The 130071-nt window shown below is 40.9% G+C and overlaps 2 protein-coding genes across 3 annotated transcripts; one reads left to right on the forward strand and one right to left on the reverse strand.

Moving 5' to 3' along the window:
• Nucleotides 1-2191: 2191 nt before the first annotated feature.
• kcnj5 (potassium inwardly rectifying channel subfamily J member 5) lies at nucleotides 2192-32417 on the forward strand. Its single transcript, XM_075473853.1, has 4 exons — nucleotides 2192-2353; nucleotides 16613-16692; nucleotides 18801-19674; nucleotides 29460-32417. Exons 2-4 carry the CDS (start codon nucleotides 16630-16632, stop codon nucleotides 29843-29845), a joined length of 1323 nt encoding a protein of 440 aa, XP_075329968.1. The 5' UTR covers nucleotides 2192-2353; nucleotides 16613-16629; the 3' UTR covers nucleotides 29846-32417.
• A 39878-nt stretch (nucleotides 32418-72295) lies between these two features.
• On the reverse strand, nucleotides 72296-118701 carry st3gal4 (ST3 beta-galactoside alpha-2,3-sialyltransferase 4). 2 transcript variants are annotated; one of them, XM_075473856.1, is made up of 11 exons: nucleotides 118372-118691; nucleotides 100795-100866; nucleotides 98200-98281; nucleotides 97166-97246; nucleotides 94678-94775; nucleotides 94377-94440; nucleotides 93940-94035; nucleotides 90631-90820; nucleotides 90013-90150; nucleotides 82673-82825; nucleotides 81619-82570 (listed from the first exon to the last, which is right to left on the reverse strand). In XM_075473856.1, exons 2-11 carry the CDS (start codon nucleotides 100814-100816, stop codon nucleotides 82481-82483), a joined length of 1014 nt encoding a protein of 337 aa, XP_075329971.1. In that variant the 5' UTR covers nucleotides 100817-100866; nucleotides 118372-118691; the 3' UTR covers nucleotides 81619-82480. The 2 variants fall into 2 exon arrangements, with proteins under 2 accessions (XP_075329970.1, XP_075329971.1); XM_075473855.1 differs by lacking the exons at nucleotides 81619-82570; nucleotides 82673-82825 and adding an exon at nucleotides 72296-72962 and having other exon boundaries at nucleotides 118372-118701.
• Between the last annotated feature and the right edge of the window lie 11370 nt (nucleotides 118702-130071).

Here is a 130071-nt window from a genome sequence, read left to right on the forward strand (position 1 = left end):
GACAAAGTATCCACGCAGCTGCGAGCGAGGGACTGCAGGTTTTGTTTTCTTAAGATCACCAACACTTCACCATCATTAAAGTCAATGTGACCCAGAGCTCCCATCCTCGAAGCCAACTCCCAAACTCTTTGTTATTGCAGACTCACTCCTTGATGCTCCATAATATGCTCTCACCGACTCCTCGACTGGCAGAGGCTGACAAAAGAAGAACACCCCAGCAATCTCGCTGCGCTCATGCGTCTCAGTGGGGGTGGGGTGGGGGTGGGGGGGGTGGGGGGGCACATGTGGGAACAATAGGGGGCCTGCAGAGTCATAAATCCCCTCATAAACTCAATCCAGGAAGTACATGAAGAGCCTGCCTAGTTGTAGCTGCTTATGCTGCTCCTCCCCCTCTTATCACAACGGTCATATCTTTATGTCTGTTTCCTTTGACACATTACTCCTACCGTACTTAGTGTTTTCCCTTTTTAATTGCATATTACCAACTAAATACAGTTTAAAATAAGAGTAGTAAATGACCGCACGCTCCATCTTGCTGTGCTAAATTAATTTAGTCGACATTTGATCACTGCCTGGTGAGCAGAGTGAGCATCACCGTGACTGATGGGATTGTCATGTTGCCAAGGGTTGAGGTCAGTTTCAGTTCAGGTTATTAAAGATGTAGCATTTGCTATATGTTAGGAGCTGCAGTTGCAGTTCTGAGAATAATTTAAAGAAACTGACACCGCACTTGACTGCAGCCCAAGAGTGGCAGAAAAAAAACATACAATAGAAGGCTGCATCTCACGGCATTGTGCAGGCAAAATATTTTTGTGCTCGCACAAGAAACAATTTATTTCCACATTTTGATTTGGTCTAAATTTGAATTTGTTTGCATGTTTTAGTTAGAATTGAAGCATGAGATGTGTGTATATACACAGAGTGAGGGCAATGACCACACAGCGAGCACTGAAGGGATTCTGGCTTCTCTCAAGAAAATGTGATCTCTAAAAGCATGATAAATAAATCTTTGCAGAGTTGTATTTTTGCTGCATGTTCCTTTTTCATGCCTGAAATTAACAATAGAGTAATTACTGAAACTAAAAGACCTCTTTTCTCCTCTTGCTGCCCTCCCCGCATCCGTGGCACTGAAAGTGAAACATCTTTTCTTCCGTCTCTGTTATTGGTGGTTCATTGACCCTATGGTCAGCAACCTTATTCTTACTCAGCGCTTAAGGTGTAAATCACGGAGTCACGGACAAAAGAAGTCACGGAATATGTGAAAAAAATCCAATGTTTATCCTGCGTTTAATAATCACAGAATCCACAATCCTTTTTTAAAGATCATTAGGTGGAGCCGTATGGAGACATCTGTACAGGGCTGCCCTTTAAGCTTTCAGGCTGACACTTCCATTCATTTGATTGTCCACTGCCCAAGTTAGCTGTGGCTGAGGGGAAAGAGTGGTTGTCTGCCAATCTGAAGACTATCTTTGGTTTGTGCCACAGCTGCGTGATGAATGCCGGTCTGCTGTGCTGACTCTGTATACACATCTCATGTGTGCAAATGATTCAAAAAGGGTCGAAGAACGACCTAAAATGTTGAAATGGAGGTTCATGAAATGTGGGCATGAAATCAATAAAAAAGTTGGAGAGAACTATGCATTTTGTGTGTGTGAGGTAGTAAAATTTGACTTGGAAGGACTTTTTTCCTGTCGTGGCCACTAATTTTGCTACAAATTTGAAATTCAGGGTCAAAAGGTCTTTTTCCTCACCCTCGTATGTTTCTTTTATACCCTGCTCTTTTCTATTCCCCTCTCTCTGCTTACACTTTACACCTTCGTCATCCCCTCAAGGCTTTTCCTCACTGCAGTTTTAGTGCAATTGATTATACCACCCTAGCTCTTCACCATAGCTCTTTCCAATGTCTGCATTCCCAGCTCTCGCATATACACTCATCCCTCCTTCTCACTGCTTGACTTTTCTGGGTATGTTTCTCTCTATCTGCCTTTGCAGGAGAAAGGTCTTGTATAAAAGTTCAGCACCTAAAAAGAAATCTCTCCATCCTCTGTGAACATTCAAGAGACAAAGCACACTTAAAACCGTCCTCCCGATCTACTCTCACATCCACTCTGCCTCCCTTTCTCTCTCTCTCTCCCTCGCACACATGCACAGAACCCCCCCCCCCCACCACCACCTCTCTCGGTGAAGTAGATAGAGAGCAGTGAAGAGCAGAAGGAGCTGGGTGGCAGGAGGGAGGCAGGAGGGCTGTTGTTGATTGAACAAAGCCAGGGAAGGAGCGTGCAGTCCTGGGGAGAAGAGCAGCTGAGAAATGCCTCAAAGGGAGCCTGGCAGCTACTCCTGCAGAGACCTGAAGGTAAGCGTCACGCACTGCTGATTGGAAAAAAAAAATCTAAGGAAGAGACGGTGAGGGAAAAGAGGACAGGGGAGGTTTTTAAAGCGGCTGATGCATGATCCGACCGTTGCATCACATCCTGGCTGCCCGCGTTACATTTGACTGTGGTTGGCAGTGCGTGCTGCGTTTCATTGCAGAGTCAGGCATCCCATGTGGTGTGGTGTGCTGAATAAAAAGTGTGTATTACCTGGAAGCAGACCAAAAACTATGAGAGCCAGATTTCGAATGAAAAACAGCAAAAGAAGATGTGAGATAATGCAAGAGACTTCAGGAGCAAGGGGGAGAGGGAGAGGGAGAGGGAGACGGAGAGCGCTGATGAGAAAAGTAGCTGTGTTACCCTCCTCCATCAGCTCCAACCTTTATCATCACATCTTGCCTCCTTCATTTTATGTCCCCGCAGAGCTACATAGATCATCACTATGCATCTCCTTGCTCTCATGGCGGGGGCAGGGTAATCAAAAAGGCAATGAATTTCTCTGACGCAAGCGGAGAGGAGCCTGTCAAAGCTCCTGCTGTTTGTGCCTATACTCCGACGCCGTGCTGTAGTTCTCTCAGTGCAATTTAGGAGTTTTTATGAGTGCAGCAGCAGGAGTAGACCTAAAGTCGATGTGGATCCATTCGCTACTGTAAGTCACTTTGTGTGTGTCGGTGTGGAGGATGGGGGTCTCGTGCTGTCCCAACATGACACGGCAGGATTTTGCTCCCACATCTTTTCATATAAGCGGAAGATAAAGCGACGGATGTAGTGGTAGCTGTTGGCTTGGTTTTGTGAGTGTTATGAACTAAACAAAAAGCTTTGAGAGAGAAAACAAAATCATTGACATCGATTCCAATATAAATGGATCTCGAGCATTCGGACTGCCTGCTTTAATGTCTCGTGTGTAGTACTGTTTCTCCTCCACTGTGGCTTTAGTTCACAGCTCTACGCAGGACACACATCTCGAGAGATGTTGCTTTAAAACTTTGATGACAGTGTAGTCGGTTCAGCAGACAAGCGCAGTTTTCAAAAAGCTCATCCCCATCTGCCCCTTTCCCATCAATGAATGTAAATAGTGTCAAGGTAATGTGTGGACTCAAATGATGAGTGCAAGCCATTTCTACTCTCTTCTCATCAAAGTCAAACTCTTTGGAGCTCGAGAAAATAGAAAATCCCAGACTGACTGAATTATTTCTTAATATGACCCTTTCCCACAAAACCTGCCTATTTCCCTTCCTCAAGTGACTTCTTTCACTGTAATCTACCCAGACACTGCTTGCAGCACCATGATTGGCTTTCTAAAGAGTGTTCGGGGGGGTGGTAGTGTGAACTGCTGGGATGTAGTGCTTTTTGATAGATGGCCTTTTGACCCCATTATCTGTGCTATCACTGTAGCTGCAACTCACAGCCTCGTACCCCGGCTCCCTCCTGCTCGCTTATCACCCATGCCCTGATCTTCCTAACAAGTGGGCAAAACGGGGCAAAGGGCAGGCGTGATGTTTGGCAGGATCTGAGCAGACTCTCAAGAGAGAGGACAACGTGCAAAATTAATTGGATCGGTTTGTATAGTTAAAACTATGCACCACTGGAGTGGTGGATGCATGGAAAAACTTCAAGCATATCCACATTTTCTAATACCGCAGCAGCACATTAGTGTCAAGAGCTTAGCCAGGCATGAAAACGAGGTTTTTTTTGCATTAAATGCTTTGGAAATATTTGTGCATGTCAGAGGGCTGCACAAATATACAGTACTTCTGTAGGTCTGAAGATAAAACCAAATGTAAATCAGTAATCTAGGTAGCACAATCATTTGTTCATGTAAATAGTCTCTTACAATTGCAGATTGTACCCTTGATGAATAGTTCTGTCTACGAATTGTAAGTTATAGGCTTGCACTCTATGAGCGATATACAGTCCAATCTTGTGGTGTTTAACAAAACAGGCAGCAGATAAAATTCCTCACAGAGGAATCACTCTGTTTATGCTGTCATAAATCTGTAGCCAATGCAAATTGGTATGTGTGTCTACTGTATTTCAAAGTGTCACCTACGATGTCCACGTACCAGATTTATGGTACAGGCCCTTCACTGCTTCAGCTGCAGCGTCACAATGCATGTATTCTCCCTTCAGCGATGTTACACATAAAGTTGATAGAATGCATGGAGCTGTCCCACCAGCCTTCATGCAGCACAAACAAACCGTCACCATCTGTTTGGTGGAGAAATGACTGATTCAGGGATCACTGCTTTGTTCTTTGTTTGTCCAGTACACCAATCCCAACGCAAGAAGACAGGGAAAGTGCGCACGCACGTCCACACATATTTCAACATTTGTCAGAGTAGTGCACATCCACAATTTCCCACTGCGGATCAGAGGACAAGACATAGAATGCAAATATACTGCTTTTTGGTGAGGCTGGATTCTGTATCTGTAAAATGATTAAATAAGGAGAAATGGCTGTGTTTTTCAGGACACCTTGCTCTTGGCATCTGTCATGCTCATCTGCAACAATGGCTGTCCTGTTTAGATGGTTGGAAGGAATTTCCTCCACAAAACTATCTGTAACGTCTGTATAATCTGCCTCAGATTCCATTTTGTGAATTATGAAAATGCATATACACAGCACAACACATGCCCAGATTCCCGTCTCTTAAGACTATTGACAGTGGCCTGTACTGTTATCTGTCAGCAGCAGGTTATGTGGAATGAAATGGAATTCTAACAGGGTCTCTTGCTCTTGGCCTCGCCAAAAGGGCTGAACCATCTTTTGTTAGGAATTGTTTTAACAATAGGGGATTCCATTTTATTATTCATGAAGACTTCCCATTAAGCATTGCAGACAATGGCAGAGATTCACTGATGTCTCTTCAGGTCAAACCAGATCAACTAAAATCGCTCTGGGGTTACTGTGTTAAAGGAAGTTTTACATTCATACCATGCATGTACCTGAAGATACCTCACCTCATATATGCAGGCAGATTTTTATCATTGTTTAGCTTCTTGTATGATTGTAAAGCAAAAACTACAGGTATGCTCACTTTAATTGGCCGGTATAACAAAAGCTGAATATGATTAGCTCAAATCAATGCAGAAACACAATGGCAGCCAAAGTAACTTGGCTGTACACAAGGATTCATGTTGTGAAAGGAGAATTTCATTGACTTTGATTTGGTTGTGGATTCAGGGCAGATGTACGCTAATCAGCATTAAAGAAAATGTTCCAATTCAGCTTGATTACTGTCCACCCACATCAAGGATTTGTCATTTTGAGCACTTGAACAAAAAGATGTGCTGCTTATTAGTATGTGAACTAAGTAAGACCACAGTGCAAAACATGGCAGTTTTCCCCTATCTGGGCCACAACATTGTTTGACTCCTAATTCTACCTTTCAAAGTCGTAATACAGCTACATTTTCAAATTTCATCACATCACATACCTGCATTTTTACAATTACAAATTGTAACATAAGGGTTTCCTTATATGAAACTGTCACAAATGCGATATAGCAAATGTCCCTGTAACAGGCAATGAAAGGCTATGCAAACTCTAAATTTATTAGCCTTTCTTCTACACAACTATGTTATGTACAGGTGGAGAAATCTATTATGTGTTTTTGTTGTGAGACTTGGCTGCATATTCAGTTAGATAATGCCTTATGTGAATGATTGAACGTAAAACTTCAAAAGGTTTTGAAGCACGATATAAAGTAACTGTCTCAATGTAATCATCTGAGGAAGTGTTGTTGTGATGATTGTTTGGAGTTTGGAGTTTTGTTCTTTACATACGTGTTCGGAAGGTTTTATGTAGGTTGTCCAGATGTCTTTAGTCTAATTTACAGTGTATCGTAATACGAAATGTATTGGGACATGTGCATCTGGGAATGTATGCAAATTAGTGCACATCTAAACAGATGCTTTCTCATTAACCATACAATGTCATAACTTGTGCTGTGGGGAAATTAATTAGGTTTCATGGTTGTATAATTTTGACCTTATTTTCCTGTGGTGTCATATCAGGTTTCCACAACATCCAGGGGGATTTTTATTTTCCTCTCACAAAGTTGTGTAATGTGAGCATGCATAGCCCTCGGGAAACATGTCCCCCTACATTTAGAGTTCATTAACATAGATGGAAAAGCAAAACACTGCAAGATTTATAGGTCCTGCAGAAGGGAAGCTTTTGTTTGTTTAAAATTTCATTCGTATTTTTATGATTATTGATCAGGATTCAGAGATGGCACTGCATTAGGCAGTAGACTGAGGATTTTTAATATGCAAGTGTTGGGCTCATAATCTAATTTTATTCTGAGTTGGTATGTGCTGACTATAGAGAAGGAGGATCCTCAAAGGGACAAGTATGGGGACACAATGAAGCATGTCAGGAATTCCAATTCAACTAACTTGACCTTTGGCTCTTCTACCATTCACCATGCACTGTCTGACTCTGCAGCCCCACCCAGTCAGGCTCATACGTGCTTCCCCTATTCTCTCATTTACCCCATCCAACTCTGAGTAATGATTAACTATGTATTGTTGTGTGACAAAGAAAGTACAACCTCAATCAGATCTAAGGTTTTACATGTCAGGTCATTAAAAGAAATGTTAAAAAAAACACATCACATCAACACATTATACTTTGTCATTATTTTAGTAGGAATGTGTGGTACTGTAACACAATGGCAAGGAGGAAAGACAAGAGCAATGAACATAGAGAAGCTGGTGTTGCTGCCCACCAATCTGCGAAGGGTTAAAAGGCCATTTCCAAACAATTCAGAGTCCATAATTTTGTTCCAGCAAGTTCACCTCAAGGTCAAACTGTGCAATGCTCAGAGAAATTCCAAAAGGCATTCATTAGTAAGAATGTTAAATGTTAAAGGTCATGACAGTAGAATTAGAAAAAGAAAAATTCAAGTCAATTGATTCATTTAAAAAAAAAAATAATAATAATAATAATAATAATAATAATAATAATCAATCCATGGAAGGAAATTATGTTGCTGCTGTATGAATAATTAAAAAATATCCAAATCCAAACTTTTGGAGTGCTGTTTTTGAAGCTTAGTAACAGATGATGTCACACATAGTGTTAGCAACACAGGTGAACCTTCTTTGTAAATAAGTTGGACAACATGGACATGTTTGAAAGGATTGCCAGGAGAAAGCCTCTTGTCTCCAAAACAAGAATATGGCAGCATGGTTTAGGTATGCAAAGTTACATCTAAACATACCTCAAGACTTCTGGAACAATGTCCTTAAGACAGACAAGGCCAAAGTGGAGATGTTTGGTCATAGTGCACAGCCCAACCGTTGGTGAAAACTAAACATGGCAAATCAGCACAAACACTTCATACCAGCTGTCCATCAAAGTGGTGGAAGGCTGATGATTTGGTCTTGATTTGCAGCCACAAGACCTGGACAGTCATCGAGTTGACCATGAACTTCTCTCTATAATTAAGTATTCTCGAGTCAAATTTGAGGCCTTCTGTCTGACAACTAAAGTTTGGTTGAAATTGGGACATTCAAAAGGACAATGATCCCAAACAGAGCAGCAGATCTCCAACAGAAGGCCTGAAAAAGCAAAAGAATCAAGGGGCTGCAAAGGTCCAGTCAAATTCCAGACCTCGACCTGATTGAAATGCTGTCACAGGACCTTTATGGAGCTGTGCATGAACAAATACCTACAAACCTAAATGAACTGAGGCAATATTGTAAGAAAGAGAGGGCCAAAAATCATACAGAAAATGATCACTTCAAGTTACATTTGCCAAAGGTGGTTCTAAAAAACACTGACTCGTGGAGTTTTTTTACACTCTGCTTCTGAATTTTGCCTTTCGATTTTGTTAAATAAATGATTACATGATGTAATATGTCATGTGTTGTTCATCTGAGGCTGTGTTTACCTCAAAACGAGAGAGGGTGTACTTTCTTTTTCACATGACTGGAAATAAAGAAAAATCGGATTAAGTTTGATGCAGAAGGTTTGGATCTACTTTGTATGTCTATGTGCCTTACAAACAGCAAGGTGAAATGGTATTTGGGAGCACATGTCCATCCACTCAAGCTCACACATTTTAAGTCTGCACGTTGTCTCTCACGCTTCAGGTCAGCATAGATGAAGAGGGTGTTATTTGGCTCCTGTAGGTGTTGGGTTCTAATCCCATCCTCTCCCACTTCAGCAGCAATGGGAAATCATAGCTGTCACTTCTTTTTTTTTTTTTTTAATCGCACTCATCATAGGAGGTTGAACTGAATTCCTGTGAGTCGCAACAACAGTTTTAGCTTAAATAACTGCTTTTTGCTAACAATGTGAACAGGTAACAGTGGGAAAGAGACATGCCAATGTGAGTGTGTGTGAGAGAGGGACGTCTCATCAGGCAAATTGTTCCTCCAGTGTAAGTCAAATGACTTGGTGCATCAGTGTCGCTCAAGGTCACTCGTGAGGAGGACACAACGCGATACACTCAGCTCTCTATCGGGCATGATGGGAAAACGGTAGTGATGGAAGTGTCCGTGTGTATATGGATCTGGCTGTGCATGAGAGTTTGATTGTGTGCTGGGCCCAAAGCCAAACTAGCTGAGGACGTTTTTAGTCATTTGACCCACCGACCTCAAAGTGTCATAAGTGGGCAGAGATAGGAATGAAGCCATGCTATTTTATGAGCCAGTCTTCGAATGGGAAATAATCATGGCAGGTCCAGTAATGATGAATCAAGGTGAGGAGAGAATGAGGATAGAGAATCATAGAATCAGAAAGTCCTAATGCTTCCAGGACTGTCGACTGTCTCAGTTAGATAAGCTACAATGACTCTAACAGCATAGGAATCAATCTCATGCAGTGATTCTGAAACACGGTTGCTGTTTCAGTGATCGTAGAAGATTATAGAAACTTCTGGGGATGGAGCTTGTTATTTTTTTTCCCAGCACATTTATCCCCCTCTCTGTCATCTACCTATTTTTCTGTCTCTCTGGTGTCAGGGCCGTTTTTCATAACCGACAGAAAACTGCAAGCCATGACCTCAAAATCCATGGATGAGTGCTCACTAAAGGACAAATTTGTAGGGTAAACTAAGGGATACTGCTGAGGTTGCCGTCTTTTACAGCCATTTGTAAACCCACCAAGCTCAGTGGCAGGGTCACACTCTTACAGAGCAACAGTGAGAACATACGCCCGACTGTCACGTGTGCATTTTCTCGTATTTGAGGCGTGGTTTACGAATGCCTAGAGCCGTTTATTGGGCGCTACGAATGTCTATCAAATGGCGTCTGGTTCTTCCACACTTTGGAAAAAACACTGCTGAGCTTTTATCCTTTAAAAGTTCTCAGCCTTGGGATTTGTCAGCACATCTGTGTAAATGTGATGTCAGGTCGCAGCGTTCTCCACAGACGAGAGAAACTAAATCGATTAGCTCCATGTAATCGGGAAATTTAAAAAGCAAAAAGTCGTTCACTGAATGAAAGAGTTCACAATTACATTGATCAAACAAGAATATCTCTTCCGCTGTTGAATTGTCTATTGGTGTTTAGAATTTTAGTGATTAGGATTTTTTTTTTAAAAGAAAAGAAACTTGGCTGGTTGAATTAAAAGCCAGCTCAGAGCATTTGAGTTATGCAAATGTAGAAAATTAAATCACGAAGCAAGTGCGATTTAATGCAATACAGGCCCCAGGGAGGAATTATAGCAGTTACCACATACAAGAAAGAAAACAGGCACTCTTTGCTTTTCTCTGTTCAGATTACTGTTTACAATGTGCAGTGTCAGCAAATAAGAAAAAATATATGTACTGAAGATATCCCTTGGGAAGCAACTTCTGTGGTTTACTTGTACCCCTTGTCTTTAAGCACAATGAGTGCTCCTGTTATCAGGACACAAACACAATTCAGCCAAAGTATCCTGTCACTCTCCTGGTAACAAGATAAATGCTTGTTACCCTCTTAAAGCGCGAAGATAAAACACCCCAGACGGTATCTGCGTTCGAACACCTCTCATTTGGGCTCGTTGAATCTACTGTGAACAGACGCTGCAATTACAGCCCTGTTGAAAATACACACAGGTCTGGAGTTCACAAATCTCCGGGGAGTCTTGTTTAATTCATGAGAGAGCTGAAAAAATGAGTCAGAAAGCGAGACCTTGCAACGCCCGCAACGTATCTAGCGAGGTTTTTTGAAAGCTTTGTGTGTGTGTGTGTGTGTGTGTGTGTGTGTGTGTGTGTGTGTGTGTGTGTGTGCGTGTGTGTGTGTGTGTGTGTTTGTGTGTCCTGCGCCTCTGCTGTCTGTCCGTCTGTCTCTCTTTGTCCTGCTCAGATGCCCGTCACGTCACTCTGCCCTTTGCTTTGGACCATCAATGTCAACACTACATTCCTGTGTGGATCTCGGTTGTGACGTGCTCCCCTCGCTTCTCCGTGCATTCGCTCTCCTCGCCCGTCAGTGATCAAATAGAATAACATCAAAGAAAGGCGACAAAGAAATGTCAGAAGTTGTCGAGGTCAGAATGCAGTGACAAAAGCAGCCCATGTCCATTTGTTTGGTTTATTACAGGACCCTGTGTAGCCCAGTGTTCTTTTATGAAATTAAAGGCAGCTCATTTTCAAAAAACATCCAGGCGCTTTGTTAGTTAACTGCCCCTTGTGGAGCTCCAAAGGTGTTAGGTTGTTGCTAAAATTAGGGTTTTATCGGCCCCCCCTCTCTTCAAACACACACACAGAAATACTCACACCCCCCGCATTCTTTTTTCATAGCAGTTTTTAAATCCCGACTTATTCAGAGGGTTTTTTCTACTTCTTTTGTCACTTTGGACCTCACATAAAACAAGTTTAAAAATACCCTTTCCGGCATACATGTCAGGTGCAAAGCAACACTCACACTGTAGAGTAGACTGTCAGCATATCATCAAGCTGCTCCAGTGAAGCTAAAAACAACCACAATAAGAAAGTCAGCACTTTTCTTGTTTGGTTTCATTGTAAAGTAAAAGTGTGACAGAGAGTATTTATTACTCTGTTTCCAGCAATCACTGCCTTTGATCTGAGGAAAGAGTAGCGAGAAAGCTGTGTTTTTGTATGTGTGTGACTGTGTCTGTGCATGTGGGCACATGGAGTTGAAATGACTGGCAAGGCTGCCAATGAGGAGCCTGCTCTTTGGGAAAATTAGATCATTAAAAAAGCTGCAGCTGAGCCTGCTTCACCGTACAGACAAATTAGCAAACAGTGGACACTGGGTCATCTCCCATGTGATGTGATACTTTGACATAGCCATCATGCCACATTGAAAATGAGCTAATATCTTGACATTTTTTTGTGACAGCACTTACTGCAGCCAGAAACATTTTGAGATTGGTGACATTTTTTGCACTCATATTTTCACCCCAAATATGGTTAGGATTTGGCAACACAAGCTAACAGCATGTCTCATGATGCATTGAAATAATAAATAAACATTTATGCATGTTTCAAGGAGATATCATATTGCGAGTGCGGGGTGATTTTAGGTGAACAAGTAAAGCCCAATTCGGACGGGACTAGTTCAATGGGGGAAGTATAGTAATGTTGGTTAACCAGACGACACCAGGGAGAAGAAATGACCAATTCGGACGGGACAAGAAATCCCTGTACTATTCATCTAACATGGGAGGAGTTGTTGGTTACGCACATCCATCACATCCTGGATGCCATGCACGTCTTCATTTCACTTCCGTAAACCCCATCTGTAAACAGACATGGCGCCGACCATGCGTGCTTGCAAGCAGCGCTGCATCCAGAACCTCCATGTTTGCAAACAGACACACCTAATTGTTTCTCTCTTTAAAAGGATGTGACGACATATTCCGTACTTATTACCGAAGGTCGCATTCGCACGGGATTAGTATTACCTATGTTAGATACTCCGGACCGTTTCACAGGAGGTAGAATTCTCGGCAAAGTTTACCGACATACTCCGCTATCTTTACTGACATGGAGCGTTCGGACGGGACTAGATTTCCCGGTTATTATTACTTTACCCCAGGTCCCCCCATTAAACTAGTCCCGTCTGAATAGGGCTTAAAGGTGGGGTAGAGGATCTTTTTCTGGAACATTTTTTTACATTTTGCTTGAAATACTCTTCACACCCCCATTAATTAATTAAAAGTTTTGACACAAATATGAAAAGTTTTAGTGGCCTCTAGAACGTACAATCTAGGAAAAACAGTATCCAATCATTGTGAACGGACCGTTCACAATGATTGGATACTGATGCCGTCTATCAAACTGCAATCTGCTCCTCCCTCCCCCTCCTTCCTCCTGTGCGCGCATCCTGCTCCGTGAACGAATTACGTGTCCAGAAGCTTGGCAGGAAGCTAAACTAGAGCCAGCTTGGCTAGCACCTAGCATTATTAAACGTATAGTTAGCATAAACTAAATACTAAATAATAAATACGGCAACGATCGATGCTTGCTGTCAGAACAGCGCTCGTGCACCTTCGTGCTCGTGCGCGTTCATGTACTCTAGAGGCGTGACTTCGGGGGGAAAGTGAAGAAAGGATTTGGGACTTTTTACCTGTGTATTTTCAAAATGCAGCTTCGCTGGACTCAAAATCCAGGATCTCCTACCCTACCTTTAAGACACTGGCAAGTTGCAAATGCCTGTCAGGTTTGTGTGAGGAGGGAGGACACAGATGCGGATTTCAAAAAAGAAAACTGGATTTATTCTCCAAAAAAACAAAGTAACAACACAAAGCGCGGCTAGGCCGAATACAAAAATCTGTGGAAAAAACAAAAAGACTGGGCATGGAATAAATATATACAGGAAGGTAGACAAAAACAAAGATCGGCCTACTGTCATGTCTATTAGTTTTGGTTTAAGTTCCTGTTTGGTATTTAGTAGGGCTGTGACTCGATTAAAATTTTTAATCGCGTTAACTACAGGCTTTGAAATTAATTAATCGAAATTAATCGCATTGTAATCGCAAATACTTTATCCTTTAGAAAATTAACATTTTCAACAATATTTCAACAAACACAGAACATATCCCTATTTGAAATCTGAATGTAGCATGCATGAAAACACAGTATATAGAATCTTGGATGTTAAGCTGCGTTGGGCCCCCGTTAGCTTCCACGCTAGCTGCTACATGTTTAGCGTTGAGGTGATATTTGAGGCTTGATACGCTGCGGCAGTGCTTAATTTGTAAAGTGGGAGGTGCCGGAACGCAGAGGGGGGGTGGATCGGGCGGCTCAGTATGGGTGTTATAGGTAAGGGAACAAAAAAAATACACTGCCTTGTGGGAATTACGATTTCTACGAAGTTACGATTTCAATATAGATTTGCAGACAAATTAAACCATAGACCACCCAATTATCAAACACAGCATGGAAAAATATATTCCTCCGCCATGGATAACTTTTTTTTTCTGTGTAAGCTGGGCGTCCGTCCAGATTTGCCCATCGCGAGTGTCCCTGACAATTCCTGCTTCATCGCCATCACTATTTCTCGCAGATTCCAAGTGCCCATCATCCGTCTCGTCCTCTCCATCTCCTTCCACGTGTGAGTCGCTATCCCCTCTAACGACAGGTGCATTAGCAGCATCAATGGCAGGCTGCATACTACTGCTCTCTCCACCGTGGTCTTCACACTCATGATTTTCGGAAACTATTTTTGATCGTTTTGGACCAGACTGGTCACTGACTTTGAAAAAGTTAAGTAAAGTTTGTTGTCTTTTTGATCGTAGACACGAAGCTAACTGTTATTCAACCAGCGCAAGCGTATGTGTCACACCTCTCGTCTCCCCCCGCTCTTACCCTGAAAATTGAAACACATCAAAAAGGCAAACACAAGATTTTTGAGGAACTTCAATGGGGAATAAAGACTAACTAGACATATAACAACATTGAACACCGCACAAACAGTCGTTTTTTTTTTCATTTTGGCGATTTATTTTTCATAGTGACACGGGAGGTGGCGGATCCAATAAAAAAGGTTCTGGATCCAATTTCAGAGGTGCCGGAACATGTTCCGGCGTGTTCCGGCTCAAATTAAGCCCTGCGCTGCGGTGATACGCGATTTCCTTGTTGCATAATCTGCACACAACCACGCTCTTGTCGACGCTTCCATCCGTCTGTATTTTTAAAAAATAAAAATTATAGTGTGGGATTAAAATGCGTTTTTTTTTTTAACGCGCTAATATGTGTGTAGTTAATTAATCAAAATTAACGCGCTAAAGTCCCAGCCCTAGTATTTAGTTTTTTTGCCATGCTTTCCTTAGTTTCTCTTGCCCTGCCATCAGCTTCACTCACGTCAGCTGCGTTTCTCCCCTCAGCTGCACTCCATCGCCAATCACCCCCCTCAGTTTTTAGTTTCCAGGTTTCCTCATGCACTTCGACAGATCCACTGAAGTCACAGCATTCATGCCAATGACAGGTTTGACCATGTTTTCATAGTCCTAGTCAGGTTTTGTTTTATTCAAGTTTTTTCATCGTTTAGCTTTTGTTTGGATCTTTGAAAAAAATCAAGTTTTGTTTTTGAATATCTGCATCCGGAGCCTCCTTCACACCGCCACCACAACCCAATGTGACATAAACTGTCTATTAATACAGCTAAAGTCCCAATAAAGCTAGTTTAATTCACAATTTCTTCTTATCTGTTGTCAGATGGCAAAACACGAAAGAAATTGTCACTGAAATGTGGGCCAAAACACAATTTTGAGACTGCTGCTGTGCTCTGATATATAATATATGATATATAACCACAGAATCATCTGACAAAAACACCATCCACATAACTTAAAGTCAATGTCCGTGACGGGATTCTGGCTTTACTTAAATGTATGATGATTTCCCAAAAGGAAAGTTAAGCGTGAAAGAATGCTTCCAACTTTTCTCACACAGTCCACAGCCCCCTAATGCAAAAGAAGGACAAGAATGACAACAGAGTGACAGCAGAGAAAAGTGTTCCTGTTGCAGGAGACAGGAGTAGCTCTTTAACTGAGCAGTGTTTGTCTTAAAAGCCACTTTGCCAGTCACTGTTTCATGAAAGGCTGCTTAGGAAGTATTAAGCAGCAAAATCAATTGGGATACACGAGAGTAAACATATTCTGAAACATTCTGATCATTCTTTCACACCAGAGGCTCTGAGGGTAACGTTGGAGCCACTTTGCATATGCCACACATGTTCTGAACATTTTGACTGTAAAACAGCATTGCTTAGACCAATAAAAGTGCCTCGAGATGACATTTGTTGTGATTTGGCGCTATATAGATAAAACTGAACTGAACTGAATTGAATTGAATTAAATGGATAAAATTAATCAAGGCCTGTCTGTGTCTCAGCAGCACATCCTGTGAAATTGTGGTTAAATGTATGACCCAAATACTTCTTAACCTAGATACATGTAAATTTTTAAATGTTTTCATTAGCCCGCTTACTTAAACAGATAAAATCATTCAAAGCACAGTCAAATTTACTGCAATATTTCTACCCAATTTTTCCCACAATTAAAAACCACAAAGCATTAACTTGTTGGTGTATCTCATGTTGAACTTAGAGTAGAGAAGAACCTACACATGCTTACTTCAGGTAGCTATCAAGTTGTATTACGAAACAAAAAAAGAAGTGCTGGTGGTGACTGGTTAGCATGCGAACTTCAGTAGAAATCTCTGCAACACAATGCATCTTTGTTTAAGAGCACGTTTTTAAAACTATGTTTTGATTCTAAAATTCAAGTTTTAATATTATAAACTAACAGTGTTGCCCTCTTAAGTACAAGAGTGCTCTGAAAATTATTTTGTACGCAGGCTATCACACACGGCCAAGGCTAAAAGATTAATACCAGTGGCTTCATTATGAACATGGTAAAATAAGCACTACAAAGTGCAAATGAGAGTGATGTGTCATTAAATTCAAAAGCCATGAAGCCAGTCATCAAGCTGAACCTATATGTTAATATGTATTCAAATGAATGTCAAATTCTCTTTATGGCTTTCTGTGAGTTTTGATCATATCAACTAGCAAATGTTGAAATAATGATAAACTGATCATTATTACTTGTGCAAAAACACAGTCAGTGTACGATTAAAGACTGAGGGGGGAGGTCTTTCACACTGAATATGTCATGTTAGCGCTGAAGTTTAGCACTGCTTTCATTTCTGTAAAACGGAATGATTTAATGTGAATGAGCAAAGAATTGAAGATCATTCTGGTCAGTGAATCCTTTCATTACAAAAATGAATGGTAGAAACTTTATACAAATGGCTGAAATACCTTCTTACGTTCCACAGGTTCGCTTCAGCTGAGGATGGCAGGAGATTCTCGAGTCCTCATGGACCATAACATGGAGATAGGAGTAACACCTGCACAGGTAAACTGAAGAACCATTGTGTTTTTCCTAATCAGTATAGTATTTGTTCAACTACAAGAGATGAGATGAAGGGGGGCAATGTGAGTGGAAGGTGGTGTGAAAGTGGAACCTCTTCGAAAGAGCAAAGAAGAGAAGGATTGGTCAGGACAGATCTCTGAATTCGAAAAAGAAAACTACACTGTCAGCTTTGAAGAATTTTTTACAATGGGGAAGGTAAAACCGCTGTTAGTTGTTCAATAGATGCACTTTATACATTAAATGGGTACTATGCACTGTCAATTAAGCATGGGAGGATGTAATCAAATCTTTCAGTAGATCAGATGAGTGAATAATTCAGTTTACTTGACAATGAAGATGATAAAAAAAGACATTCCACTCTCCCTTTATCAGATACTAGAGTTGTGCTTCTTACCTGTCCCACTTCCTAAGCTGATGAGAACTTATGGTGCCTAGTCACCCTAACCAGAAGGTTCAATGAGAGAAAACTCCTTCCATTTACTACTGCCACATAGTAACACCTAATGAATTTGTTTATGGATCATCACCCTCAGGGACCACATTGACTACAAAAGGTTGGTCAGCACTGATTGAAACAGCTACATCCATAACTCAATGAGACCATCCCAAAGTGTGGAAATGAGTGGCCCTATTTTGGGTTTGGATTGGTTAGACTCAAGAAACGCCCGCATGTGTTAAAAGTAATTGTTCACTTTAGAAAGGTGGTGGATTGCTCTGAATCTATATTTCACCCAGTGTCCCTTAGCATGGTCTGTAATGAGGAGGCCCATGCATTGTTATCAAGCCACTAATTGTGATGGAGGTCAGCAAGCATTGTCTTTCCATTCCTCTTTGTCAAAATGTTCCTTAAACAAGGATCAGCTCAAATCAATAAGTGTAAAATCAATCCCGCACATGCGGACCTGACTGAACCTGGAGGACTATATAAAGGATAGCTGTGAAAGTGCCCCTGACATCTCAATTAAACTACCTTTAATAAACCTGTCTGGCAGATTTTACTTAGCAGCCTCTACAATTGAAGGCACTGCAAGGACATTATAACAAGTTAGATTATGTTCTTTGTCGGCAAAACCATGACAGTGTCCTATTTGTGATAGAGCAGGGGAAGCAGTCAATGTAAGCACAACAGGATGAAACTTTCTTTGTCATAAGGACAAGATGACTGAGAGAAATAGATCACAGATGTCTGATTAGCTGTGGAGATGACTTTTTTTTATTTGCCATCACACAATATATTTCATTGATCAACTGAGGCTGGCAATGCCACCACGTTGCTAAAGTTTCCTTGGACTATTTCAAAAGATGCCTTAAAACTTGATCCTGGAGTATATCTATGTCTGTATGCATTTGCCTGTCCAACTGGCTGCAGCCCCCACTGGATACCTTGCCATATTGTGAAGCATGTATTCTTTTTCATAAATCTACATAAACTCAAACGCGCAGCGCAATAATGATTCATGTATGTTGATTAAAGCCGTATTCAGATAAGTGTAGTGTGTCTCCCCCAAACATTTACCTCTGGTTCAAAGGATAGCATGAGGGTCAATAAGGGAAAGATGGAGGATCTGTTCCTGTTAATGTCCCATAGCGTGCAAAGGGAGGGAGCTCAGGGGACAGGGAGGTAGACAGGACACAGCTGCGGTGCCAGATCGCCTCGCTGGAGCACGGCCAACTTAGACAAAGATCTGGGAGTCCTTGTGTTATTGTTGTGTCCTTACTCTCTGTTTCTTTTTTGCCCCATGGTGTACATGCAGAGACTGGCATCCGCAATGTCAGGGTCAAGCAACACGGAGAAGGGACTTTAGAATTGCTCTTGATGTGATTTGTCCACGTTGAGCAGTCTTCTTGTGCAGAGGCTTAAAGCAAATCACATAAAATAGGTTAGCATCTGCATCCTCCAGTGCAAACACTCTGTAGCTGTGAAGAAAATATTAACTGAAGGAAATCAGTGTGGAAAAACACCCTGAGGGTAAAAAAAACATCAATTGCTGACGTTTGTTACCCTTTCATTTGTCTGTGTATGTGTGCTATATTTCCTTTTTTCCTTCTCTTCCCGATGTTACCACTGTCTTTCTTCATCTTCAACGCAGGTGAAGAAGCTCCCTAAACATCTGAGGGAGCCTCAGATCTCGACCGAGAGAACGCACTTAATTTCTGACCCAGTAAAGAAGCCCCGACAGCGGTATGTGCAGAAGGATGGCAAGTGCAACGTTCATCATGGAAATGTGCAAGAGACTTACCGTTACCTCAGTGACTTGTTCACTACCCTGGTGGACCTACGGTGGCGGTTCAGTTTCTTAATTTTCACACTGGTCTACATAATCAACTGGCTTTTCTTTGGGTTTCTGTGGTGGCTGATTGCACTCATCCGAGGAGATCTGGTGCACTCTGATGAGGAGGGCTGGACCCCCTGTGTGGAGAACCTCAACAGTTTTGTGTCAGCCTTCCTCTTCTCTATTGAAACAGAGACCACCATTGGGTATGGTTATCGTGTAATCACAGAAAAATGCCCCGAAGGCATAATCCTGCTTTTGGTGCAGGCCATCTTGGGTTCCATCGTCAACGCCATGATGGTGGGCTGCATGTTTGTCAAGATCTCACAGCCAAAGAACCGCGCCGAGACCCTCATGTTCTCGCACAATGCCGTCATATCGGTGCGAGATAACAAGATGTGCCTGATGTTTCGGGTGGGGGACCTGAGGAACTCACACATCGTGGAGGCATCCATTCGAGCGAAGCTGATCCGCTCACAGCAGACCAAAGAGGGGGAGTTCATCCCGCTCAACCAGACTGACATCAACATCGGCTTTGACACTGGAGACGACCGGCTGTTTTTGGTGTCACCGCTCATCATCTCTCATGAGATTAATGAGAAGAGCCCCTTCTGGGAAATGTCAATGGCACAAATAGAGAAGGAGGAGTTCGAGATAGTGGTTATCCTCGAGGGCATGGTGGAGGCTACAGGTATGAAGGGAAAACTGGGCTATTAAAGAAGGGGTTGAGCAGTGAAAGGAACCCAGAATAGGAAGAAAGCCTGTATGAATGATGAATAAATTGATGAGAGAGTGGGGAACTGTTGAAGGCAAGAGGGAAGGGATGGAAGGATGGTTTAATGGATGGAAATTTAGAGGAAGGTGGAGGTACCCGTAAGTGCTGAAGATTGAAAATGTTGTAATGGATGGAAAGGGACTAATTGACTCTCTAAGTGAAGCATAAATTATGTCAATGCTGTTCAGTTTAGACGTGAAACCAAATCTAATGAGGATTTGTACTTTAATGATTTCATACAACCAAATTTCAGTCTAAATCTGTAGTCATCATAGATTAAGTATCCCTTCAAATGAGGGAGACAGTTGAATTCTATAACTGCCATTTAGATGTTTCTCTGTACCCACTGCAGCCAATGCCGGTTTGGCAATGGTATTATCCGGGACCCATCCCGGCCCAAACCATCGACCTAGGCTGCTTGGCCCATGGGGAAAATAGTTGTAACTAATTTTTGTCACTTATCTTATTCTTACATTAATATCAATTCAACTGTAGTCTGCATAAATTCACCATTGCAGCGCAGCCGCCTGCTGCATCACAGCAGATTAAATAGGTTCTACCATGTAAGGGAATTCTCTCCTCCCAAATGTTTCAGATGGTTTGGCCCATGGCTCGTCTTTTAAATAACAATGGCGCGACACAGAGCGCGTCAGTGATGGAGGGTAGAAAAAGGCCAGGTGGAACAGAGAGGGCTAAGCTCAAAAAAAGACAGGAGGTGGCAGCCAAATGTGCCAAATTGACAGATATCTTCTCAAGACAAGCTGGTAGGTTACTGAGAGATATGGATAATAGGCCTGGTTGTGAATTTGATCAAATAGGCTATAACGTGGCAAACATTTTTCAATGTCAACTCAACTGTCATGTCATCTGACAGCTTTTGTTGTTAAATATGTAAAATCTCACAATTTATATGATTTAGAAGTGTATTCCTATATTCAAAGAAGAACCGAACACTTTCTTTACATTCCAGTTCTGATGAACAATTGCTTAACGCTTTATCACGCTTTATCTCCTCATCAACTGTAGCCTGCATTCCCACAGGCGCGCACGGCACATGGTTACTAACGCAATATTAAATAGGGGCGATCACATTTGTTGTTTGATATTTGTTATTAAATGCATCTCAAACATGCAATTAAAATAAATATAATTATTTAAAAGGGCTGTATGCAAATATTGTACATTGTACACGCAGGGACAGGGGCAGTATGGCAGGGCAGGGCTAAGCGCGAGCACGTTGGGGTGTTTAGTTGCCTTTTTTAATTACTGGAGTCTGCATACGCGTTCTATCCGCGGGAATCAGCATCATGTTTCATGTTCAAGCCTTCCCCTCCTATTTATTATAATGTGAGCTGAGCCCGCTCACGCCCGTGCAGGGAATAGACTGTTCTATTTTCAAGTTGCAATGAGCACTTATCCGGACACCGCGCGGGCACGACGCTTTGATGTGAAAGGAAGAATCTGTTTTCTTGTTGATTTCTATCCATTTCGGACTGAACACGAATGTTTTTTGTTTGTTTTATCTTTTTTCATGGACTCAAATTCCTCCTCCATATCAGAGTGGCCTGAATTTGAATTAAATTCCCGGACTGAGAAAATGGCCCACCCCGGCCCTGACTGCAGCCCTCATCCCCGCTGTTGCTACTTCAGTGTCACGCCTTTGATAGTGTTTATTTTCAAATGAATGAAGTGTAGCTACCCACGCCGCTAGCTTTTGTTTTGGGTAAAAGCCAAGCTCCAGGCTGGTTACATTTATGAGGCACACGTGGTCAGGTGTTTCTGTAACATTCCACAAAGTTCCTGTCTCCTCATTAAAGGCTAAAAGTGAAGGCTGAAAAAAAACTGTCAACTTTAAGATTCTAGATAGATTTCAGCAGTCTGTTATTTTCATGTGCTCATCAAAATATGTTAAAAACAAAAGAAATCTATCACATAAAAAGCAGTCAATTCCCTAATCAGCATAATGGTATGAAAACAGAAATCTCTACAGCATGATGGCACACAACTATCTGTTCACATGCTGCTCTAATTTGTTATCTGTGAGGTATTGTCTGAATCAAGTTTTCTTTTCAAGCCTGAGCTGCATTGTTTCCCAGCCTTTGTTCATGCACTGACTGATTATAACAAGCAAATAAATACAATGCATTATACATTTCACTAATTTACTTCACTGAATATCAACACTTTACACTAGGAAATGAGCCACTCTGGCTGATTCCGAGCTTATAGTTTCAAACTAAACCTGCCGAATCATCAGAACATTTATGCTCAGTTTAATTTTATTTATTTTTTTTCCTCCTTTATATTTTTACGTTTTTTTTCCCCTTGCAAAGTAGCTTCCTACTCTCACTATTGAGTGTTTAACTTGGGGATTATATCGCCTTTCACTTTACAGACAAAGGGCCACAGCATCATGCTGGGGTTATGTCGTCACCGTCTTTGGCCGCCAGGCAACAAACTAATCTAACCGTACACTAGGCCTCCCCCACTCTCTACAGATATTTGGAATTCAATAAATAGAGCATGAGCTTTGCTGCAAGATAAAAAAAAAAGACGGTAACCGAATAAGAGGTCACTTTTTTTTTTTTCCAAAAACTGTCAGCCACTTTATCATCAGTTTTAGATAACAAATTTCACCTGACACAAGGGTGGTAATAAAAGCCGGCAATGTTGGAAGTTAATCAAAGCCTGCAAATATACTATAAACTGACAATACTATTGCATGTGAAATTTGAAATGTGTTACTGAATAATGACGATGTCATCTTAGTACTTTCAAAGTAATAAATCTGCTGCTGCATTAAATTAACTGTAAAGGGATTGCCAGTGAATTGGTACACACAAAGAGTATTCCTGTCTTAGCAGAAAATATCATTAGCAGGTGCATGAACAACTATGGATAAAGCAAATAAAAGCTTATCAACTAAATCAGGCTAAGGAAGATGAAAAAAGATAATTTAAAGATGGCCACGTCGTGACCAAAATCTAAAAAAATATTTACAAACTCAAAACGTCCACGCTATCACAAGAGAGTGGTGAAATGGCTTCATTCAGTTAGGCTAAAAACATATTTTGTCAGAGTGTTTTTTAAAAACTAAAACAAAGAGAATAGCTTTCCAACCTAATGACAGTGTTAATACGGTTATATAAGTTCTAGATAGTTTTGTATTATCCATGTTGAAAGTGTTGTCTTCTTTTCTGGGCTACAACTTTGCATTCAGTCAGAATCAGCTTTACTGACCAAGAATATGGACACAAAACAGAACTTAGCTGTATTTCTCTCAGTGCATTTATACCAGCATACAGTTGGCCTCCAGCAGGAAAATATAAACAAAGCTTGACGAAGTTAAGTCAGATCAATTTTATGCTTATATATAATATGTATTTACATGAATAGGGCTTTAGTCATTCCTGAACAGTATAAGAACAAGAAAGCAGAATTCTTACAGTCGGTGTACCAAGACTTGAGATTTATATTCAGTCAACCTGTAAATTATTTCTAAAGCCCTATTCGAACGGGACTAGTTTAATGGGAGGACCTGGGGTAAAGTAATAATAACCTGGAAATCTAGTCCCGTCCGAACGCACCATGTCAGTAAAGATAGCGGAGTATGTCGGTAAACTTTGCCGAGAATTCTACCTCCTGTGAAACGGTCCGGAGTATCTACCATAGGTAATACTAATCCCGTGCGAATGCGACCTTCGGTAATAAGTACGGAATATGACGTCACATCCTTTTAAAGAGAGAAACCATTAGGTGTGTCTGTTTGCAAACATGGAGGTTCTGGATGAAGCGCTGCTTGCAAGCACGCATGGTCGGCGCCATGTCTGTTTACAGATGGGGTTTACGGAAGTGAAATGAAGACGTGCATGGCATCCAGGATGTGACAGTTGTGCGTAACCAACAACTCCTCCCATGTTAGATGAATAGTACAGGGATTTCTTGTCCCGTCCGAATTGGTCATTTCTTCTCCCTGGTGTCGTCTGGTTAACCAACATTACTATACTTCCCCCATTGAACTAGTCCCGTCCAAATAGGGCTTAATACTTTTAATTACAAAACCAGTAACAGGGATGTTTGCGTTTGATCGTTATCAGGATGTTGTTTTTAAGAGTTTTTTTTATGAATTATGATTATTATTAATTAATTGAATTCCAATTGGCTTGAATTGGACTTACTATCTAAGTGCCTTGAGATGACATTTGTTGTATTTGGCGCTATATAAATAAAAATGAATTGAATTGAACTGAAGAGTGAGCGAACATTTTGCTCGAAAAAGACGTGATTAAGCTGCAGTTTGTTGTAGTGTTGGCACTCCTTTAAATGTGCCAAGTAGTTATGTATGTTATGGCCCACTTATGTCCATCAGTGTTGCCGACAACAGATTTTGTTTTCATTATTAAATGCTTTCTGAACTGAGGACAGCATGTCAAAGCTCGTGCCCACAGTTAACTTATATAATAAGTTATTTATATATCAATAGGACCTGTTTTTTGCAATTTCTCCGAAACCAAAAAACATCAATTTAATTGTTGTGTAGACAAGTCTCTACATAGTGATTTGTTTTCCCTTTAACTTTGAAGTGTTAGTGCGAGTGTTTTATCTATAGAGAAAAAAAGAACATTAGCTTACTGCATCTTATCTAACTGTACTGGAAGCTGTCTTCTAAAAATCAAAAATTGAAGCAGATGAAGTTGAGGTTTGTGTGAGAAATCATATTTTCAGCCAAATATTTAAAGAAGTTTAGACATATTTGAGCCAGTTTTTCCTGAGTAGGAAGGTTGTGCATAAGCAGGTTGAATTTTAAGGCCATAAAACAAACAAAAAAATCTTACTCAGTGACCTCTTTAAGCTTTGTTGTTTCTGGCAGCTCCATGAATGAATTTGTGTGTGAAGTCCAAGCTTAGTCAGCAAAGGACATATGAGCATGGAACGTAAACCTTGAGGGGAAACTAGAAGTCACAACAAAAGACTAGAAAACTATTACTTAATTAAGAAAATGTGAATGAATGAACCAGACCTGTCTGCGCTCCTTTCATATTTATTTCAATCACTTGATTTTTTTGTGACAAGATTTTCTTTTAACATAAACCACATCGCCAACAAATGAACAGTAATTGTTCATGTATAATGCTTGTCTAAAAATAGAAAAATAAAAATTTCAATTGCAGCCATCCATCAGAAAAGAAAGAAGAAACCATCGGAAGAAATTAGGATACGTATAGACACATGTGGTTGACAGTTGGCCTCTAGCCTCCAACTTTGTCACTGCTTGCCGGAACATGTCAGGTTAGGTACAGCATTTTAATGTCAGTGACAACAAGAGTTTTTATCCGCCGGAGAATTTCTTGTCAGGGTGTGCTGGTGGATGCTGGGTGGTGAGCATGAAATTCTGAGAAAATAGAAACTGGCAGGTGCAGCAATAACAGCAGCATCGGCACATGTCTGCTGCTTTCCAGGGCACTCTGATATTCTGCCGTAGGAGCATGTGTGAAACACTTTTCCATTTTGAGTAAATGGGAAACAACCACTACTAGATTCATTTGCCATACCTGTATTTGACAAGCGAAAGTGCCCGTTGTGAAGAAATTTCGGTTTGCAGATTCAACGTTTTATTTGGTTTACTGCTTTTTAAAAAGCTTTTGTTGTTACTGCTTTGTCAACTGATGTCTAAGACACCATAACAATGAAAAACTGCACTTTGATCAAATAAAAGCACCCATGGTTATTTGGACCGAAAATATCTGGTCTGTCACCTCTTTTATTACAATTCTTGTAGCTTATCAGTCTTGAAGCACCTGCATGCATCATACACAGACAAAGCCTAGAGAGATGTTTCCAGTCAAATGCACAGATATACTGTAAGATAAATACTTACATTTCATAAAAGAGGTGAGATGAAAAAAACAAATCGTTGGTCTGGAGAAAAGAGCTTTCAATACATAATGAAAAAAAATGTGAAAGTGTGTGAATCAGCATGGGGTAATTGTTTATTTTTGGGATGTTTTTTTAATTTATTCAAGCTAATCCTGACCCTCAGCTAATAACCTTTATGTAGAATATGCAGTTTCATAAACAATCATGACTTAAATCGTGCAAAAGTTAAACAATGTTGTGGTGTCAGTGTATTGCATTTGACGTTAAGGAGAATTGGATGTTTGAATTGTGTGGTGAAAAAAATAGTCCACAATCAAAGTGAAGGCAGCATGTTTTATTAACTGTCAAGCTCATAATTGAAACCTAACACTTCAAATAATATGTCCACCCATCTATAATACTGTCTTTGATGATCTAGTCACAGAAGAAAACAAACATTTCACAAGTTAAATGTAGAAACTAGGTCACCCCTATCTCTCAGAGAGAAAGCTGCAGAAAATGTTCACAGTAGGGGTGGAACGGTACAAAAAACTCACGGTTCGGTACGTACCTCGGTACGGACCCTACGGTTCGGTACATTTTCGGTACAGTGCCGAATGAGGCGTAATAGATATCTGAATCCTGCCTCTTCTACAGTAGAATATGGGCGCATAGCAGATGCGATGTAAATTCCAATTGCTTCGGTAATTTTTTTTGCTCTGCATGTATTCGTATCCAGGGGTTGTTGTAATACATTTGGTAGAGGTAATTGGTCGGGTCTTTTCATGGTTCTATAGAACACATCTGACGGAGGTGTGTGGTGGTCGGTAGCTACGCCCCATGTCATGCTATCACGGCTGAAATGTTTCATCATACCACACAGACAGAACCGGCGCGTGTTTAATAAGTTAAACTTGCACGTTGTCTCCTTTGTCTGCGGCGCGCTGCTCTCCCTTCTTCCTTCATGAAACGAAGAAGTAGCGCCTGCGCTTGATCCTGACTCTCTGTGTGCTCTTCCAGCCTCGATGTTAGACGCCCGATGTGACCATGAACACGGTGGCCTCCCCGCTCTCCATATTAGCTTCTTTGTGGTCTTTTTCTTCTCTCGGGTTTTGTTTTGTTCTGTTTAGTTGTTGAATGTGGCGCTAAACGGCTAACGGCTAACACGTCACCGATGCGGATGGCTGCGCGCGGCGCATCAGTCCCGACCTGGTCCCGACTCATGTGCGAATGCAGACTGAAACAGCTCCACTGGGGAAGGACAGTTATCAGAACGAAATTCGAGTAGGACAGTTCTGATAACTGCATTCTTATAACTACTCTGTCCGAAAGCGCATATCTCTACGGACCAATCAGAGCTTGCATGTGGCAGTGTTTAAATGGGTCCTGAAGGAAACTCTTACAAAATAACAGTTCCGCGTTCAGAAAACTTCTGTACCGTGTGTATTCTGCGTGGAAATGCGCGTACCGAACCGTGACCCCCGTACCGTGACGGTTCGGTACGAATACATATACCGTGCCGGCCCTAGTTCACAGAGCTTCATCTCTTTGATATAACAGTAGGGATATTAGCAATATGGAATGCATATCTAAAAAAGCACATGCTTGATGTTAGTGGGGATGTCATGTATTTGAAGGATTTGTAACTCCAGCAGCATCTCTGGAATAATAGATATTTTTAGTTGTTAGTGTTCAAACACCCCATAACACACTTGAAAGACATGCTAGCTCAAATAGTTCTGGCTGTTTCTACTGTCTTTAATTAGCTAAATATCATAGCCCTATTTGAGCTAACGTGAAAGCAAAGAGGAGATGCTAGTATTGGAAAATTCCAGTAAGATACTGTATATCCTTAAGAAGATGGAGAGTTGAAAGCTTAAAGCATGTTCAGATAAGTAAGACTATCTGAACATTTGTGTTATTTACGTTTTGTGTTATTTTGAAACTGCTTCAGGTAAGGTAGTGGCTAGTTGGCTAACGATTGAGGGATTCATCAAGTGTTTCCAGAAGAAAAAAAAACAGTGGTTGTTAAAACCCCAGACAGTTGGTACCTGCTCAGCCAAATATTTAGGAAAATAATTGCTCCCTACTTTTTCATCCTTTACTTGTTCAGTTTTGTTAAATCCTTGTACAACTGTGGGATTGTGATTATAATTAATTCAACCGGAACTTTGCCAAGATGCATCTGTTTATAATAAATACCATACAATTATGTGTATTTGAACAATATAAGGTCTACGTTAGCTACAATGATTGGTAAAAACCATTAGCTCCATGGCTAACTCTCTCAGCTAACTTAACTCTTTGACAGTAGATGTTTTGTTCTTCCAAGAGTGTCATATATAAGAGACTATGTTTCTGTCTTAGTCAGCAAGGTTCACAAACCTAAATTTAGTGAAGTGTCACTCCCAATGTGTGACATACCACCACATATAAGGACCTTTTGGTGTTATAATGTAAAGCACTAAGTAGCACTGACTTTGAAGTGGGTTAAAAAAAAGTGGATTTAAAGAGCTTATTTTAATCCAAACTAGACTTTTGGTTCAGCCTAACCAAGTAGTTTTGATGCTTAAATCTCACCAGAAAGTAAGTGAGTGAAAAAGTAAAAGAATAGAAGAAAAAAATAGTGTCAGACAAGCCTAATGATGAGAACAAAGCTGAAAAATTAATGAAGGAATTGAAGGTGGGTCTGATTATTTCCATTTCCAACCTCTTACCCCTCAAAGCAGACTTTATCACAAATAGGCTAAACATTGTGAGGCAGATTGCAGTGGCTGGTGCATTTCATGAAACCAGTGTTCTTCCTTCACATAGTTTGGTATATTATAGCAAGTTTTCAAAATATAAAAACTCTATGCGGAAATGAGATCCATAATTTATCAAAATCAAAATCAAATCAAATTTATTTGTATAGCACATTTCATGTACAAACAATTCAATGTGCTTTACATCAAATAAAAGCATTACAGCAGAGAGTGGAAGAAGCATTAAAAAAATTAAAAAAATAAAATAAAACATTTTTTAAAATAAAATTTATGTCATACTTTGTCTGCCTGACCAACCCAGCGCTCTGTAGTGCTTCTACAAAATCGTATAGTAGTACCCAAAAAGTATCAGATATTATCAGTTACGTGGTAGCATGTAATTCAGACCATGGAAATGAGAAGTCGTGGGGAATGCAGCTTACTGTTACACATTATTAGTGCCTCGTTTGTCTTTGCAGCTTAAACTGAAGTGTTTCACACATCTGTTACATTTTGCTTTTTTTGGTTCCCGATAAAGCTGTGATTTGAGTGAGATGGAACTTGTCGTACTTTTTTTATTTTAAAGAACAGCTAAAAAAACTGCAGTAGCTCTTGAAGCTGCTCTTTTAGCTGATGCATTCCTCTAGATGAGGCCTTTCGATGTTTCCCATTCCAAGGCAAGCTTAGCCTGACAAATGTTTGTTTATTTTGCAAATGTTGGATATAATATACCAGTCAAATAGTTTATACTAAGGACAAAATAAAATCCCCCAAAAAACTATTGTTTAATTTATTTGGATTGTTGTTGTTTTTTATCTTATCACTTTCACAAATTTAGTGGAACTGTAGGGAACACTGTGCTGGTCATGGCTGTTTCTGTGTTTGGTTGGCATAAAATCATGAATAATTAACTGATGCTGTCTTTCCACTTCTCTCCATCTTTGCGTGTGTGTGTGTGTGTGTGTGTGTGTGTGTGTGTGTTTGCTTATCTGTCCTCTCTGTGTTCTTGTCACTTCTCATACTATGGGCATATGTGCTACATTTTAATGTTGTGTCTATGTGTGTGTGTGAATGCGAACACATATGCCACATCTCTGACAGGGATGACATGTCAGGCACGAAGTTCCTACCTGGACACTGAGGTGCTGTGGGGCTACCGCTTCACGCCAGTTTTATCTCTGGAGAAGGGATTCTATGAGGTAGACTACAACAACTTCCATGATGTCTATGAGACCAACACCCCCACCTGCAGCGCCAAGGAACAAGCTGCTAAGTTTCGGGATGAACCACTTTTGCCTCAGCTGCCACTCCTCAGCCCTGACCCCAAAACTCATATTTTTGATCCCCTGAACCGCCTGTCAAAACAGGATCCACTTAGCCAGGATGAGAAGAGGGATGAGAGGGATTCAGGGGGTGATAGGGGAGAAACCAATGGCTCGGCTGCTGCTTTGGAAGAGCCACCCCTTGCAGATGGACTGCCTGACTGAAGGGCCACATCAGTCTAAAACCCCAGGAAAGACTAGGCTTCTTCTAATCAATGGCCTGCTTGTTCCATTGCGGTTGATGGAGACAAAGGACATCACTCTCCAGCCCCTGCCTCATGCAGACCTCCTCTGTTAGAGTGTCCGTCTATAGTATAGATTTGTTTCATAGACAAGTTAAGTACACATACAGAGACACACATGTACGATATCTATATCTACTCTTAAAGGCTGGTTCAGATTGTCTGCTCAAGTTGGATTACGTAACAACCCGGTCTCACGGGAAAATGTAAAATAGTCCCAAAACAGAAAACTTTATATTGTCCCGATTAGCACGAATCCTTCATTTTTTCATCCCATGCCACCTAATGCAATTTTCAAAGTATGACTTCTGTAGATTGGGATATGGTATTGTCCATTTGAACACAAGCCACAATGTTTTTCTCACTTTAACCATGTAGTTTTTATTGCCTAACCTTAACCAAAAAGAGTTTGATGCTTAACCTTACCCAAGTAAAACTGCATCAAAAAAGCAACTGAGGTGGTGAAAAACCAATGGTCCACCAAGAGTTGAATCTAAGAGTTGCACTCTAAAACAAAACTACTAGATTTTTTTATCAGGTGGTTTGGCCTGTTGGGGGAAAAAAAAAACAGCAAAATCGTTTGTCTTTGAACGAAAAATCAATAAATTCTGATGTGAGACTGGGTTGCACTGTATCTAAACTTGAAGTTGAACTGGTGGCTACAGTATGACAGCACACCATTGATTTATTAAAGATACTTCAATATTCTCATTTTAGGGCGTGTTCGTTCAGCTTCGTCTCCAATAGCGGTTGTTAAACTGGCATGCTCCTTCAGAAGCAGAAAAAAAGTAAATGTCCACTCATGAAATTTGATGGGAGGGGCAGTCAGTGAAACTGAAACTTGATGATTCAAGTTTTTGAGTAAATATAGCATAAAACATCCATACACTCAAAATGAACGTAATCATTTTATCTAGCATCCCATGTTTTTTCGCCGCGGTTATAAATGCCTCCTCTGCCATGGCTAGGTGACACCTTCTCTCATCCCATCAGGAAAAGACTGCCTTCCATTTCCATTTCCACAAGGTAATGGAGTTTTGCAATTATTTATCATTTCTAAATGTAAGAGATTATAGTTTCCTTTCTCTGCAAGTGATATAAACTTAGTAAGGAATTACTTTCACCTGGGAGGAAAGCTATAAGGTTTCCAATTTGCAAGAAAAGACCCAGGGACTTTTTTTTTTTTAATTCTGAGTCTAATGGCAACTATTTTACACCTTTGTTTTCTTTGATCACATCCTCCCTCGTAGTTGCACTGTCTTAAATACACTCATTGTATCCTAAATACACTCATTGTATGTGTCTGATTGTGACACTGGGAGCCTTGAACCCCAAAATAAGCTAGAACCTCATTTTATATGTCTTTTCAGGGTTTTAAATTACCAGTAAAACACGAAGGCAAAAGCTGATAAATGCCGTAGTCTATACGCTTCTTACTTGACTCTTTTGAAACTTCCTGACTGGTTAAAGATTTTTTTTTTTTTTCACCTTCCCACCGCGCCAACTGAAACGTTAAATTCAAGGCTCTTTTTCTGAGAACATGAAGCACAATTCTCCATGAGGAGATTCCACATTGACCTAACCACCCACCAAGCTACTGCTACTAGCTGATGCATGTCAGTCCTAGTTAAAAGTGACATTCAAATGTAGTTTAAATGATAAAATATGTATGCTCAACTTTAGTTTGAAATGTTCATGACTTTTTATAAAACCATATATATAGATATATGAATATTTCAAATGCTTCACAAGTAAAACGAAATACTCTGTGTTTCTATTCAGGTTTGTTTTGCTTTTGTTTTAAATATTTAAAAAGATATTCAACCTTGGTATTTTTCAGTTGTAAAAATACTAAGTGCACTGATAATAAGATCAAGTATACTGTCTTGTCTAATGAGTTAATTGTCTGACCCACAGATCGTTTGCCTTTCTTGTTATCATCTCCTCTGAGAATTACTTTTAGCTTTTGCCTTGTGATTTGAAGGTCACATTTGGTCCAATCTGCACTTTGATCCTGTTCAGCAAATGACTCCTGCGTTTTTATACATTATGGCCATTTGGAGATTGACTCGTCACCGATGTTTTGACATTTCTTTAACAGACGCAACACTTGTATGCATGATTCAAGCCTAATTCCTCCCTTTGTCAAGTAAGTTTAATACTGTAAACAAATACAGGGTATTTTCTAGGCATGCAAGTTTCAAGATTTCTACAATATGTTAACAGAAATTGTACTGATTATCATGTGTTGAGTGAAAATGAGATTCCTGATTCTTAAATCTTCCACTACCAGTGATGTTAAATTATTTTTTACAGATTTATGTCAAATTGATTTCATTTCATTTGTATTGCGACACTTTATTTCAGCACCCAACTATGTATACCATTTCCTTAACAATACATTTGTTGTTAGAGACAGATCATCTTTCATTCCTGGAATGTCATGTTTTCTGTGTGTTCTCATGGGAATAAACATAATATGGCCCAAAGAACAACATGTTCCTTTTATGTAACGTTTTTGCATGCATGAACAACGGTACAAGAGCATGTGAAGGTGTCGTCATTTTGTATTTTTTCTACTACCTTCATTTAGAGTGAGACGCTACACTCCGTCAGTTGTAGCGTGACAAAATGAACAATTTCACATATGTGGAAAACAATATTGGCTGTGCATGATATGAAGAAAATGAAACAAAATATCGTCCTACCATCAGTGCAGAACAATCTTGTTTAGGACTACAGCTTGAGGCAAAAACTGCTCCATGCATGCAAGTGAAAGATAACATCAAGAGGTTTGTTTCTCCCCCTACTAGGTCTAAATTTTAATCAATGAATTGTACAGAAAACAAGCTCTGGTTTCTCAGGGATAAACACGATTGCAACTGCTGTCCTCAGGACAGCAACCCTGATTCTGCTTTGTGTGTGAGGAGATTGCAGTTACATTTACAAATTACAAGCGCACACCAACCCGGAGGCCAGAAAAATGCCATTTTATGCTTCTTGAAACCCCGAACACTGTTAATGTATGTTTTCTTTACATTGGTAATTTACATTTTTTAAACGTTCCACCCACATTACATTTCTCTTTTTCTTTTGAGAAACATGCACGATCAACTAATAACAAAGCACTTTTTAGGAGGCGTGTGAGGTGGTGGACTTAATCTGAAAAATCTGTTTGACTGTAAAAGGAAACCATCACATGAACACATGAACCAAAAAACTTGCATAATAGATTGAAATACGTACATAAAGTTAGGATATACATACCAGGTCAAGGTGAGGCAGATTTAAATTGGTGGGCATTAAATTGAGAAAACTGGAAAGAAAATGGAGTTCCGCTAAAACTGATTAAAGCTTCTTACCCTGGAAGGGTTACCTTATAACATATATAAAAGCCATGCGTGGGTATAGAACCACACACAATTCACAGCTAATAGAGGAAAATAAAACAACTCCAAGTTTCGCTTCAATACTGTTGCAAGGTTGACTAAAAGTCGTAGTGCTGCTGAAAATATATATTCCCATTTTGTCCTGTTAGATCTCAGCATGGCATTTGACACCATCAGCCACAATATCTTATTAAATAGATTTGAAGATAAGATTGAACGATTATGCTTTGGAGTTGTCTTTATCTTGTAGATTCTAGTTTGTACACGTAATAATAAATGGACTGTACTTGGATAGCGCTCTTCTAGTCTAGTTGACCACTCAAAGCATCTTAACACTACACACCACATTCACCCATTCACTCACATGCAACGCCTTAACCAGTGCTTTTATTCTATACATTCATTCACTGATGGATGTGTTGGTAGGCAATGTGGGGTTCAGTGTCTTGCCCAAGGCCCCCCCCGAGCTACAGCCACCCCTTGTGTCCTCTGCACTTACCAGAGTTAGGTAGGCTGCACCACAGAGGCTTAAACCAGAGGAAACTCAACAACTACTGAAGCTACAGGGTTGTCTTGGAAACACCAAGGCCTGGATGACCTTTAATTATCTACTTTTAAATTCAGAAAAAACTGAGATAATTATTTTTGGTCCTAAAGATTGAAATAATATGGTTACTATAGATGGCATTGGTCTCCAATATCACTATCAGTAAGTACTGGAGTCATTTATCCCCAGAATTAGTCTTTTAATTCACATAATAAAACAGATCTCTCGAGCATTCACCCTTCTGGGGAATATAAGCAAAATAGGGAGCATCCTGATTGATCCATGGATTCATCACTTCTCAGTTTTACTATTGCAATACAATTGTAGCTGGGTTGCCAAACAACTCCCTGATAATGCATCAATTGATCAATTGATGACACAGCCACCACAGTACTGACTGGTACTGCCAAGAGAGATACATTGGCTCCCCATTAAACTAAAAATCAAATTCAAATTTCTTTTTATTACCTACAATGCGCATGTGCATAAATATGGCTTTCATGGTCTTACATATGAGTGGTTAAGGAATTATTTATTTGATCGAAAGCAGTTTGTTAGTGTAAAGGGGTGCAATTCCAACGTGGCTGGTTTACCCTGTGGTGTTCCACAGGGTTCTGTCCTAGGACCTTTATTATTTCTTATCTACATTAATGATTTAGCTAATGTTTCAAACCTTCTTTCTCCTATTATGTTTGCAGATGACACCACCTTGATTCTTTCACATTCCAATTTTGACACTCTGATGAAAGAGGCAAATGCTGGCTTATCCGCATGTGCCACTTGGTTCAAATTAAATAAACTATCCTTAAATCTCAAAAAATCAAATTTTATTATTTTTGGAGGGAAAAAAATATACCCTAAAGACTTATGTAAAATCAAAATTGAGTCTTCAGTGATACCTCAAGTTACATCCACCAGATTCTTGGGAATTATTATTAATGAAAACTTAAAATGGAAGGATCAAGTAGACTGGGTTAGCAAAAAAGTAAATAAATCAATTGGGATAATTAGGAGGGTTAGTCATCTTGTCTCAAGAAATTGCCTCCTCACTCTCTATTATAGTTTAATTTACCCATACCTTTCCTACTGTAATTTAGTATGGGCAAGTACTTTTCCTACTACCCTCCATAAATTGCTGGTACTTCAGAAGCGTTTTGTGAGAATTGCAACCTGTTCTGAATGGTATGCTGCATCTACTCCTTTATTTAAAGAACTTAAGATCCTTACTGTTCATGACATTAATGTACTTCAGACCTGTGTTTTTATTTACGAGATAAATAAAAACAAAGGAAAGATTCCTGAGCACTTTATGTGCTATTTTAAATCAAATTCCCAGGTACACACATACCCAACGAGGAAAGCTGAGGATTTCCATCTTCCTCAGTTCAGATCTAGTCTAGCTCAACTTTCCATTAGGTATAGGGGTGTTAAAATATGGAATGAAAGGTCTCATTTAGCTTCAAATTGTTTCACAACAAAACATTTTAAAAGATGCCTTAAGGCAAACTTAATTGCTGGACCTTAAAGTTTTTCTTTTGGATTTCTGTCCTAGAAGGTCTTAGTACCTTACTTTTCAGTATGTTTAATTTCTTAAATGATGTTTTATCTTTTATCTTATATATTTGACTTAATATTCTTTGATACTCTTGTTATGGCTGTTATGTTTTTTGTTTTGTCATGTTTGTCTACATTTATTGTTTGCTGTATATGTTAATTTTTAAGGTGGAGGCTCCACATAAGCCAGCTGGCTTACTGCCTCTTCCTGCACAGAGCTTTTCCGTGTTTAGCATTATATTTTGTCTGACTTTTACAAGTGCCAAATAAATAAATAAAAATTTTAAAAAAATTAAAATAAAAATTAAACCAGAGGAAACTCATCAACTACTGAAGCTACAGGGTTGTCTTGGAAACACCAAGGCCTGGATGACCTTTAATTATCTACTTTTAAATTCAGAAAAAACTGAGATAATTATTTTTGGTCCTAAAGATTGAAATAATATGGTTACTATAGATGGCATTGGTCTCCAATATCACTATCAGTAAGTACTGGAGTCATTTATCCCCAGAATTAGTCTTTTAATTCACATAATAAAACAGATCTCTCGAGCATTCACCCTTCTGGGGAATATAAGCAAAATAGGGAGCATCCTGATTGATCCATGCATTCATCACTTCTCAGTTTTACTATTGCAATACAATTGTAGCTGGGTTGCCAAACAACTCCCTGATAATGCATCAATTGATCAATTGATGACACAGCCACCACAGTACTGACTGGTACTGCCAAGAGAGATACATTGGCTCCCCATTAAACTAAAAATCAAATTCAAATTTATTTTTATTACCTACAAAGATCTTAATGTCCAGGTTCAGTCTCATCTGTAAGAACTTCTTATTCTTTATCATCCAAAAAAAAAATTTGTGTTTTTCAGACTTTCAGAGACTAAAACAGGAAGCCGAGCCTTTAGCCCTCAGGCTCCCCTCTTGAAGATCTAGCTCCTAGTTTGGGTATGAAATGCAAGCTCCTCTTTTTTTTTAAGACAAATCTTAAAACTTGGCAGAGCCTATTGTTTGGACCTGTCCTAGAATAACCTTTTTGCATCTTTCAACTCCACTGTTTTTATTCTTACTCTTTGTTTTGTTTTTGTTTTTTTGACTTTCTACTCTTTTAAATTGTATTACTATTATTGGCAAACTACTTTTGGAAGTTTTTATCATTATTTTCATCTCTTTTGCGCTGTATTGTCAATAACTTTCTGTGATACTTTGTGTTTGAAATGCATTATATAAAGTTGAGTTAAATACCAGTCCGGCCACAGCTAAATAAAGCATGCATCCAACTGTTCAATCCTTACATGTGGAACATACACTAAAATGGCAATGTATGTTCCTGGTGAGCGCGCTTGGAAACACACAAAAGAATATAGAAAACACTTGAAAAACATCCTTTATTTATTGTCAGAAACAGCTCTAAAACTGTAAAGGTAAAAATGAACAATCTCATGGTATATGGCGAAGAGACACTTCTGAAACACACACTCTTGTTCAGGCTTATAAGCATGAACCTGATTACCTGTTCAGTTAAATTATTTATCATGTACTCATTGGCTAAGATTTATCAGGTTTACTTTGATCAATTAATCCCTCTACAAGTGTTGTTGACTTCATTCTTAAGTTTAACAATGTTTAGATTTAAATTTTTTTTTTTAATTTTATGGTTCAGATTGTGACAGCTCAAATAAGTGAGGAAAAGTCATTAAAGTGAGAAAAAATAACCAAATAGTAGTATGAAAATAAACCTTTTGGACCTTGGCAGCTGCCATGCTCTCATAACTTCTTTTTGCTCCTACTCTAAATTAATTTACATGGATGGAGAATTCCTTCCCTCAAGCGCTCTCTCCACCTGCTAGTGTTTCACAACACCTGTGTATCTCCATGAAGCAACAATCACTGTTGTGTAAAGTGCAAAAATCAGTAGGCGCAAGGCAAGAAAAGATAGTAAATCTGCTCCTCCCCTATGTACGTTTTGATGATAATTGCTGACCTGAGCTGCCTATCTTGTGCAGGACAATATGGACAAAATATTCTAACAATCTAAGTGGATTATTTTTAGTAATTTAATTCTTAATCTTGGTTACCTCTACATTAGCTGTGCACCGATCATAATCTCAAATATGATGATTGTAAATATATCAGAGCTTCCAAATTCATGGAGGCTTGTCAAGGGGACGGGGGGGAGAAGATGTTGGCGACTTCTTAAGTGTCAGGAAAGTACAACTGGTAAACAAAGGAGAAACTTTGACAAACACACTACATTTTTGAGTATGACAACCCCTCAAACCCAGCCATATATATATATATATATATATATATATATATATATATATATACATTTCTATACACTCCTGTATATGTGAAGATGTGGGAAGTGTGATCCAAATGCCAACTGAGGCAGAAAAAAAACTCTGAAAAATATAATGATGCTTACACTCTCCTCTATTGTTACCCGAGAGTAAGTTGCTAATTGCCTTTCTTTGAACACAGTTTGTGAAGTGCATGCGGGGTGGTAAATACTAACTGTATTTACCACAGTGTGAGTGAACTGTGTTTCTGAGCAGTTATAGAAGCAACAAATTGATACTTTCAGTTCCCCCCTTGAAGAAATGTATGAATACAAAGTACGGTAAGCCCCCTTAGCTCCCTTTTAATCTTGTGTTTTTCATGATGTTTGTACTAAAATATGTAAGAACACCTAATGCCAACACAACACAGAAAGGACTGTATTCCTTTCCACAGTCGCCTCAGGCACGCACAGGACGGGAGATTGGACTGAAGACAAGTTTTGGTGCAATCTGTTAGTTTCCTTAGTTAGGAAATTGTTTTTGAATTGGCTCTATATGAATGAATTGGATTATTTTATAAATAATTATGATTACAATGAATTGAATTCCAATTGGCTTGAATTGGACTTTACCTTTGAAAGTTTGTGCCCTTCTATTTTTTTTTGTTTAATATTTTTATTGGGAGGTAAGGCACATATGAATAGAAATCAATGTCAGATTTACACTGAGAATTGTATCACCACTGTCAGTTTGAGCAAACATTGATACAGTCAAAATAATGTGCATCTTAAAAAAAAAAAAAAAAGCATACAATCTACCTCCTCTAGGGTTTTTCTTTTTACAACAATTACAGAACAATACACTATTGTGGGGGGCTACTTAACTAACAGTTAAGGACATTTATATATAGCAATTGAATAAACATAATAAGCGTAATATGTACGTGTGTGTAAGCTGCTCAGTATAAATAAAAAGGAGGACAAAAGACAGAAAAGGTAAAGGAGAGGAAAGAGAAGGAGCGAGTGAGTGGGGGTCTATCAATCAGGGGGCAGAGTTTGAAGAGAATGAAAACAAGTTAAAAAAGGATGCCACTTGTTGTAGAATTTGTCAGAGTTGCCTTTCACTGAATATCTGATCTTCTCCAGCTTTAGAAAGGACATAGTATCGTTGAGCCACTGAGAGCTGGAGGGAGCTTTAGTTGACTTCCAGTGAAGGAGGAGATGGCGTCTAGCTATTAATGAAGTGAAGGCTATGATATCTAGCTGCTTGGAAGTAAACCGGTTGTGGTCTTCCTGGAGCCCAAATATAGCGACATGGGGAGAAACCTTTATGTTCGTCAAAAGTATTTTTGACATGGCATGAAAATAGTTCTGCCAGAAGCGAGAAAGTAATGAACAAGAGTAGAACATATGTGTTAGATTGCAGGGTGAAGCTAGACATTTGTCACAGTTGTCGGCGATATTAGGATAAAATTGTGACAGTCGAGTTTTGGAAAGATGAACTCTGAATAGTACCTTGAATTGTATAAGTGTGAGACGGGCGCAAGGTGAGCTTTTGTAGATATTTTGAAGAGCAGCGTCCCACCAGACATCCTCCAAATTCAGACCCAGTTCTTGTTCCCAAGCAGTTTTAACTTTAGTAACTGATGAGCTATCAAAAGACAAGAGTTCGTTATAAATTTTAGAAATGAGTGACTTTTGATGTGGTTTGTGGCTTAAAAGCTCTTCCCACAGTAGGTTCGGTAGAGAGGAGGGAAAGCCTGGAAATAAAACTTTAGCGCAGTGTCTAATCTGAAAGTATCGAAAAAGATGAGAGGATGAGAGATGAAATTCTCCTGAAAGATCTGTAAAACTGCGAAAAATACAATCTTTATATAGGTCTTTAAAACATTTCAGGGCTTTATTGTGCCATGTACAGGGTTTACAGAGTCTGTAAACGTGGGTCGAAATAAGTGATCCTCAAAAAAAAATAAAGGAGCTAAAATAGACGCTGACGTAAACCTGAAATGCTTCCTAAATTGATACCAATTTTTAAGTGTAGAACGGACCACTTGGTTGTTTGTAAAGCCAGAGAGGTTGGTTGGAATGGAGGAAGTAAGTAAAGCCATTAATGAAGATGTAACACATGACTGCGCCTCTAAGTTGCACCATGGCAGATCCATCGATTTAGACCAAAACAAAATTTTGTGGATATGTGCTGCCCAATAATACAATTGGAAATTAGGGAGAGACAGTCCACCTTTGAACTTGCACCACTGAAGTGTGGATTTGCGGATCCTGGGTGCCTTTCCACACCACAGAAAGGCAGGAATTATTTGATCAATTGTTTTGAAAAAATGCTTCATCAGGAAAAGTGGGAGACAATTGAACAAAAATAGGAATTTGGGTAAGATGTTCATCTTAATTGCATTAATTCTGCCGATCAACGAGAGAGGCAAACTTCCCCATCTTTGGAGGTCAGATTTAATTTTTGATATTAAAGGATAAGACCGTTTTTTTTACATTGGGCCCTTGATTTCACATTATAACATGATGTTCTACTCACCCCTGCTTGTTGTTGGTTATTTGGAGCTGTTCCGAAGATATTCGAGAGGCGTCTGGCTGCTCTCTTGAGATATTCGGCCATGAAACGGTTTCCTATGGGCAACGTTATACAGGCACAAACTATGCTGTTTATAATTTATTAATTACTGTACACTAGCACTGATAACGTGGAGGTGCGTCGCTTACTTAAAAAAATCCGGGTTACTGTAATGAACTGTATTGAATTCTGACATCATAGTTGATTGATTCCTAGGTGGTTTTAAGGATTGTGTCATATTATTATTTTGCTCATTTATGTTGATATTTAGCCTTATAGATTTGATTTTTTTCATTGAAAAAACAAGCAAATTCATTGCATTTTTCTGTGGAACAGAGTTCTGAAACTATCTGTTTTGGGGGGGTTGTCAGCTTATTAACCATAGCAAACAGAGCACGAGTGTTGTTGATGTTCTTATTAATCATTTCAGATAAGTGTTGCTGTCTAGCCCGGAGTAACCCGTGGTTAAAATTACAAAGACTTTGTTTGTAGAGGTCATGGTGAATTTGAAGTTTAGTTTTTCGCCATTTACGCTCTGCTTTCCTGCATTCTGTTTTCAAGGCATTTACCATAATAGTGTTCCTCCATGGCGTTCGCTTTCTGCTCAAGATCATCTTATTTTTAACAGGTGCAACAGTATCCATGACATTTGAGAGTTTCAAGTTAAAGTTATCTAAGAGTTCATCAACTGTCTCTGCACTCGCAGTTGATGACATAGCTATAACTTCCATAAACTTAGCACTGGTATTCTCATTTATGTACCTTTTTCTAACAGACACACGGGTTAACTGAATGTTTGGAGTTAACTGTAAGTCAGAGAACACACAGAAATGATAAGAGAGCGCCAAGTCCTTGATATCAACAGAAGAAATGTTAACACCTTTAGAGATAACCAGATCCAGTGTGTGGCCTCGAGTATGTGTGGGTCCATTCACATGTTGAAGGAGGCCAAAAGTGTCAAGTAGAGAGCAGAGTTCTTTGGCATTAGTGTCCATGTTATTGTCCATGTGAATGTTAAAATCCCCAGTTATGATAAAAAAAAGTTATAGTCAGTGCGGATAACTGACAGCAGTTTAGCAAACTCATCAAAGAAAGTTCCTGGGTATCTTGGTGGTCTATAAATGATTAGGAAGATAACTTTTGGATCCCCCTTTACTAAAAAACAGAGATATTCAAAAGAGCTAAAATCACCAAGTAAAATTTCTTTGCACTGAAAGACTGATTTAAAAATGGCGGCAACTCCCCCGCCCTTCTTACCACTTCGACACTTATTGATAAAACTGAAATTTGTTGGTGCTGCCTCATTGAGAATGGTCTGGAAACAGCTACATTCAGTCAGCCATGTTTCACTAAGAAATAAAAAGTCTAGATTATAGGTCATGATCATGTCATTTACTAAGAGGGATTTGTTGGCTAGTGATCTGATATTGAGTAGGGCTAATCTCGTGGAGACAACAGGTGATACTGGTGTGTTTGGGGGTTGACACACCCCGGGGGTCCGGGGGGGCGAAGGCTGGGGGTTTCCCACTAGGGGTTGGGAGAGACTCCGCCAGTTGGACTGCCGGGGCTGGTGAAGACTCCACTTGTTGGGCTGTTGGGGCTGGTGAAGACTCCTTATCTTGGGGTGAGGATGATGACGTTGCAGGTTCTTTCTGGATCTGCTGTCCTCCATGGTCAGTCCTTGCTAGAAATTTGAAAGCAGTGGCATGTCTCTTTTTTAAAAGGTTTCTAGTATGTGAAACCTTTTAACCTTTTTGTTGCATTTAGGTGGTATAACATTGTTTTAACGCTGCAGAAAAGCCAGAATTAAAAAAAAAAAACATGACACCGGCCCTTTAAGAGTATCTATCTTTATGTTACATAAAGGATTGATGAAACCGAATTCTGCCTCTTATAAAGGATATTAAGGATATTTTATAAAACTGTTCATAAAACTACTCAATTGCAGGTCTTCCAGAATTGCTGAAACAAAATGTTACAAACATTCTTGTCTAACTGGCAGCATGTACATCTTGCCTGACGGTAGCCGGCTCTGCTCTAACAGCCTTCAAGCTCTACCAGGATTGGCTCAGCCTATAGGTTTAGTTTGCAAAACTGTTTACCCCACAAATCTGTGATTCAGGTTCTTGTGAAGAGTTTGTAGTACTAACTAATAGTGTGCTTCTATTTTGTCAAATCATTTCTGAAAACTTGCATCTGTATCAAAATAATCAATCAGAAATCAAGTAACAGCCTCCTAACAGTAAGTAGTTGATACAGGTTCTAGAACTTCCCTTCCGCAGGTGGATTTTTGAAACATAAACAGCCAGGCCGACTATAGAAGGTTGAGGAAAGCTATGGAAAATACACTGCAGAAGTTATGGGATAATTATATTTATCCAGAGCAACTATTGAGTGCAAACAGTGAGAAAAATTGAACATGATGTTGCATTTAGTGGCAAGCGTGCAGAGAAAATTCACTGGATCACAGCAATGTGCTGTCAAAGCTATTCTTGTCCAAGCTATTCAATTTGGGAGCTGAATCGTCACTAAGATGACAGTCCCTGATTCAAATCTGAATAATGTACGATGATGAATATAATGCATCCATTGAATGGTACATTGAAATAGATACAGGCAGGTGCATGTGGGTGAGCATGTGAGTGTGTTTGAGAGAAAGAGTGAGAGGGAGAAAAAGAGGGGGATAGACATAATCAGTCATTACACCCTCAAGCTAACAGCACACACGTACACGCAACGAGAACACAAAATGATCAATTTATGCTTTTGCCAGGGAAGACATGCACTTTTTACAGAGGCACAAATGAAACACAGGAAACAGAAATACACATAATTTCTAAAACTAATGAATGAAACGGAGAACCAACAGAGAAACTAGCTATTGTTCTTTCTCTTGCCGTGGCTAGCCAATACACTTCCTTTTCTGCTAAATAATGCATGCTTATGATGAACAAGGAAGCACATAGTTCATTAATTGTGTGATCGGAATAAAAGAAAATCTTAAGAAGGAAGAAAATCATGGCCATAGACAACAAGTAAGAGGGGAGAGTTTGGTTTTTACACTTCAGTGGGTAAATCCAACTTGGATTTCCTTATTTTGCACTGCAGTAGCTGACTCTGCTGAACATCTCCCAGAGAGAGGGGACAAGCAAAGGTGACAAAACCATCAAGCATTTTCAAATTAAGGTGTGCTGCTTTTCTTTCCTTGTGCTACTGCGCAATATTTTATTTCGGTATCCATCCAAAGACAAAGAGCAAAGCTCTTAAACCCCTTAGTCCTCTTTTTAGCAACTGTGTCTCCCTGCTGCAATTATATCTTATTAAGTATTCAAATCTCCTCGTACATGGTGCTGTAATGCCTCCCCTGTCTTTATACCCTTACAGCTCCCACTGCTCAGAGAATGGTTTATGTATGCCATTTATCTATATACTCTTTATGTTTTTCAAGCATCCAGTTTAACCTCAGCTCAGTCACACGTAAGGTGCTTACTGCCTTGAGCCAGTTTTGCACATGCAAAAAACGGTGCCCTGGAAATCATTCTCTGCCGCACAAGTCAAAACAAAAGCAGCGAGCCTCCAGATACCAGCAGTCAAATGTTTTACAAAACCTTATGTAACACTGATGCACAGAGACCAAATGAGCCAATCACAAGCTGTGAGCTGACGTACGGTATTTCAGCCTGCTGTTTGTTTGTGGGGAAAAATGTGTTGTGAGCTGGTCAGTTAAATTGAGTGAAATAGCTGAGCGAGCCAAATCTGAAAGAAACATTTAGAACTCTGTGCAAAAGTCATATATTAGCCACTCATCTGCCCACAGAGCAGAAACATCGAATGCCTTCTGTTAACCACAGCATCCCCACGCATATGCCATAGGCTGCCATGTGTGAACGCTGGAATTTTTTTAGACTGTAGATAAAAGTGTGAAAAGAGAAAACTGCTGGTACAGCAAGGCAAGACTGTTGAGCTTTGTGCTTTATAAAGAATCTCTTTTCCTTAGTTTTTGATTTTAGCAGGCAGACAGAGGCATGGAGAGAGAGACCCTTGCTTTTTCCCTGCCAGGAGACAGAGGTCTGCCCTTTGATGTTTTTGGATGATGGCAGCCTTTGATGAGGATTTCTATGGCTGTAGAGTGGCTGCGACATGAACTGGCAGGGCTTCAGCTGCTGAGACACACTGAGAACATTTTTAGGAACAGTACTTAAGTTCAAGTATTAGTTGGACATTTTTCTAAATACAACTGATGAAGATCATTCTGTAAATGTAGCAAGCAGCCGGCTGATCCAAAGATTCCTGATAAATATTGTATTTTTTTTTTTTTTTTTTTTGGTCTTTGGTATCAGACTTTACACTAATGGCTCTTTCAGTCTAACTGTGCTGTGGAAAGCAAAATAGGGGGGAGTTTTCAAAACTTCTAGCTTGTCATTTTGTTGTTGGCAGTTCTTCAGTCCTGAGTTGTATGCAGTGTACTGTGTATATTACTACCAAGGAAAATAAATCCGTCCTGACAGAAAGAAAGAGAGAAGTTCCCTGAATGTGCCAATGCACAGAAAAGTTGTGGTGACCCTGTGGTGACAAGAAGGATCACCACAACATTGTCTCATGCAGTTCAGGGACTGTATGATACACAATCAGCTCTCATTTCATTTCCCACTTTGCCTGGATGGATGCCTCCTGTCTACTGGCCTCATAAGTATTCATCACAGGTTAAACTTTGAATGCGGTGCATCACAAACACATCATGGTAAGCACTGAGCGTGCACTCCTCTCAACATAGCAGATAACCTTTCTGTGTGGCGCAAACCCATTGAAATGAATGGGTTTCGTAGCACAGTAGTTGCAACGTGAAAGGGACATAAGCAAAGCCCTATTACTATTTATTTGCTACATATTAGTCGCTCTTTTTACTGGCTGGAATTTTGTACTTAGCATAAAGAAATTAGACTGATGTCATCTGCTCAACTAGCTCAAAAAAAAGGAAAGCATGTTCTTTTCACAGTTTGTTCATTTCGCCTTAACAGTCTCATAAGTGAAAAGTTCATTCAAAAAGTACAATAATGACAGGTATATCATTTGCTTCAGTTCACATGAGAAATTTGAGTTGCTGCCATTTGGGCCAATTATGTCACTCGAGGCCAGACTTAAAACTGCACAAGCCAACAGAGCATACAGGGCTGTATTAATTAACAATGACCTTTTAGCATCATTGTCTGCCATAACTTTAAGATTAATACTGCAGTGAAACATGAGCTGAATTCAGAGCCTCTGCATGATGTGGAGAGAAGACTTTGTAATCGACAACCACTTTACAAGCCTACTGACTCATCCTGGTGCACACAGCACACATGGATGTTGTGATATGTGGGATTCTGAAGGTCGATTTCTAGTCTTTTTTTTTCTTTTTTGTTATTTGCTTTTTTCGGGTGGCAGCAATGGACCTCTTGGTAGTGAGAACAGGTGTTGTAAAAGCCTCAAGATTAAAAGTATCCATGTCGCACCTGGTAATGTTTCCTATTTTACACATTTCAAACTTTCTCATAGAACTATAGAGGCTTTCAGACAGTCGAGTTACTAATGAGTCTTCCTTTAAACACTGAATTATTTTCAAATTAAAAAATAAAAAATGTTATTACCTGTCCCTCTCTGAAAGATTTTTTCTACACTTATCTTACATCCACATACTCCAGTGGTAAGCGTAGGGGAAAATAGGGTTGGCACTAATGTGTGCTTCTGAACTCATCCTGGATTTAAGCCCTCTTGAGAAGCATTGAATGTGTAGGAGAAGGACAGAGAACTGCGAGATGCTAGATATCTTGTGTCAATAATAGAGATAAATCAATAGTTCCATGCACTGGCTTATAGCTTTGTCTGGGAACTCTGAATTCAAAAGCACTTTGCTCAAAGAGGATTATAAGCCTACGCAAGACCTCTTCTGCATGCCAGTAATCAGGTATATAACAGCAGAATGTTTGCTGTTTAGGGAAAACCCTTTTTTGTATGGTGCTAATACTAAAAAAGGTAAACAATAAGGACATATTGTACAGTCAATGCCTGAGATTAGTTTGACGATTTATTGATTTAGTAATACCAGAAGTGTCTGAATCAATATGCAAGCCAATGCAGCTGCCTTCTCTTTCGATGAACCATACAAATTTAATTATAGTGAGGTTATTCATTTTCATTACCTCGTGCAGTGAGAGTGGTGTATAATGTTGCACCAAAATAAACTGGATTTATCTGAGGAAACCATCAAATTGAAAGAGAGCTTGTGAAAGTAGTTTTCAGTGCAAATAATAGCCATGACACTCGTGTGTAAAGTAGAGCAGCACTTTACATCATAAAACAGTGCATTCTACCAGTGTGCCTGAAAATGGCAACTGCAGGATAACAAACTGACACATGCAGAGATGAGTTGGTAATCTTTATATTTATCCGCTCATTTCTCTCTCTGTCTTTTTGCTTTCCATCTCTCTTGCTCATTGAATTGGTAACCCTTGTGACTCTTCTCCTTCCTACGCACCAAACAATACTTGAACAGGAAAAAATGATGTCCCGCTCTTACCTGAATGTGGATGACTAAACTGTTTCAGGGGGAATTTTTCAAACCAAGCACCCTCACTAGCTTGGACACAATTGCAAAATAAACACTCAAATGGATTCAAAATGTTTATTCTCCCTAATTTAAGAGAATTTGGATATGCACAAGGTATCTAACAAATAATCCGCTACATAGTCTAAAGATAACCGACAAGCCATCTGAATGCTGTTAGACTGTAACAACCATAGCTGTCTCCCAAGAATTATGTTTACGGTGATTCTGAACTTAATACTAAACCACATACTTTTCCCTGACTCTCACTAGGCATTTCATTTTCCAAACCTAATTAAGTGGCTTTGGTACATATACATAGCCAAAGAAACATTTATGAAAAAGGGAAAAAACAACAGCCACTGGACTTACCGCAGTAAGTGCAATCAAAGGTAAAAGAAGAGAGGAAGAACAGTTTTCTGCAGGAGTCAAATGGGGTTGCCTGAGATGAAAGCTGATTGTATAGAAGCAGATCTCACCCTACCTGCCCTGTAAAAACAATCAGTCTTGGTAAAGCTGACAATTGCACATGACTCAGTAGTCAGTTGTACATGTAGAAAAAAAAAAGACATGTAAAAAAGCTATATGAAGCGTGTAGAAATTGTGCAAAGTTGTGCTTTACTGAAAGCATAACATGGCAGCATACTTTCCTGGTGACTGGATTGAACCAATGATATCTCATTAGTTTGTGAAACTGTCAAAAAAAAGTAATTTGTTGATTTGTGTTCCAGGACAGGATTCTTGGGTATGATTCTTGGGTATGAAAATAATTCCTTTTAAAAACAACGCTTACTATACAAAACTTTGTATACCTGACTTTGTTTCCTGTCCACCCCATTACTTTTTACACTTTATGCAATTGTAACACATCAAAATGATGTTTTCACTCAAAGTTTAATTAGGTTTTGTCACCTGAACTATATGTTTAGGTTTAGCCATTAAAAAACATCCGGTTAGGTTTAGAAAAACACCAAAACCTCCACCTGATGTTGGACGTTTGTCTTTCACCACAGTTCACAATGGGGCGTGTTCTTTTCCGTCTGAAACTGATATTAAGGACAATTGAAATGCATTTGTTTGTGAGGGTCACAAATAATAAAAATAAACCTTAGAAAATGAAAACAAACGCATCATTTGTGCCTCAACAAATTAATAATTTAGTTTTGTGCCACATGACTTGCAAGAATTGTACATCGGTGGTTGAAGTACTATTGCTTCCCTTTGCTTCAGGTTCTTTGGTAAAATAGCAAAAATGTTTATATTTTTTCATGAGCTCCAACATAGTTTGATACTTTCAGTCTATCTTGTAAAATACATTACTCAACAAAATAATGAGATGAGTGAATGTATTGCCAATTGATTCCTTCCCTGTTAAAATGCATACCTGGATATCACTCCCACAACCAAATCACGTATTTTGTTCTTTACTAAATCAATTCCCCCTCTTTTGGCTGTTTGGAGTTGGAGAAATATATCAAATATTTTTGGATCTCAGTAGACTACACTGTGTTGATTTTTTCTGAATTTAAGCATTTTTATCCAGGGCTTTTAGTCTCCTTTGGGTCCTGGCATTAATATGCATCTGTGAACTCCTTTGTACTATAACTCTTCATGCATAAGGCAGCCATCCTTTTGTGAGTCATATAATTATGTCAAGCATAGACCAGATGATATATAGATCAATTTATATGCATTTCCAGAATGACACTCAGAGCACACCTCTGAGGGAAAAGATACCTACATCTTATTTTTTTCAAGCAAATTAAGCCAGTGAGTCTCAAAGATTGTTGAAATCTTAGGCAAGGCAAGGCAATTTTATTTATAGAGCACAATTCATACACAGGGCAATTCAAAGTGCTTCACAGCTACATAAAATCACAAGAAGGCAATAAAATCATTAAAAAGAAATAATTAAATCTTACAGGCTTTATGCATCTTCAACACGTGTGGCTTCCTTGTCACTGCATGTCCTCCCTCCAGCAAGTTTTGCCTGTGACCTTTTAACAGATTCCCCTGGCATCAATGAGGCCTGCAGTCATTTCCAGGGTGCTTTGTGACAAGCAGCATAGTAAATGTTTCCAAAAGGGTCATAAACTCTGTCAACCAGGCAGCTAATGATTATATTACAAATTGCACATGTTGTTGTCATGATGAAGTATTTCAAGGATGAAGAATCAGCAATATTCCTCCGCACCTCCACAAACACATATGGCCGCGTAGTGTGATTTGTTTGTTTGCCCTTCAGCATTGGATTAGAACTATATTTAGACGAATGAAGTATGCTAATGAGCAACTAGCCTCTGGAAGGCATATCTGACAGGCTCCACACTCTGCCAAGTCCGTAATCTTTACCCCAAATCCAAGTGTTCTTTGTTTGCTTCTATTTTCATCTTCTGTCTACGGTGCTGCATTGGTTATCGAGCCGAATAACACAAGCTTTTTTCCGATATGTATGTGGAAGGCTGAGGGGAGTCCTTAAAAATATTTGCTGCTGAACAGCTTCTTAATTTAACAGTTAATGAACCTCCCAGAGAAATAATTCCCCTTGCATAACTGTGCTGCCTCAGATGGAAAGATAAGAAGCCCCACCCCATCAGGATTGTACCGACTGTCCTAGTGAATCATAGTCACACTTGGGTGCCTTTTTCTGCTAATTCCATCATCCACATCATGCTGTTAAGTCATGTCTCTTTCAGGTAATCATCTCATGGAAAGAGAAAGTGAAGCGTGATTATTCACTAACGCTGCAAGTTCTACTACAGCAGAAAGGCTTTTCTTGTATTATCTCGAAATATCTGATTTTTTGGAGCAATTTTCTATCAGAAAGTTGCAACCTGTTCTCTAAGCTAACAGAGAATTGAAAATAAGTAAAGACAAAAACATGCACCGATCCTTGGAACATAACCAATATCAATAAAATTTTAAACTAAAAAGTTGGCTATGAAAAAGAAGCATATCCTTCTCATTATTGATTAATCACTGCTCACATTTTTTTCAAATCAATGGAAGTTTTTTGTTTTTTTTTTCAATAAAGCTTTTAAAGCCTTGGCATCTGGATTAGTCTGAAAAGTTGAACTGTGGAAGAAAAAAAGCATCAAGAATCCAAAATTGATAATGTGACCAGAAGGTGGCACCTTTCCTGAAAAAGCACATCTCTATTTTAGAACTGTATTTCTATAAGATTTTCAGATTCACTCTGGACAGCCGAGTCTTTTCATCCCGAATGCTCTTGAGACCAGAGTATGACACATTTAACGAAGAGGCTGCCATTTGTGAGAGAAATTATAGGAGTTAGCTTAGTTATTAGCAATAATTAATAAGTGTTGAAAAACAATTACTGATTTCAATAACATGAATAATGAAGATACAGACATCCCAAGTCCCCCCCCCCTCACCCCCACCCCCACCCCCCCCCCAATGATAAATTGTATCTGTTTGCATCTATTTTTACCAACTGTCTTTTGTGAAAGTTTGCAAAGTTACAGGTGATAAATGAGGTGGGTGTTGTTGGTTATCCTCATGGCTCTGCATAAAATCAATCTTACTCCTGTAGCCCACTAACCTGTGCGGTGCTGTGCTAGCACTGTGGAATAACACTGATGCACAACATAATGGACAATACTGCACAACCTCAACATAATAGTGATCAGACAACAAAGTCAGATCAGTAAGATGCCTTCAGCTCTGCTACAACAAAGAATCTTTGAAAAGGTCATTTCTGCCCCAAGCAATAACTACCTTCAATGACTTTTTTAAAATGACGAAATTCTTTATGCTGCAGAAAAAAAAATCGACTTTGGAAGAAATAGGTAAGGTGACTTTATTTATACCCGAAGGTAGATTTGTCCTCCGCTTTTAACCCATCCAGGCTGACACCTGCTGACCCACACATGCACATGCACATGCACAGGGTCACACACTCAGAGACAGAAGCCAACCTGGAGTGGTGGGCAGCCATGAAGCGCCGGGGAGCATGGGGGTACGGTGCCTTGCTCAAGGGCACCTCAGCTGTGACAAGGAGGTGGACTGACACCCCTCCAGCTATCAGTTCCACCAATCTTTTTTTTTTTGAGTGGTAAAAGTGGGAATCGAACCGCCAACCTTCCGGTTATCGACTCTAACCACTGACCCACGGCCGCCCCTAAATAAAGGGTTATTCAATTCAATCCAGTTGAATTGATAAAGGATCTGTGTTACTCTTGTAAGTATGGACATTTATAATCCTTAAAAAAATGCAGTATATGATTGTTAACTTTAGTATCAGTTTAATTTTCTAGTTGGTTGTAGCCCCTTAAACACAATAACAATAACAGGACCTGCATTGTTCTGGTTGTGTTTCTTGTTTTAATACAGATGGAAGTTTTTTTTTTGGAAACTGTGCTTTGAGGACATGATTTTTTTCTATACACAGAGATGGGGAAAAAGAGAGGAATCCAGGTGTACTTAGCCTCAGTTTTTCTACAGAAGATGTGGTCTCCTCGGTTAAGCTCAATGTATTATGTAAGAAAAAAATGCCTCCGCAAACTTTTTCACTGATGTGGCTATTAGGTGCTTCATCAGAATTAAGGATTTTGGTGGTTTCAGGGAATGATACCCCTGGTATAGCTATCTAGGTATAAGAATTTCTTTACTTCCCAATATTATTAGTGGTGGTGCAATTTGTAAACCTGGACATAAAATGCGAGGAATAGAATTTATGTAAAAAAAGTCGTTAGAAATCCTCAATGGTCATTTGCTGGTAGCACAGTATATTAAGCTATTTGTAGGCTCATCAAGTAATACGGTCCCAGGTTTCATATTTCTGCATAATGACATCCCTCACAGCCCATGTGTCCACTCTCCACATCACCTAATCAGGCAAAATAATAAAAAATAAAAAAATACCCCATAATAGCAGAGTTTTGATGGCTCTCAGGAGATGAAGAGGGAAGTGTAGTGAATCCCCTAAGTCCACCAATGTGCTGTTTATTCTGGCTGTAAAATCAGCTGTTTGCCTCTCGATACCATAACATGCCGTCATCTTGATTGAAACCCTTTATGTTTGATGAGTGAAGACGTATCATGAATAAAAGAATGTTTTCTCAAACAGGAGTAAATTATACCTTCACCATAAGGCAAGGGAATGGTAATTTTGAGGACATGTTGACCTTAATCGCTGTGCCCATACACATCTCAACACATAATCTGCATTGATTTGAAATAAATAAAATATTTTGATCATATTGTGTCTCATCTTCGGTCCTTATAGACATATGGCATCACTGGCAGCAAGCCTCATCTTTCAAAGTGTGTGTGCGTCTTTGTACCCATTTGTGTATGTATGTGCATGCATTTTTGCAAGGACTCGGTTGTAAAAGGTCTGTAATTAGAATTGGATTGCTCCTTGTATTATGTATATATTCAGCTGTTACACAGGCAGACCTCCAAATAGAAAAGCTTTCCAAAATTAGAATTGAAGAACTGCTTTTCAATACTTATCCATCCGTTGATCCATCAAAGAGAAAAAGGCCTCAATTTTCCCCATGAAGTCTGTCGTACCATAATGTTGGCATTCAAAAATAATGGCAAGGCAACAATGGTGTAACAGGCAGTGTGAAAAACAGAAATGTCCCATGTAACAAATGCATTTTGATGGCTCTGCACACCCCCTCTAGATAGCTGTTATGGTTCAAGGGAGCTGTCAGCCTTCACAGAATAATGAGGAAAATGTCATGTTGATGAGCTCATACGAGATGTTTGTGACAGTGTGTGACACCTCTTTGCAATGCTGTGTCACTGGACTTGAAAAGTAAAACTTGTGAGAAATGAAATATGTTTGCAATGACAGTAGTACAGAAAAATGTTTTTTTTTTACTCATCCAGGTCACAATGTAGGCTCATATTTGTACTGTGCTTGTTGATACTTCTTCCTTACAGCAGCGGCTTTAGTGGAAGTACTGAAAGTTGTGGTGCAAGCATAATTAATCGGTAAGACTTTTAACTTCACTCAGCATGAAATAAATTAAAGAGCCACATATGAATACAAATGGTTAGGACACAAAGCTTGTACTTGTGGATTTGTGAAGTGTTTCTAAGGTGCTCAGAAACTCCACCAGACACTTTCTTGCTTGTACAGACGGGATCATCAAATGAACTGCTCGGCTAGTTGTAGAGGTAATTTGCCCCCCCAGCACAGTCTGCTTTGCTCAGTGTGCAATCTCTAAAAGGTTGAAGATCATGCCCACATATAGTGGGAAAAGCTTCATGGCTCAAGAAAAAAAAACATCCTCATTTTATTAAGTCATGACTCGTACTGAATGCAAAAAAATTGACCGGATCTTAAAACTGTGTCTGATTCATGCGTGGTACATTTGTGCCTGGACGTTTGAGAACCTTATTTAAACATTTATGTATACAAACAAGGTGTAAAACAGTGTCTGCTCTGACCCACTTGTAGTGTAATGACTTCAGTTAAAATTTTCTAATAAGTGTAGATCAGTCTTTCACACGGGCTTGGAGGAATTTCAGCCCTTTTCTGTGTATTAAACAGCTTTGACTCTGAGATATTGTTGGGTGTCCTCACATGAACTGCCCACTTCAGTTCTTTCTGCATTAACTGGATTAGGATATGGGCTTTTATTTGACAATTCCAAAACACAAAGCTGATTCCTCTTCAGACATTCTCCGATAGATCCTTTTTTTTGGTTAGGGTCACTGTCTTGCTTACCTACTTTAAGTTTGGATTGACAGACAGATGATGAAGTATTTTCTTACTCCTTTACATGTACGCTCACTCAAATGTCCTAAAATACTCCAAGCACGCTACTTCTCATCCGTGCACAATATTTTCATCCAACAGCCTACTTTCTTGTCCACGTGATCTTAAGCCAACTGCAACTGAGTAATAATGTTCCCTTTTGCAGCCTTCCAATTCGCATCATTGTTGTTCAGAGTAGCCTTGAGGGTGGGTCCATGAATATTATCATTAGCTGGTGTGACAGAGGCCTTCAGTTGCTTCTAAGTTAAAGGGATAATCCGGAGTAAAATGCACTTTAGGTCAATTTACGGGATGTTGGGAGTACATACGTTGAGTTGACATCAAAATCATTTAATTCTGATGTGTTTTGAGAATTTTGATTTGACCGTTTTCAGCCAAAAGTCGTTAGCCTGGAGGAGAGTGGGGCATATGGTATCGCCGCTACAAAACGCTATTTTTACACCTCTTCTACAGCTCCAAACAACATAACACTTACGTGGTAGTGAGTAGAGGGTCCCTAAATCCAAACAGAAGTGTCCCGAGGTCTTCATGTGGTCGAATAAAGAGAGTCCAGAATGAATTTAAAACCAGCCAGTCTCTTTCCGGAAATGCTCCTGCTGCAGCTGGCATCTTCAGCGTAAAGTCCGTATAGTAGAGAGCCGAGTGTGGAGTAACACGCTCTGGAAATTCACAATTTCGTTGCCGTTTTTTTTTACAAACATAGTCCTGTATTTCTTTCGAAAGTGAAATGAAGTTGTATGCAACAGCAAAGCCTAGCTTACTAACAGTTTGGAATTTTATAAAATGTCACGTGACCTTACGTCTCGCGTGACCTAGCCTCCTGTTTACGGAAGACGTCTTTTGCGTGACTGGAGTGACCATCACAGAAGAAGGAGAGGTGTGTGAGCAGATTGTTGAACAAACAGCGGAGCAAACTTTTGGAGTTATGGTGGGTGTTTGTTCCTATCCTGGCTTTCGAGAAAGAAATACTGGACTATGTTTGTAAAAAAAAACGGCAACGAAATTGTGAATATGTAACACTGGACATTCTACAATGATAATTATCAACTATTAGTCAACAAAAGAACGGAATTTCTGTCTTGTTTGTTTAATTGGGTGAAGAAGAAAAAAATTGGACACTAGAGGCACTACCTTTGAAAGAACATTGAAAACTGTAAGCACTTCACAAACTTTCAAGCTGCATTCTTTTTTGGGATAAATATTTGATATTATTGACATTTTTGTCTTATGAGGTGGTGTGCAGGCACCTCAGACTGCAAAAAAGGCTGCTATATCACAGGGAATCGAGAGTAATTACATTTTTTTTTTTTTAAACAGAGCCAAAACATCAAATATTTGCCCCAAGTGTTCCATTTCGCCGCTGAATGTGTGCATCTGTTTCTTTCCTCCTGCTATGGCACAGTACATAGACGACAATGAGCTCCCGCTGCCTCAGCACCAGATTCCACCTGCGCGACGGACAGCTCATCAAGATGAGTGACACATGCTGCCCCAAAGTCTTTTTCCAGTGCACCTATTGAGCTCGGCATATGGATGCATTCTCTGCCTCCGGAAGTATTGACAGCTGTTTTCTTGCTTTCAACTGAATTCAAAGTCAAATGTGAAAACTGAACATGCTCATACAGAGCAGAGGGTAAGTTCCATACACCTGTCTTCCTGAGAGGAAGCACATGACGCGTGCAAGTAAAAACAAGAAGGGGAGGTGATTCAGAGGGAGCAGTTGCACAAAATGTCAGTCATATTATTTACTGTTTATCTGCAATATGATAAACAAATTGTGAATACCAGTTATGACCTCATGAGGGGACATTAGACTTCCTCTAGAAGGATATTCAGCAGCCTAGTTACAACATCATGTTCACAGGGTTCAACTCTATCACAGGTCTCCTAAGTCTGCTAAGTCTCCATGACATCGTCATTATCTGGGCTGGAATTCCAGCTCATTCATATTTTAAATTCAATAATTCTTTTGACGCCGTCACCCCCCTAACGAAGTCAATTGGCCAAAGAAAAAGACAAGCCGATCTCTTTTTTTCTGTCATGTTAGTCCTTTGATTCCTACACTAATGGATGGATAAACCAGGCATAGCTGACAGGAAGCCTTTGATGTAAGACTAATAGAATGCAATATGCCCTTGTGGCAGGGTTTTTATTAGCCAATGTTTTGATACAGTTAGGTGGGCTGAGGTTAAGGGGACTCCTTTAGCCATGCATCACTGCAGGGAGCATGAAGCCCTGATTTCCCATCTCTGCTTCAGCTCCAATCTCACACACCTCCCATGTATGTTCTTTATTTTCATTCACAGCTCTATTTAAGCATTTCAAATGAATGCATCTTCTACGTCTCTCTCTCTCTCTCTCTGTAGTTTCTACTTTCTCTGACAGCTGCCAATTTACATGCAGTCAGGTGGCTGCTTACATTGAGCCTAAACAGGATAATTGGTCTGAAATTGAGCTAAAACGCAATTTTTTTCACACTGGCAAACTCTGAATGGATACTTTTGTTGCATAAAACTGAAATATAGTGGACGAGTCAGGGAAAAAAAGAACCCAGCTGAAGTCTTCCATAAAGAACTATGGACGTCCTATTTTTAACAGCCTGAAATAACTGCCAATGCTCTCAACTCGGATATCAAGTCGTTAATTATTTACTGCTAAAGTATGAAACATGCCGTCTTAAGATAATTGATTTTGAAAACCTTTCTCCTCCCAAAGCTTCAGTGAACTTGTATGGTTCCTCATCTTCAATATTTAGTCGTACTGAAGCGTAAAATTGAAATCCATGTATTCCCTCTACAGTAATCATTTCTTACAGCCAAGTCAGATCAGGTCTACCTGAGAACTCTCTGGGAGAACACCTTACTCATTCCCTGCTCCTTTGTACACCGTTCATTCTTTTACAACATCACACATTCCGTCAGACAAAGGGAAAGATTCAGATAGCTTACTCCAACATGGTTGCTACTTCAGACAGTGATTTCTTAATGAGCCAGGCTGTGGATCTTGTACTGGGCTACTATTACAAATTGCTCCTTTTATTTTTTGCTGTATCTTCTAACAGCAAAATCTTCAAGGATTGCTTTTACATGACAGCATTGTTATTCTTGAGGAGTTGATTTGTGGTTTGCATGAAACTGTATGCAAGCAATTTACTTTTCACCCCACAGTGTGGTGCCAGGGAATGACAATTTCCACATATTTTATCATTGAGATTTATGCATCTGGATCATTACAATTGACAAGTCTGTAAAAACGAGAGGTGAAAATCTTTCCCTGATAAGAGGGCGGTTGTAATTCAGGAGGAACAATCAAGAGATCGACTGGTTGCCCTTCAACTGGAAGGATGCTAGTTCAATACCCAGTCTCACAAGTTTACATGTTTAAGTATCCTTGTGTGAAATACCAAACCCTACAATGACCTCCAATGTGTTCCTCACCTCCTTGGGGTAAAAGTACCAGTTGAATGAATTTGATGTAATATAATTGAATACTAATCTAGATATGAGGGGTACAATACAAATCAGGGAGCATTTTCTAAACGGAACTAAAAGGGTGAAAATGAAATGGAAAAAAGAAAGATGTCTGTGATAGCTCTATTTGTATCATCGAATTCATCATGGTGTCTCTGCATATGAGTGTTCAGATCTGTCACGCAACCACTGGTGCTGATGCAATGTTAAAGCATTTCCACATGGATCTTTGGACATTGTTTTGACCACACAGGCTGCTTTCATCACTTGATCTGAACGGAACGGTTGTTGGGCTGTTGAAATGATGGGCAGACTCGGCTTACTCATAGTTATCATGCAGACTTACACTCAGTTTTACTGCAACGTTGATGAGGAAATCTTTTTAACTTTGTGGGATTAAATGTTTAGTCGTGCTATTGGTAAGTTTATAGTACATTTTATTCAGTCCACATACCAAAGTACTTACACCTCTGCTGCCAAAACTAGGATGTAGTTAGTATCCGTAAATCTTTATTTGCCTTCTCGGTGATCTTGGTACTGCCTTTACATATCAAACTGCTAAACACAAGAAGCATTTTGTATTACACGTACAAGAATAAAACAAAGAGCACACTAAACTATAGAACTTTAGCACTATTCTTGTACATTTTTTGCCCACTTCAGCAAGATACTGTGCTAAGAGAGCAGTATTATCTCTTTCATTGAACCTGACGATGCGGAATAGAAAGTACCCAAAGGCTGACAACACCAGAAGATTCAAGAGATAATTCTCCTCTAATCTTTTTAAAATCATTATTTAATTGTCATTTAATACCTAGTTATTAAAACATACTAGATATAGATGCACAAATAAATAAATATTTTTTTTGATGAATCTCACAAAAAATTGTGGGATCTTCAGGTGCATGCTTACATAATCATATCTCTCACAATCTGCCAACAATTTTCCAATGTTTACTCAATAATCCTTGGATCCAAAGCATATAATTGGGGACAAATTTGCTTACATTTAGCTGTAGGGTGTATTCTGTCCCCCAATCCCCCACAGGATTTGCACGCCTGGGTTAGATAGCTCGAGGCCAGGCCTAGATTTGCCTTGAGGGTAATACATTTTTAAAAATTCATTCTAAAATGAATCGGTGGCCGGTGAAAGGAGGCCAGGATGGGATTCATAAATATGTTTCCCGTGACTCGTTAAAGTTACATTTCGCTTTTGTGGAGACAAAAACTACCCAGAGCTAAATCATATGAAACCATGAAGAGCTGTCTCAAGAACAGCGAACATTTAACAGCCTTTTCAAAATAACCACAGAAAAATTAAGTTTGAAGTGACTGGCACTGTCAAGTCACTGCTAAAAGAAAGAAATAGTTAACACCCACTGTCTTAACACGCTATTTTAAGCACTGAAGATGCACAAGGTTTAGGACAGTGCTGCAAGAATCCCTGGGGTCTGACCATGCACTACATACTGTAACCTTCTGCATATATACTGTGCATGTGTGTGTGTGTGTGTGTGTGTGTGTGTGTGTGTGTGTGTGTGTGTGTGTGTGTGTGTACATGTATATAACTATGTCCATGCTAATTAATTGGAACTGGAAACAAGGGAGAGTGGATCTCCAGCTGCTACTTCCTGCATCTGTACCCCTGGGTAAACCAATTCTGTTGAGACCAATAAACATGCATGCACGCACACACAGACACACACACACACACACACACAAACGAGTCTCATCCACTCACACAAGGTGTGAAAAGAAAACAGAAGAACAAAAGCTAGAAGAAAATTGAGTTTACATGACTAAATATGAATCAATCATATTTCTTCTTGAAGGAGCTTCGTACTGTATAGAAAAGCACCCCGAAGGGCAAACGTGAGGTTTCCTGTCATCGACGTCAAAGTGTCTAGCAGCCCAGTGTTACAAAGTGAAATTGCCATCCGACTGGATGTAAAAGCATTTCAGCCACAGTTATTGTTACAAATCTTAGAGGCTGAAAATGTTCGAACTTTCGCCTCTGATCCGTTTCATAAAGTATATGCTTTGTAAGCATCGTGCTGAATCTGCCCCCTGTGTTCATATCGAAGCCCACTCATTTTGCATTATTTCTGCAATGGATCAGATCTGTCCACGTGGATAGAGATCTTATTCTGAGTTAATCAAATGATTCATGTCTTATTGAATGAGGCAGCAAACAAAACCTCGACGTGAACAACATAGGTTACATGTAATTTGTTCATTCGATTATATATATTTATATATATATATATATATATATATATATATATATAGTACTTTTAAAATTGCGCTGGTTGACATGAAAACATTTTTTAAATGATAAATCATGAGATTGGGCTGCAATGCAGCTTTAGGCTGTATCTTATGATCTAACAGCACTTTTTGTTTAATGCTGGATATTATCCGGCTCCTGTTTTCTTAAATTGGGGGGCTTTTTTCTCAGTTGCAATGTGTTGACCTATACATATCTATACATATACATGTATACATAGACAAACAATAATGAAAAACAAGTTTTGAGTGTTTTGGAAAAAAATACTAGAAAATACCAGTAATGTATACAGAATTATCTTGACAACAGATTGAAATTCTTATAGTTTTATTATTAAAATTCCCACTCTAGCCAACCTAACAGTAGAAACTGACAATAAACACGGTGTAGAACGGTGTATGGTACTTACACCATGATCACATTGTGGATCTAAACAAGGGTAGAGCTGAAACGATTCACCAAATGAATTGAATAACTCAATTACAACAAAGAATCCTTGATGTAAACCTTCTTCAACAGCACTGTTCAGCTGTCACCGTGTCACATGGAAAATTATTACTCCTACGTGACATGCTTTAGCAAAATTTGGAGGGAACCGGAGGAAATAACAATGAGAAAAATTAGAGAAACGGTAAAAAAAATCAAATTAGTTTCCTACAACGGTGTAGACAGAAAAGAAATATACAGATAAAATTAGGAATATTACAAAATCAATTTAGATGAATGATTCGAACTCACTAAATACCTGCTAAAACAAGATACCGATAATATCTGACACTGTCTGTTTCTCCTGTAAAGCTGTACCACTTAATGTATTTTTCCTCATTTAAGTCATGCCATCTGTGTTTGTCAGCAACAAGGTGAAACTACGCTTAATGCCAATTTCTCTTCACAGCTGCCAATGTAGCTGCTTTTTTTTGCTTTCTTTCAAAGTAACTAGGGTTTAATATGTTGGAAAAGCGGCGACTGAAACCTGGTATTTATAACCATTGAGTGGATCATTTTATAATTATTATTTTTGCTTTTTAATGAGGAAAAGGTATCTCTAAACCAATTAATCCATTAGTTAGTGGAATAATGGATATAATATTAATTTACTTAAATAAGCTTTTGCTGCTCCCGAAATGAAAGACAACAATAACAACAGTTTCTTTGCCACCCAAAGAAGAGGGGGGGGGGGTGATATCGCCATCGCAGCTAAATCCAGGTGACCTGCGAGCATCATGCACCAAAAAGTGTAATAACGATAACATGTTGACACCTGACAATTGATACTAGAGTAATGCAGCAGCATGCACTGCCCAAGCCTTTTCCCACTGAACAGAGCACAGCTACTTCCTTGATGTAAAAGACCTGAAATATAGTGTCAACTCTAACACACGGATAATCACTTTACAAGGAACTGTCACACCGACAAGTTTTCAGCTGACTGGTGACAGCTGAAGTGTACAACTGACAAATTTTCACAAAGACCACAGCTCTAGTAGTGTATTCTGAAGGCGGCAGTTTGAAATTCAAGAAAAAAGTTCTATGCCACCAGGCAGACCAAGATGTTGACGCGTAAGGCAATGAAATGAGATTAAACTGAAGGGGGGAGGGGATTTATGTATTTACTTCCTTGTTCCAGATCTGATATGGCACATCACTTTTTATGAAACTTTAATTCCCCTGGTAATAAAAGAACCATCATTCTTTATATACATGTAAGGTCATACTGTTAGGTCCAATTTTTTCCAAGGTTCCAAGGAATGGAGAAACACTGGGACTCGGCTGGGATCAAACGCGCACTCCTTTTGTTGTAGAAAATAATTTATTGCGTCCAGGATGACAACAAGTGATGAATGAAAGTGCAGTCAAAATAAGTTAACAGTCCAAACTAAACGAAAAGATGATGAACAATGTAACAACATAAAGTATGTACGGTCGAAAATAGTATGACAACCCGGTCTGCATTTCCCATTCACCGAACCAACCCAAAAACCCGGATATAATGACTTTTGACCCAATGACGTCACCCCAATGGTGATCGTCATACTTAAAGCAATCAACCTAATAACAAAACTAAATCATAATCCAGGCATAAGCATTCCACATTTTCCATAACAACTAAATATTTCATACCTCATTTGTCATACATAACCCAAATGTTACCTTAGTAGGCCAAAACATAAAAACCATCAAAATGGCTGTAACACAAACATAGATATTCACTGGCAGACTGATTAAAAACACCTACTGTAATCTTGTGAAGTGTCATAAGAAGAACTGTCTGTTTGCACCAAGCGAACCATATCTTTTCTCCCTATTTCTAAATCTCTGTCAATCGCTCTTCTCTTGTCAGAGGGTGCACACAGGCATCTTGTGCGTGAAACTTTTATATCTCAACATTAAAATCTACTTAAGAAAAGTGATGAGAATAAGCCCACTTTTCCTCACAGTTCCTCTTGTTATACGTTGTAGAGCAGCTTCGAAACATCGCTGGTAAGAAATGTACATCGAATGGACGTCGGTGTAGAAGACAAGGATACACTCGATTACACTTGAAATGTTCACTTCCAAGGTGGGAATGAAGGAAAGTTACTTTTTGTAGAATATAAGTAAAAAAAACTGCTACTCGAAAAAACTAAACGTTAATTAAGACCCAATAAGTTTACTTTGTTTTAAAGGCCAAGACTTAACTGTTTAATAAGGTTAACTGGGGCTGCGTTCACAGTCAAATGGGTAATAGTTCTTTTAGCTACTTTTAGCAGGAAACACCGTAACAGGTGCGGCTATCGCTAGGTGGCTTCATTGATATGAAGGGAGGCAAAAATAGCACCAAGCGATGTGAGGTCTGACTTTTTCTGGAGGGAGGATTTTGTGATGCAAATGTATTACTCTTTTGAGCGCATATTGTTTTGAGAAGCAAGACGCTTTATTTTCAGGACTACCTTCGTCAACGCCAAAACGAGGCTGGAACTCGGCTCACAGGACGCAGCGGGGGGTAAGTCAATGTTCATAAATGATATTGCTATATGGGAAGTCATACAGCTTCATATCAAAAGAGGCAAACTATCCCTTTAAGGGGAGAAGGCTGTTTTCTGCAGAGTTCTTTCATTTTTATTTTTTTTAAATTAACCGCTTGAATAATCAATGCGTTCAACAGGACCAAGATACCGAACACTTGACATACAGTAATCTTGCAAGGACAGAACATTTTATGTTAAGTGTTAATATAAATGTATGATATAATATATGTATTAATAATAATGTATAACCTGGGGAAAAAAATGGTCTTTGTGTGCCATGTCTGTGTTTCTAATTAGCCAAGTGAATCCTCATATTAAAGAGCTGCTTCCTACCTCACGTGTTTCAAAACTGTTTCTGGTTTTCAACAGAAATCCCATAAAACCCAACGTCCACTGACACGTGACTGGAGATATTTACCCTTCCACGTGTAGCATGACCAAGAATTGAACTAACTAAGCTGTTTTGCAGACAAACACAGTGGGATCGAGTGTTGCCTTGCTTCTGGTCATGCCTACACAGGCGCACTGCGCATCACATTACAGAAAAGGTCTTCCACATCTTGTTAGTGAGGGCCACACCGTTACTTTTTGAAGCCACCCAGGTGTAAAGCAGTGGCTCGCTTAAGGTTTTATTCAATTTTGGCGTCTTAAGATAAGGATATGTATAGATTCCTCAGCTTCCTACAGGCTCTTGCGGGTAGCTTCTCACAAAAATAAAAAAGGAGCAATATCTCACCAATATCCTTTTCATAGCAGCAGGCAGCTTTAGCATAAGGCCACGTAATCAAGATCCTGCGTGTTTCTTTGCTTGCTGTAGCACTTCCCACCCCCAAGGCCTCCTCCATGAACAGGATGGAATAAATTCAGGTGTCAGATATGATCTCCTTTTGAATAATCTTTCGGGATGTAAGGCTCTGTTGCTCTCACGTTTTTGAGAAAATGGATTTTTACATCCCCAGACCTCAAGTCTCACTTTTATCGTGTCTGGCTCAGCCCAGTTTCTTCAGCCTCTCCACTGATTCCTGGCTAATAGCAAAATATGTATTATCTGTATTGGCAGCCATTTCCTTCTACATCTCATATGGAGCAAATATAGCATAAATTTGTACAGGCCGCAGTGATCAGTCAAGAGCCAGGTATGGGAATCAAATAAAGTTTTCTTTTACCAAACAGTTTCAGCTTACTTACTGAGTTAAATGTTTTGTTTTGTTTTGCGTGTCTTTCTTGGCAAAGCTGTTGGCCACAAATAGTATTAGTTCATTTCAATGGTTTGAACTATTCAATATTCTTCTACAAAGGATACAATAAAAACAGAAACTAACCAGGCTTTCTTCGACAGACCCATTTTAACTTACTTAATAGTAAAGCCATTTGCAAACACGGTATTTATTATGCAGGAATGTGTGCAGCCAAATATACAGAAAAACATTTTACTCTTTCATGTACCTGGAAAACAAGAACCGTGCAATTTGTGCACTCCGTATGAAGTTATTCTATATCTTTTAACACGTGAAAAAGAAAAAGATAGCAATCACAGAACCTACCACAAACTAAAAAAGGAATTTTGAAGGTTGATGTAGCTGACATTTGCCCATGACTGCTTAATTTGTCCCTAATGTAAAAAACAAAAACAAACAAAAAAAAAGAGCATATAAAAAGTTACAAAAGTTATGTAAAGACTGGGCACAGGCTTGATGCAAAGAAGAAATAAAAAAGGTGAAACACCAACTTATTGACCAAACACACACTGTTGAAATAAAAATAATGATCTCTGGAGACTGGGTTTATATGATATCTGAGGAAAACCTGCAGAGATAATATAAGAAGTGATTTAATCTTTCCATCTGTCTTAGTTCAGTTTATGCTGTTACCAACGTAATTCTTGGACCTTAAATTTGATTAATTTATTTACTTATGGTAAGTATTTACCAGACAACTAAAAAATGTGTTTGAGCCAGTGGAAAGTCTCATCAGCTGAGCAAATTAAATTAAATTGAACCTCCATTTCTTTATAGTTTTTTATAGGAAAATTGTGTCATACTCAGCCATCCGCAAGCTGTTCATGCTGCTTTGTTCAAAGTCTGTCAGCCAATAAACATATGTTCATGACTTGTGGGCAAAAAACCGCTGCATATTTGCAGTCTTTAAGCTAGTGTTTACCGACAGCGGACTTTTCACTGAAGCGTGCATCAAGCGAAATAAAACGTCTCCACTTAACTGCTGTGCAAATGGAACCCTGTTACCATGTTTTTCTTTTTATGCAACGGGATATTTGAAAGAAGACACAAACAGAAAAACTTGTCCAAGAACAGTTTCAGATAAACATTTTTTGACAAAAATGCCAAATAGAATCTTTTCATTTTCCTCACCATGGACAGTGCACAGAAAAAAAAACTCATCAATCCCTTTCTATGTGAAAAGAAACATTTTTTATTTACTCCTGGATTTTGCAGCTTCCAATAATAAACTAACTGCAAGTATGCAATCTGTTTTGCTAGTTTTAGCAAAATTCTGAGATTTGGCCTCTTTAGTGTGTTTTTTAGAGTTACTGTGAAATCCTAATGACACAGAAATGCAAGTCAAATTTAGAAGTGACAAATGCATGGACTAGTGTCACAGCATCATTTGGAGAGAACAGAAAAAAAGGCAGTCCAAGATACTTATTTGTTACGTGGATTAAAGGACAAATGGATCCAGGATTTCTCATAGCAGTGATGGACGTTCTGTGGTTATATTTTTTTAGGTGTTTGGAACTGAATAGAAATATTTCAGTCCAGAGCTTCTGCATGCCTTTATGTCTTTCATCTGGCTTTATAGATGAGTGTAATTCAGTGTTATCTGAATACAAATGGGCCCGTCCAGGGTGTGTACCCTGCCTCTCGCCCTATGGCAGCTGGGAATGGGTCAAGCCCCCCCCCTCAACCCTGAATCCCTGGTTTGGAATTGGTTTAAGTGGGTATAGAAGATGGATGGATTTACCAGGTCAATACTCTGTAATCAGAGGACCATAAAAGAAGGGGTTAGCACATCGTGACATGTTTGATTAAAGCAAGAGATGACAGAGCTGACCCGACTGGTAGGGATTGAAGACGTGACTTTCATAACTGCCTGTGCCTTTTATGGCACAGGCTAAAAAAAGGGGGTTGGCAGAAATCTGCAAGTAGGGCTAGTAGATGAGCTCTACTGCTTCTAATGACAGCATTATCCATCAATGTCACTTAGGGGCTCGAGGAGAGGAAGACTTGGATCTTTCCAAAGTTGGCTGCAGAAACTGGAACTGGATTTGAAACGGGGCCCACGGAACAGTGAGTGTTAGAGGAATGCAGATAATTAAATACACAGATGCAGTGGTTGTTTCTACAGAAGTAGAAATGAAAAAAGGTCGGCAGAAGTCTTGGTTGTTCGCGAATAAAAGATATACAGTAAGTATTGCTAGTACAAATTCACAATTTACCCTTTGAATAAACAAATATATGGAGTTTATTTACAACAAGCATAAAAAGAGTACGCTGGTGACATCTGATATTTGCACTTTTAATCACCAAAACAGCACAAATCCTGTAGTAAATAGAGACTCCCACTGTTGTGGCAGTGTTGACAAGTGGATTCTATAACCGAGCACTTTTACCCCACTCAGAGTATCCGCTTATGAAAATGCTTTAGACTGGCAAAATAATTTTGAGGCGTTATGAAACAATCCACTTCTCCGAGTTTTTACATTGTTTTCTACGGTCATTATTCTAGCCTCTATATCAGATGCAGACAGCGAGCTGGAAATAAAAAAATTGGCCTCTTGATAGTGTGGGTGGACATTACCACACTGAGAGGTGGTTGACAGGTACAGAAGGGTTCAGCTTACGCAAAAAAGACTATTAGAGGCTGTAGAAAAAAAAAGAGACATCCCATATGTATGCACACAAAGTGCACACAAAAAAAATCCATGAAAGTGCTGTTGTGCATTTAAAGACAACAGTTTCGAGTGTAATTTTAATTCCAAATAGTTTGTCTTAAGCTTGCATTATTAGCACATTGGTAAACTTTTATTCATCTGTAAGATTACATGCAGCGCGACAGATCCAATCACCACTCTTCGCCAGCCACTCGTGAATTTACAGTCAACGTGACCTTCTGAGTGAGGGGCCACCGTGTGTCAGCAAATCCTTTTATTGAGGAAATACTCTCAGTATACCATAAAGAAACAAGACACATAATGGACACCCTTGAACCATGCTGCAGTCTCCATGTCATTTACATTGAGATGTGATACACAGCTGGTTATGCAATGGTTGGGGAGTAAATTAAGGAATGAATGGATGGATGGAATGAATGGATGTTCTCTGACAATAAGCCCGAGAATAATGAGATCCTCTATGGTAGCTATGCTGGTCTCAAATCTGATGAGCTGTATCAAACAGTCGAATTGTATTTAACTGTGACCGCAAATAAATCCATCCCTTTTTTTTCTGAGAGGTTGGCTTGGTTTTTTTTTTACGATGCTCAGATTGATGCAGAGCCTACGGTGGAGCAGCCCATTCAGGCAGAAGCACCTGCGTGTCTGAGTTCTGTTTGTAGATAGATTCCTAGTTAGCGACAGATTTTAAACAATGTCCCCTGACAGCGTGCTTAATTAAATTGAAATATACTTAAATCATCCATAAAAGGGGAATTATATTGTGCCACGGTACATCGATAATAGTCTTTCGTCGATATAAACAGTCATTGAGTAGGACTGTTGCTGTGACGTTCTCTGTTACAGCAGAGCTGAAGAAGCCTCTGACTGAACACACTTTGTTGTGGGGAATACGTGGGGTATGGACCAGAAGCTGAGATAGTTCAAGCTGATGTCTTGCTGTCTGTTAATCAAATCCAATCTATCCTTTAGCTTTTTCTGATTTCTGTACCTCTCATTTCTTTAAATTCCACACTTTGTTTTCATATATATAATTTGTATATGTATGTGGAATAAAAAAGGATACTGAAAAGGCCCTAAAAATGGTCTGAATCAGCCAAACATGATGACCTTTTTGTAACAAATTGAGGATGCACCAACAGCAGTTTTCATTCAGTACTGCTGCTTTTTACATGAGGTTGGTGCTCAGCTCTGTTATTTCACCCACCCCTACCTTAAAGCCAGTCTCAGCACAGCTCTCCTCCTGCTGTGTCCCTCCGGCTAGTCTACCATCAGTTTGCTACCCTGTTCGTGGCAGATGTCTCTTGGCGCACATGCACCACTGAACAACATTTATAGGAATAAATCAGGCACCGAGCAAAGATTACTCAGTCACCCATCCTTTCCTCACACTGTAGAGATCAGTGAAGGACAGCAAAAGATAGGAAGACAACCAATGAATAGGTAGGTTAACAGACAATGGCCAAAATACGTTATCATAGTGGGTGGAATAAAACACATGCAAACGCCATAAAAGCTGCAAATAATGTGGGTTTAAGGAATCCACAACACTTAAGATACATTTAGTAGTTAAAAGGTTCACTTAGATAAAACGCAATTGTGTAAAACAATGACAATGAAAAGGTTTTATATGAAATTTTTTTTAAATTGCCAAAAGGTTTATGTAAGTTGTTTGTTTTCTGACTTTATGGACCACAAAACCGTACAATGTAAAATACAAAATGACATGCTCTGTAAGCATCACAGTAAAAATCCTCAAAGGCAGAGTGATAAACAATGGGGCTGAAAAAGCCCAAAAATACATTTCTGTAGTTGAAGACTGGTGTAAAAAAAAAAAAAGAAAAAGAAAAAGATTGCCTCAACAGCCCAGCATAGATGATTTCAGCTCTATGGAAAATCTTAGCCTGACTCAGCATGCCAGATAATCAATGAGACATTGAATCCTTCCAGATGCAGCGATATTTAGATTCAGGCTCTTTCACTCATATATGAATTTGTAGTTGACGAATTTAGATTCTTATAGTTTATCTATAAAGAGCCATTTTTATTCTATAAGAATGTAGCACAAATAGATCTTTAGGGAAACTCTTGCAATAGAAGACAGAAGAATTGTATATTTTATTTTATTTTTTTACTACAAACTGCAGCATCAGCAACATTTAGGTTGATGAGAGGCTTTTGGCCGACAGCTCCAAATGTCAACGAGGAGTCTGAAGACCAAACCGTCCTGCCACAAGCACCGCTTTGTCAAAGTCTCGCTCTGCAGTCACAGTGCATAACTGTGGACAGCAACAAAATCCTATACTATACACCACTACCAATGGCCCGTCTCTTTAGTCATTGGCGCTTTGTTTTTAAAATCTAAAAGCTAAGCTCGATGCCACCATACATGAGCACAGTGCCCCATTTTCAGTTTTGGATTTTGTTCATGCCAGCAGTTTGATTTTTGTAAAGCAGTGGTGTAGTCTACGTTGAACGCAGGTATACGGCGTATACCCACCTCTTTTTTGGGGGGATTTCCGTATACCTACCTAAAATGCTCCGTAGGCTATACCCACTTAAAATTCGTTTTTCAATATTTAGAATAGCACAGCCACGTTTCATCAACTACCACTTCTCATGGAAGCCTTGTTATAATTTAACAATACAACGACAACACTTCAGATTAGCATTCATTCGGAAATTGCAGCAGTCTGCAATCTCCCAGGGATTCACTATCAGTTGTTTGACAATAACGTCCCATAGAAACTCTTCTTCTTTGTATTAGTTGAAAGCGGTGATTCTCTAACGCACAACAGCGCCCCCTATAGGAGTGGAAGGTGGAAAACTAAAATGGATGTGTGTGTATATTTTTATGTATATTACATATATAAACGAATGTAATACACATCTACAATTAATTAATTCTGACAGCCCTTGTGTATATATATAAAACAACCTGTCTCAAGATGTGATGGTGTTCTGCTGCTTTAAAACAATCACTCTGTTAGGCCTCGCTCTATGAGGGATGAGTACAAAGATTAAGTGCCACAGGGAGTCCCATTGCCACTGAGATACACAGCACACAGTCCACACAATCAAAGTGAGTTTATGCTGTCCCTCATGCATGCAAGGGGCAGGTGAGTGCAAAGCTGCGACCTCACAAACATGTTTGTCCCTTAACATGTTAAGACAGCATTATAAATGTGCTGTTACCAGAATGGCAATGACCAAGTCGTAGTGCGTTATTAAAAGCCCTGTGTTATGTCATAGTATTGTAGTACTATGGTACTTAACTTTTCAATGACTATTTACAGCGCGCCACTGGAGGTACGGCGTGCATTAAGGGGCTACTATTGGTCCCGAGGGTCCTGAGTCCCGACCCCTAGTTTGGTACCACGGGCCTATGACTGGCCAACTTTACAGTATACCCACCTCAAAAAGGTAGACTACACCACTGTTGTAAACACTCATATTGTTCCACAAACACGCACACGGACCCCTGTGTTCGTATCCATGCCACTCTGCCACTGTAGTGTGACGCTGCCCACTGCAGAATCCAAATGATGCAGCACATCTGAGGTCCTCTCCAGTGACACAAAATAAAATTAAATACTGGGTCCCGTGATAGAGAGGAACTGTACACAGCGCCGCCCCCAGACATTAAGTCTTCGAGGACAAGCGGACAGATGCACCAACAGACTGATAGACAGAGTGGTGCCAGGATAAAACCCCACCTTCTTTGGCACAACAGAGGAAGAAGAGGAGTCAAGTCGCACTCCATGTGTGGAGCCGGATAACTGTCCTATATGGCAAGCGGACAAACCTGGAGATGAGCACAAGGAGCGAGAACAAATCTATTCATCCAGTCGTACACACAGTGGTTTAGATTGAGTCATCCATCTGAGGTTCACTCAGACAGAGGGGGAACTTCAGTGGTTGAGAGAAAAAAAATTACAAGTGTGACATACAGACCACTGGAACGACGTCCTTTCAATTGATAAGATCAAAGTGGAGATGTGCGAGCACTTGGTTCTTCACCCTATATTTCCCCATATTTTGGCTTAGTTTTTGTTTAAGAATGAATGGCACAGTGAAAATATGTCAATATTTCAAGACCTGATAAGGAGCAGATGATTTTTTTCTCTTATCCTGATGTGTAAAACTTTAGAATTAAAGAGGGTACACCCTCTTTAATTCTGTTATAATTCTTTTTTTTCACATGAGCGTATTTTTTCCAATTGATATTTATTGAAATATCTAACTATTCTGACTATTCTGAAATACTACCGTTTGTTAGTGTACCGGAACCGACCCAAGACAGAGCGTCTAACAGAGCAGACAGCATGCATATATTACATGACCGTGCATCCGTAGTCTGTCATGCTGTGACACTAGCGATGTTCTACCAGGATTGTATTGTATTACAGGTTTGTTTTACCTAACTGGTCACGCCACAGATCTGTGATGCAGGTTTCCGTTAAGAGTTTGTAGTACTAACATATAACTAGCCTCTATTTCGTCAGATCACTGCCTTGTTTTTTTTAAGTTGTGTATTGGGACAAAACATCTGCTGACCCGGCTTCTCATAAAGCAAGAGATTATTCCTCGAAATTCAAGTGCTAATGTTTGTCTTTATGGCGCCAAAATGAAAACATATCTCATAGCGTCTTTCTTTGAATTTCTTTACCCATTTTTATCGTCAGTTGTCATGAATTCACCAGTACTTCTCCAAATGACACCAGCAAAAAAACACTCGCACTATCTACGTGAAGCTTGACATTTGAAACATTTCTTTATCCAACATCTGCCACTTGAGTTTACTTCACTGCATCTTTACGCCAAAGTGTTAGCATTTATTCTAAGAAAGACCAACGTCACCTCGATTAAACCCTGATATCAGATAAAACTGAAAATAAATGGCCGTGTCAGTCTCAACGATTTCACAGCGAAAACAGACCCTGCATAAAATCTTCCTCTGGCTGATGGTGGGGAAACAGTCCTGGCTTGTTTTTAGGCCTTTAAGTCAGCTGAGTTGGCTGACCTTTTGCTCTGTGCAGCACACACGGAACCACTTCGCTGTGTTACGTGTCATGAGTTGGTCCGTTTCTGTTTGTGTCTCGCTTCATTTTTTTTTCACTCAGGTGCTATTTTTGTCACTTGCTCTTTTCACTGACACAATAAAAATGTGCATTACTTTCTTCTGTTTAAAGGCTCTCTGTCAGAGGGAGTGGGGGTGGGGTCACACAGAAAATCCATAATCACATGGAGGCGGTGGGGGAAACGGAGCTTTGGGAAGAAAAAAAGCAGAGTTAGCAAAAGTCAAACTGGAGAAAAGCCTCCTATCTTTTTTTTTCTTGTTAATTCTTCTGCCTCACTCCCCTTATATCCATCTCAGTCTCCAGGTTCCCATGGCAGTGTCGTATTTGCATGAGCACCTGACCCATGGCAACTCTCTGGGCTGTGGGGGTTTTATCGGCAAGCCAAGCCAGATGCCCTCTCACTAGGTAGCCAGCTTCATACTGCATCATCCCACACAAGCTGTCCACTGGGCTCCTCACACAGACACTGCAGAGCCACACTGTGTGTCTTTATTTATTCGATTTGACTTTTTTTTTTTTTTTGACAATGTTGTGGAAAAAGAAATACCTCAGGTGTTTTCATTAGATTGCGGTGTACCTGACATCGTCAGGTCAGTGACTCTGGGGAGAAATCTCACAACAAGCAATGGCTTTTCTGCTTTCTTTGTGGCTTGTGGCACATCCAACATAATGAAAGGGTTCCAGCTCCCAGTCCCTGAGGTGCATCTCTCAACAGCATACAAGTGTTAACCAAATCTGCTTTTCTCTTTAACATTTCTTTGTGCTTCTTTTTGTTCAAACTCCTACGAATCCTGGAAAGAAAACATCACTCTTGGAGGATGGTCATTTCGCTGTTTTTATTTTATAGAAGGTGGGAAACGAAGTTCCAGATATGACACAAAACTGTTTTGCTTCACAACATTCTGGCTTTGCAAAACATACCTAAAAGCAATTAGATACAATTGTGGTTATTAATGGCTTTTTTTTTAAAGTGGAAAAATAAATTTGGAATCACTCAATCACGGGGGAACAAATGATGACCGGCTCTTTGTTGCATCTCCTCTGGCTTTTGTGACAACTTCACAGCTTTTTCATAGAGCAGTTGGTTGATGAGTTGGCAAAATGGAGCCTTTTTTTTTTTTTTTTTTTACAAATTTCAATTCAACCTGGAGAGACTCACACGGAGAGATAGGGAGACAATTGCAAGGTTTATTGTCAATATTTCTTTGGCACTCGGGCCCCGGCGGAGGACATGCAAGCTGAACCGCTGTGAGCTTGCAAAAACTGAGCCGGGGCCGAGCTGGTGAGGGACTGGCTGCAAGGTGTGGAAGGAGCCTGTGAGAAGGGTTGCCCACCCTCCAAAAAAGAAGAGAGCCCGCCTGGGCTGCCTGAGGAGAGAGAACGGGAGAGTGATCCCGCCTGGGCTGCGGTAGACTGAGCCTGCCTGGGCTGCCTGAGGAGAGAAAGAACGAGAGAGTGAGCCCGCCTGGGCCGCGGCAGATTGAGCCCGCCTGGGCTGCCTGCGGATAGAGAGAAAGGGAGAGTGACCCCGCCTGGGCTGCCTGAGGAGAGAGAGAACGTGAGAGTGAGCCCGCCTGGGCTCCCTGCGGAGAGAGATAAAGGGAGAGTGAGGTGGAGGTCAAAGAGATAGTGAACAAAACCAAGTCGTTGGGCATCAGATCTAGTGACGGGTTGAAGATGCCCTGAGATGTGAACTCGCCTACCCTAAGGAGCCCGTAGAAGGCCAAGAGAACGCTTGACAGGAGTGCTTTAAGGTACGAAGAAAAGGGGATGACCTCTGGGTTAAAAGAAGGCTCTTAAGAAAAGTGATGGATTTTCTGCCATTGAGCTGGGGAGGAGAGTGCTTAGCCATGCCCTTCAGGAGGGGCTTAATGGTATGGTTAGAGAACAGACTTGGGGATGAGCCCAGATGATAGAGTTTTGCATGGAAGTTAAAGCCAGCTAGGAGGGATCGAATATAAAGGAGCTTGAAACGTCGCTGGTCAAAGCTATGCAGGAGAGTCTAAATAAACTATTAAATGTAAAACCTGTTTTCTTCCTTTACGAAAGGGGAAAATTCAAGCAAAGGTTAGCAACCCTGCAACCATTGACGTGGATGCAAAACACGAGCCGCTGAAAGACAAAGTAGAGCCAGCAGATCAGCTGCTACACGAAAGCACCCATTTACTTATTCAAGTATTAACAGCTCCAAGTGGCTAAAATCTTTTAAAAACAATATTTCATTGATCCGGGACGAAAGTAGCTTTGTGAGGTGGGCCCAGACATAATGAGAAATGACTGCTGTCACACTGCCTTGGGAGTGGCTGATTGAGAATACGGTGGCGTCGGTTTAAAAACAACTAATAACAAAATCTATCATGCGGCACGATACTCTGCATATGTCCCGCAGATCAGTGTGGCCTTGTGCAAGAGGCAGAAGCGTCACAACATTCGAGCAGCTGCCAGCAGTAAAGATTAAAGCCCTGTCTAACGGGGCAGCAGCAGGGCGTGAGGCAGTGCCAAGGAGCATAGCCGAGCATAGCCGAGCAGAGCACTGCAGAGCAGGGCAGGGCAGGGCACTGCAGAGCACACAGCGCATAACCGGGCACAGCAGAGCAGGGCACGGGAGAACAGAGCAGAGCCGGCTACAGCAGGGCACTGCAGAGCTGGGCACACAGCGCAGAACCGGGCACAGCAGAGCAGAACCGGGCACAGCAGGGCACGGGAGAACAGAGCCGGGCACAGCAGAGCACAGCAGGGCAGGGCACAGCAGAGCATAGCAGGGCTCAGCAGAGCAGAGCACAGGGCTCAGCAGAGCAGAGAACAGCAGGGTACAGCAGGGCAGAGCATAGCATAGCAGGGTACAGCAAAGCACGGCAAAGCACGGGACAGCACAGCAGGGTACAGCAGAGCACAGCAGAGCAGAGCATAGCAGAGCACTTGAGACCAAAGCAGAGCAGAGCACAGCAGAGCGGGATACAGCAGAGCAGGGCAGGTATGTGAGCCCAGTCACTCGCTGTGATGGCTACTGCTGTGGTGATATCCAGCTGTAATATTTTATTACTGTTTAAGGTAATAACAACATATCCTCCAATTGTAAAGTTCTGCCTTCCAGACAGCAAGAGAAAAATACACCTGCATTTCTCACTTAATACATACACGACTGTTTTCACATCAGAGTCAACATCATTGTCAGTTCCATTGTTATCGATATTCCGGTCATCTTTTCTCTTCCTGGTCTGATTTAGTCAATATCATTACAAGTTAATACTCTATCATAGTTGAGCTGCAACACTTATGAAACATGGTGTCACCAACATCTTTACATGCTGATCATGTGTTAACAACGCCTTACCCAACAGTTTGGTCAGTTCTTGGCTGCAACATCATTTTGTTTGACTAAGAAATAAATGGTCCTTGTTAGCAAGACATCATGTTTTGTGATCATTCAAAGAGGCACCACTGAGCTGCTGTGATGGTGGTAACAGAGCTGAACTTTGACTTAAGTGCAAACATCTGTTGATTATACTGCTACGCCCAACGTAGGGCTCGAACCCACGACCCTGAGATGCTCTACCGACTGAGCTAGCCGGGCTGTTACCTGTACGGTGATCAGCTGGGGGAGCGGAGGGGGCCGGCTTAACGGAATGGAGGGACAGAGGGCGCTACTGTGGCCAACAGCCTAGCATGAGATCATGGGGAAGCAAACAGGGAGACCAGGTGAGGCATGTTAAAACAACGGAGACCCCGCATCTTACCTGTGATGAGCCGGGGCGAGCTTCGGCAAGGGAAAACGCACCCTGGAGAAGTTGAGAAGCCTGTTGATTCGGCTGCTCCGAAGAAGTCGGAGGGGGGGCTGTGCGGCTAGCTGGGGCTGCGCGGCGGGCAGGGGGTGTGTGGAGAGAGCTGCGATGCAGGGCTCCAGAGTGCGACTAATTTGGTCGCATATGCGACCTATTTTCTCAATGGTGCGCCTAAAAAAATCTCAGGGTGCACCGGTGCAACCACCCGTTCGAGGAAAAAAAAAAAAGTCTATGCGACTCTGAAAGTCTCCCTGTGGTTCAACAACAGACACACATTAGACCCATATCGTGGTCTAAACCAATCAGAGATAGTGAAGGGCAGGACCCCGCTCTGATTGGCCCGTGTACGTTTGAACACGTGCTTGCTGTAGTCAGACAGAGAGGTGATGAACCACGGCTCGTCAGATAAACAGTGGATGTAGCCGTGGGTAATAAGATGAAAAGAACGATTGACAACTTTTAGGTTAAGTTAAGGCCTGATTCATCCGAAAATAACCACAACTAATGCTCTGACACGGAGGCATCAACCTCCCACGTTATGTCATGCCCTGCTCCGGAGCTAGCATCAGATAATGAGCTAGCATCCGGAGCTAACATCAGATAATGAGCCACATACGATCGACTCAGAGACAGGACCAACTGAAATTAAAAGGGATAAAGTGTATACATTTCTAAGAGAGTGGCTTGACCAGTTTACCTGCCAAAGATGCAGTAAAGCCGATAATATAATGCACTCAGTGCCGTAACCAGTATTGAGGACACACAGGTCATGACCTCGGTATTTTCCCCATTTTTTTTTTTAATTTTTTAATTTATTTTTTTTATTCAGAGAAATGTCAAATTAATATAAGATGAAAATCGTTCTGACTTTGATTGGTGGAAAGATCAGCATGCGTTCTCATTTGTTTTTCTGAAAATAAAGTCCACATAATCCCTTTATCATCACCTTATATTTTAAAACTGAGCGGAAAAACGCAACCCGACTTTTTTTTTTTTTTACGCCACCCGACATTGGAAACATGTTTATCATATTACACAGCTTCGACGCGAAAGTCAGCTATGGAAGCAAGATGAAGAAATCTACTAAACAAACTAAACTCAGCTTTGGAAAGCCAACTGGCCAGGGGAAAAGAAAGGGAGAAGGAGGTGAGTTCATTTCGCCAATCGCCAGTGAGAATGAGTGACTGTTCATAATGTTCATATGCGTTCAAAGCGTGGCTAAGAATAGGAGGATGCTAGATCATTGTCCTCAGCATTTCAAGCAACAGTCACAAAGTCCCTTGGTTAGGATTTAGTTTTCCGGTCGGCACAAACACACTGCCCACAAATCTCTCTCTCAATTCGATTTTCCAAAAAAAAAAGTAGCGACCTGTAATGAAATTATTGGGAATCGTGACACGGCTTGGGCTGTTAAGCTAACTTTTTTTTTTTTAATCAGGGCTTGACAGTTTTGTGCCAACTGTAGCTAGTGGTCATTCAGCCTCACTAGCTACAGTTTTGTTCAGTGCTAAATGGCTTCCTACATGTAAATAAAGCAGACTAATAGAAACTGGGTCAGAAACTTATATTTTTCATTTTACTTAAAACAATTGATGATGCACACGGGGCAAAATAACAGATGAAATACCCCGTGTACTCTCTCATATGACACAATCTTGAGGTTAGTTGTGCTGCTCATGGTGCATTATGAAGCCAAGTTTTACCAGCATTTACTAGTTATCAGGCCCAGCATAATACCTCTGTCTTCTCTGTGTTGAGTGAATGGATTGAATTGAGACTATACATCTAAAAAACAGCCAACATCTTGTGGTCTGTTTGGCACATTCTACGATGTTAATTTAGTGGGTGGATTCAACCAGTTACTTAGGTAAAATGATTGCATTTTTCCAAATGAACCATTTGGATTTTATTGCAAATGGTGTCTAAAATTTTGCACATCGGTTAGACCAATAACCCAACTCATTCATTTGACCTTTTAGTGGGTCATGCACATGCATGGTGATGATGGTGACAATAGTAATAATAATAATAATGTAATATTAATAATAACAATAATATTAATGGTAATTCTGATATTTTAAAACAGATGACACAGGAGAGGATGAGAATGAGGGAGTTGAAGAGAGAGAGTCAGTAGAGGAAGAAAGGGGAAGAACTGAGTCTCACTCACTCACTCACTCAAATACTCTACTTTTGTGATCACATTGTTATAATAAACTTGTTCACCTACATATTCACCTCCTTGATGGACTTGTGATTTACCTCTGTTTATTCACATTTCCAAACTGTATTTTAAAAAGTCACCATATTAGGATGTTTTTTTTGTCAAATAAGATTTATCGCAATATTTGACCTCGGTATTTGAAAAATCCTGGTTACGGCCCTGAATGCACTGCATTTACTGTAAAGTGTGGCAATAGTGCATTTGTGATACATTTCAATTCTAATACATTTCGAATTGAAACGCTGAAAAAGCACAACGCATCTATGAAACACATCAGCGGCAGGCAGCAGCTGAAAGCACCTGATCGTTCAGGAATGCGTCATTGTGTACGGCCGTATCTTGAGGAGAGGAAGACTGATATATATATTTAACCCAACTACAGGAGTTGGCCAGCCGAGGGGGATGTGACTGCAATGGAGGATAGTCCATAAGACATTGAGCCATGAGATGTTCAGTTTGAAGCCCTTAAAACACTTGCTATTTTAATTTAGATTTTCTTTTTATTTAATTTATCTTGAGATGTTTTAAGTTTAAATTTCAGGTCAGTGAAGGACTTTAAGCACCAACAATTTTTCAGTAAGTTTCAGTAAGTAGTTAGTAAGTTCGTAGAATTGTACTTCAAATAAAGAACTTTATTTTGACCACATTGCTAGTTAATAGACATACATGGACAGCGATTGTAAAATAAATAAAGTGAACCTGTAAAACTGCAGTGTTAAATGCAATGCGTTTGAAAATTTGGGTGCACCTAACTTTTGTGCTGGTGCACCTAAGAAAAAAAGTTAGGCGCACCAGTGCAACCAGTGCAAAAAGTTAGTCTGGAGCCCTGCGATGGATTGTTGCAATATATCCATGGAGGAGATGAGAGCTGCCGTGAGCTGCTTGGCGTCCAGGGGAGGCAGAGCTGAAGACCGATCGGGAAGCGAGGGGGGGGCGGGGGCAGAAGGGGCGGAATAATCCGAGCGGCTCGCGGCTGAGGTGGGCCCCGAAGCTGGAGCGGAGGAACCGCAGGGCGGGGACGGCCTCGGCTTCGCTTAGCCGGAGATCGCTTCTTGGACCTACCAGCTGTGGATGGGGAAGGAGTGGATGAATCGCCGGTTTGGAGAAGCTCTGCCAAAGAAGCGAGCTGATCGGAGCCGAGGCCATCGGCTGGGCGGATGCTCTTGGACCGGAGAACAGATGCTGAAGAGCCGGCAGCAGAGAGAGGAGCGAGCCGGGCGCTCCGACGAAAGGGAGCGGGTAAAGCAGGTTTGGAAATGCCAGAATGACGGCTCGGAGGCCTCTGAGCGGCGTCAGAATCCGAGTCAGACATGATAATCCTGTGGGGTTGACCAACAAGCGAGAGCTAATGCATGCAGCTTGCCGATGAACCGGTAAAGCCCCAGGCAGGAGCGCCTTAAATGTGGATCTGGATGGTTGATGAGCGATTGCCAACCCCTGGTGAGTCTGCCATGTTGAATTTGCGGCTAGCCTTCATTTCAAAATGAGATTCCTACTGTTTGCTGGCCATGTGGTTGTGTTGATTTCTTCCCTATAAAAAAGTTTGAACTCTCTTTGCTCTGTTGCATGGTTTTCTAAGTGCACCTGTTTATTTCCTGCACAGGTAACGATGTGCAACCTCCCAACAAGAATGACCGTGGAAGTTTTCTCTATTTCTTAGGTCATCTTTGTATGTTTCACTGGACCAGCACCAAGACCACTGAACATCAATTTCATCCAACCACTGTCAGTCCGTTACTCTTCTTTTCTTTTTTCTTTTTCTTTATAATATGTGTGTTTGGGTTTAAGCCGCCCTGGGTGTAAATCCCATTTCCTTCAGCTGGTTTCTTACAGTTTGGTCACGAAACACTGGCTTCTGGCCTCATAAGGTGACAAGCTGTCGGGTTCCTCTGAGTTCTTGCTGGGATCATGTCACTTCATATCTGACCGTGCTGTGGATGGTCCAGGTTTTACACACAGCCGACTCAACCAGCGTGTTTTGCCACACTTTGGGTTGAATTACCTTCACGAAGGAGTTTTAGAATCCTTTCCATTGTTTCCACAGACGGCTCTGGGACCACGTTTCCTGTGAATCAGCAGGTGCAGCCGCACAATTAAGCCCTGCAAGGCTTTCTTTTCACTGCACTCATGTGTACATTTGCACGTGTGCATATAATATCTGTTGCAGAAATGCAAATCATGGTGCAATTTCTTATTTTTATCTGCTCGATTTGCAAAGAGATGAATTACAATAGATTACAACAACTTGGTATATTCATTTCTTTTGATTTTTGCAGTTGTGTTTCACAGTCAGAATGTTCTGGTATTGAATAATAAAAAAAATAACAAAAATTTGGATTTATTTTCTTTCACAAAAGAAAACAGCTGAACAAACTTCCTCCGAGAGTTAGCGATTCAATCTTTTGGTTGCCAGCGGCTGTATAATGTGAAATCAAAAGTTGTGTTAGCCTGAGCAGAATTCGCCGGGGATTTTCACACATACCGACGAGTAGAGAGCAACTTCTTTAAAGTCAGATATTGTGCGGGCAAAATGAGAACGCTGTGCGCAGAGCAGATGGTGTTGTGAGATGGACGTGCTGCAATAACGATCACACTATCACTGCTTCTGCCGACATGAGACCAGGCTCGCACACTGCACAGCAATTCATTATAGATACTGTCCTTTTCTATGAAATTGCTGCAGTGCATTGTGAAACCTTCCCCCCTGCATTCAGGGTCCCCATATGCTCTCCACGAGAGTTCAAAGCCATACATTTTAAATCAGTCGTATGCCGCTGGACTCTTTAGATCAACATAAGTTACATAAATGTGGTGTTGGACTCGGTACAGCGCAGTGTAATCAGTGACAGCGTCAAGGCTTTCATTCCCACAGGAGCTACCCGGGGTAAAAACATATCAGCCTATGAACTCACTCAGCCGGAAGATGCTTCGGTGGTAGAGCCCTGGCATTTTGGAGCATGGGGGGCTTCGGGTTTCAAAGGTGAGCCTATAGTACGATAGGTTCCCCAGAAAAGTCTGACCTGATTTGCAGCTGTCACATGAGCCAGCCTGCAGATTCGCACAAACCTCGTTCAATTGCGTAACTGTGTGAGGGAAGTTAGAACAGCCCGCTGAGCATGACGTGACAGGGCTCCACCAACTCTTCCCCCCCCCCCCCCCCCCCCCCCCCCATTGTTTTTGGGAAAACAAATGTATATTAACAGTCCAAATAATTTCATCTCATGACCAAACCCATGTGCACGTACTGTGCATGTGTGCAGTGACGCGCATAATAACAAACACAAACCATCCCAGACGGCTCTGGGACCACGTTTCCTGTGAATCAGCAGGGGCAGCAACACATTCAAGCCCTGCAAGGCTTTCTTTTCACTGGACTCATTTGTACATTTGCACGTGTGCATATAATATCTGTTGCAGAAATGCAAAGAGGAGCGGCAGACAAAGAATCCACACGCAATGCACGGGGTGACTCTCAGATCTGAAGTGATCAGCTTTGAATGGGCTGTCCGATTCCGTTGCAGGAAGATCGGTAAACACCTAGAGAAGTGAATAAGGGGGGGTAGATGTAGCCTTTACTGTGCTACAAACAGGAATAACCTCCTTATAAGCACACACATTTAGATTTAGACGACGCAGCATGGGCCGGACAACATTAGTCAGGCAGCGTAGTAAAAACATCCCGAGTGAAGTCATGTGGTGGTTCCAATTCATCGCTCCCTTGTAGTCCGACCTTGAAGAGAATACATATTCCTTTTTTTTTTTTTTCAAAAGATACAACACTGCACTCCAGTGTGACGAGATTTTAGCTCAACAGTAGGCAACCACAATCTCAGAAATGTGCCATCAAAAAGTAAGCAGTCACTATTCATACCATCAACATCTGTCCTGTCGGTTAGTCACTCACTCAGCAATTTCCTGGGCCTCCAGATGTTCATATTTCAAGCGCGCACATAACATTTTTTAAATTTTTTTTTTTTTTTTTTTTTTTTTTTTTTTACCCAGTTATTACCACCCCAGGCACTTAAAGAGGGTCTGCTGCATGACTGCACCATGTGCAGTGCAGCACACTCCAGCACCTGCTGTTTATTGAGCGTGAGCGAGGGTTGTCACTGCCATCTAGTGGTAAGAAGTGATATAAGAAATAAATGTCAAACACAAGAGAAGCTCGGTGCTGTCAATTCCAAAAAGACGAGCCTGTTAAATCACATGAATACATTTAAAAGAACAATAAGTTGGCCGACAGTCAAATGAGCTCCTTTTTTGATCACCTTTTAATTAAAAATGTAATTCATTCTGTACATACAAAAATATCCAGTGGTAACATTTGTATTCGAAGAAATCAGTTACAATTAAATAAATTAAATGACCTCATCTACACCCAGAATCAATGTACCATAATCAAAATGTGGTAAATCTGTGTCAATTTGTAAGCAGCTCACTTTAACTATAAGCATTGAATGTGAATCCCCATTGACTCTACCACACCTTATTTTTGTGGTCAGAAGAAGAAAAAAAAAACACATCTGACTCGGGAAAAATCAATCTTTAACCATGCACAGTGTATAAGAAAATAACAAAAACCCAGGCTTATTAACGTTACTGCCCACAGATACACATGAAATCTATGGACTAATGATCCCCTTCTCTGAGCTGCAGATACCTGCAGTGTTGCCGCAACAAAGCCAGGAACAATCCAAAATCAAGGGAAACCAAAGCGGGTTCTCTCACAAACAGAGAAGTGAGTCATCACCTCAGTGCTCGTGAATTAGCTTTGGAAGTTGTCATTCAAAAACTGCAAGTCATAGAAGTTATTCAAAATGCTGAGCCCCAGTGCTGGTATAAAACCTTTCCAAAGCATTTTAAATCTCTTCTCGCATGTTTCAGCTTAACACTCCTCACTGCTGCCTCTGTGACACTCAAGTCATCACATAAGGATTTAAAGCACGGGCTTAAGAGTCCCGTATCCCAATGCAGAAGGCACATTAACATCTGCTTTGGGTCCGAAGACCCAAACAAAGTACAAATGTAATTTGGTAATCAGTTGTGGTGGTTATCATTCTTCCTTTGCCAGACGGTGGGGGTGATTGGGGGTGTATCATAAGTGCGGGTGCAGGTACAGAATGGCTCCCGAATCCTCCAGTCTCCTTAAGGCTTCAGCTTCGTGTTTGAGGTCATGGTAAGAATTCTGCAACAGAGGAAGGAAGACGCACCAATTTTTTTTTTAGTTTTTTTTTTTAACCGATGCATGTCAAAGGATGCACATTTGAAAGATGCGACTGCTACCCACCCTCATAGATTTCATAGTCTCGTATCCATAATAATGGATGGGCTGCTGCGGGTTCTTTGAATTAGGGTATCCAAATCCGGCGATGTGAACCACGTCACAGTAGTTGAGCGCAACAAAGACAGCCAGGATACCCGTGGTAGGATGCACAGGATTCTGTGACAAAACAGAGGATAATGACGTTCCCTGGCAATAGGACACACTTTCCTGCTTACATGCGGGCTTTAAAACTGCTGGTAGTAACACTGAAAGAGATACCCAGGCATCCTGCATACACCCCCAAAAAAATGGGTTGGTCAGTGAAATAAATTGAAGCGCTAAAATGCGCACATACATATCCTGTGCATTTCTACATGAAAGAGGTAATAAACATGTAAAAAAGCTGAATTTGTTTCTCAGTCTCCTCAAGCAAGCATTAATACCATGATTTGGGTGACCACTAGATGGCAGCAGAAGGAAAAAGAAAAAAGATGCCACACTGCCACTTCATCAGCACGTCTTTCCGTATGCCCAATTCTGTCTCACAGTCTTGCTTCACAAGTAAAACAGTTGGTTTTTTGTTCAACCACTTTTCTTTGTTCCATCAGATTTGAGGTGTTACAGGATAAGCAGCTTACTGCATTAGTCAGCAATAATCTTCGTATCAAGCATAAGCTGGAAAAAAAAAAAAAAAAAAAAAAAAAAAAAGGTAAGACGGAACAACGTGTAATTAGTTGGTTTTTAGCTCAACTGCTGGGTTCCTATTGGATAAACAGCCATATGGGTGGATGCTACCGAGCTTGTTAAAGAGCCAAAAGCTGGTCCACAAAAAACTAGGACGCTGGTTAAAATCATGGATTCTCAAAGTGAGGCTCTAAACAGCACGCGCAACTGCAAATTACAATCACCCTTTTCTTGCTTTTCCGAGATGTTCCTTCTTTTTTCCAAATGGTTTAGAATAGAATCCTTTCCATTCGAGCAAGGGCGTAAGTTTGGATAACTATTCAATATTATATTTAAATGCACTATATAAAGAAAATGTTATATTAGAATATTATCGAAAATATTGGTAGGGACAATTCTGTCTTTTCCCAAACTTTTGTTGTGACTTGTCCCTATGATCCCGATGCAAACTTACACCCTTGCATTGAAAGTACTTAGAAAGCCAGGCTACTCAAAGGCATAAAGGGAAATGAGGGCTGAGGGCTACTGCCGCAGGCTATTTTTATCACCGTATTCAACAACTGTGCCAAACGACTTCCCCCAAACAAGCGTCTGTCAGGCTATGAGTGACAACCTGCAGAAAGCTGCTAGTAGCATGCCAGGTGGCGGTACCTTGTGAAAAAGTCCTCAATCACATGCCCACTCCCTAAACTGGTACTTGGTCAAAATAAAGTTGTTGTTTTTTTAAAGCTGCAGTCTGCAACTCTTTTTCAAGCATAATGCCTGGAACTGTCCGGGGATTCTGAAAGTAGTACATTAAATACCCCAATACAAAAAAAAATGAGTTCTCTAGGTCCCCTATATGTCCCGCTAGGTCCCTCCAAAGCCAGCAGGTTTGTTTACAAAATTGCAGACCGGACCGGTAAAAGGTAACCAATCAGGTTACGAGCTGGGCTCTGCTGCCTGTCAATCACCGATTGTGCACGCGCGATACAAGGTAGGCTCGTCCCCACGCTTATTTATCTAGACTATTGAACTTCATTATGGGCTTGTCTACTTACTGTGTCTTCCATGATCGCAAATGACAGGTGAGTTGATGAATGAGGAGTCGTGTAAGCGCATCTGGCGTGCACGTCTACGTGCACGAGTTCTCATGTGTTTTGATGGGGCGGGACAGGAAGTTGAATAACTTTTTATTTTTCGGTTAAAAAATAAGCATTTCTTGCATTTTGCGACTACGGAGGTCACCGTTTTCAACTTCAAGCGTTCTGATAGATCATGTAAACTCTTAAAATGCCAAAAAGTAGGACTTTACGTATGACAACAACAAATCCTGCAGACTGCAGCTTTAAAGACCCGAGATGGAGGCAATATTTCCCAAGCAGTAGGAAGGGCCAAAGAGAAGATCACCACACTGGCTCAGTAGATAAATCTCACCGAAAGGAAGTTCTTATCTGCGTTGAGTCAACTGCTCAACCACCAATCCGGTATCTGAACACCAAAATGACCCAACTTCCTGCAAGTACCCACAGATAAATGAACCAACAATCTCAACTCTTTCTTTCGGTAGATATTGTGGGAATGTTCTTTGCGTTTTACTATCGAGACTAAATCCCCATCATGTCTTGCTCATTCTCCCCCTTGCTGCTACTTGCAGCATTCCAAAGGTCTTGGTTACTTGACTGAAAGATTACTGTGGCTTTAATCCCAGAGACTGGAGCACTTTGACTCAAGGCTCCCCTGTAGAAAAGCACACTTCATGCCAATGACGGGTAACAACTTCATACTTTTCAAAGTGAGAAATGTTTTACCAGCGTGCCGTATTCTGATGGCACATGTGCTTATCAGCCGTTTAAAGCAGACATTTAAGGCAAAGTTGAGAGAAGATGTTACGTCCACTACTTGTTGAAAGGTTGTTTTCTTGTGGGAGTTGAGTTTATTAAGTGTTCATATGTTTGACTTAAACCTTGTGGGGTCAGCCAGCTTTGTTGGGACCATAATAACTGGACCCTCCATGTTCAGAGGGCAGTTTGAGAATTATAACTAGGTTTCAGGATTAGGCTTAAAAAGGAGGTCAGAAATAGGGTGAGAGCGTTTAACTGTGAATAGTTAGGATTAGGGTTAAAAGATGGGCTATGTATGAAGTCGGTGGTCAGTCAAATGTGCGGCTGAGTTGAGCCACGGTTCCAGGTTCAGCTTGCGCCGTCCTTGTGCCAGCACATGCATAAAGAGCGGAATCGGGTCATTTACAGAAGTTGGTCCCGTTTTTGCAAAAAGATGCTATAAGGTGGAACTTTGATGCACGAGCAGCGCCCCTACGTCCATTTGAGTCTAGTTTATCGTGCACAGGCGGGGACAAATCTGCAACTCCAATAACTCTGTGCCTTTGTCCTGCTTTCCGAGCCTTTTTGTCCAATTCTGGGTGGCCGAGCAGGTTCACATGCATTCTAAAAGTCTGCTTTTGGTTGAATTTTTGTGGTCTCACGTAAGCGTGTCTTGTCTCATGCAGAGGACAAAGAGAGCCCCTTTCTGCTTTATCTCAAATGTTTTGAGATTTGTTGACAATCTTTTGACGGCTTGGTAGGGATTAATGACTGCGTGTGTGAAGAAAAAAAAAAAAAAAAGGACATTCGGGTTCTATGCGAAAAAAAGGGGAATTTGGGGGGGAAATACAATCATTTCTCTTCTTTTTCTCTTCAATTTCTTTGTGTTTTTTTCACCACACAAAAAGCGCAGCTTCCCTCACGTCTTAAGATATACATTACAAGCTCAAATCTGCTGTGTGTTTGTCGCTGTCAGTGGAAGTGCTAGGAGCTCCTCACGCTTGGGCTGGCAGTGTCATACTGAAGCAGTGCATTCAGTGTCGTGTCGTGTTGTATATTTCTTACTGGAACGGTAAAAGTTAAAAATAGAGGCAGAACATTATGTTGCCCAGCTTATGTCTTCGGCTTGTTTACAGAACAACAAGGAACAAATGTGAGATTTAATGAGAGGAGAAATGTTTGTTGTTTTGTCCCAAGTTGGCTCCTTCTGTGCACTGAGACTTCCCAGTGCTGTTTGCCACTTTCCATATGCCTCTGTCAATGATTATCCATGTTCACAGAAGCAAGACGGAGAATCAATTCCACATGAGATGGAGGTAGAAGAAACTTTCTCCATCCTTTTCCACAATAAAGCTCCGTTTCTAATCAATCCTTTCATATCTTTTTGCTCTTCAGCTTGCCACGTTATGACCGAGTTCCCCCTGCAAGAGCTCCCGCAAAGACCTTTCTTTAGTCCCGTGTCTCGCCGTTGCACAAACGTGCGTACCTACGTGTTTTCAGGGGCCTGCTTCCAAAGTTTTCTATCCCTTAAGATTACGGTGATGTTTACCAAAATCAAAGGTTCTCCGGTTGATATTTCAGATATGACAGAAATGATTACTTAAACTGTAATGCCATCTTGTTAATTTCCAGACAGTCACAACCTTTCACCGACTGGCAGATTTACTGCAGACTTACTGCCAGACAAAAATTTTCCCATAAATAATGCTAAGCTAAGCTAACTTGTTTTGGGACAAACATTCTGTAAATAAGCACAAGAGGTTTGAATGCATGCCTACTAAAATGTATCAAATCATTCTCCATGTAGGTTTCTGACCACTAGTGGCTGCTTCGGCACATTTTGCCCGTCCACCCAACAGTAATTTACTGCTTCTAGTTTCACAACAGATGTGAGTATTGTGCAAAGTCCTTCTTCAATCTTCCTTTCAACTCCATCACTGCGGTTAAAGCTCAGTACTTTCCTCCACCCACTCATGCTCACGGCACCGTGAAAACCACCGTGAGATTCACATTTGGGTCCCTAGGGATCCCACACCTGCGGAATTATCACTTTCATTGGAGGGTTATCACTAGGGCTCGGCGAGTTAACTCGTTATTATTGCGTTAACTCGTTAATTATTAACGCCAATAAATATTTTGTCGCGCATTAACACAGGTTTTATTTATTTCAATATATATATATTTTTTTTAATTTAAAATAATTCTTTGGGGGCTTTTGTGCCTTTAATGGATAGGAAAGTTCAGAGAGACAGGAAGCAGGGACTACAGAGGGGGGGAACGACACTCAGCACAGGGCCGTCCGATGCAGGACTCAAACCGGGGCCAGCTGCAGCAAGGACTATGGGGCGCCTGCTCAACCCACTACGCCACAAACCACCCTTGTTTTATTTTTATTTTTTTATTATTGTACAAGTCTGTTGCTCACAGGCTTTTATTTTGTAAAAGTCTGTTGCTGTCTGCTGCTGAACTGGAAAAGAAAGTAATTGGCGGATCCACCAAACATGGAGAAGGGTACGGAACTTTTACTCTGCCATTTTCATTTTAAAGTTCTTCCAGACGGCGGAGTCGACAGAACCAAAATCATCTGTAAACACTGCCAAGTGGAATTGTCTTAGTAGTTCCAGTCTAAAATATCACTTAAAGGCTAGACACACAATTGATACCAGCAAGTCATTCAAGGAAACAGACAGTGTAGCGAGGCTTCTACATAAAAATGACATAAAAATGCTGATGTTAAAAGTGTCTTTGCACAATAAATGTTATGGCACTTTTAGTTATGTTATGACATAACTAAATTGCCATTTAGTTATGCCATAACTGTTATGGCAGCACATTTAGCAGCACATTTAGAATAAAACTAAATGCTAAAAGCTATAGACTACTTTTGAATTAATTTTGGGATTTTGCGTACAAATGCGATTAATCGTGATTAATCAGGGAAATCATGTGATTAATTAGATTAAAAATTGCAATCGTTGCCCAGCCCTAGTTATCACAGGAAATCCTTTCCTGCATCATCAATAGTTTGGAGGTGAGCCTGTGGATCCTTGGTGAGAGGAGGTAAGAGGGGGCTGCAAACTGTCACCGCTGCCTCCAGACCCCAGAGGTGCTCAACACAGACGTAAAACAGGGGCGAGCAGAGCACTGTTAGGAACGCCCTTTTTCACAAATCAGCAAAAAGGAGGCATCCCTTTTCACTCGCTGCTTTTTTTTCTGCTTTGGTAGTTCACACATTTCTTACGAAGGTGACTTGTGCTTACACACGAAAAACCAGCACTGTGGAATCGGGTCGTTCACGTCAGCGTGATCAGTTAGAGCGGCGTGTGAGCTCTCTCTTGCACACATAACTTCAGCTATGGAGGTTCGAGTGAAGAAAATGCACGGTGGAGCGTTTGCGCTTTACGACTGCATGTGTTGCGGGGCTCCTTGTTTTACTGGCAGGGTTATTAGCGGAGGAAGAGTGAGGTATGTGTCAACAGCAGGCCTCCTACCGTTAGGATCCCTGCTTGCACTCGGCAGATGAGAAACGCCCAACGTTCATGGACAGAAAAAAGGAAAGGAGCGCGGGAGGAAAAAAGACGAATGACTAGAAAGAATGTAGATGTTGACAAAAAACCAGTATGATCGAGGAAAAACAGTTCGGTTTCAGATGTTTTGATGCTGCATAACTTCCCTCTCACCCAGACCTTTTCATACAGATGGCGCTGAGCTCCTGTCGGGAGAGCCTGCCGATTGCCTGTAAGGTCACTGCCTTCCCGCTGCTAACTCCTCTCATGCATCAGCCAGTTGTGTTTGTGCCGCAGTCCAAAAGAGTAACACCCCCCTTCGCTCTTAGACAAAAAGGGGACTCCGGAGAGGGGGAACAAGCAGAACCAAAACAAAACTTGGCCCGGGCCAACGTCGGGGACCATCCCCACCAAACACACAACAACAAGCCGCACTTGGCAGATGGGACGCAATGGGCCAATGAAGATTTCCTTCCACGCTAGCAGGATGATATCCAAGTCAAAACCCAGTTTCATAATCTTTCATATAAAAAAAATAAAAATGTCATGCATCATGCTTTGCTGTTGGACAACCGCATCTCTCCCAGAGCAATTCCTGGGTTCTGTTTTCACTTCTGTTTGTTGTGCTTGGATGGTGTTGTTGTGGTCTATTATCGACTTCAATCTTTGCGCTTAGCGAACAGTGAAACAACAAAAAAAAAAGTGGATATTTACCAGAGAAAAACAGCTAAATATCCAGCTTTGCAGAGAGAAGAAGCACGGGGAGGAGACTTTAGTTGAAAAACACAACATCAGCCTGAACATACACAATATTCTGGCCTCTCTTCAACAACTAATTATTTCCCAGCAACTCACAGTGAAACCCAGAAGACACGAGGCTCTTATCTTGTAATGAGACGCCAAAAATGCCGAGCAGAAGCTTATCTTCATCATGTTCTGCAGTAATTGGATCCACAAAATTGCGAATAACCTTCAACCTATCGCCTACTATATTTCAAGAGACGTGCCTCTCCAAATAAACTGTTGTCACAGAGCTCGAGACACATCTGTAGAGGAAGTGTGGCTAATCAGTGGATGCTCTTTCCACCTTTGTTAACATTCTTGTGGGCAGCAGTGAAGGGCATGAGAAGAAAAGTGGGATATGGGAGAGAAAAAAAAAGGAACACACAAAAGAGAGAAGATTCTAGTGGGAAAATTGCTTTTGAGGATGCCAGAAGCACTGAATGGTGCGAGCGCAGGGGCGGCATCCCCACCGCAGTTAGAGGGCAATGGTTTTGAGTCTTGACAATGTCAAAGACTTGACGCCGGCAAAAGCTGTCGTCTCCACACCTGCTGCGTCAAGACTAAGCACAAAGCGAAGGCGATCCCTCACCTGTTTCCCCTTCGGGTGAAGAGGGATCTGGAGCAGTTTCTCTGCAGTCTGGTGCAAAAAGTGTGGGTCCAGCACTCTGATCTTACTGACGTCACCCAACCAGATTTGGGGAGGAGGCTTCCAAAAGCCTTTCCTGACCTTAAATGCACACATAACAGAGGGCGAGATAAAAGCCAGGATGTTATGGATGTGACGGAAACAAAAGGGAGTAAACGATTGCTATTTTTGCTTGGCAGAAGGAGTTCATTTACGCAAACTAAGATGCAGTTGAACCTATGACTTCCTCATGTCTGGAGACCACTAAACCGATGTGCAAATTAGCAGGTAATGACCCTGCGACTATTAGCGGTAGGAGGCCGGAGGTGCCGGGAGCAACAGAGTGAGGGATGTCTGCAATGGAAACTACATTTAAGTGTAAAGAGCCCTGGCATCGCTGAAGTTGAACCCTCTTAGTGTTTGTTGCCGATATGGGATGACTTAAAAGAGCTGGAGAGGAAACTAAACAGAGCGTGTTTATCCTGAGGGAGAGACACAGAAAATGAGACGGAGTGGGTTGTGTGTGTGTGTGTGTGTGTGAGTTTGCGTGTGAGACGGTGCACTCTCACACATATCCTGTACCCTCTTCTCATTATAGAGGATCTCTTTGAGCCAGCGCAGATCTTGCTGTTTGAAAGGCACCAGGACCATGAGTGTGCCCGGCTCGTTGTCCACTCCGGGGTTGTGGGAGGCGGACTCGGGGTAGAAGAACCTCATGGTGGTCTTGTTCCCCACGTCCTCCTCATAGCCTCTTACTGGAGCAGCATTTAGCCTGCGGAGGAAGCACCATTCCATATTCAAGAACACAAACTGTTGCCATGGTGTCATCAAAGCATGCTGTCCTTAGCCTTGATGTGTTCACTACACTTTGCTTCCATTCATTTTTTTTTTTTTTTTCACTGAAGGATTTTTCTTTAAGACCTTTAGCGTGTTATATAAAGAGTCCAAATTATCCTCATTGTCAGGCTTTTCATTTTATTTCAAAGGCTCTATAAGAGTATGTTCACATGTGACAGCAAAGAGTAAAGCAGTTGTCTTTTTTCATTTTTGCTCGTTTCTTTTCTTATTGTGCACAATTCTAGCCTCTATGCAGGTGTAAGGCTGCTAACTTGTGTACCCAAGCTAAATAAATAATTGAATCTAAATCATTTCCGAAATAAATAAATAAAATTTGGTTAAACAACTTTCCTCTTTGGGATTAATAAAGAGTTATACACAATTACTCACTTTACGTACAACAAGGTGAGTAAAGTGAGTAATTGTCAGGTGTTCGTAGATGGCTGAGTGCCTACTGTTTAGCACAGTCAGCTACAGCAGGTTAAAATCTACCTACACCCGAATAATTGCAATTTCTGTCAAATTTGTACAAAATGCATTTTTTGGGGGGGAAAAAGTGTCAGCCCTATAACATACTGACATTAAAAAAAAAGAGGCTATGAGCACTCAAGTGACGGATGTTTCACCATCAAGTCCTTATGTAATTAACTGTAGTTCCTGTTTTACCAACTTAAGAAGTCTAAAAATACCACTGAATATGTCCTTATTCTCCCCTCACATATCAGCTGACTGCAGTTCACAAAAGCCACTGTTTCTTCAGTTTATCTTTGCCCATCACATGACACGGGGAGCTTAGTCAAAGCCAAACTTGTGGAAGATTTTTTGCATCTCGATTGTAGCGGGCTTGCAGGCTACTGCCATTCAGTGTGTGCAAGTACACATATGTCTCTCTACCTCCACATATGCTCGGCTGTCACATGTTATAGAGCTAACAAAAACAAGCCTTAAAGGGATACGCCACCCCCAGGCCAAATTAAGTGTATCCCCGCATTCCCGAGACATAAATAAGTGTGTGGGAGCGTTTTCCTGGCGACCCAGGCATTGTCCGAATCTCACAGCACTGACCACTGCTTGGTTTCGCGTAATACCTCCATGCTAGCGTTGCCAATCGAAATATTTCGCCCAACGTGAATTAATTTACTTGATTTACCTTCTAATTACTGTGTGAGTGGTGTACTTTCACATCGAGTGCAAATGACTGTGTAAATCAAGACGGAAGGCTTGGTTTGCTCATGTCGGTTTGGGAACTAGTTTCCAGTGCGGAAAACACAGCCGACGCACACTCCCCGCTACGTCATTGGGAATCCCCACCCCCACTGTCCCATCTGTGTTCGAAACAGAGGTTGAGCGGAGTAATATTTCGATCGGCGACGCAAGCATGGAGGTTTTACGCGAAACCAAGCAGTGGTCAGTGCTGTGAGATTCGGACAATGCCTGGGTCGCCAGGAAAACGCTCCCACACACTTATTTGTGTCTCGGGAATGCGGGGATACACTTAATTTGGCCTGGGGGTGGCGTATCCCTTTAAAAGAATACTGCAGAATAGTTACCTGGAACTAACGCACAAATTGTTTCAAATTTGCACGTGCATTCAAGGAAAACATTCATTTTTCCGTCTTAACAGATTTTTGAGAGAAGAACTTTGTAAATCCCAGTATAGGCCAGTCCTTCTGCAATCAATGAACACAGTAGCACAAGCTGAGATCTTGTTTGGTAAATTGATCAGTCTGCACTGTGGAAACTTAAATCTCAACAGGCTTTTAAAAAGACTAGCTGGGTTTCTATGATAGAACTACCCTGATGACGTCAAGCTCTCAGGCATGCACTGAATTCTGAACGTCAATAACCTTAGTCTACTTGGCCAGGAAACCATTAGCTTCTAAAAGGAGTAAGGAGAAATGTGAGGGAGGAGGAGGGGGGTGGGGGGTGGTTGGAGGGGGTGACTGGTGTGAGGAGAAAAATGCATTGTGGACGGGCCAAATTCAGGCTGTTTAAAAGAGGCTTATAAAAACTCAGAATGCGTGTGTTCATACCAAAGATGTAAAGTCAGATTTGCAAAATATCTTTGTCCCCGAGTAAACTAAAGGTTTTCTTCTCTCCTTCGAGAGAACTTGATTTGACCCCAAACTTTGCAAACTGCCGAGGATGGCTGTGTCATGATCAGTGTCAATGTCCCACATTTGGATGCCGTCCATTATAAGTCTCCAACAAAGCCAATTTCTGTCCTACTTCCAGTAATCAGGGGGAAGACAAGAAGAAAGCAACAATATCCAGCTGATGCTAACTTTACAGTCTGTACTTACCTGAAACACGACAGTCGTCATGTAGAGGTTATGTGTTTTATTTTTTTGATTCTTTTTCATGTTAATTCCACTGGTATTAGCCTACCCATGTGCAATCCATCAAAAATAGAAAATATAACGAATATCGCAAGCTTTTTGTGAAGTTGTTGACTTCAATGAGTGCAGAAGAGCCTATCGCCATCACTGTAATGCATATTTTAAGAAAATGCCAAAAAAGCCCTGTTGGATGCCCTCCAGAGAAGAGGTACTGGATTAAAAATCCACAAAGGTGGGGTAAAGCTTTATCACGCAAAGGCCAAATATAAACAACATCACAACCCCTGCTGGGCCAAAGCTCATTTAAAATGGGACAAAGTTGAAAACAGTTCTGCGGTTCGAGAAAATCAGACCAAATTCTTTTTGGAAATCATGGAGACCACATCCTCCAAACTGAAGAAGGAAACAGACCGTCTGACGTGTTATCAGTGCGGCTCTCCTCAGTTCCAAGACTTTTAAAGACTGCGACCCTGTCACAGATCTTTTGAGAGGTGTTGATGCCATCGAATTTAAGCTAATATTTCGACAGAAGAGCAATTCCGCAATTTCAACATTTGATATGTTTTCCAAGATCTATAGCGAACATTGGTTTATAGGATATGAAAATCCCTGCATTTTGTTCAAACTCAAAGGTTACGCAGAGTTCAAACATTCTCGGGATTGGGCTTGTGGATATGGCTGCATTTACGTTTCTGTGTGGGGGAGCCTTGCTTACCGAATGACAACGTCGTATTTGTTGATGATGCTTCCCAAAGAGCTGTTTTTAATGACGAAGCCATTGCCTATGACAACACAGGTTCTGCATTCGTGGCTGTAGAGAAAAACACCACATGTACAAATGAGCTATACACACACTGAACAAGTATGAAATAATGATGGTCCTGTGCTTTTCCCGCAGTGTTCAAAATAGGAACAGAATGCTTGTCTGGAGGCATAATCAGCAAGCACACAAGGATTCTCTGCTAATGATCAACTAACGAAGTGGTCAAAAAAGGTCGAATATCTCGGCGCGATCGCTCCACCTCATGACATTCAATCAATAAAATAAAAATAAAGGGAACATGTAAAACAGTCAATTTGAACCCTTGTTGCGACGGTAAAACAACGAGCCTAATGAGTTTCACTTGGCAAGTTTGCTTAGTTCATACTTACTTTTCAAGTTTAGCCGGCATTTGATCATTTGCAGTTACAGCAAGAACTTTGAGTAGCAGCAGCTCTGGAAAAGAAACCAAGAGAAGTGGTCAGGCTGCCGAAAGCCTCAATTCACACAGGCCGTTTCTTTAGGGTGTCGCTTGTATCACACCCTTCAAAAATCACAATATCATCAAGCCAAGTCGTTTTCATCAGATCTAATGTGGAGCGTTCGTGGTCATATTCGTCAGTCAAATAGTAAAATGTGAGACATGCTGAGCGAACCGTGCAAAGGATATCAAACGGTGGAAAGTCAACATACCACTGTCTTTAATTCCATAAGGCAATGTCTGCTTTGACACATGGTCCCGCCAAAAGAAATCCTCCAGTTTCAGAAAAAGCTGCGTCTGTCTGCTAATGCTGCAAGAGAGAAGTGTCCGAACAGGCATTATAACATAAAACAGGGCTGCAGTGTTGAAATTAATTATATCACAGGAGGATATGAGTGAGGTTTCAGGCAGCGAGGCTGAAGAAAACCACTATGAGAAGTTCTGGCCAGAGCGATATAACCACACAATAGACAATAACATCTGTGTAGCCACACAGTACAGCACTCATGAAAACCTGCCTCGTTTGCTAAGCTGCAGACTTAACTGTTAAATGTGCTCTGGTGAGCATTAAAGGGGACATATTATGAGAAAAAAAAAATGTTGTTGAGAGTGCGGATTTCATTTTGGATATTTGAAGTCACTGTCAACTGGAAAAATGATCTCCCTCAGTTGCCTGTTCGGAATAAAAAAAAAAAACTAAATCGCTTGACAAGTGCAACTTGCCTCTTCCGTTTGGCCTCTACTTCGCAGCCCCGACCTAATTTTCTTGCTCGTGTTCAACCTGCTAGAACGATGAAGCCATCTTTGAATGCACTGCTCAGAAAGCATTGCTTAATGGGACCTATAACTTATACCCAACAGTGCCAAACAGTTTCCGGGCGATAAATCATCTATATCTATATTCAGAGAGAGCCTGAGGGTTTTCGCTGGGACTGGAGGAATGGCTTCATCGAGTTTGCGGTTCATTCATTTATTCTATTCCAATACCCGCTTTATCCAACTCGGAGTCACGGGGAGTCTGGAGTCTGCACCAGCTGCCACCGGGCGAAAGGCGGGGTACACCCTAGACAAATTTCCATCTTGCTGCGAAGCGCGACACCACAATGCAGCCCGTGTTTCAGTTTACTGCAGGAAGCTACAGGTACTGCAGCATACTAAAGCACAGCATATGACATAAACTGGAGTCACTTGCGGTCAGTTACAACACAGCCCGCATGACAAGAGTGTCTTCAGCCAACATGTAAACGTATAAAATCTAATTGTTCACCAACAGTCTGCTGAGGGGAGCTCCTCTCTGTTCAGGATCTAACTCTGGTTGCAGCCGATATGACTGCACGGCTCTGTCATAAACTGATTGGCAAACCTTCTTCCTAACTTCGTTCAGCAGCTGCCGTAGTAGGAAGAGGCCCTCGCTATCAAGAGGCACAACCCCAGGAGGAGGGGGGCAGAATGAGCGTTGCTCACTTCCCCGCCCTTCACTCTTCACCTCTAAAGCCGGGTGGTCTGAAGAGCTTTTTGGTTTTTTTCTTAGTAGGGGTGAGAAGACAACTATTGGGCTTAAGCCAAGTGATAGTTTGACCGAATAATGTCTCAAACGATTTAATGAGAAGAAAATCCTGCCAACTTGTTAAAAAAGGCCCAATATGTCTTCTTCAGGCATGTAAACGAGACTCAAAAAGGAAACTCAGCCATTTATATGATGTCATTTAATAGCAATCTCCCTCGTTAAAATCCTACATTGGCATTTTTCTGCTGAGGAGAGGGAAAAGAAAATAAGAACATTCACAGAGCCTGTGGAGTGAAATAAATGTTGCAGGTTGTATTAAGTGAAAGAGTTGCATTTTGTTCCTCGTTGGCTTCAGGCTGCAGCTGTTTATGACCTATTGTCTTTAACTGCGAGTCTCTCGGACATTTATTACCCTCGCGAGCTCCCTACCGCTCTGCAGGAGATCAGATTAAACCTCTTTTGGAGGGGTCTAATTGGAGAAATGTCACAGAGATTGCCTGGAAGGACTCCCTGTGAATGTAATAACTGATGTAAAAACCCAAGAAGAGTGGCCCAGCAACCCATAAGAAACTGTGTTCTTTTACGGGGGTAAACACAGGGATTATGGGCCGAAACATTTTTTTACGGGTTGGCAGTGGAAGGTCTGCTGGGCTGAAGAAATAAACAGTGACTCTGGACAAGGTTGGGACAAACCACAGATGGTGACCATTTCTCTATTTTGTAAGAGAGCAGAGCCCACAGAAAGACAAGTAAATATACAGCTGAATAAACTGATCATAGAGTAAAAGAAAAATAAAAGAGAAGTGGCTGGAGAATGTGAAGCATTGGTTACTTACTCAAACAAGCGATTGTGTACCGCAACAAAATTTCATCAGAAGCATATTCATGAGCTAACACTGGTTTTTCTATTAACTTTTTCCCATAAATCACTCAATCAAGACATTCCACTTGAGTGTCTAAAACTTACAATAACAACTACTCAGATGGAAACTCATCTTTCATAATAAGTTCGGCCCTCTCTGACAAAAAAAAAAAAAGGGGGGGGGGGGTTTCTCTTCGTGGCAGATTGCGAGCTGTTAAGTTTCAAGGGACCTGGCACCTACACTCGAATACTGGCATAGTGTTTTCCTTTAATAAGCCACCCACTCCTTTCCACTATGTAAAAAAGAAAACACAGACGTGCCATTACTCACTTAAAGTTAAGGCTCTCCCACTTCTTCTGGGTTAGCCAGCCACCGCACAGCGACTTGCTACTGTTCACAAACTTGCTGGAGCTGAAACACAGACAGTTACCACAACTTGCATTAAAAACTGCTGCTGGGTCCATAAAGATGCCGTGTGCCAGCAACGGTGTCCAGTCCACTGGAAAAGTGCAAGAGTGGGCAAGTGTGAAGGCTTCAGCCGACCAGCAGCCCGGACCACTCGCCGATCAGAACTTTGCTGGCCTTCGTAAGTTAGGGGCATTGTATGAACTTAAAGGGATAGTTCGCCTCTTTTGACATGAAGCTGTATGACATCCCATATTAGCAATATCATTTATGAACATTGACTTACCCCCCCGCTCCGTCCTGTGAGCCGAGTTCCAGGCGAGTTTTGGCGCTGACGAAGGTAGTCCGGCTAGTTGGCTGGGGCTAAACAAATAAAGCGTCTTGCTTCTCAAAACAATATGCGTTCAAAAGAGTAATACATACAGTAATGCATCACAAAATCGTTTTGCATGAAAAAGTCAGACCTTGCATCGCTTGGCGCTATTTTTGCCTCCCTTGATATCAATGCGTCCAATGTAGGCTGTGCAGACCGAAGAGCAGGCCGAGCAGTCCCCTGCTTCTGAGCAGTAAACACCGTAACAGGTGCGGCTATCGCTAGGTGGCTGGACGCATTGATATGAAGGGAGGCAAAAATAGCGCCAAGCGATGCGAGGTCTGACTTTTTCATGCAAAACGATTTTGTGATGCAAATGTATTACTCTTTTGAACGCATATTGTTTTGAGAAGCAAGACGCTTTATTTGTTTAGCCCCAGCCAACTAGCCGGACTACCTTCGTCAGCACCAAAACTCGCCTGGAACTCGGCTCACAGGACGCAGCGGGGGGTAAGTCAATGTTCATAAATGATATTGCTAATATGGGATGTCATACAGCTTCATGTCAAAAGAGGTGAACTATCCCTTTAATACCAGAGCAAGCGAGAAATAAAATACATGATTGTGTCAGTGTGTGTGGCATTACCTCTGAAGAATGGTGTAGGAACAGTAGTATGTGACAAAGGAGACGAAGAAGATGAGAACTGGGACAAGCCTAAGGCACCATGCTAAAGTGGTTAAAGACAAAAACAGAGGTATATAATAAGAAAAAGAGAGTAAAGTGTGTATTTAATTGAGCAGGTATTTACCTGCCCACTTGAAGACGATGTACAGTTTGTGCGACGATGGCTGATGGAAAAAGAAACCTGAAAGCAGCACTTCTTCCGCTCGAGGCAAATGTACAGTTTCACTAAAAAGAAACCGTCCACCCAAAATGGTTTCAATTTGATGGCAAGGGGTGAAACTATTGAACTATGAAACACAAATCAGATTCAAACATGTTCACCTGTTCACTCACTGTTGAAATCACAGTGAAAGTTTGAAAAAGGAACACGCTGAAATAGGAAAACCTGGAGTTGAGCGTTAGCGATCTCCGTTTAGCGATCTCCGTAATCATAGGTTTTGTAAGCTTGATTCGAATTCCAGCGAAAGCAACCGAGTATGTTGTAAAACCACAGCAGAGTTGTGAAATGGGTTTAGGTTAGTTTAACCTCATCCTGTGGTCAATGTAGTGGCTTCATTAGAAATATCAAAGCATCTCATCTGTTTTCAGTTATCAGTTATCTTTGGTTAGGTTTAGAAACAGGTGCTGAACAACAAAACTACAAAATGATATTTGAAATTGAGTACACGTAACTAGTTTTTATTTAACATATTTAATTTTGCAAGGCAACAAGAGAAATGCATCTTAGACTCTGGTATTACGCAGAGCATAACGTTACGTTTCAGCTACACAAGAACTTGGTTAGGTTCAAGAGCTGCCACTTTGTCTTCGAAGTTCGAACATTCGAGAGAGAGTGGGGAAGCTTAGCAACCTGTTCACATCCTGTATATTACAGTCTCTAAGTGCTTCAGTGTAAACAGATGAATCAGTTAGCACTTCTGGAAATATTGTGGTTCAGTAAGTTTTAAGATTCACTCTTAAAGAAATTGATCTTAATAAGTAAGGTCGATGGGCAAAATCTGATATCTGAGTACGATTGAATATCTCAAAGCAAAATGTGTGTGTTTTTAATGTATTATTTTATGTCCAAGCCTTTCAGTTGATTAAAGTGTTGTGGTTTAACAATTTCCCTTGGTCACAGACTGGATCTCAGGAACAATCTAGGTTAAAAAAAAAATTTGGTTGAAAAACAGTTGGAACAAAAATGATCTTCTGGAGACAGCAGTGTGTGAGTGGCGTGCATTTATTTAGCCAATATCAGAAGTATAGACCAAACATGCAGAAATTGACTTTGCCTTAGGGCTCAATTTTATTTGTAACTTTTCTTGGCCTTACGCAGCATTACAAGTCATTATTAAACTTTAGCCGTGTATCGCAACAAATCAACTTGCATTTTAATAAGGTATCAGCATGAGTGTCCACTCCCACAGGATTATTGGGTGCCAAATGTAAAAATTTATAGCTTGCAAATTTTGAACATTTGTCTCAATTTCCTCACATTTAATATGAAAAACAACCTAAACTAACATTGTAAATGTACTTGTACACATGCAAAAAGCCTAAATGTTAAATCTAATATTATAGTATAATCTCGACAAGCCACTTCATTTTCTGGTGGCAGGTATTGGCAAACAATTTGGTTTCTTTTTTTTTTTTTTTTTTATTGCCATGTTCATAATATATACTTCAAATTTTGGAAATAATTTACAGTGGAATTGTGAGCCACAGCTGAAAAACAACATGATATATTGCATATGCAAACAGGAGCAGCACCGACATTGAGATCATAGTGACAAAGTACACAATGACACTGTGTGAAATTTAGTTCATACAAGTAGAATTTGCTCTAATCAAGATGACATTTTTAAAGTTTGAGCTGTTTTTAGATGGTAAAAACTTGCTTGTCCGTGGCTCTGCTCTGCATAGCTCTTAGCTTAACTTTCCTCATCAGAAACCCTTCTGATATTTCAAACTAATGGCCCGGCCTGTGACTGCAGTCTACTAAAAGGTAGACGCTGACTGCTCATAAATCCCACCAGTCGCTTAAGTAAAACGTACCCTAAAGACTCCTCTGCTCATATTATCTATTCTATCCAGTATCTTCCCTCTGTCTACTTACAGTTGGATTTTATTTTTTCACATTTAGATGTGAAACCATTGAAAACCTCTCCTCAACCTGCTTTACTCGTAGCAAGGCAAAGAGCACAATGCTCACAACAGGCATTTTAAAGTACTGTTTCAGTGTTTGGTAAGTTCAATTTTTCCTGTTTATTTTCAAGGATTAGTTATGATGATCAACAGCACACGCACATTTGTTTATCAGTTCAACTTAAAGTTACAGCTAGTAACATGTTAGCCGAAGAGACTAGAATTACAACAACGCTGACTTCAAAAGCAACTAAAGCCCCCAAATTGCATTTCTATAACATCACCGCAAGATTAGTGAAGATTATTATCAGATATACTGGTGCAATTAATAGGGACATAACCGCCCGGAAAAAGGAATCTAGAGTAGGCTCACAGTAAAGAATAATAATGATAATAAAAAAAAAAACATAAATAAATAAAAGACCTTACTTTTAGTTGCCTTCTGGGACATCTTCACATCTTCCTTTGCCCTCTCATGTCTGCGTAATGCATGAGCTCATCCTGAGAGGGAAAATAATTCATTTAGTGGTACATTCTTTTTTTTTTTTTAAACTGCACGATCTACTTCTGAGAAAAACGTCTGAAAGGGAAACTACAGGAAAGGGAAATTCACCTGCAAATGGGTTCGTTTGAAATGAGACACGAAGAGAGTCAATTTCAGGGCGCAAAATTCACGAGGAAAGAAAAAAAGAGAGAACAAGACAGCGGTTAAGAGAAGTTAAGAGAGAGAGAGAGAGAGAGAGAGAGAGAGAGAGAGAGAGAGAGAGGGGAAGCAGATGAAGGCCGATCAATTTAAGAGGATCATGGTGAACTGATAGACAAACTGGACTCTGACCTGAGGGATAGAGCGCATCAGCTCGTTTCAACCATGCTTTGGAGAGATTAGATTATGGCTTAGATAAGCTCTAAGGGCATTTAATGCAACACACATCTGTCCATTTAACTTTTTTACTTTTTCTATCTCTACAGAGTTTGTCAGATAACAGACTAGCAGAGGCCAGAGTCCCTCAAACAGGGTTCCACTGAGTATGTCTGTCATTGCTTCAGAGCTGATACATCGCCAAAAATCAATAGTAAACTGAAAAGAGTGCACAGCTGAAGTTTCTGTTTTGGGATCTGGGTGAGCGCACCAACTATGCGGGAATAAGAGTAATGTGAGACTGCGGCAAAAAACTTCCTGGACCCTGCTCGCCAAAACATGGAGACGTTGAAGAAGTGTAAACCACACGATCAATTAAACAGAAAAAAAAAAGAAAAAAAACAGTTGTTACACAACCTGGAATATAATGTTACATCGCTACAGTCGGAATCAGAGTGAGGCTTCTGTAGACTGGAGTGAGCGTGTCTGCATCCCAAGCAGGATATGAAGCTGGGATGCATCTCTCTTCAAGGTCATCTTTTTGGAAATGAAAGCACTTAAGAATGTGGACGGGAGCAAACTTCTATTGTGTGTTTGGACTTCTCTTTTGTTTTTTTCTCTCTCTGTTGTGCGGATGCTTTTAGTAGCAAAGGAAGCCTTTTATCCCTCATTTCATTGTTGTGACAAGGCCTTTGGCGTAGTCTCAAACTGACAGAAGTTTTGCATTGACTTTCTCCTTCATGAAAAATGCCAGGACATCCAATAGTTCCAGCCTCCTTAGCTATCTTTGGATTTTGGACTGCAGACCAGAAAACAATCAGTCTAAATGTGACTCAAGGCTTCGGCATGACCACTCATGGTTTTTTTTGGGTTTTTTTCATTTCTTATACAGGCTAAACAATTCCGCTCTTACTTGAAAGATCACACAGAATTATTAAAGAGATTGTGCAACACTGGTGATGCATACAAGAATTTAATGTAATGTAACCTAACGCTAAAGGCTCCGATAAAGATAAAGGAAAAACAAAAATCCACAATCCACAGTGCAAACCTCACAACATACTTAGTAGTCTATCCATGGGTATTTACATTTCCAGCTAGCTTGACAAGTCCAACCTTTTTTCTGCCTAACATCTGAACAGCTACTATCTTCGTTGACACGGTAGAGTTCTCACTGGAAGACGGTGTGGATATTTTTGGTATTTATGTGACAAATTTGTCCATTTTGTTGGTTGCCATTCGGCCTTTTTTGGATGTTTATCTCACATCACAATGCAATGCATTAAAGGTAGTGGAGCGGTCATTAGCTAATCAATGACAAGTGTAAGCTATAGGGGTGGGCGAAAAAAAAAAATCGATTCATGTACATATCGCGATTTCTTTATGGGATGATTTTAAAAATCGATTTTTCTCCCCTGAATCGATTTTTTTTTTTTTTTAAACCCTTGTCCTGTCCAGCATTATGGCAGCAGAATTGTAATCTGAATCCCGTTTATGCTAAACACATTTGCTATGCCAAGGGAAGCTTCATCGATTATATTACATCATATCCGTGTCCAGATAAACTTCATCAATTCATCACATTAAGTTATGTTAAAACTAGCCCACATTTGTGCTGTGTGGACATTTCAATTCATTTTGTAACTGTAAACTTTAAATAATGCCTCTTTTGTCTCAGTTGAAATAAATGTCAGCTGCTGGACTGACTGACACAGACTGGTGTGCATTGTTTATGGGAACGACATTCATTCTAGAAGTGTATGATTCAACTTGTTTGTTTTTTTAAGGAGGAAGAAAATTGCAATTACTGATTATATCGACTCGCAATACTTGGAGAATCGCAATTATTAAGAATCGTGATACAAATCGAATCGGCACCTTAGAATCGTGATACAATCGAATCGTGACCAAAGCATATCGTCCCACCCCTAGTATGCTACCTGGCACACATGGGTGCTCCGAAACACCTATGCTCACAGTGGCATTCAAGTGAGAGGCACCATATGGTGACATTGTTGAGAATAGATATTCGCGTCCCACCCGGCCACATATTTTACACTAAATAGAGTCTCGGTTCATTCTAAAATGGAAGCATTTTAAATGTAAAGCATAATAACCTTTTGTGAAAGTGCTTCAGTGGCTAATTTTGTATGAATGCAGCAGGCTCAGCCTGTCTCATCAAACAAACAACCACACTTTCAGTTTCAAGAGAGCAGAGTGGAAAGACGAAATGTTTTTATAGCCTTATATTTGTGGGTCTTGAGTTCGCAGTCGAAAGGTAGACAACCACGCTCTGAGAGAACCACAAAGGTTGCTTGACGAAGGTTCTTGGGCAAAAATCCCTATGTGCAAATGTCAGTTTAGAGACTTTTTTTTTTTTTTTTTCCATTACACACGCAGATTTAAATCAAATAATTCATGCTCGTGGTGAGGTTGTTAGCACTGTCGCATCACAGCACAATTCCCGGTTCCATTTTCATCTAGGGCCTTTCTGTGTGGAGTTTGTATGTTCTCTCTGGGTACTCCGGCTTTCTCCCACAGTCTATACTTGCAGGTTAACTGGTGAGTCTAAATTGGCAGTAGGGGTGAGTGCATGGCTCTTTGTCTCGTTTGTCTCCATGTTGGCCCTGTGATGGACTGGCGACCTTTCCAGGGTCCAGCCTGCCTCTTGTCCAGTGACAACTGGGTTTGGCTCCAGCCCTCCCACGACCATGATGGGATAAAGCAGGTATAGAAAATGGATGCATTCTGTCTTCATTTACAAAGCTTCAACACTTTTTGGGAAACAGGATTCTAAACTGTAGCTGATAACTGTATAGCTTCAAGAAGTGTATATTTGAAATGTGAGTACCTCCTCTTAGTACAGACTTTTCGTACGACACCTTATGATTAGAACACACCTAAATAGTGAAAACTGATTTTGTTCATAGGAGTATAATTAATCCTCCCAACAGCTTGTCAAAAAAATTTGAATCATATATTTCCCACAGTCTTTTTTAAAGGTTGTTTACTTCATGCAGCAGTTTCAACAATTGGATATACTATGGCTTCTTCCTTGCAGACTCTAAAGGCAATACAAAAGCTAAGAAGCACAATAGCAGACTGAATGTGATGCAGTTTGCAGGGAAAAAGAGTTGGAGGGGAGCCAGAATGGAGATCAGAGTGAGGGGGTACAATGCCGGGAGGCACACAGGATAGCTGGCTGGCACTGGCAGAAGTCCTCAAGATGTTCGGCACCAACTGAGAGAAAGATTTATCTCTGTCTGAGATGCCCCTCACCACAGACATGCTTACAGCCCTGCTGTAAATCTAACCATGGATCACGACATAAATGTAGACAGACCACTTACGGTGCTTTGTCACACACTGTAGTGATTAAAGATGAGTCAGGCAGTTCCCACAAAATAGCCCAGTGGAAGTAATTCCGGCAAACGCATTCAATTGGAAATTTGTTGCCAGAGGCATCGTTGGTTAAAGCCGCATCCTCCCCTGTTCCCAAGAAAGCGGGAGGGTTAGAGAAGGCTACTTCTGCAGCTACGTCACATTAAAAGAAATTGAGAGTTGTCATTAATTCAGCTTATTAACACAAACGACTATTAACTTTGCCATTCTTCAATTTTTTGAGTTCTGTAAAAAAAAGGACAGACGTCAGTGTTTCCCACAGATGTGAAGGCAATGTGTGGTGGTGGTGGGCCGGGGGGGTGGGGGGGGGGGAGGGGGGGGGGTAAAAAATTCTTCAAAAATTCTTCCTTCGTTAATAATTGGTCACACCACAGAACTTTATTGTATTAACCCATAAGAACCCAGACCCATTTCTACTTAAATTAAAATTAAGGAGGTTATAACACAGACTAAATAGACCACATAGAACCCATTTCAGATTTTTTTTCCAGAATACCACCCCCCACTGTCAGAGATCTGTAATGTGACATATATGTCAGTCACATAAGAACCTGGATAATTTCTCCATCAAGGAAAATTATGGGGGACGTAAGGATTTGTGACACCTGTGTCACGGTGGGTAACACAGGTGCGGCTTATCTGCAGATTTTCACATCTTCATTGTAAACAAATTAATAACATAGCTAATTACACTGGTTGGACTGTTCAGCTGTTTCAGACTGATACCTCCGGTTCAGGCTGGTCCTCATCCTCAACACGCACGTCTCTTTTTCAATCGCGGAAAATATTTTTCAATACTCATCTGGATTGAAGCAGCAAACATTCAGTGTAAGAGTGTTAAAAACCTACTTTATTTGATTCACAGCTGCTAGTGTTTAGACCTCGACAAACCCAACTACATTTTTTTTTTTTTTTTTACGGCAAACTTGCGACTAGTTAACTTTATAAAGAAGGCGTAATCGCTTGTTTGCTATGGGTCGGGACAACCCATAGCAAACAACATTGTATTAAAAATATAAAATATTTTTATAGGACTTTTTAATGTGTGATTTCATAAAGGTGCACGTGATACCAACCTTTCGTGAAGTTCGCCTGCAGTCTTCTTTCGGTTGAGCCAGAGCTATAGAGCTAATCTAAGCTAGCAAGCTTCCACGCTTCCAGGGAAGCACGGAGGGGAGGGGTTGTGTGTGTGAGTAGGCTATGCGAGAGAGACGCGAGGGACAGAGACGGAGGTAGAGCAGCAAGGAAATGCAACTTAACGAATACGAGTATTTTTTAAATAGCGTTAAAAAAAATAATAATAACGAAACGCAATATGTGGCGGCCGATGTTTAATCTGTGGCGCACCGCCACGAATTAGTCTATGTGTGGGAAACACTGGACGTTTGATTGATTCACTGAATAAATTCTGAATGGGTAAAGTCCTTTCAAAACAGTCCAGACTGACATAAATTATGAGTCACAATGACCTTTGCCCCTCCGCAATTCCGTCTCACGTACTTGCTGATATCTCTCAACCACAGACACATTCTACAGGAAAAAAATCTTGTGTCCTGCTCACAATAGAAAATCACCTCTATCACACTTAATCCATGTTTTAATCCACTGAAAAGCACTATTTCTGGATGACCACGTGACATTTTGACCACTTTCATAGGAAAAAAAAAAAGCCTTAAAAAGAAATCAAAACCTCTGACCCTTTGTGCTTCTTTAAAACATCTGTGTGTGAAACATACAGATGAGCTCAAATTGTCTAGAATGCACAGTAGAAAAGACGTAGTGATATCGTTCGTGGTTTTTCTGATAGTCATTGTAAGAAGACAATTTCGTTACTGCCACTCGGGTTTTCCTTATAATATCTTGATCCTCATCGTCAACCTCGACATTCTCATATTGTCGACAACCTATCATAGTTTTCCATTTTATCCCGAACATGTCAACTCATCTGTAAACAGAATATGCCAACAGACGTAGCCTTTTTGTTGTTTTTCCCCCCTCTATACAAAAACCTCTCTGACTGATAGTACCATGGATTAAAATGGCTTAGGACACCAGATGAGCCTGTGTAGATCAAAGCCCTGTAAAGGGTTTGTCTGTGAAATATAAAGACAGTTCGTAAAATGAAAACGTAAAATAAATAGATGAGGCATACTTCCAATTATTTGTGTGGGATAGTGGCTTTAGAGCATCAGCCAAGGTCCACGATCCATTTGATTAGGTTATGATTCACTTGCGTTCAACTTTCCTTTCATATTGATCATGCCAGAAGTTGGGAAAAAAACAATCTGGTTTGTGTGCTCTTCTTATGTTTTTTGGGGGGAAAATACTGCTTTTTGTAAATACTAAATTTGTAATTAACACGGCAACAATACCATTTCTTTTGGGATCAGTCAAGTATTCAGTCTTCGTTCTCAATGTCTTGCGTCTTTAAATGACTGTATGACTGCCCATAGCTGCATTCTCATCAGTTATCATTGTTTTGTAAGCAGTCGCATCAGTATCCATACCCCCTTTAGCAATTCACAACTGTCTTACTTTTTTTTTTTTTTTGGCTGTAGAGAGCTTGAAGAGCTCTTTCAACCCACAAAAGAGCTTCAAGAACTTCAACCGCTGGCAAAAAAAACAGGGTTCTCTCCAACCATGTCTGTAACTAGGGATGTCCCGATTCAATCACGTGGTTTCTGACTCGATCGGAATCGGAAGTTTCATCCCGATCAGCGATCGGATATATAGCCGATATTAGGGGTGGAACGGTGCAAAAACTCACGGTTCGGTACGTACCTCGGTACGGACCCTACGGTTCGGTACATTTTCGGTACAGTGCCGAATGAGGCGTAATAGATATCTGAATCCTGCCTCTTCTACAGTGGAATATGGGTGCATAGCAGATGCGATGTAAATTCCAATTGCTTCTGTAATTTTTTTTGCTCTGCATGTATTCGTATCCAGGGGTTGTTGTAATACATTTGGGAGACGTAATTGGTCGGGTCTTTTCATGGTTCTATAGAACACATACGCATCTGACGGAGGTGTGTGGTGGTCGGTAGCTACGCCCCATGTCATGCTATCACGGCTGAAATGTTTCACCATACCACACAGACAGAACCGGCGCGTGTTTAATAAGTTAAAGCTGCAGTCTGCAAGATTTGTTGTTGTCATACGTAAAGTCCTACTTTTTGGCATTTTAAGAGTTTACATGATCTATCAGAACGCTTGAAGTTGAAAACGGTGACCTCCGTAGTCGCAAAATGCAAGAAATGCTTATTTTTTAACCGAAAAATAAAAAGTTATTCAACTTCCTGTCCCGCCCCTTCAAAACACATGAGAACTCGTGCACGTAGACGTGCACGCCAGATGCGCCTACACGACTCCTCATTCATCAACTCACCTGTCATTTGCGATCATGGAAGACACAGTAAGTAGACTAGCCCGTAATGAAGTTCAATAGTCCAGATAAATAAGCGTGGGGACGAGCCTACCTTGTATCGCGCGTGCACAATCGGTGATTGACAGGCAACAGAGCCCAGCTCGTAAACCTGATTGGTTACCTTTTACCGGTCCGGTCTGCAATTTTGTAAACAAACCTGCTGGCTTTGGAGGGACCTAGCGGGACATATAGGGGACCTAGAGAACTCTTTTTTTTTTTGTATTGGGGTATTTAATGTACTACTTTCAGAATCCCCGGACAGTTCCAGGCATTATGCTTGAAAAAGAGTTGCAGACTGCAGCTTTAAAGTGATACTCCGGAGTAGATTCAACCTGGGCTCATTTGAACCGTGATATCCAGCCAAGTAGCCCACCCGCAGTTTTTTCGATATTGGCTGAACATCAGCTGAGTTACTGAGTTATCCCGAATAGCTTCGTACAAGCGTTAATGGATCCTGGTCCGTATCTCCAAAATTACCACAATAAAATCACATGCCATGACACCAAACTTCTACAGTAGTACAAATATGGTCTGTACTCACCAAACGAAGCATTTGGAAGTTTGAAAATAGTCCAGGAGTTTATTATTATCAACACAAGCCTGATAGCTTCTCTGCAGCTAAAGCTGCATCGACGTCACTTCCTTGATCTGGGAGCTTCAAAGTAAGATGAGGGTTGATCTACTACTGTAGACAACAAAGCAAGGCTGCTCAATTTCTCCATTGATAAAATAATTTCACAACTCTACAACATAAAAAATTCATAAAAAAAACATGTAGAATATAGCATATACTTTGTTGTCTATAGTAGTAGATCAACCCTCATCTTACTTTGAAGCTCCCAGCTCCCTGAAGTGACGTCGACGCAGCTTTAGCTGCAGAGAAGCTATCAGGCTTGTGTTGATAATAATAAACTCCTGGACTATTTTCAAACTTCCAAATGCATCGTTTTGTGAGTACAGACCATATTTGTACTACTGTAGAAGTTTGGTGTCATGGCATGTGATTTTAGTGTGGTAATTTTGGAGATACGGACCAGGATCCATTAACCCTTGTACGAAGCTATTCGGGATAACTCAGTAACTCAGCTGATGTTCAGCCAATATCGAAAAAACTGCGGGTGGGCTACTTGGCTGGATATCACGGTTCAAATGACCCCAGGTTGAATCTACTCCGGAGTATCACTTTAAACTTACACTGGTCTCCTTTGTCTGCGGCACGCTGCTCTCCTTTCTTCCTTCATTAAACGAAGAAGTATCGCCAGCGCTTGATCCTGACTCTCTGTGTGCTCTTCCAGCCTCGATATTAGACGCCTGATGCGATTGTCCATGATTAATATCACCATCATGCAGACCATGAACACGGTGGCCTCCCCGCTCTCCATATTAGCTTCTTGGTGGTGTTTTTTCTACTTTTACCGGTTTTGTTTTGTTTTTTAATGTAGCGCTAAACGGCTAACGGCTAACACGTCACTGACGCAGACGGCTGCGCGCGGCGCATCAGTCCCGACTCATGTGCGAATGCAGACTGAAACAGCTCCGCTGGGGAAGGACAGTTATCAGAACGAAATTCGAGTAGGACAGTTCTGATAACTGCGTTCTTATAACTACTCTGTCCGAAAGCGTATATCTCTACGGACCAATCAGAGCTTGCATGTGGCAGTGTTTAAATGGGTCCTGAAGGAAACTCTTGCAAAATAACAGTTCCGCGTTCAGAAAACTTCCGTACCGTGTGTATTCTGCGTGGAAATGCGTGTACCGAACCGTGACCCCCGTACCGTGACGGTTCGGTACGAATATATATACCGTGCCGGCCCTAGCCGATATATAGAAACAAATGCGAAAAAAATAACAGATTAGTATTTATTGTTATGTGGTGGTACAGAGTCAGACTGTCTCAACCATAGACATAATATACGTAGACGCCTCATAGACTGACGCTGCCGATTCGAACTGACGTATCAGCGCGGCTGCCATCTTGGATGGGTCTCGAACGAGGAAGGTGTATATCCCCAACCACAATAATCATAACTCCCCGAATTTTTATGTCTATGGTCTCAACTACACACAGAAACAACACATGCAGCATGACGTGTCTTTGCTGCGTACCGTAAAGCGAAGCAGAACACAGCAGCAGCTTGAAGCTGGGGGCGCGAATGTCTGCGGTGTGGAGGTATTTTAAAGTATATGACAAAAACGTTGCGATTTCAAACTGTGAGATATGCAAACTTGGGATTTCAAGAGGTGGCAAGGACATCGCTAACATCCTTGAAGAGAACAGGAACAGGCTCAAACCTGACAAGGTAGAGATGTTGGTTTTTAATCAAGAAAAACGTAAATTTTCTTCCCTGAAGCCAGAGGAGGAGAGTAAGAATTAGGACTGCAGTTCCGAAAAGCACATTACTGGCCTTACTTTATAACACTGTGGCACTTTTATATGCTTATTTGTTTACATGCCGGCCAGGTATTTCAAGGTTAGCTGCAGCTCGTTTTTATATTAGACAAATTTGTTTATTACTTGATTAATTAAATGATTAAATGAATAAAACTAATAAACACTTCAAACGATAAAGCTAATTAAATTAGTTAAATGATAAAATAAGTGAATAAAATGAAAAATAAAAATCAGGGACATCCTGGATCTGTTTCTTCTGCGTTCTTCATTTTTTTTAATGTACTGTAGAAGTATCGGATCGGGACTCGGTATCGGCAGATACTCAAAATCAAATGACTCGGACTCAGACTCGGGGCCAAAAAAACCTGATTGGGACATCCCTATCTGTAACTTTGTACCTCAGAAAAGCTGCCATCGCTTTCTGCCACAGATCCTCTTCCCTCTCTCGAATTAGAGCAGAAAGTTGAGGTGCCTCGCTAATTCTCGATTGATTTGTCAATTATCAACGAGGCTATGCTTCCCAAGCTCGTAGATGTTTGGTCAGGGCCAAATCAGATTACTCATGTTAGTCCTCATGTTACTTGTATTACCGCAATAATCCATTTTAATAGGCAGGCTTTTTTCACAACTTCAAGAACGATAAATACTCCCGCCAAAAAAATCTTCACAGGTACCCTCCTTTTAGGATACTAGAAAAAGAGTTGGTCAGCAAAAATCCATGCAAAGTATTTGAATGCTTCATCAACGCTAAAGTAAAACGCTAAAAGCCAGGAGACGGGGGGGGATCCTGGGGTTACAAAATCTGATTATGTTAGTGTCTCAGAGTAAACTGCAAATTCTCATTTGATCAATTATGACAGTAAACATTTCCCTTGTGATTACGTGGTCTCAGTCACTAGTTTAAGGTGTTTTTGATACAGCATAAGGATCGTTTTCTACATTCATGGCACGATTTGGGGTAAAACGGATGAAAACGCAAGAGTTGATTGGGCATGTGGCGACCTTTTGATTAACAAGTCACTAACATAGGGGCACACAAAGTGTTTGTCGAGTCTCAGTCAAATCCACTTTGTGCCTATCACATACGGTTTAAACAAAATGACATGAAACTTGGTGACGCATTAAGCAAGTCACAGTTGATTTAAGAGGTGCAGGGTGGCAAATTAGGTCTGAGAGCAAAAAAATGTATGTAGGGTTTCTAAATCTATGCAGGGTAATGAATAATGGGAGGGTTTGTTTGTTATGGCTTATGACTCTTATCTGAACATGTGGGATTCACATCGGGTAGTGGCAGTAAACAACTGGGTAACATCATGGTGATTACCTCAATCTTTTTTTACAGTCTGTAGTCAGGTCTAACACCTGGACATGTTATGATTGAGAGTTGAGGTGGAGGTCATTAAAAAACCCTTCAATTAGATACTATATTCAATCAGTTAAAGATAAGGTATAACATCAGAATTAGATGGTTGAAGAGGTTCGCCGAACTGTTTGAATGTAGCAATGGACAAGAAAATCAAATATTTAGCTAAATTTGGTTGAATTAGCATGGATAAATGGTTCCATTTGTGAACTTAGATCAATAAATGATCGAACTTGTAAGCTGTGTGTGTGCGTGGAACTTTTTTTGACAGGACTGACAGGTGATCATATAATAGTTTCTCTCCCTTCAATGTGTGAGCAAAGCTGCTTGGTCAAATCCAACAAGGATGCCTGAGACAAAATTCTCACACTGTTTCTTAGCAAATAAAAGAAAAAAAACACCATTCCATCCCACAGACTTGAGATCCAACTGAAACTGATCTAAAGCCGACTGTCTTATGTTGCATTGGCTGGTTCTGATGGGAGTAACTCTACATTCATGCATAAACAAGTATGGAGGGCTTTTAGTGAGATTAGCAACGGTGATATCTTGGTTTGGTCAACAATTGCTGGAAGGATGTATTGCTCTGAAAATACCTATGTGTGATTATTCTCATCCACAGTCCGCAACACGCTGTGGTTGTTCGGTTCTTTAAGATTTCCCCACCGAACGGGGCGTTAGGAGAGGACACGTTGTTTTAACTCTTTGCAGATTTATTTAAACTTTTTCAGTTGTCCACAAATAGCAGGTTATAAACCTGTGGAACAGAAAGGTTTATGGTGTAAAAGCAGTACTGATGCCATGTACATAATTTGTCATCAAATTTGAATAATGTAAATATACATATAAGTAATACACACAATATGTCCATGCTCTACACTATTAGAGTTTAGTTTTATAAATAATATAATTAATAAGTGACTAAGCAAAGCACAAGCTTTTAACCACAGCAATGCAACAACTTCACACCTAAATACTGCACATTAAACGCTGCCTTTCCACACACAAGCCACATTACTTAAACTAAGTGTCAATGTAGTTTTTTAAATAGCAACGTCGAGCACATCAAACCAGTACCAACAAAGCAATTAACTACATTACCCAGCCTGTAGTGCGAGCGGGAAAGCAGCCAATCATGAGCAACTACCCATCACCGTGAAACCGGAAGTGGACTTGCGACAGTAAAAGTGCTACAATTCAAACACTGGAATTAGGGGTGGGCGATATGGAAAAAATGTTGTATCACGATTTTTTTGCATAAAATCACGATTTCGATTTTTTTTATCACGATCTTCCATCCAAAAAAAAAAAAAAGACCAATTACAGTAGAGTTAAGTCGACATGCTGAACCACAGAAGAGCTAAGGAGTAAAAGAAAGAATTTGGCAATCAACACATTGTAATTCAACTGTAACCCAATTCAAGATGAAAAATAATGATCTAATTAATGACATCTGACACAGTGAGAGTGAAGCAACCGGAAACGAACCACTGATGACGACTTGACTCCACCTCATGATGCCATTTAGCAACAGATGAGCAACGCTGCATGTTCATTTACTGCAGCCACAGCCACGCACTGCCATCACCAGAGCGCCCTAAAGGAATACTTTTCAACTGTGTAATGTTTGTCACGGTCGCGGTGCATCCCTTTTCTCTTGCACCGTAGTTAGCTTACGAGCTAGCGGTTTCCTCATCCGACCCGAGAGTGCTGCTGCTGGCCGTGAGTTTCTCCCGTGCGCCGCTATGGATGTGCTGTGGATGGTGCCGCTGCTGCTGTTCCCATTCCTGATGTGGACCAGCAGCAGTGGGTTAGGGTAGAAGAAAACCCGAACCAATTCCAAATTACAGCGGTGGATTTCCTCTTCTTCACCAGCTCGTCGGCTTGGCTTTCAGCCATGGCTGTCCATGCGTTTTCCAAGCATTTACAAACACAACATGGAGGCGTGTAAGAAAGTGTCACGACGCACAGTTCGCTATGATTGGTCGGTTAGGTAAGGACGCCCTACGTCTGCCGCATCGGCGGGAACCAGCATTAAAAAAAAAAAATAAAAAATCATTGCGCTGATTGGCAAAGACAATCTAATTTGATAGATCGCCTGCGATTCTCCACTCTTCCTCGCCAGTCACGATTTTATATCATCAAATCGCGCACCCCTAACTGGAATATATTCACGGACACTACAAGCAATGTTTAAAAAAAAACAAAAAAAAAACACAAACAATGCCTGTCAACATGACTAAAGTAAGCCAACAAGCATATGAACCGTGCATACACAGCGGCAGCACCAACACGCAAACTTGACCCGCAGCTCAATGAATGGAACCAGCAACTTACCGGTGGCGTATCTCTCCTAACGAGACGACATCTCAAACTTAGTGATCGCTCCCGTTTATAGCCCGTGCTCATTCAACAGTGGATTCTATCATGCTGCTTTGGGATTTAATTGGTTCATGCTTCAGTATTTCAGGTGAGTGAACCTCCCACTTATTCACCTGCATTTAATTGCTATGACGCACCCGTGATGCAGTGAGCGCAACAGTGGTAGTGCTGTGCGATATATGTCGTAGTGCGATATAAAAATGTCTACAGTACGATATAGCCCTCTATTGTTCATATCGTTGTTTTTTTCTTAAATTAAAATGACACGTTGTATGAACAATGAATGAAGGCTAAATGTAACTGAAGCAACGCTGCCACTTAGCAGAAGCATTTTTTACGTCACCCGCAAAGACTCATTTACTGCAGTGCTAAGGGAGCATGCATGGATACAAACAACAACATGACAGAAGCGGAGAGCTTGGCAGAGAGTGCGATGGAAAACACAATGGAAACAGAACCCAGGGAGGAATTAGCGCCGAAAAGAGGGGACCGGAATTCCATAGTGTGGTTTTGGTTTGGATTTGAAGAGTCAGACATCGACCAGACAACGGTAATTTGCAAAACATGCCGCCAACAAGTCGTTACTAGCGATTCGAGCACGTCTAATCTGTTCTATCACTTAAAGACATGACATGAAGAACAGTACAGAGACAGCGTGAAGATGCTACAAAACTACCTCAAAACCACAAACGAAGAAAAAAAAACACACACCAAACGAGCCTGAACGAATCGTTGACCAAAGGTATCCCCTATGACAAGCAGTCCACACCGAGAGCTCACAGACGCCATTGCCATTCAAAAATTGCCATTCATTTCATATATATGTATATAGAATTTTAAGAAGAAATACTATTGTTGGGATATCATTTTCGGGATGTAAAATTACCGATATCGGGATATAAAATGTTGTCCATATCGCACAGCACTACACTGTGGCACATCTGCACTTCTTGAAGGTATTATCTCTGCTTACATGCTTCCTCTACAAAGAAAAGAGAGCTGCTACATTTCCTGTAAGCTCTAAGAGAAGGCCTCACTTGGTTTTTTTTGTGTTGACCTTGGGTTGGTGTGCAGGTTTTGAGAGGACAATGTGGGAGTTCAAACTTAAGCGCCAAGCAGTAGCCTGACAGCGTTCACATTTTCTCACAGGTTAGTTGAAGACTAAATGGTCTTGTTGGGAGCTCTCGTCTTGTCTAAGAATCCTGCAGAGAATCCGGATCCCTGCTTTTTCCATTTACATTCCAGTCTTACAAACTTTCTGCCCTTTAATGGGGATAAAATGGCCCAATTTGGTAACAATGACTTGTTTTGAAGTGATCTGTGGAAACCTCCCCAATGACTCATATGCACCAGTGGGCTTTTAATACAACGCTTTCGTGCACCAAAGACAGAGAATGATTACATATCCCCAAGATGAACATTTTGAGGACAGATGTGTGTTCATCGTATTTTTCAAGCCACACTAATTGATTCAAGCAGGAATGAGTCACTATTGCAGAGGGCATATCGTGTGTTTCAGCTGATTTTCTACAAGTTGCCATGTGCTGAATATCTCTAAGCCCCAATAAACCCCACATCTGTGAAACAAAGTCTCTCTTTTGTAGATGCCCCTACACTCACTGAACAAAACAATCTGCAAACACTGCACAACTCAAACCCCTTTTTTTTTCTTTTTTTTTCCCCAAGAAAGGTGACACCAGGGATCCGAAATCAATCGCATTCAAGAGCAAACTAATACTAAAAGTGTTGACACGAAGAAGAAAAAAGTCCGACGGAGAAAGTGGAAGTGGTCATGCGATGGTGCCAGCGAGTCGGTAACCCCTTCATTCTCAGTATGACTGTCAGACATCCTCACGCAACTGCAGTTTCCACATAATGTGCTCTGTCAAATTTTCTGTGTCCACTCCCATGACAGCAGATGTCAGGGAGTCCACCTCTTGAACACGGGCGAAACTCCCACGAAAAAAATGTTCAACATACATTTGCGTTAAACTCTGCAACTCTGGTGCCATCTAAAGTTTGAAGGAACCAATCCAGCTGAGCCAGCTCTGAGAATCGGTGGCACGGAGCCAGGCAGGAAGAAAGATTTCATGATGTACCAGGGCCATTTCCCATAGAGTGATGTACGGTAGAGAGCCATCATTCTGAGTTTGCAGCACTAATTCGACTTTTTCCGATTGATCTCATCTTTGAAAGCAATTTGTGTCCCTACCCAGGTGAAATCTCACATGGATCTCACTGCCAGATATTATAGGAGTAAAAGTGTTCAAAGCAGCTTCTTTGGTTTTCTGCTTCAGAGCAGTCACTAACGCAGAGGGTGAAACATGCCCTGTCAGCTGTAAATTTGAACACAAACCATTTTCTACGTCTTGAGTCACTTTTCTTGTCTTTAAATTTACAGTTCAGGAAGCCGGACTTCCTCGTAATCCCTTTAAATGGTCTTGAGCAATAGTTCTTGAGCAATTATCTTCTCTAGAAAAACTGCATTCAAGTATTTAAAACATTACAACAATATTACTGGGCATGTACTGTTGTAATGTTTTAAATACTTGAACGCAGTTTTTCTAGAGAAGATAATTGTTTTGTATATGGGATTATCGTCCATCGACTCTTCTGGGCTTTCACATGCGCGAGCCTACAACCAACCGGTGAGTGACATGCTGTTTATAAAGTTGTTTTGTAACGTCCCCATGCCAGTAATGTGAGAACCATGCATATGGTTTTGATGGTAAGGCTTGTGACTTTATTGTCGGATGGTCTATAAAGTGGTGTGACGTTTCTGCAGTGTGCAAGTTGTTGTTTTACGTGGAAGGGTTAGCGCTTGCCCCTAGCCACCACGTATTAGCCTCGCATGACAGGGTGTGCGAACAGCGCGATCTCCACACAGGGAGCGCAGATTTGCACCTCTCTGTGTCCTACTATCATTATTTGACAACCTCTAGCAATGGAAATGCGCTTCAAATGCCCCAGAGTTCCCCTTTAAGACTTTCTAACATTCTTCTCAATGTCAAAGTCAAGGTTTTTCTCTGGACATTGGCTGTTTTTCTTACTCATTTTTGGTACCCGATTTTTTATTATTATTTTTTTTTCATTATTCAAAGGAATGCCAAGGAACTCGTTTTAAATTGTATCTTCGGGCATCTTGTTCCTAGGGGTCCACAGCAAAGACGGACAATTTGTTCCGATTGCTTTTGTTGCCTCTATGAAAAATGCCAAAGATAATGCCATTTGGCAGATAGAAAAGGAAAGAAGGGGTATTTTTAGACCAAAAAAAAAAAGGGTGATTCCTGAAAAAGCTATCAGCTGAAACTCGGCACTTTTTTCCATGGTGTCCAGTGTGTCCTTAAAAAAAAATGTGATGAAAATCGGGCAAAGGGTCAGAACTTTAAGAAAAGAAAAGGACTATCTGGACAGTATGAACAGTATCGAAAAGTGAGACCCCTAAGCAATAGAGGGGCAAAAAAGAAAGACCTAATACATGACCTGAGAGAAGCAGGTGGTCTATCAACTGTTTGCTTAAAAAAATGCTTTCCACACAAGGGTGGCTGGCAAAAAAAAAAAAAAAAGCCCTTCTCAAAGAAGAGAATCAGGGAGAGAAGGCAGAGGCATGCGGAATTACCCAAGTATTGGAGTAATACAAATTTTTAAAAAAAAAGGTGATACCAATCTGACTGTCGACCTTGTGTGCTGTATTTCCATCAATTATTTCACGTGTTCTACGAATCATTTCCCATTTCCCTTTCAATACTTAAAGAAGGGAGGGGCAGCTCAGGGTTTTTTCACAGTATGTCTTTGTTGCCAAAACTCCAAAGCATTAATAACATTTCGCAGTTTTTGGGTGAAAAAAAAGTTCAGCGCGAGAATGCCAAGGCAAGGTCGAATTTTGGCCAAGAAAACATGCCTCTCTTGGATTTATTGGCAACATTACATTTAAAAATCAACGGACTCGTGACACCGCGACCTGTCAGACCGTAACTTAGCTCCCACTCGGATGTAAAAGAATCTGTCAATGTAATCGATGCCACATCAGCCAAATAAGAAGAGCCACCTTGTGATCCGAAGAGGACAGTTCAAACGGATCATCAATGTGTCACAATCTCCGCTGAAGCCCTAAAAAAACTCCCTAATATAAGCTACTCCCCGCTAGCACCAAAAGGCTTTAAAAAAAATGCCCCACTTACCAGCAGCGCTGCCGGACAGATGGGAGTTTAATCCATGGAGGGACCCCGCCGTACCGTACAGTGATGTTGCAACCAGGTTCACGTCGCTGAGGTGGATCTTCCCTGCGTGGGGAACAACGAAATAAATCTCGACGTGTGGATATGGCAGCTTAGGCTTGCGATAGAGATGTGATGAGGGCATTAAAAGCTCGTCCTGCACAAGCAACGCAGTGTACAGCGACGCTCAGGCGGACCTCGGGGCGGCTCACGCTCGCTCTAACGCTGGGGTGAATTTGGCAGGAACATAGCGGTTTTCACCGAAAGACTCTCCCTCTCAGCGCGCGTTCCCTTTTCTCTCTCTCAGCTCAGGGACGCATGCGCACGTGGGTTCACGCGCTATTTCTAAATGGCATGCCCTGTACGAGTGTGCGGGACCTGTGTGAAGTTGGCACCCCATATGTTGAAAATATGAATGAACGCATTTTGGTTCGTTTGTGCACGTTTGTGCAGGCAAAATGAATGTTTGTGCTCAAATAGTTTTTTTTATAATTCAACTTTTAATTTTTTGAAAGTAGGTCACTCAGCACCCCATCAACATGTCTTGGCAGTCATTATTTACCAGAGGTGTAAAAATGTTGAACATTGTAGCACACTGTTACGATTATATACCCCTATTTTGCACTATTGTGGCCATCAACATAAGTTAGCATTGGTCAACTGATCAAACATTAGTATTTATGCAATCACAAGGGTTGTCTTCATATTTTCAGAGTGGTAAAGCATGATTAAGTTTAATTTTGGTAAATAGTACCACTCAATATTTTAAATGTCTAGCTGTATATCACCATGCATATACACCAATGTTCATTCTCCTTGTCTGCAAAGTAATAGCGTAAACTACAACACAAATAAAATAAGGAATTCACTGACCATGCCATGAGATGAACTCAAGGTGACCTGCTAAAAGGTCGGGCCTAAAAAAAAGAAGTTTGGTTCCGGTTTTGGCTGCAACAAGTTCTGAATCTCGTCGAACATGGAACGCGACTGAACAGAAGCCTTCTTCCAAAAAGACGAGATAGATAAAATCAATGTTAATTTAAAAAGAATGTGCTTACTCATAACGTTGCCGGCGTATTGCATTTTGAGGCAGGTGGTAATCTGTCTGTGTCAGCATATTTTCCTTTCTAAGTCTAAGTTTGTCAACGTTCATTTTGCCTGCACAAACGTGCACAAACGATTCCAAGCATTTTCAAGTCATTTGGATGTTGATGGGGTGCTGAGTGACCTAAGGTCACCAACCTCTTAAAAGTTAAATATCTTCAAGACGGTTTGTGCACAAACGCTGATTTTGCCTGCACAATCGTGCACAAACGATGCACAAACGAACCAAAATGCTTTTATTCATATTTTCAACATATGGGGTGCCAACTTCACACAGGTGTGAGCGGGATATTGAAATGTTCCGCGCGACCACCAGCTCATTAAGGCTGTATCAAACTGGACATTTTATCCCCAGAACAAGGGAACAGTATGGAAGTTTTTCTGTGCCATCAGAGTTTGAATACGAATTTCTAATATTGAATTTTTACAGCATCAAAATCAGACTTTGAATTTGAAAAAGCAACAGTGTAAAAAAATTCAACATCTAAAATTCAGTGGAAAAAAATTCAACTTCGAAAAATTCAGTGGAAAAAAATTCAACTTCGAAAAATTCAGTGGAAAAAAATTCAACTTCTCCCCTGTTTACCCGGATGTCGAGTCTGGTTCTTTTTCCACTGAATTTTTTGAAGTTGAATTTTTTTCCACTGAATTTTTTTTTAGATGTTGAATTTTTTTACACTGATTTTTGTTTATGGAAATTTATTATTATTTTTTTTTTACACTGTTGCTTTTTCAAACTCAAAGTCTGATTTTGATGCTGTAAAAATTCAATATTAGAAATTCGTATTCAAACTCTGATGGCACAGAAAAACTTCCATAGAACAGCATCTGGAAAGCCTTTGCAGTTGGCAGGGATTTCTTTTTTTAAATCGCAACTAACAGAGTCAAACCAGCAACTAGCAAGGCCTGCATAGGAACTCACTTCTTTCACTTAAACCAAGTGAAGTAGCATTAAAACCATGCATTAAGCTCAGATAAAGAGCATATAACCGCACTTACTTCACCAACCTAAAGTACTCTTTACTCATGCTGAAATTACTTTAATGTGGCTGCTTCTCCTTTCTACCATAGATACTGGAGAGCTTAATGTCATTTTACATTGATATTAACTTCCACTATTGATTTTGATATTATTAATCTATCTTAGCTCATGTGACTGTAAAGTGGGCCCAAGTATTAATCAAAGCTCGGATGTAAAGTGATAGAAATCCAGGGGGATTAAAAGTGTGTAACACAATTTTTTTCATATAAATTGTGCATGCATATAGTACAGAAAAAGAGGAATATAGGTAGCAAAGTTTCTTTTTTAAACTCAAGGCAAAATCAGAGTTTTTACAGTTTTCAGACTTTATTCCTTCAGTTAATCTTTTTTTAAGTGGTCTTCAGGAATAGTTTTCAAGGCTTCTTCGGTTAGGGTTAGGGCTTATTTCACATTTATTTCATGTTTCCCTTCCTTAAGAATGGCTTCTTGACAGCCATCTTTTCCCAGAGACCATGTCTGGTGAGGCATCAGTAAACACGCCAATTCCACTTTCGTCCTCCACTTGCCCCGTTTCCCTTTTTTTTTGAGGTCACACGGCATGCCATGCTGAGATGTGCCAAGATCTCGACTAATACCTCTTTTGGAAGCCTGTTTCCAGTCTGTCAAACTGTATTGTCCTTGACAAATTATTTGTGACGGGCTGCTAGTAACAAAGTGGCAAAAGATCAAATTTCAAATGGGTTCTTGGCTAAGTTGTCTGTTATGGGTTGACACAAAAACCGATTCAGCTAATTGCCTCTTTAGTCATTTATTTTTGCTTGAATGATTCATAGCTCAGTGTTGAGGGATTCAATAAGCAACACACTCCTCTGAAAACGAATAGACCACATCTTTTGCAAATTTAGTGGGCTTAGAAATACCGCATATGCCTCTCACCTGCAGTGGAATCATAAAAGGAATAAAAGTGCCGTAAATCAGAATAACTACTCGAAAGCCCAAATAAATCAAACATGCACTTGCGTATCGTACGTGAGCAAATCTACTTATTGGATGAAAATATTTCAAGCTGCGTGATTAAACAAATCTCTTCTATTTCTTCCTATTCAGCAGAGCGATCTTTAAAAAAGAAAAAAAAGCCTGCTATCAACAGTCATCCTGATTTACCATCAACTCTTTCCTGTCAGTCACATCTGTTTCTTGACAGCGGTACACCTGTTGTGAAGAGAGAGGCCTCAACTAACACAGATTCCTGAAGCATGCTTGTACCTCACAGAAGGTTTACGGGCACCAACCGGCGGGAGAACCGATAAATCTCGGGTTGCTCTCAAGCACGAGAGCGAGGCCGTGTTTTCTGGAGCAGAGCTTTTGCCGGCGGCTGTAATTCATCCATGATGAACTTTGGTCCACCCAAATCCAGACACATCCAAATGCTTGGGTTGTGTAAATATGTGGGCTGAAGCTGATAGGGCTGGCGCTGAAATGCACAGGTTAGTGAACTCTTCCATGCCAGAGACCTTCTGCTCATTTTGAGGATTTGCGCCATCCTTCCCGACATACGGCTTCTTTCTGCCAGATGAGCTAACATCTGGAGTCTTGTTGCTGCGGGCCGTGTGTTGTGTCTTTGGAAAGGGTATAAAAATGAAACTGAAGGACAGGTGTCTTTAGAGCACCCGTGAGGCTCGAAGCTGCGTGGTGACTCTTGATTTATGAGTGAAACGTTTTGTTCAACCCAGTGTTTTTTTTTGCTCTCTCAAACGAGCCGCGTCTCTGTCTCCACCTCCTTTATCTGTTGGCCACAAGCCTCTTTTTCAAAACTGCAAACTCAAAGATTAAGCGAAGTGCAAATGTTTGCCTTCAACGGACCAAGGGCGGTGTCAGGGTTCTGTAAACATTCCGAGAGAGACCATCACTCCATTACAAGGCCTCAAATTCCACTGCAGCGTTTAATTATCATACTGTGGTGTCCATAATTAATGTCTGAACCACCACACAGTGGGTGCTGTTCATTCTCTCTGCGCTGAAAGACAAAAATAAACCATCTCCCTTTTTTTTTTTCTTTTTTTTTTAAATTACAAACGTGATCCTATTTTAGGCTTCTTAATTGGAAGAAGTAGTTTGTAAAGACGTGAAACCGGAAAAGAACAGATTTCAGTTCTTAATATATGTCATGTTCTTATTTGTAGCTTCCCGATTCCCTGCACTGAAAACAGAATTAGATGCTTGCACCTTCTGCTCACCTCCACTGAACTCTGCGGGCTTTTTACTGCCACCTGACACTGGGATACAAATTCACCTCAGACACAAAGTCCAGGTCATCCTCACCGCATCACAGCCTACCTCAGATTAGCAGCTGGGTCACATGGTGGTCTAAACTCCTTTCTTTCTTTTACTTCTTCGCGCGCTTCTTGGTTAGATGCGTACGGGCTTTCCCACCCTGCCATTCTGAGATCAGAAGGTCAGGGGAGTTTCATTCATACCCACTCAGCCTTTAACATTTTCTCTAATTAGATTTTTTTTTGGTCAAATGAAACTAGGGGCCATTTTTTTGTCTCAAAGGAAGAGCAAAGTTAATCATAAAAAGAGACAACTACCGTCCAGGTTTTTCCCCAGCACGTCACAGCATAGAAAAAAACGCAGTGCCTACGCAGGCAGAGATGGGGATGTGGTAAAGGATGTGGCAGTTGACTCGAAAGGTGTTTGCAGCTGTAGATTGCCTATGGTGCCACTTCAATTCACGGATGAGAGATGGAGCTTATGTATATCATATATCTGTGTGCAGGCCCGCCGATAAGGGGGGACAAACGGGTATTTCAGAGAATTTTGTCCCGGGCCCAGCCAAACCTGTCAGCTGCCCTGTCTGTGTGTTTTGAGTGGTAGAAGTACACAAATGTATGTTGCCTCTGACAAACACTTGTGCGTTCAATAGTTTCTTTCTAAAAGGTTAACAAAAGGCCATCCACTGGACTTTGTGAATAGCTTACAGTTTCTGCTTAAAAACGCAGGTCGTGTCAGGCAATCCCGCAAGAGCAACTACACTTAAGGCGGTAGCATGGTTGCCGCGTCTGTCACGGCGGTGTCGCACCGTGACGTCAAAATGACGTATCAGGCCTGGCGCTTCCCTTGAAAAGACGGCGCATTTGGCGATTTTTGTAACTTGGCGGCGCCGAGCACAACGAACCGGATGGACTGTTGTGAGACCAGGCTCAGTGAGGAGGTGCGTTTGTACAGACAGCTGTACGAAACTGCAGTGAAACAGCACAGGGAGCACGTAAACTCCCAAAACTGGTTCACAGAGATGGGCAGAACTTTGGGGAAAGAGGGAGAGTTCTGTAAGAATGTGTGGAAGAAGCTACGGGACAGATACGTGAAGGCAAAGAAGAGGGCAGAGACTCTGTTGATGCCGGGGGCTTCAGACCTTCACCTCTATTAACTGAATTAAAAAATTAAAATGATCCGAAAACTGCAGCAGTATCATTAATTACAGTATTCTTGCTCTTGACAGCGGCATTGTTTTCTTCTCCACTTTCGTGGTTGTAGAGTAGAGGTAACCTTCACGTAGCAGCGCCACCTCTGTGACGGCGAAAATTGCAACTACTGGCGCGCAACGACTTGCGCCACTATATAGGGTCCTATGGCGGGCACGAACTCGTGACGTCATCAACACCGCTCGCGCGAGCGGACGCGACAACCATGCTAGAGCCTTTAGCTAGCACAAATCCACGATCAAATGTGTGCTGTGAGAAATGTCAGCAAGCTCCTTTCAGAAGCACCCAAGGCAGTCTTCAAAGTGGCAAAGTTCATCTTGGTGAAACAGAGAATTAAATGACGAGTCATGAAGACACATTTTGTGTTTTTTGCTTAGGACGGACATGAACCAGCTTTACTTCTGACCGATGTTCAGGTCGTTCAAATGCATGCAAAAGGATGGAGAAGATGTTTTTCTGTCTGTTAGATCGGTGAGCGCCATCGTCCTCTGATGTGGCTAGAGGGGAGAATGCATGAAAGAGAAGGATGCCAACTGGCTGAACAAATTCATCGTACAAGTTGTTTGTTTTAGGCGCGCTTCCAAAACTGAGGGCAGTTATCATCACCTCCGAGGAGCACTTGATAAGCTGGAGAGCCGCTTCGGCACCAGTGTCTCTTCCCCCTGCTGTGTAACGGAACGATACAGGAAATCATTGCAGCCAGGTGCTGTTTGACTGCATAACAAGTCTGACCCTGTTAGACCCGTGGTCACAGATCTGAACCAAAACTGATTCACATTCTTTGCAGTGTGCGACGAATTACTCCAGAGTCCTGGAATATAGTCATTATATCGCATGTAGACGCACTGTTTTTGCACACTGTCTCCTTGTCATTTCGGTCTCATTTTGTGTCATTTTGTTTGTTTATCATTATCACGACACTTGGTTTTTATTTGGGTCCTAAATGCTAAATTCTCCTTCTTCTTGCCCTGTTAGTGTATTTTCAAACGGTCCATTTGTTGAACCGAATGTAAGGCAAGGCAATTCAAACATAAAATCACAAGAAGGCAATAAAATCATTCCAAAAGAACCATAAAAAATAATCATTCATTCATTCATTTAAAAGTGAAGAGTGCAGATAAAATACTTTCAGGTGTAAAATGCACAGCTAAATAGAACTGTTTTCAGCCTGGATTTGAACATTGTCAGAGTTGAGGCCTGTCTCACATCTTCTGGAAGACTGTTCCAGATTTTAGGAGCATAAAACTGAAACGCAGCCTCACCTTGTTTAGTCCTGACTCTGGGCACCAGCAGGAGACCCCTCCCTGAGGTTCTCAGAGCCCGAGTTGGTTCATATGGCTCTAACATGTCAGAGATGTACTTTGGCGCTTGACCATGAAGAGACTTGTACACGAGCAGAGCTGTTTTAAAGTCTATTCTCTGAGCGACAGGAAGCCAGTGCAGAGACCTGAGCACTGCACTAATATGGTCGTATTTCCTGGTTCTAGTCAGGACTCGAGCGGCAGCGTTCTGGATGTACTGCAGCTGTCTTATAGCCCGTTTAGAGAGCCCAGTGAGCCGGCCGTTACAGTAGTCTAACCTGCTGGAGACAAACGCATGGATCAGTCTCTCTAAGTCTGGTTTAGAAACTATTCCTTTGATTCTGGCAATGTTTTTTAGATGGTAAAAAGCTGCTGATGTTACTGATTTAATGTGGTGTTAAAGTTCAGGTCTGAGTCCAATATTACCCCGAGATTTCTAACTTGATAGTTAGGTTTTAGAGAGAGAGTCTCAAGGTGACTGATAACACTTTCTCTTTGTTTCCCATGTACCCACCTGCTACAGTAATCCAATTTCATCATCAGTATAGCTGTCTTTCTGTTTTTATCATCCCCCACAGGTCTGTAAACTGAGACTAAAAGATAGGCCAAGTTAAAAACTGGGAATTTTCCAGATCGTGAGCATTGAGTAAAGGGTGGAAATAAGGGGGCTTCTCAGATTCTCAGCTCCTGCTTTATCCTTTTTTTTCGCAGAATATAAATTTTACTTCAGCAAATCACAGACTGTAACCCTTTCACCTGAACATGAAAGACACTGCATCTTGTAAATGCGACTACTAATGGTGTAAAAGTCACGTTCAAGTTGTTTGGGGGGGTTTTTCATGTCATTTTCATGTGAGATGTGGTTTTTTCCTGAATGTTTTGAGGATTCACAACGGCACCAGCAGAAGCCTCATCGAACATCTGGGCCTTTCACAGATTATTTTCTTATTTTTTTGGTTAGCACGTTGGCTCGCTGGCTCGCTGCAAATGAGGCAATTATTAATTATTATGTGGTGTGTATTCTTTCAATGTCAGCTGTGGTTTCAGGGGGATGGGGAAGCGGAACAATGATACAGCTTCAATGAAAAACCAGGACACGTATCACTTCTTGGAAGGAAATAGTGCCAAGTAGAAGAAAATAAATAAAACCTGCATGCCTTAAAAAAATAGAAAAAAATAAAAAGCTTAGGATCACAAATGTTATACTCTTGTTGAGTCTTGAAGAATAGCTGTTACTGCATCTTCCGGTATGCTTCATTGATGACATGTAATGTTGATTTTAAAAAAGAACAAAAAGTCCTCTGAATGGAAGACGTTCTTTTTTTTCTTTTTTCCTTCTCATTTCTTAAACATGCTGAGACTTTGCTCCAAGTATTCAGCCAGTCGTGATACCTGCTCATCCTTCAGACAGAAGGCTGCAGGAGTCGACTTGAAGCTGGTATCAGGGTTCCCGCGGGGTCTTAAAAAGTCTTAAAAGCATTGAATTTATGAATTTGGAAATAATACCTTAAAAAGACTTGAAAAAGTCTTGAATTTTGATATTTGGGTCTTAAAATTTGTGCAGTAACTTCTCCGTATCGCATTCTCCTCAAACGTTTCATTTGTCAACTAGGCTACTATTATTTTGAAAAGCCTAAATAACGTAGCCTAAATGAAGAGTGGCGGAACCAATCATTGAGAACGCAACGCTGCCGCTACCGCTCCGCCCCGGGTCCGATCACATTGCTACAGCACTGACACAGACCACAGCAACAAGCCAAGCAGAAGCGTGAAAAATCAAGGCAAACCTCAGCAGAAAACAAGAAAGTTTAACTTACGCCGTCATGTTGTTTTTTAACATTTGTTTGCTTTCCTTGCTTCCCATCTCTTGCTGGGATTATGGGGAAATGTAAATGTAATGAAGCGTGGCGCGAGAAAGAATCATTTTGTCACTGGTTAAAACCAGTGGACAATAATTTATGCGAGGCTTTTTGCACAGTGTGCAAAAAGAGGATTCAGCTTGGTACTATGGGCTTGAAGGCTTTAGAGTCTCACGCCAAGTCCTCCAAGCAAATGAATAATATCGAAGCGAAGGATCAAACTTCTTCCATCGCCGGGGTGTTTCAACCGGCCAACGCTAGCCAGTTAGCTATAAATGTATCTGAGCTAGCAGATAACGTTAAAGGATAAGACCGGTTTTTTGACATTGGGCCCTTGATTTCACATTATAGCATGATGTTCTACTCACCCCTGCTTGTTGTTTGTCATTTGGAGCTGTTCCGAAGATATTCGCGAGGCGTCTGACTGCTCTCTTGAGATATTCGGCCATGAAACGGTTTCCTATGGGCAAGCTCATACAGGCACAAACTATGCTGTTTATAATTTATTAATTACTCTACACTAGCACTGATAACGTGGAGGTGCGTCGCTTACTTAAAAAAATCCGGGTTATTGTAATTTTGATTTTTTTGTCGTAAAGTGGGTGTTACTGACGTCATCGTCTGCTACTGCCACAGGCAGCCCACAGACCTGCTGCCTATTTATTCATTCGGCTAAAATTCAAAATTAGTAATCCGGATTTTTTTAAGTAAGCGACGCACCTCCACGTTATCAGTGCTGGTGTAGAGTAATTAATAAATTATAAACAGCATAGTTTGTGCCTGTATAAACTTGCCCATAGGAAACCGTTTCATGGCCGAATATCTCAAGAGAGCAGCCAGACGCCTCGCGAATATCTTCGGAACAGCTCCAAATGTTCAACAACAAGCAGGGGTGAGTAGAACATCATGTTATAATGTGAAATCAAGGGCCCAATGTCAAAAAACCGGTCTTATCCTTTAACCAGCCAACTGCTAGTACAGCCCCTCAAGTTACGACCGTCACCGCAACTAGAGTAGATCTGCGAACAGCTTTTGGGTCCACACCAACCATGAAAGCAGAGGTGTTGTGGACTCCTAACACAATGGCCAAACACCATTCATATAATGGAAACGAGGGTATTTCAGAGTTGTTTAAATGCATGTTCCCCGATTCCGACATCGCTGCCACAATTACTTGTGGTCCCGACAAAACAGCGTACATAGCCAAGTTTGGTTTAGCTGTGTATATTAAAGAGGAACTGGTGTCCAAGGTAAACAAATCACCGTTCGTTCTTATGTTCGATGAGAGCCTCAACGAAACGACAAATTTTTTTAGTTGATTTTCATTATTTATAGTTCTCTCTACTCCCCACATCGGCTTCGCCAGACCCTTTTCAGGGGGCACGTGCCCCCCTGTAGATCTGAGGTGCCCCGGTATCAGTGACATGCACAGGAGAAAAAAAATAACATAGGCAAATATGATTTCATATTTCAACATGATTTTCTGTATAATTCGTCATTTTGATTGAAGTTTCCAAAAATAAAGTCTTCAGAGTCAATCATTCAGATTCACCAGACACCTGGAGATTTAGGCAAAAGGGAGGGGCGCGGGCGTTGCGGGGTTAAGCAGCACGCTTCACTAGAAAAAAAAACAAAAAAACAAGCGCGCACGCGACCGGGCGGCAGAGACACTGTGGGAGTAGAGTGACTGCCCTGACTGCCTGGAAAGGTGAGCTTGAAATGTGTACACAGTGCCTAGGCTACAAGACATGATCACAATCAACTTCTCTCGAATCCAATGTCGAGTTTAGGACGTTTAGTGACCATAAATAATCTGACAGCCAGCTACTGTTTAGGTAGCAAAAAAAAAAACACCGACAGCCAGCTAGCTTGCAGTCAACGTTTTACATGGCTCAGGTTGTTTTGTGGTAGGCTACCAAACTAAGTTACAGGCAGCTGATGACATTTCGTTTTATCAAGCAAGATGAATGATGGAAATAAAGCACAGTTCGAATTATTCACCTGCATGTTGTGTTAAAATGCAGACAATTCGAAATGCCCACGGAAAAGAGGGAGAGACAACTTAAGGAGGCAGCTAATTTAGCTGCCTCCTTAAAGATGCACTGAAACGAATGTTCATCTATCATTCAAATGAAATTTTTGTCTTTTTCTAAAACCATCAATCCAACTTGAACTAAATTTTCCGGGCATAACTTGTTAAAACGGCCATTTAAAAGTGTGAATTATGTGGCCTTTGGTGCGAAATTGGCCACGTGACCGTGACGTCATAGGGTTGACTCCCTTATTTGCTAGTATGGCTGGCTGTGAAAATAACATACATTTGATGGACCTATATCTCATAAAGGAACCAAAATTCTGATACAAACATCAGCAGGTCGAAAGAACACACCTCTAACATTATGTGGAAAAACTTTCGTTGAATTTAAGCCACACAAATCGATTTAATATCTATATTGAAGAGGCTCTCTGCACCTCCCGTATGGGTAATGGAAATTAAAGAAAGTTACCATTTTCGGCACAGGATCGGCGGCACAAAACAGCCATCGCTCCTACTACACGCTGATTATTATTAAGATGTTATCAATCAAATGACACAATAGTGTATGTTTGCTGTGGTAAACTGGAAAAGATTTGAACATGCCGGTTTCGCAGATATGGCATTCTGCTGCGCTGTCTTTGACACGTTGAAACCTAACGAAGGGGCACTTTGAAATCCAGCCACTTAAAAAAAAACGTATGTGATAATGACATGGTTTTAATATAAGCTTAATAAACAATGGCGTGGATTAACGGGTCGGAGATCCTCCAGTGCGCGGCCCCGTCTGCGGATCCTCACGGGTCGGCGGCAGGGAGATGGGCACCCGGCCTCGGCACGACTGACAGCAGCCATCGGTAGGACTGATCCACGGAGCCTCGGATGTCGTAGCCGGCGC

The sequence above is a fragment of the Odontesthes bonariensis genome, chromosome 9 (genome assembly GCF_027942865.1).
Source record: "Odontesthes bonariensis isolate fOdoBon6 chromosome 9, fOdoBon6.hap1, whole genome shotgun sequence".
In the NCBI taxonomy this organism is placed as follows: domain Eukaryota; kingdom Metazoa; phylum Chordata; class Actinopteri; order Atheriniformes; family Atherinopsidae; genus Odontesthes; species Odontesthes bonariensis.

Coding starts and splice junctions, on each gene's coding strand:
- kcnj5 (XM_075473853.1), top strand. CDS start 16,630: ATGGCAGGAGATTCTCGAGTCCTCATGGACCATAACATGGAGATAGGA. Junction 16,693..18,800: donor TAGGAGTAACACCTGCACAG/GTAAACTGAAGA, acceptor TCTTCAACGCAG/GTGAAGAAGCTCCCTAAACA. Junction 19,675..29,459: donor GGGCATGGTGGAGGCTACAG/GTATGAAGGGAA, acceptor CATCTCTGACAG/GGATGACATGTCAGGCACGA.
- st3gal4 (XM_075473855.1), bottom strand. CDS start 100,816: ATGTCCCAGAAGGCAACTAAAA. Junction 90,821..93,939: donor AAATACGACGTTGTCATTCG/GTAAGCAAGGCT, acceptor CTTCCTCCGCAG/GCTAAATGCTGCTCCAGTAA. Junction 72,963..90,012: donor TTCACCCGAAGGGGAAACAG/GTGAGGGATCGC, acceptor CTCTCTCCGCAG/GGAGCCCAGGCGGGCTCACT.